Consider the following 144,179-nt stretch of genomic DNA (forward strand, 5'->3'; position numbering starts at 1 on the left):
CAATCTTGGTCTTTCGTGACAAGAAAGACCATACTGCGCTACCTTACTCAGTTGGACTGAATACTTATTGCACCCTGTCTTAGGAATTAGTACCTTTGCATCCTTGATTGTGAGATTACTAGGGACAAAATCTGACAGAACATGCAACTCCTAAGTGGGAGCTGTTGTAGCAATGTCATTAATAGTCAACATGGCTCCTTAACGCTTTAGCACAATATGCGACAGCTCAATAACGAAGACAAATTGCAGCGTTGTCTTTTTGTCTGCATTTGCTCCCCAGTTTTTTGCAGGAATGTGGTGCAGTTGATTTAGAATAGAACCAAACGACTTTCACAGGTCCGTGCAGTGCTGCATAAATGACAGTGACAGGAAGAGGGAGGCACCAAGGTAATTAAGGAAGTAGCAGCAGGAAATTTTGGTCCTATCCAGGGGCACATATGACTGCCTGTGTGCCTCTGTATCATGGAGGTAGAACTCTGTGGGCTCAGTTCCGCTTGTGTTTTGCTGGAGTCTCTATCTGTAAAAGTACTCCCTCAGTTTGGTGTCAACTCGGAGGCTCGTCGACACAATCAGTAAGTAGTCAGTTTCACACGATGAATGTGGTCAGTGGGCGACCACTACGAACAACAATAAAAAACTACCTGGGACCTTGGAGTGTGAAGAAATTGGCTAAGGGGACACGTGAAACGGAATCTGGATCAGTGGAGTGGGCTTGTGTTCACCGGCGAGCACAGGTTTCGAACGTCGACTGGGGATCGTCGTCAAGGCTGTGTAGGTGACCAGGCACCGGTGCAGGTCTCTATCCATGGGTTCTGCTGTGGGGCGGGACTGTCATATTTTGGGCTTCTATTATGGTAATATCAACAGTAGCACGAAACAGTATAATGGGAATAGGATTCTTTAGGAAGGTAGAGCAGCGAGTGTGTTACAGTGAACAGTTCAGTGATACAGTTACGCTTATCACAATCGACAGCAAACCAACACCCACAACGATAGTTCAGATACTACATGCCGACGTCGGAAGCTTAAGATGAAGAGAAAGAAAAAAGTATATGACGGTATTGAAAGGATAATACTGGACGTAAAGGGAGATGAAACTCCATTACTCATGGGACACTGGAATGCAGTTGTATGGGAAAACGTGGAAGAAATGGTTACTGGAGAATATGGGGTTGGGATAGGGAATAGAGAGAAGAAAGACTCAGTTCTGTAATAAATTTCGGCTAGTAATAGCGAATACTCTTACTCGCAAGAGGGGTATGTATAATTGGAAAAGGCTGGGTGATATGGGGAACTACAGTTAGATTACATCATGGTCCGACAGAGATTCCGAAAAGATATAGTTGATTGTAAGGCATACGCAGGAGCAGATATAGACTCATATCACAATGTAGTAATGATAAACAGTACGTTGAAGTTTAAGAGATAATTCAGAATGAATCGATACGCAAATGTGTCAGTTACAGAAGTACTAAGGAATGACGAGATACTCTTGAAGATCTGCAAGGCTATGGATACAGCAACAAGGAATATCCCAGTAGGCAATCCACTTGAAGAGGAATGGATATCTCTGAAAAGAAAAACATAGGTACAAAGAAAGTAACTGCGAAGAAACCATGGGAAATAAAAAAAATAACTGAAGTATTTCTTTTATTACCCATGATGAAAGAAGGAAGTTCAAAAATGTTCAGGGAAATTCAGGAATACAAAAATGCAAGTCCTGAGGCATGAAATAGACAGGATGTGTAGGAAAGGTTCAAATGGCTCTGAGCACTATGGGACTTAACATCTGTGGTCATCAGTCCCCTAGAACTTAGAACTACTTAAACCTAACTAACCTAAGTGAAGAAGAATTACGTGATGGGCTGAATGGAATGGACAGTCTAATGAGTACAAAATATGGGTTGAGTATAAATCGAAGAAAGATGTAAGGAAATGGAAGTAGCAGAAATGAGAACAGAGATAAACATAACATCAGGATTAAGTGTCACGAAGTATATCAAATCAAGGAATTCTACTACCTAGGCAGCAAAATAACCAATGACAGATGGAGCAAGGAGGACATCAAAAGCAGCTTAGCACCGGTGAAAAAGCATTCCTGACCAAGCGAAGTCTATTAGTATCAAAGATAGGCCTTAATTTTAGGAAGAATTTTCTGAGAATGTACGTTTGGAGCAGAATCTTGAATGCTAGTGAAACATGGACTGTGGGAAAACCGGAAAAGGAGAGAATCGAAGCATTTGAGATGATGTACTACAGACGAATGCTGAAAATTAGGTCAACTTACAAAGTAAGGAATGAGGAGGTTCTGCGCAGAATGGAAGAGGAAAGGAATATGTGGAAGGGACACGATGATAAGACGTCTGCTAAGACATCAGGGAATGACTTCCATGGTATGAAATTGGAGAATACATCCAGCAAATAATTGAGGACGTAGGTCGCAAGTGCTGCTCTGAGGTGAAGAGGTTGTCATAGGAGAGGAATTTGTAGTGGACCACATCAAACCAATGAGAAGACAGATGGCTCAAAAAAAAAAAAAAGGAAAGGTTTCTAACGTCTCGTCTCCAAATGCTGGAGACATCTTCAGAGGCTAAAAAGGCTCAGGCAGCAGTTTGAAACTTCTAAAAACTCTACAAGCTGAACTGTTTGTTCGGATCCCTGCCACAGTCGGGCTGTGATGTCATCAGACGGCTGCATAAGAGCGCAGAGTCACGAGTGCGTGTGTTGTCGAGCTTCTGCTGGGGAACACCTGGCGCTGGTTTCTGTATTCAGCACTGAGGCCAGCAGCTCGTCTAATTTCACTCATTCTTCTTTCCGTTAAAGTTGCTTTCGTGCTTTGATATTTGAATGCCCTCTCTGTTAATTCAAGCACAGTAATATTGGTTCTGTATTGCAGAGACGAATTTTTAGTTTCCCTGGTCCGAGTGGATGTTCTGCGACTGCCGATTTATTGCTATTTCGCAAATGACAACTGCTCTTCTGTTCCCTAAACAAGAAATGAGTACTTCTGTTTGTACTACACATGTGTGCTTCACTGTGTGTGCAAGACAATTTATATATTCCTCCTGTGGCAAGTGCTGGCAGTACATTCTTTACAGTGTTCGAAACATTCACGCTCCTTCGTAACTGGTATAAACACTGCATCAATACTATGTATTCCTCGTACTCTGATCATGTGAACCATGACTGCTTTTACGAATGAGAGTAAATCTTTGTTTCTTCTTCATGAGAAGCTCCATATCTTTATGGACTTATTGCCCTATTTATCTCTTTCTCAGATTAATCATTTATTCTGAAAGTAGTGTTTAAATGGTCGGAGCGTTCCTCCAACTACTCTGGTGACATATTATTTAAGCCAAGCCCACCAATGTTCTCATTACTGCTCTTTTCAGTTAGGGACAATGACTGGAATTTTTGTGAATGTATCCACATGTGTGAGTGAGGTTTTTGCAGACCTTCTGTGCCTAACATCTGTGGATTTTCTAAGTAGCCGTACATTTTAAAATATTTCAACTTCTTTCTCTTTTTCTATACTGGATTTTATATTATAACTAATATCATTCGGAAAGTTTAGAAATTCTTTTTGCCCATGAGGCTATATAACGAAGTATGAGTATCATCAATATAACAAAACCAACGATAGTGATTTTTCTTGCTGGGCTGATGAGCTCTTCCTTCCAGTTTTACATATAGAACTCCGTTGTAACTGTGCTGAGTGTGTTTCCTGTAATGTTGTAATGAATACAGTTTCAGAAACCTGGATGATTTATTCCGCAGCCTCACAAATTGAGCGAAGTCAGTAACGCCTTGGTCCGCCTCTGTTATTCGGCTTCGCATCTATTGGCAGAGCTGTTGAATGTCCTCCTGAGGGACATCGTTCGAAATCATGACCAGCTGGCTGGTTAAGTCATGAAAACCCCGAGATGGTTTGAGGGCCCTGCCCACTATGCCCCAAACGTTGTCCGTTGGGAGAGGTTTGGCGCCCTTCCTAGTCAAGGTATGTTTGACAAGCAATAGAAACACTCGTTGTGTGTGTGGGCGGGCATTACCTTGCTGATTTGTAATGTCAGTATGGTTTGCCATGAAGGGCAACAAAACTGGACGTGGAATATAGATGATGTATCGCTCTGCTGTGTGGGTGACTACTAAAGTGGTCCTGCTATGAAAGTGAACGGCACCCCAGACCATCACTCTCGGTTGTTGGGCTTCATGGCGGGCGACAGTCAGGTTGGAACCCCCCCCCCCCCCCCTCCCCAGTCTCCAAGGCGTTTCCAGACACATCTTTGCTGGACTTGGGGCTCAATTAGAAGCGAGGCTCATCATAGAAGACTGTTCCAGTCAATGAGATTCCTGGCCGAAGTCGCATCTGGAGATGCCCCAGATGGTCGTGGTATACCAATCTTACTGTCGTCCTCCATATTGTCTGACAACCTCGAGTGATGGTGTGGGGTGTCATTTTTTTTCACAGCAGGATTTGTTTGGTTTTAATCTGTGGTACCCTTACAGCACAGCAGTTCGTCTATGCTGTTCTACACCCCGTTTTGCTGCCTTTAAAGTAAGCCATTCTTGGCTAACTTTTTTTCCAAAATAATGCCCTCTCGCATATGGGGAGAGTTTCTACTATTTCTTTTTAGACTTGCCAAACCCTACCGTGGCCAGGAAGGTTGCCAGACTTTTTCCCAATTGAGAATAATTGGAGCAATATAGGCAGGGACGTCCTACCAGGTCGGGATTTTGACGAACTACCACAGCAGTTGGACAAAATATGGCATGATGTTCCTCAGGGAGACATCCAACAACTCTGTCAATCAATGATGAAAAATTGCTTACATAAGGACGCATTATTGACTTACTTAACTTGTTAAGCTTCCCTCTTGAATACAGTATTTTATTGGCCTGTCTGCCATTGTGCCCTAAAATTTAGCTGGCGGTGAGAAACACATCTGTAGCAATGCCCAACGTCTCCGCCAGGCTGAGGCGTTGTGTGTTTTAACATTGGTGTTGTGTTACTGCCATCAGTAGAAATTACAGATAACACAGGTAAATATTGTCATCTTGTGGAATAAAATGGGATGATAAATAAATGTAGATTTAACTGTGAGTAAGTATTGAATTTATTGTTCTCTTTTTGTTGTAGCTGACGGATACGTAAATTTTTTTGTTGTGCATTTACTGATAAATATTTGCCACAGTATTTTATTGGTCTGTCTGTCCATTGTTCCGTAAAATTTAACTGGTGATGACAGACAAAGCTGTAGCAAGGCCCAAGGTCTACGTCAGACTCGGCGGTTTTGTGCTTAAGTTTGACATTGTGCTATTGCCAACGGCAGAAATTATAGGTAACTCAGGTAAATATTGTCATCTTGTGGATTGAAATGGGATGATAAATGAATGTGAATTTCACTGTGAGTAAGTATTGTATTTTTTGTTCTCTTTTTGTTTTAGGTGTCAGGTACGTAAATTTTTTTGTTCTGCATTTACTGATAAATATTTGCCACAGTATTTTATTGGTCTGTCTGTCCATTGTGCCCCAAAAATTTATCTGGTGATAACAGACACATCTGTAGCAATGCTCAACGTCTCCGCCAGGCTGAGACATTGTGTGTTTCAACATTGGTGTTGTGCTACTGCCGACAGTAGAAATTTTAGATAACACAGGTAAATATTGTCATCTTGTGGATAGAAATGGTATGATAAATAAACGTGAATTTCATTGTGAGTAAGTATTGATTTTTTTGTTCTCTTTTTGTTGTAGCTGTCGGATACGTAAATTTTTTTTTCTGCATTTACTGATAAATATTTGTCACAGTATTTTATTGGTCTGTCTGTCCATTGTTCCCTAAAATTTAGCTGGTGATGACTGACAAATCTGTAGCAAGGCCCAAGGTCTCCGCCAGGCTAGGACATTTTGTGTTTTAACATTGGAGTTGTGCTACTGTCAACAGTAGAAGTTATAGATAACACATGTAAATAATGTGACCTTGTGGATTGAAATGGGATGAGTAATAAATGCGAATTTCATTGTGAGTGAATGATGAAATTTCCGTTCACTTTTTGTTGTAGCTGTGATATTCGTAAATTTTGTGTTGTGCATTTACTGAATAATAAATGTCACATTAATTTTTTGGTCTGTCTGTCCATCGTGCCCTAAAATTCAACTGGTGATGACTGACAAATCTGCAGCAATGCCCAAGGTCTCCGCCAGGCTGAGACATTGTGTGTTTTAACATTGGTGTTGTGCTACTGCCAACAATAGACATTATAGATAACACAGGTAAATATTGTCATCTTGTGGATTTAAATGGGATGATAAATAAATGTGAATTTCACTGTGAGTAAGTACTGAATTTTTTGTTCTCTTTTTGTTGTAGCTGTCGGATACGTAAATTTTTTTGTTGTATATTTACTGTTAAATATTTGTCACAGTATTTTATTGGTCTGTCTGTCCATCGTGCCTTAAAATTTAACTGGTGATGACAGACTAAGCTGTAGCAATGCCCAAGGTCTATGTCAGACACGGTGGTTGTGTGTTTAAGTTTGACGTTGGGCTAATGCCAACAGTAGAAAATATAGGTAACACAGGTAAATATTGTCATCTTGTGGATTAAATTGGGATGATAAATAAATGTGAGTTTCAGTGTGAGTAAGTATTGAATTTTTTGTTCTCTTTTTGTTTTATCTGTCAGATATGTCAATTTTTTTGTTCTGCATTTACTGATAAATATTTGTCACAGTATTTTGTTCGTCTGTCTGTCCATTGTGCCCTAAAATGTAGCTGGTGAAGACAGACAAATCTGTAGCTATGCCCAAGGTCTCCGCCAGGTTGAAACGTTGTGTGTTTTAACATTGGTGTTGTGTTCCTGCCAACAGTAGCAATTATAGATAACACATGTAAATATTGACATCTTGTGGATTGAAATGGGATGATTAATAAATGTGAATTTCATTGTGAGTAAATGATGAAACATGTGATCACTTTTTGTTGTAGCTGTGATATTTGTAAATTTTTTGTTGTGCATTTACTGAATAATTATTGTCACAGTGGTTTTTTAGTCTGCCTGTTCATCGTGCCCTAAAATTTAGCTGGTGACGACAGACAAATCTTTGGCAATGCCCAACTTCTCCGCCAGGCTGAGGCGTTTTGTGTTTTAACAGTGGTGTTGTGTTACTGCCAACAGTAGAAATGATAGATAACACAGGTAAATACTGTCATCTTGTGGATCAAGATGGGATGATAAATAAATGTGAATTTCACTGTGTGTAAATATTGAATTTTTTTGTTCTCTTTTTGTTGTAGCTGTTGGATACGTAATTTTTTTTGTTGTGTAATTACTGATAAATATTTGTCACAGTATTTTATTGGTCTGTCTGTCCATTGTTCCCTAAAATTGAACTGGTTATGACAGACCACGCTGTAGGTATGCCCAAGGTCTATGTCAGACACAGCGGTTGTGTGTTTATGTTTGACGTTGGGCTAATGCCAACAGTAGAAAATATAGGTAACACAGGTAAATATTGTCATCTTGTGGATTAAATTTGGATGATAAATAAATGTGAATTTCACTGTGAGTAAGTATTGATTTTTTTGTTCTCATTTTGTTGTAGCAGTCAGATACATAAATTTTTGTTCTGCATTAACTGATAAATATTTGTCACAGTATTTTATTGGTCTGTCTGTCCATTGTGCCTAAAATTTTGCTGGTGATGACAGATAAATCTGTAGCAATGCCCAAGGTCTCCGCCAGGCTCAGACGTTGCGGGTTTTAACATTGGTGTTGTGGTACTGCTAACAGTAGAATTTATTGATAACAGGTAAATATTGTCATCTTTTGGAATAAAACGGGATGATAAATAAATGTGAATTTCAATGTGAGTATTGAATTTTTTGTTCTCTTTTTTGTTGTAGCTGTCGGATACGTAAATTTTTTTGTTCTGCATTTACTAATAAATATTTGTCACAGTATTTTATTGGTCTGTCTGTCCATTGTTCCCCAAAATTTAACTGGTGATGACAGACAAATCTGTAGCAATGCCCAATGTCTAGGTCAGACACGGTGGTTGTGTGTTTGAGTTTGACGTTGGGGTATTGCCAACAGTAGAAATTACAGATAACACAGGTAAGTATTGTCATCTTGTGGATTAAAATGAGATGACAAATAAATGTGAATTTCACTGTGAGTAAGTATTGAATTTTTTGTTCTCTTTTTGTTTTTGCTGTCAGATATGTAAATTTTTTTGTTGTGCATTTACTGATAAATATTTGTCAGAGTATTTTATTGGTCTGTCTGTCCATTGTGCCCTAAAATTTAGCTGGTCGTGACAGACAAATCTGTAGCAATGCCCAAGGTCTCCGCCAGGCTGAGACATTATGTGTTGTAACATTGGTGTTGGCTTACTGCCAACAGTAGAAATTACGGATAACAGAGGCAAATATTGTCGTCTTGTGGATTGAAACGGTATGATTAATTAATGTGAATTTCATTGTGAGTAAATGATGAAATTTCTGATCACTTTTTGTTGTAGCTGTGATTTTTGTAAATTTTTTGTTAAGCATTTACTGAATAATAATTGTCAGAGTGATTTTTTGGTCTGTCTGTCCATCGTGCCCTAAAATTTAACTGGTGATGACAGACTAAACTGTAGGAATGCCCAAGGTCTCCGCCAGGCTGAGTCATTGTGTGTTTTAACCTTGGTGTTGTGCTACTGCCAACAGTAGAAATTTTAGATAACACAGGTAATTATTGTCATCTTGTGGATAGAAATGGGATGGTAAATAAACGTTAATTTCACTGTGAGTAAGTATTGAATTTTTTGTTCTCTTTTTTTTTAGTTCTCAGATAAGTAAATTTTTTTGTTCTGCATTTGCTAATAAATATTTGTCACAGTATTTTATTGGTCTGTCTGTCCATTGTTCCCTAAAATTTATCTGGTTATGACAGAGAAATCTGTAGCAATGCCCAAGGTATCGGCCAGGCTGAGACGTTGTGTGTTTTAACATTGGTGTTGTGCTACTGCCAACAGTAGAAATTATAGATAGCACAGGTAAATATTGTCATCTTGTGGATTGAAATGGGATGAGTAATAAATGTGAATTTCATTGTGTGTAAACGATGAAATTTCTGATGACTTTTTGTTGTAGCTGTGATATTTGTAAATTTTTTGTGGTGCATTTACTGAATAGTTATTGTCACAGTGGTTTTCTGGTCTGTCTGTCCATCGTGCCCTAAAATTTAACTGGTGATGACAGACTAAGCTGTAGCAATGCCCAAGGTCTAGGACAGACTCGGCGGTGGTGTGTTTGAGTTTGACGTTGGGGTATTGCCAACAGTAGAAATTATAGATAACGGAGGTAATTATTGTCATTTTATGGATTAAAATGGGATGATAAATAAATGTGAATTTCACTGTGAGTAGGTATTGAATTTTTTGTTCTCTTTTGTTTTAGCTGTCAGATACATCAATTTTTTTGTTCTGCATTTACTGATAAATATTTGTCACAGTATTTTAATGGTCTGTCTGCCATTGTTCCCTAAAATTTAGCTGGTGGTGACAGACAAATCTGTAGCAATGCCCAAGGACTCCGCCAGGCTGAGACATTGTGTGTTTTAACATTGGTGTTGTGCTACTGCGAACAGTAGAAATTATAGATAACACAGGTAAATACTGTCATCTTGTGGATCAAAATGGTTTGATAAATAAATGTGAATTTCAATGTGTGTAAATATTGAATTTTTTGTTCTCTTTTTGTTGCAGCTGTCGGATACGTAAATTTTTTTGTTGTGTATTTACTGATAAATATTTGTCACAGTATTTTATTGGTCTGTCTGTCCATTGTTCCCTAAAATTTAACTGGTGATGACAGACAACGCTGTAGGTATGCTCAAGGTCTATGTCACACCGGCGGTTGTGAGTTTTAGTTTGACGTTGGGTTAATGCCAACAGTAGAAATTTTAGGTAACACAGGTAAATATTGTCAATTTGTGGATTAAAATGGGATGATAAGTAAATGTGAATTTCACTGTGAGTAAGTATTGAATTTTTTGTTCTCTTTTTATTTTAGCTGTCAGATACGTCAATTTTTTTGTTCTGCATTTACTGATAAATATTTGTCACAGTATTTTGTTGTTCTGTCTGTCCATTGTGCCCTAAAATTTAGCTGGTGATGACAGACAAATCTGTAGCAATGCCCAAGGTCTCCGCCAGGTTGAAACATTGTGTGTATTAACATTGGTGTTGTGCTACGGCCAACAGTAGAAATTTTAGATAACACAGGTAATTATTGTCATCTTGTGGATTGAAATGGGATGGTAAATAAACGTGAATTTCACTGTGAGTAAGTATTGAGTTTTTTGTTCTCTTTTTGTTTTAACTGTCAGATAAGTAAATTTTTTTGTTCTGCATTTACTGATAAAAATTTGTCACAGTATTTTATTGGTCTGTCTGTCCATTGTGCCCTAAAATTTAGCTGGTGATGACAGACAAATCTGTAGCAATGACCAAGGTCTCCGCCAGGCTGAAACGTTGTGTGTTTTAACATTGGTGCTGTGCTACTGCCAACAGTAGGAATTATAGATAACACAGGTAAATATTGTCATCTTGTGGATTGAAATGGGATGATTAATAAATGTTAATTTCATTGTGAGTAAATGATGAAATTTCTGATCACTTTTTGTTGTAGCTGTGATATTCATAAATTTTTTGTTGTACAGTTACTGAATAATAATTGTCACAGTGATTTTTTGGTTTGTCTGTCCATCGTGCCCTAAAATTTAACTGGTGATGACAGACTAAGCTGTAGCAATATCCAAGGTCTAGGTCAGACTCGGCTGTTGTGTGTTTAAGTTTGACGTTGGGCTATTGCCAACAGTAGAAATTATAGATAACACAGGTAATTTCTTTCAGCTTGTGGATTAAAATGGGATGATAAATAAATGTGAATTTCACTGTGAGTTAGTATTGAATTTATTGTTCTCTTTTTGTTTTAGCTGTCAGTATGTAAATGTTTTTGTTGTGCATTTACTGATTATTATTTGTCACAGTGTTTTATTGGTCTGTCTGTCCATTGTGCCCTAAAATTTTGCTGGTGATGACAGACAAATCTGTAGCAATGCCCAAGGTCTCCACCAGGCTGAGACGTTGCGTGTTTTAACATTGGTGTTGTGGTACTGCCAACAGTAGAATTTATAGATAACACAGGTAAATATTATCATCTTGTGGATTGAATTGGGATGATAAATAAATGTGAATTTCAATGTAAGTATTGAATTTTTTGTTCTCTTTTCTGTTGTAGCTGTCGGATATGTAAATTTTTTTGTTCTGCATTTACTAATAAATATTTGTCACAGTACTTTTTTGGTCTGTCTTTCCATTGTTCGCTAAAATTTCACTGGTGATGACAGACAAATCTGTAGCAATGCCCGAGGTCTAGGTCCGACTCGGCGGTTGTGTGTTTGAGTTTGACGTTGGGGTATTGCCAACAGTAGAAATTATAGATAACACAGGTAAATATTGTCATCTTGTGAATCGAAATGGGATGTGTAATAAATGTGAATTTCATTTTGAGTAAATGATGAAATTTCTGATCACTTTTTGTTGTAGCTGTGATATTCGTAAATTTTTTGCTGTGCATTTACTGAATAATAATTATAAGAGTGATTTTTTGGTCTGTCTGTTCATCGTGCCTTAAAATTTAACTGGTGATGACAGACTAAGCTGTAGCAATGCCCAAGCTCTCCGCCAGGCTGAGACGTTGTGTGTTTTAACATTGGTGTTGTGCTACTGCCAACATTAGCAATTATAGATAACACAGGTAAATATTGTCATCTTGTGGATTGAAATGGGATGATAAATAAATGTGAATTTCACTGTGAGTAAGTATTTAATTTTTTGCTCTCTTTTTGTTTTAGCTGTCAGATACATAAATTTTTTTGTTCTGCATTTACAGATTATTATTTGTCACAGTATTTCATTGGTTTGTCTGTCCATTGTGCCCTAAAATTTATCTGGTGATGACAGAGAAAACTGTAGCAATGCCCAAGGTCTCCGCCAGGCTAGGACGTTGTGTGTTTTAATATTGGTGTTGTGCTACTGCCAACAGTAGAAAATATAGATAACACAGGTAAATATTTTCATCTTGTGGATTGAAATGGGATGATTATTAAATGTGAATTTCATTGTGAGTAAATGATGAAATTTCTGATCACTTTTTGTTGTAGCTGTGATATTCGTAAATTTTTTGCTGTGCATTTACAGAATAATAGTTGTCAGAGTGATTTTTTGGTCTGTCTGTTCATCGTGCCTTAAAATTTAACTGGTGATGACAGACTAAGCTGTAGCAATGCCCAAGCTCTCCGCCAGGCTGAGACGTTGTGTGTTTTAACATTGGTGTTGTGCTACTGCCAACATTAGCAATTATAGATAACACAGGTAAATATTGTCATCTTGTGGATTGAAATGGGATGATAAATAAATGTGAATTTCACTGTGAGTAAGTATTTAATTTTTTGCTCTCTTTTTGTTTTAGCTGTCAGATACATAAATTTTTTTGTTCTGCATTTACAGATTATTATTTGTCACAGTATTTCATTGGTTTGTCTGTCCATTGTGCCCTAAAATTTATCTGGTGATGACAGAGAAAACTGTAGCAATGCCCAAGGTCTCCGCCAGGCTAGGACGTTGTGTGTTTTAATATTGGTGTTGTGCTACTGCCAACAGTAGAAAATATAGATAACACAGGTAAATATTTTCATCTTGTGGATTGAAATGGGATGATTATTAAATGTGAATTTCATTGTGAGTAAATGATGAAATTTCTGATCACTTTTTGTTGTAGCTGTGATATTCGTAAATTTTTTGCTGTGCATTTACAGAATAATAGTTGTCAGAGTGATTTTTTGGTCTGTCTGTTCATCGTGCCTTAAAATTTAACTGGTGATGACAGACTAAGCTGTAGCAATGCCCAAGCTCTCCGCCAGGCTGAGACGTTGTGTGTTTTAACATTGGTGTTGTGCTACTGCCAACATTAGCAATTATAGATAACACAGGTAAATATTGTCATCTTGTGGATTGAAATGGGATGATAAATAAATGTGAATTTCACTGTGAGTAAGTATTTAATTTTTTGCTCTCTTTTTGTTTTAGCTGTCAGATACATAAATTTTTTTGTTCTGCATTTACAGATTATTATTTGTCACAGTATTTCATTGGTTTGTCTGTCCATTGTGCCCTAAAATTTATCTGGTGATGACAGAGAAAACTGTAGCAATGCCCAAGGTCTCCGCCAGGCTAGGACGTTGTGTGTTTTAATATTGGTGTTGTGCTACTGCCAACAGTAGAAAATATAGATAACACAGGTAAATATTTTCATCTTGTGGATTGAAATGGGATGATTATTAAATGTGAATTTCATTGTGAGTAAATGATGAAATTTCTGATCACTTTTTGTTGTAGCTGTGATATTCGTAAATTTTTTGCTGTGCATTTACAGAATAATAGTTGTCAGAGTGATTTTTTGGTCTGTCTGTTCATCGTGCCTTAAAATTTAACTGGTGATGACAGACTAAGCTGTAGCAATGCCCAAGCTCTCCGCCAGGCTGAGACGTTGTGTGTTTTAACATTGGTGTTGTGCTACTGCCAACATTAGCAATTATAGATAACACAGGTAAATATTGTCATCTTGTGGATTGAAATGGGATGATAAATAAATGTGAATTTCACTGTGAGTAAGTATTTAATTTTTTGCTCTCTTTTTGTTTTAGCTGTCAGATACATAAATTTTTTTGTTCTGCATTTACAGATTATTATTTGTCACAGTATTTCATTGGTCTGTCTGTCCATTGTGCCCTAAAATTTATCTGGTGATGACAGAGAAAACTGTAGCAATGCCCAAGGTCTCCGCCAGGCTAGGACGTTGTGTGTTTTAACATTGGTGTTGTGCTACTGCCAACAGTAGAAAATATAGATAACACAGGTAAATATTTTCATCTTGTGGATTGAAATGGGATGATTAATAAATGTGAATTTCATTGTGAGTAAATGATGAAATGTCTGATCACTTTTTGTTGTAGCTGTGATATTCGTAAATTTTTTGCTGTGCATTTACAGAATAATAATTGTCAGAGTGATTTTTTGGTCTGTCTGTCTATTGTGCCCTAAAATTTAACTGATGATGACAGACTAAGCTGTAGCAATGCCCAAGGTTCTCCGCCAGGCAGAGACGTGTGTTTTAACATTGGTGTTGTGCTACTGCTAACAGTAGAAATTATAGATAAGACAGGTAAATATTGTCATCTTGTGGATTAAAATGGGATGATAAGTAAATGTGAATTTCACTGTGAGTAAGTATTGAATTTTTTGTTGTCTTTTTGTTGTTGCTGTCGGATACGTAAGTTTTTATGTTCTGCATTTACTAATAAATATTTGTCACAGTATTTTATTGTTCTCTCTGTCCATTGTTCCCTAAAATTTAGGTGTGGATGACAGACAAATCTGTAGCAATGCCCAAGGTCTCCGCCAGGCTGAGACGTTGTGTGTTTTAACATTGGTGTTGTGCTACTGCCAACAGTAGAAATTATAGATAACACAGGTAAATATTGTCATCTTGTAGATTGAAATGGAATGATAAATAAATGTGAATTTCACTTTGAGTAATATTGAATTTTTTGTTCTCTTTTTGTTTTAGCTCGCGGGATACGTAAATTTTTTGTTCTGCATTTACTGATAAATATTTGTCACAGTATTTTATTGGTCTGTCTCTCCATTGTGCCCTAAAATTTAGCTGGTGATGACAGACAAATCTGTAGCAATGACCAAGGTCTCCGCCAGGCTGAAACGTTGTGTGTTTTAACATTGGTGCTGTGCTACTGCCAACAGTAGGAATTATAGATAACACAGGTAAATATTGTCATCTTGTGGATTGAAATGGAATGAGTAATAAATGTGAATTTCATTGTGAGTAAATGATGAAATTTATGATCACTTTTTGTTGTAGCTGTGATATTCGTAAATTTTTTGCTGTGCATTTACTGAATAATACTTGTCAGAGTGATATTTTGGTCTGTCTGTCCATCGTGCCCAAAAATTTAACTGGTGATGACGGACTAAGCTATAGCAATGCCCAAGGTCTCCGCCAGGCTGAGACATTGTGTGTTTTAACATTGGTGTTGTGCTACTACCAACAGTAGAAATTATAGATAAGACAGGTAAATAGTGTCATCTTCTGGATTAAAATGGGATGATAAATTAATGTGAATTTCACCGTGAGTAAGTATTGAATTCTTTGTTCTCTTTTTGTTTTAGCTGTCAGATGCGTAAATTTTTCTGTTGTGCACCTATTGATAAATAATTGTCACAGTGTTTAATTCGTGTGTCTTTCATCATGCCCTAAAATTTTGCTGGTGATGACAGACAAAGCTGTAGCAGTGCTCAAAGTTTATATCAGGCTCTGAGGCTATGTGTTTTAACATAGATGATCTGCAATTGCGAACAGTAGAAATTACAAATCCTCTCAGGTAAATATTGTCATCTAGAGAATGGAATGGTGATGATAAATAAATGTAAAATATAGGGTGACCAAATAATGTAAATTCGGGTATCCTTTTCTTTTAGCTGTCAAATACGTAAATATTTTTCTGTGCACCTACTAATAAATGCTTCACAGCATGCTTTATTTGTCTCTTTCTGTATCCTACTCTAAAGATTAGGATGTGATAACAGACTAACCTGTAACAAAACCCAAAGTATAGGTCAGGCTGGAGGTTGTGTGTTATAACATTGATATTGTGCTATTGGCAACAGTAGTAATTGCAGATAAGCCAGATAAATATTGTCATCTTGGGGATTAAAATGGGATGATTAATAAATGTGAATTTCACTGTGAGTTATTATTGAAATGTTTGTTGTCATTTTATTTTAGCTGTCAGATACCTAAATTATTTTGTTGTGCATTTACTGATGAATAATTATCACAGTGTTTTATTGGTCTGTCTGTCCATCGTGCGCTAAAATGTAGCTGGTGATGACAAACTAAATTGTAGCGCAGCCCAAGGTCTAGGTCACAGTGGGAGGTTGTGTGTTTAAGTTTGACGTTGGGCTATTGCCAACGGTAGAAATTAAAGATCGCCCGGGTAAATATTGTTGTTTTGTGGAATAAAATGGGATGGTTAGTAAATGTTATTTTCACTGTGAGTAAACAATGAAATATCTGTTCTCTTTTTGTTTTAGCTGTCAGATACATAAATTTGTCTCTTGTGCACCTACAGATAAATAATTGTCACAGTGTTTTATTGGTGTGTCTTTCATCATGCCCTAAAATTTAGCTGGGAATGACAGACTAAGCTGTAGAAATGCCCAAGGTTTACATCAGGCTCTGAGGCTTTGTGTTTTAACGTAGATGATGTGCAAGTGCGAACAGTAGAAATTACAAATGCTCCAGGTAAATATTGTCGTCTAGAGAATGGAATGGTGATGATAAATAAATGTAAAATACAGTGTGAGCAAATAATGAAAATTTGGGTCTCCTTTTCTTTTACCTGTCAAATACGTAAATCTTTTTGCTGTGCGCTTACTAATAAATATTTCACAGAGTGTTTTATTTGTCTGTCTCTTACTCTAAAGATTGGGATGTGATAACAGACTAACCTGTAACAAAACCCAAGGTCTAGGTCAGGCTGGAGGTTGTGTGTTATAACATTGATGTTGTGCTATTGGCAACAGTAGAAATTGCACATAACCGAAGTAAATATTGTCATCTTGTGGATTAAAATGGGATGATTAATAAATGTGAATTTCACAGTGAGTATATAATGAAATTTTTGTTCTGTTTTCGTTTTAGCTGTCAGATACGTAAATTTCTTAGTTGTGCATTTACTGATCAATAATTGTCACAGTGTTTTTTTTTTTTTGGTGCGTCTGTCAAATGTGCCCTAAAATTTAACTGGTGATGACAGTTTAAGCTGTAGCTAAGCCCAATGTCTATGTCACGCTGGGAGGTTGCGTGTTTTAACATACATGTTGTGCTATTGCCAATAGTAGAAATTAAAGATAACGCAGGACAATATTGACAACTTGTGTATAAAACTGATATGATTAATAAATGTGATTTTCACTGTGAGTAAATAATGAAATTCCTGTTCTCTTTTTGTTGTAGCTGTCAGATACATAAATTTTTTTTGTCCGTTTACTGATAAATAGTTGTAACAGTATTTTTTGGTCTTTCTGTCCATCATACCCAACAAATTAGCTGCTGATGACAGACAAATCTGTAGCAGAGCCCAAGGTCTAGGTCAGGGTGGGAGGTTGTGTTTTAACATTGCTTTTGTGTTATTGCCAACAGTAGAAATTAACGATAACCCATGACAATATTGTCGACTTGAGTATAAAAATGGGATGTTTAATAAATGTGATTTCCACTGTGAGTACATATTGAAATTTCTCTTCTCCTTTTGTTTTAGCAGTCACATATGTAACATTTTTTATTTTGCATTTACTGATAAATAATTGTCACAGTGATTTATTGGTATGTCTGTCCATCGTGCCCTAAAATTTAGCTGGTGAAGACAGACTAAGCTGTAGTGCTGCCCAAGGTCTAGATCAGGCTGGGAAGTTGTGTGTTCAACACTGATGTTGTGCTATTGCCAACAGTGGAAATTACAGATAACCCAGGTAAATATTGTCACCTAGTGAATGGAAAAGGAATGATAAAGAAATGTGAAATACACTATGAGTAAATAATGAAAAATCTGTCTCCTTTTGATTTAGCTGTCACACACATAATTTTTGTTGTTGTGCATTATCGATAAATAATTGTCAGAGTGTTTTATTGGTCTGTCTGTCCATCATGCCCAAAAGTATAGTTGGTGATAACAGATTAACCTGTAGCACAAACCAAGGTCTAGGTCAGGCTGGGATGTTGGGTGTTTTAACATTGGTGTTGTGCTGTAGCCAACAGTACAAATTACAGATCCTCCAGGTGCATTTTGTCGTCTAATGAATGGAGGATGGATGATAAATAAATGTGAAACACACTGAGAGTAAATAATGAAAAATGTATCCTCCTTTCGTCTTCCCTGTCACATACATAAATTATTTTGATGTGCATTTATTGGCAAATGATTGTCAAGTCGTTTTATTGGTCTCTCCGTCCATCATGCCCTAATATTTGGCTGGTGATGACAGACTAAGCTGTAGCAGAGCTCAAGGTCTAGGTCAGGCTGGGAGGATGTGCGTTTTAAAATTGGACATGTGCTATTGTGAACAGTAGAAATTACAAATCCTCCAGGTAAATATTGTCGTCTAGACAATGGAATGGTGATGATAAATAAATGTGAAATACAGTGTGAGTAAATTATGAAAATTCGGGTCTTCTTTTGTGTTAGCTGTCAAATACGTAAATCTTATTGCTGTGCACTTACTAATAAATACTTCTCAGCATGCTTTATTTGACTGTCTCTCTTTATCTACTCTAAAGATTAGGAGGTGATAACAGACTAACCTGTAACAAAGCCCAAGGTCTAGGTCAGGCTGCACATAGCGTGTTATAACATGATGTTGTGCTATTGGCAACAGTAGAAATTGCAGATAACGCAGGCAAATATTGTTGTCTTGTGGATCAAAATGGGATGATTTATAATTTGGAATTTCACTGTGAGTAAAGAATGAAATATCAGTTCTCCTTTTGTTTTAGCTGTCAAATACGTAAATATTGCTGTTGTGCATTTACTGATAAGTAATTGTAACAGTGTTTTTTTTGTCTGTCTGTCCATCGTGCCCTAAAATTTAACTGGTGATGACAGACTAAGCTGTATCAGAGTCCAAGGTCTAGATCAGGCAGGGAGGTTATGTGTTTTAACATTGCTTTTGAGCTATTGCCAATGGTAGAAATTTAAGATAACCTAGGACTATATTGTCGACTTGTGAATTAAAGTGCAAAGGTTAATTAATGTGAATGTCACTGTGAGTAAATAATGAATTTTCTGTTCTCTTTTTGTTTTAGCTGACACATAGGTAAATTTTTTTGTTGTGCATTGAAAGGCAAATAACTGTAAGAGTGTTTCATGGGTCTGTCTGTCGATCGTGCCTTAAAATTAAGCTGGTTGTGACAGACTAATCTGTAACAACGCCAAAGGTCGAGGTCAGGCTGGGAGGTTGCGTGTTTTAACACTGATGTGCTATTGCCAACAGTAGAAATTACAGATAACCTATGTGAATAATGTCGTCTAGTGAATGGAAAAGGGATGATAAATAAATGTGAAATACACTATGAGTAAATAATGAAAAATCTGTCTCCTTTTGATTTAGCTGTCACACACGTAAATTTTGTTGTTGTGCATTTACCGATAAATAAGTGTCAGAGTGTTTCATTGGGCTGTCTGTCCATTGTGCCCTAAAATATAGTCGGTGATAACAGATTAACCTGTAGCAAAACCCAAGGCCTAGTTCAGGCTGGGATGTGGTGTGTTTTAACATTGATGTTGTGCTATTGCCAACAGTATAAATTACAGATAATCCAGGCAACAACTGTCGTCTTTTGGATTAAAACTTGATGTTTAATAAATGTGAATTTCACTGTGAGTAAATAATGAAATTTATGTTCTCTTTTTGCTTTAGCTGACGGATACATAAATTTTGTTATTGCCATTTACTGATATTTAATTGTAACAGTGTTTTTTTTTGGTCTGTCTGTCCATTGTGGTCTAAAATTTAGCTGGTGATGACAGACTAATCTGTAGCAAAATCCAAGATTTATGTCAGGCTGGGAAGTTGTGTGTTTTAACATTGACGTTGTGCTATTACCAACAATAGAAATGATAGATAACCTATGCAAATATTGTCATCTTGTGTATAAGTATGGGGTGATTAATAAATGTGAATTTCACTGTGAGTAAATAATGAATTATCTGTTCTCTTTTTGTTGTAGCTGTCAGATACATAAATTTTTTTGTTGTGCATTTACTGATAAATAATTGCCACAATGTTTTATTGGTCTGTCTGTACATTGTGCCATAAAAATTTGCTGGTGATAACAGATTAACCTACAGCAGAACCCAAGATTTATGTCAGGCTGGAAGGTTGTGTGTTTTACCGTTGATGTTGTGCTATTACCAACAATAGAAATTATAGATAACCCAGGCAAATATTGTCGTCTTGTGGATTAAAATGGGATGATTAATAAATGTGAATTTCACTGTGAGTAAATAATGAAATAGCAGTTCTCTTTTTGTTTCAGCTGTCAGATACATAAATTTTGCTGTTGCGCATTTACTGATAAATAATTGTAACAGTGTTTTTTTTTGGTCTGTCTGTCCATCGTGCCCTAAAATTTAGCTGGTGATGACAGACAAACCTGTAGCAAATCCAAATGTCTAGTTCATGCTTGAATGTTGTGTGTTTTAATGCTAGTAAAGTGCAATTTGCAACAGTAGAAATTGATGATCTCCTATTTAAAAGTTGTTGTGTTGTGTATTTTAATGGGATGAAAATAAATGTGAAATGCACTGTGAGTAAATAATGAAAATTCTGTTCTCCTTTTGATTTAAATGTTGTGCATTTGTTGTGCATTTACTGATAAATACATGTCAGTGGGTTTTATTGGCATTTTTGTCCATTTTGCGTTGAAATGTTCGTTATGATGTGGGACTGACGAGTAGCGTAGCTATAGGCGGAGGTGAGGACGAAAGTTTGTGTATTTTAATATTGATGATGTGCAGTTGTCAAAAGTAGAAATTACAGATTCCACAATTAAACATTGTCATCTTGTGAATTAAAAAGGTATGATAAGTAAATGTGAAATTTACTGTGGGTAAATAAAGAAAATTGTGTTCTCCTTTTGGTTTTCTGTCAGATACGTAAATTTTTCGGATGTGCATTTACTGATAGATACTTGTCAGAGTGCTTAATTGGTCTGTCTGTTCATCCTGCCTGAAGTTAAGGCTCTGATGACAGAATCACCAATAGCAAACTTCGATGTCTAAGTCAGGCTCGAAGCTTGCGTGTTTTAACGCTGATGATATGCAATTGTCAGCAGTAGAAATTACAGATCCCCCAGGCAAATCTTGTTGTGTTATGAACGAAAAAGAATGATAAATAAATGTGAAATTCTCTGTGAGTAAATAATGAAATTCTGTTCTCCTTTTGTTTTAGCTGGCAGATATGCAAATTTATTTGTTGTGCACTTAGTACTAAATACTTCTCAGAATGTTTTATTGGTCTGTCTCTCCATCCTGCTCTGAAGATTAGGAGGTGATGACAGACTAACCTGAAGCAGAGCCCAATGTCTAATCCGTGCTGGAAGGTTGTGTGTTTTAATGTTGATGAAGTGCAGTTGCCAGCAGTAGAAATTACTGATCTCCCAACTAACTATTGTCATCTTGGGAATTATAAAGTGATGTTAAAAATATGTGAAATATACTGTGAGTAAATAATGATAATTCGCTTCTCCTTTTGTTTTAGCTGTGAGATACGGAAATTTTTTGTTGTATTTCCACTTACAAAAACGTGTCAGAGTGTTTTATTGGTCTGTCTGACCACCCTGCCCTGAAGTTTAGATGGTGATGACAGACCAATCTGTATCAAAGCCCAATGTCATGGTCAGGTGTGAACATTGTGTGTTTTAATGTTGATGAATTGGAGATGCCGTTAGTAGTAATTACTGATCTCCCAACTAAATATTGTCGTCTTGGGAATTAAAAAGTGCTGATAAATAAATGTGAACTGAACTGTGAGTAAACAATGAAGATTCTGTTCTCCTTTTGTTTCAGCTGTCACATACATAAATTTTTTGTTGTGTATTTACTGATAAATACTTGTCTGAGTGTTTTATTGGTCTGTCTGTCCATCGTGCCCTGAATTTTAGGCCGTGTTGACAGAATAACCTGTAGGTCTAGGTCAGAGTGGAAGTTTGTGTGTTTTAACATTGGTGATGTGCAATTGTCAATAGTAGAATTTAAAGACCCCCAGGTAAAAATTGTCATCTTGTGAATTAAAAAGTAATATTAAATAAACGTGAAATACACTGTGAGTAAAAAAAGAAAATTCTGTTCCCCTTTTGTTTTATCAGTCAGATACGCACCATTTTTCTGTACATTTACTGATAAATATTTGTCAGAGTGTTTTATTGGTCAGTCTGTCCATCCTGCTCTGAAGTTTGGGTTGTGATTACAGACTAACCTGTAGCAAAGCTCAAGGTCTAGGTCAGGCTGGAAGGTAGTTTGTTTTAATGTTGATGAAGTGTAGTTGCCAGCAGTAGAATTTACAGAATTTAGCTGTCAGATGCGCAAATTTTTTTGTTGTGTATTTACTGATAAATACTTGACAGTGTATTTTATTGGTCTGTCTGTCAGCCCTGCCCTGAAGTTGAGGTTGTGATGACAGAATAACCTGTAGCAAAGACCAAGGTCTATGTCAGGCTGGAAGATTGTGTGTTTTAACATTGATAATGTGCAATTGTCAACAGTAGAATTTGCAGATCCCCGAGAAGCCATAGGTCTAGGTCAGGTTGGTAGGTCAGGGTGGAAGGTTGTGTGTTTTAATGTTGATGAAGTTCAATTGGCAGCAGTAGAAATAACTGATATCCCAACTAAATATTGTTGTCTTGTGAATTAAAAAGGAATGACAAATAAATGTGAAATACACTATGAGTAAATAATGAAAATTCTGTTCTCCTTTTGTTTAAGCTGTCAGAATGTAAAGTGTTTTGTTGTGTGCTTACTGATAAATACTTGTCAGAGTGTTTTATTGGTCTGTCTGTTCTTCCTGGCCTGAACTTCAAGTTGTTATGACAGACTAATCTGTAGCAAGGCCCAAGGATAATGCCAGGCTGAAGCGTTATATGTTTAACACTGATAATGTGCCATTGCGAACAGTAGTTGTTACAGATCCCCAAGGTAAATATTGTCATCTTGTGAATTACAAAGGGATGATAAATAATTGTGAAATATGCAGTGAGTAAATAATGAAAATTCTGTTCTCCTTTTGTTTTAGCTGTGAGATACGGAAATTTCTTTTTTGTGTATTTACTGATAAATACTTACCAGAGTGTTTTATTGGGCTGTCTCCCCATACTGCCCTGAAGTCTAAGTCGTGATGACTGACTAACGTGTAGCAAAGCCCAAGGTCTAAGTCAGGCTGGAAGGATGTGTGTTTTAACGTTGATGATGTGCAATTGCCAACAGTAGAAATTGCTAACAGTACAAATTAGAGATCCCCCAGGTAAATATTGTCATCTTGTGAATTTAAAAGGGATGATAAATGACAATTAATCACTCTTAATGTTACAACCCTTGCTTTTAATTTTGGTTAATTAGATTTTTCTATATGCTGAATGAGTCCTTCTGACAAACATGTCTTTTCTCATTTCTTAACATTTTTCATGTAGCCATTTTGCCTTAGCTTCCTTGCACTTCCTATTTGCTACATTCCTAAGTGAACTTTATTTATTTATAAATTGTGTCCGTACAACTGCTCTTCATGTTAACTAAATTGTGATATGAGTCTATATCTGTTTTTGGGTATGCATTACAATCCAATATTTGATTTCATTGTGTAATCTACCTGGGATCTTTCCTGTATCTCCCTGCCATTTTGAAGTATAACCGTTCCTCCTGTGGTTCTTGAACACGGTTTTCTCTGTTACTAGCTGAAATTTATTGCTGGACTCAATTAGTCATTCTCCTCTCTCAATCATACTACCAAGTCCATATTCTCTTGTTAGCCTTTCTTCTGTTCCTTCTCCTACAACCACATTCCAGTCTACCATGAGTATTAAATTTTCCTCTCTCTTTATATACAGAGTTAGCAGTTCTTCTTCTTGTTGTAAATTTCCTACACCGTGCAGTGTCTCTCACATCGAAGTTTCCATCTACCCCTGTTTTGTCCTCTTCTTACATATCCCTATCCTGCAATGCCAGTCACACTCCACTGTTCCAATGTAACTGAGATACTTGAATTAGTCTGCAATGGGATAGAACTCAAGTGTATTCAAAGCAGTTCTAGTTTAGAAAGATATTTTGAGAAAATTATCATCTTGTGTAGAAAATGATTATTTCTCCAATTTTGGTAGAGCAGACATGCCAGGTATAGGAAAAGCTCGAATTTATTGGAGTGTCTGACTGGTTTCTCCTATTTGCGATTAATGGTGCATTGTACTGCTTAATAGCCACGTGTTTGTAAGCGAACTGTATTTCACTATGTTTGGGTGGTTTTCCGTTGGATGGTATGTGTGAAGTGACGTGTTTGAGAGAAGTCGTTTAGTTACTTTGTGGTTGGGGATTAAAGCATGCACTAAGGGATAGTAGCGTTGCATTGAATTATTGTGGTTGTATACGTGTAGCCTACCATAGCATGGAGGAATAGTTACTTAATGATATTTGATTAGTATTTCTTATGTGACTTCGGCGTGAGCGTTGTAGTATAGTAAATTCCGGAAATCTCGTTGGATGCATGGAGTGTGCAGGCTATATTAAAGAGAACGGGTGTCCTACATGACAGTTATTTGTTGAGAAACAATCGGAAGTTTATTGAGAATTTGATAGCTTTTCACCTTGTCCCTAAATGACAAATCAAGAACTGTTTGTTAGAGAACACCGAAATTCTCTCTAAAAGAGATCATCGAGTGTTGCTTTTTGAGTTTTAAATATTAGTGGGTCATGGAGGTCTACCTCTGAAGTGGCTCAGCTCTTTTTTTATTATTTAAAGTTCATATCGTTGAAAAGTGGCGGTGACACTCAGGTATTTTTTATTACTTATTATTTTTCCGCTTAGAGGGGTATTGGGTAGAGAACCAGCACTCGTAAAGTAAAATGCTAACTTGTACCTGTAAACCAATCAATTGCAGGAATTAAAGAAATAGCTGTTTTTAAATTGAAAATGTCAGTACCCAACTTGTGCCTTATCCCCAAACTACTTCATGAAAAATATTTAAAGGCATCTTTCAAAGCAGACTAATATCTCGAATATATCTTTTCATAATGAAGCAAATCCAAAACTCAATAAAGTAAAAGGCTGCAATATTCAACGACCTATATAAACCTCCTTGGGAATATTGGTAAAAACAAAGTTCAAAGAAAGTAAAGAGAAAGTATAGCCTAGTATTTTTCAGTTAATAACTTGCAACAAAAAGAAAGAAAATTAATGTTTATTTAGACAGGGAAAGTAATTTTATGTTTTATCTGAAAGTGATTAATAAAATGTTATTCCATTTAACTCTGAAACGTAGAGAATGACAAAACAGTTAACTACAATAAAATGTCAATAGAGTCAAGGATACTGCTGCAGACGAGCGCTCATGGAACTTGTGTCTAGGGGACGCCGAGGAATTGGCTTTGCTGATTGGTCACATCGTGCCATGATCTTGTCTCCCACATCAGCCAATCCAGATCGTTGCTACTTTCTGAAACATATTCCTCATTTCTTTCAAGCAAAACTGGTGGAGGAAAACAAATGTGCTGCATTACTTACTTAATGCCTCTGGTTAACCCTAAATTACAAATACTGTAATTACTCCGAAAGTACTAACTAGATTTTGAAGAGCGAAATGCTGTAGACTTGGTCTCTTTCAGAACTACGATACTAACAGCAGAAACTACAACAGTCCTATTGCAAAAAGCTAAATTGATACCGATATCCCTGCGATTGATGTAACTATGAAAACAGACTATACGTCGTTCACTGAAGCCTTTCTCACAGTATTTAATATGGGGCAAATCGTATTACAGTATCTTAAACAAGTCCAGAAATGTGACTTGTGGTGCTCAGCTGTATCACTGTGTATCTTGGGATGAATGATCAGTGTGCTACAGGTGGCTTCACTCGCTTTGTGGGCGACTGTCTACAGCTCCACATGTGAGCGATCCTTCGGTGATTGGAGGCAAAGTGACTCTGGCGCCGGAAGGCTGCGGCCTCTGTCATTTAATCACTAACACGTATTATGCACTTTGCTTTCAAATCCTCACGATACAAAAGACAACCAAAAAACCCAAGATCTGCGGAGTACATGACATTCCTTCAGAGTCACTAAGATGCTTGGCTACGCCAGCCAGGATAAAACATTCCCCCCTGGTGTGCAAGGTCAACATAGAGTTGTGTAGTTTCCTCTATTGGCACATCTGTTGCGAGTATAGAGGGACATCAGAGAGAAGGAACGTGCTTATGTCCACGGTCAGCAAGATAGTTGTCTTGCAGAGGGTGGGTAAAATAGAACTGTTGAACAAAATTGTTGTTTAATTTGTTGTTGGAGCTTCAACGATGTCAGATAGGAAGAGGATACGGAAAGAAATTGAACACCTTTGTTTCGAAATGGTGAGTCCTTCTTGTGATATTACTTCCTTTTGTTCGTCTTCGGCCACACACCTGTGTGGTCCTGATGAGCACAAACAATATACGAATACGTCTAAAATTAAATCCACCGGTTATTTCACCGTATAAAAGCCATTGTGCTTCTTCCGTATCTTGGCAAAATTTAACTGAAAATAACTTACAATTTGTGTGTTGCCATGAAAATAAATTTAACATGTTTTAATGGCATTTAACCAATGTCTTCTAACTGTTTTTTTTTCATTTCCTGGTTACCCCTGTCCCACCTACATACACACCTCCGTCCACACGACTGCTCTGCTATTCGCACTTAAGTGCCTGGCAGAGGACTCGCCGGACTGCCTCCGCACTCTGTCTGCACCGTGCCTTTCTCGAACACCACGTGGATAAAACGGCCACTTAAATGTGGTGTGTGGTCTCTTAGTTTAACACGGTGATCATTTCTCCCTGTGTAGGTGGGCGTCACCAAAATATTTTCGCCTATCATATCCGTGTCACTCTGGCCCTACATCGCGATAACACGAAATGAGCTGCCCTTCTCTCAAACTTTTCGGTGTCTTCCGTCAGTCCTATCTGGTAAGGGTCCTATACTGCACAGCAACACTCCAGAAGAGAACGGACGAGTTTCGTGTAGGCACTCGCTTCACAAGACCTGCTGCATCTTGTAAGTGTTCTGCCAATAAACGCCGACTTCAGTTAGCCTTCCCCGCAACATTATCGATGTGATCGTTCTAGTTTAAGTTGTTCGTAATTGTAATCTCTAGGTATTTAGGAGAATTGACGTCCTTCAGATTTGTGTGAGTTATCGTCTAACAGAAAACTACCGGATTCCTTTTAGTACTCGTGTGGATCGTGTCAACTGCCGTTTCTCGCATCAGACAGATATTTTGTACTTTGCAGCTGCGAGTGGCGAGAGTTTCAAATTGAAAACTTTTGTTTATCGTAACTTCACACAAATTGATTTTTTCCGATAGCGTGAGAGGTGTTGAATTCTTGGGCAGCATTTATACTTGCTTTGGGCTACATGCGGCTCGTGCGCTGTGCGCTGGACACCCCTGATGTAGATTAACGACAACAGTGGGCGCTGTAACACATTCTTGGGTAACGCCAGGTAGGACACCTGTTTTAGTCGATGACGTCTCGTCATTTACTGCGAACTGTGACCTTTCTGACAGGAAATCACGAATCCAGTCGCTCAACTTGGACGGTACTCCGTAGGCGTGCAGTTTGATTACAAACATAGTGTGTGTTCCAGAATCCTATAGCAAATTGACGTCAGTGATATGGGTCCGTAATTCAGTGGATTATTGCTGTTCCCCTTCTTGGTACTGGTGTGACGTGTGCCACTTTTCGGCCTTTAGGTACGGGTCTCTCGTCGAGCAAGCGATTGTATACGATTGCTAAGTACGGGACTGTTACATCTGGAAACTAACTGGTGTACAATCTGGACCTGAGGACCTGCCGTCATTAAGTGATTTAAACTGCTTAACTCCTCTGAGGATCTGGACTTAAAAGTTTCTCATTGACTCTAATTCTGGAATATTTACTTCATCATCTTCGCTGAATTTGGGAAACCGCTTTTAGTGACTGTCATAGGAAACATCAGAATTCTTATCGCAGAGTGCGGGTGGTGGCTGTGTCTTTGCACTGGTGTACTTTTACTACGACCTGATTTTCTGCCAGTTTTCGAGACACACTTTCTTTGTGGGAACTATTAGATTAATCTCGCGTAGAATTCCACGCTAAATTTCCAGCTCCAGTAAGGACATCGCCAGTCACGATTTTGGGTTTTTTCTGTGTTGCGACGTCGGTACCACACTTGGTAGTTCTCATGCACCAAAGGCGTACCTGTCAAGTGAAGATGTCCACGACCCTAGGTATTAGAAAAGGCAGTTAGTCCTGAGTACACATTACATTTTTACCGTTTCTGTTTGATCAATGTAAACCGTACCTGAATCGTCTGATAAAGAATAGTGCCATCAAAAGGAAGTGAAGAAAGGCGGGAGAAAGGTCAGAGACATTACACCAAATAGCTAAAAGGGTTGTAACTAAGACGATACCTGAAAGTAACTCGTACAAAAACTTTATAATTCAGCCCCGTTAAAATCTCAAGCACTTTGGAATTACTATAAAGGTCCCCTAAAGCTTGGGAAACCTATATGGAATCGAGTGGAAAATCCCCTACTTATCCATGTCAAAGACGATGGAATACACAACATAACCACGGGACCTGTGCGAAACACGCTCGCTGTTACAGTTTTAAATAATGTCAGTTTTTCGAATAAGTTTAGTCATTGGTGTAAGGGTAGTTGCGGGAACAAGAGGAAACATTTTTAAAAACTAACCGAACGACATGAAATAATAATCGAGGATTATGTATGATAAGTTCATGTTTCCAGAAATGTGTTTTGCATTTGGACTGTTTGTCCCGGTTTGTACGAGTGGCAGAGGTCAGGGACTGTCTGTCAGTGCATCCACGTAACCTGTAACTTCCTCTCGAGAGACATTTTCAGTTACGGTGAGCACGTTAGATCATGGTGGCTCTAGGTAAATCAGAATTGAAGGTGGCAATGGCAGATATGTCTGTCGTTTCAGAAGGTATACTCGATTAGGAAAGTCAACTTGTACAATGGCAGATATAGCGGATAACTGCAGTGGCCACAGACATTATCTGTTACTGTGCTGTATACAAACTGTCCAGTTAATAAGTGCTTTACAACAAATAAAATTATTTTTGTAGCATGGTGGTATGAAGAGGGAGACTGTTATTCCTGTTTAATAACTTCGTAGACTATAGGTATGACGCTCGCCATACCCTTTTGCGTGTCACAGTTGAAAGTCTCCTTTAAGCTAAATTTTCCGCAAGTAGCAAAATTTTAGTGCAATACTAATATGGAATGACAGAAGCCAGTTAAAAAACTTTCTAACGATACCTCATTTACCCCCGTACGATCAGTATGTGTTGAGAAAAAGAGATGTTGGCTTGTCTACTAGTATGAAAAATAGGCCTTAATTTGAGGAAGAAATTTCATAGGGTTTACGTTTGGAGCACAGTTTTATATGACCGTGAGACACGGACTGTCTGAAACCCAGAACAGAAGAGAATAGAAGCATGTAAGACGTGGTGCTACAGGAGAATATTGATAATTAGGTGGACTGATAAGGTAAGGAATGAGGAGGTTCTCAGCAGAGTTGGCGAGGAAAGGAATATATGGAGAAAACAATGACAACAAGAAGGGACAGGATGGTAGGACAGCTGTAAAGACATGACGGGTTAACTCGCACAGTACTAGAGGGAGCTGTAGAGGGTAGAAACTGTAGAGGAAAACAGAGACTGGAGTACACCCAGCAAACAGTTGAGCACCTGGGTTTCCTGCGCTACTCTGAGGTGGAGAAGTTGGCACAGGAGGGGAATTCGTGGCGGACCGCGTCAAACCAGTCAGAAGAGTGATGAGTGAAGAAGTAAATAAATAAACGGTACGGAGTGTCGAATAGTGGTGAAGAGAGCGATGATGATACCCAATGACAATGACTCAGAAACGTCAAGATGTGAAGGGGACGTCAGACAAGAAGTGATAACTGATTACAATGGTTCCGGTTCGGCAATTTCGTGATCCGCTAATTGCAGTGTAGGTAGGAGAAAATTCCGTTCGACACGAAATCTAGATGTAAGAATTTCGTTGGAGATCCTCCACAGTCACTTTTTTATGGGAGCTTGCTAACAAAGATGGCGAGCGACACGAACAAATGTGATGAACAGTTCATAAACGCACACGCAGGACACATTAAAACAGCGATCGTGTGTTCGCAAATGGGTAGAAAAAAGTATTGGGGAATTGTAATCTTTATTCGATATCTTATTCCTCTCAGGGATTATTTAAAGACTGAATTTTGAAATGTACTATTTGAGGTTCCTTCATTTTAATGACAAGAGTGTTTATTCAAAATGACTCTGGTATTCCCGCTGAATTGTGTGGATACAGATCTGTCATTTATCATCTATAGAAAACATTTGAGGAGGCCTTTTACTCCCGGACATGAGTTATGCCATCAGAAATCGCTGTTAATTGTGGAAAGGGCGGGACGTCTATCAATCTCGCTTTGATATTAAATAGTTTCGCTTGTGTAAAGCAGGTAGCGTTTCTTTGTGACACTTTGTAACTTGCAGTGGAAAAGACATTGTGTTTAAGCCACAATATAGTGAATATCCTCTAGTGTCTAAAGTCTTTGCTTCACCGATGTTTTAACAATGGATATACTTTGTCTACCGACAGGTTCTATATTATTAATGAGCGGTTCCATTTTCTCGTTTCTAAAAGCAGTGGCTGCATTGGAACTGTTAGTATTAACGGCAAGGAAGTGCTGACAGCTCTGAACGAGGCAAAACTCGAGAGAGGTAAATGTAAGACCTCTTACAGAGGGAAGGTGATGGCAGTGCGGTGGCGAGACAGCAGAGACGTGTACACGCTTCCCTGTGTTTACAGCGGCGAGCTGCGGCAGACTGAGGAGATAAAAGTGCAGTGGAAACCTGGAGTGATCCTGGAATGCAGGGGCAGAACGGCTGGCGTTGATTCAGCTGACCAATACGGGACCAGTTATTCGACCACGAGCAAACGTCTTCCAAAATATATATGCAGTGATTTGGCCATTTCATGGACGTAGCAGCTCTGAATCCGTACCTGTTGTACAACCGACTTGGTGGTAAAATGCGGAAGACTTGAGTTTCAAATGAACCTCACAGAAAGAGGCAGTATCGATGTCAGCTGATCCTCTCAGCATGGAACCTTGACAGGCGTCGGTGCCGACACGTCTGGTGGGACGACATCTTCCAGAATAACACACACAGTCTTTCGCGTAAAAGCAGGCGCCGACGCGAAAATGCCGTGGGTGTTGCCAATTGGAAAAAAGCGAGAAGAAAAGCACGTGTGTTTTGTGTAGAGTGCGAAGTTGGGGTTTGTGGAACACGATGCTTTGAACAGTATCATTCAAAATCTAATTTGTAATAAATTTGTTCGACAAAGCTGCACATACACTGATTCCACCAATATTATACTCCAGAATATCGAAACAAACACAAATTATATTAATTTTTATAAAAATATCGTTATTGTGGAAAGCTGGAAACTATTTTCTAATAACAGTCGCCCAGCTTGAAAAACTCGCGCCAAAGCGCCGACCGAGGTGATTCTGTGACGTAACCTACAATTTACTCGTGAAGCAATAATTTGTATAACTGCAGCTTGCTCCTCTTAAAGGAAGAGAACGTAAACACATATTTGAAGCATGAGAAAATATATCTCGTTTGCTCTCTGTTCCTGTCATGATGGACAGTCTCTTTGACACGTAACAATTTTGTATGCAGCGTAATGATTCACAGATTCTCACACTTCTATCGATGTTCTAATAGACGAATATTTCTTTCAATGTGATTGTTTTTGCTTCAAGCCCGAATCTGTTGTAAGATTCTTCCCGTTTTTGGCAGAGATGTAGCAACAATTGTGGAATTGGTGTGATCCGTGTTGGAAAAAGTTTCATTGTTTTTGATGTCTTATTACCACATTTGTGTGTTTTTCATTTCATCAACAGTTGTGTTGGCTTATTTGGTACCTTACGTAACGCAGATACTGCATTCCATAGAAGTTTCCCATGTCTCGCGTTCATTGATCCGACTGGAGGTGTTGTGAACAAAACTTCACGTCGTCGAATAAATATACGACGTCTTTCTGCTGAAGGTCAAGTCTTCCGCTGTTTACTAGCCTTTTTGATTCCCTTGTAAGAAAACGACATCCTTCATTAAATATATGTTACTTACAAGAGAATCGTAAGTAAAAAGTCGCGAAATGTACCACTTCATACCTCCCACGGTCCTTAGGAAATTCAACAAAAAAAATGAGGTGTAATGTTTTAGTTACTGCAGATTTTTACAGCATTACAGACGTTCCCTGTTGAAAAACTGTGTTACAAATGAATATAAATGATGCTATTCGCATTCCTCGTATATCGCATTCAGAACTATAGCTTAGTGTCCGCTTGGAGCGCTGCTGTCAGGGGTGTATAGAGAGCGGGAAGGAGTGTCGGCAGTGTGTGTGTCGGACTGCCGCGACATTCACCACGAGGGGGGAGAGGCGGAGGCCGCCCGCTGCACGCGAATGAGGCGCTTCTGTCTCCAGCTCTGCCTCTCTCCCTCCCTCCCCCCGCTTTCCCCGTCTCTGTCCATCTGCCTGTCTATCTGTCTAGGTATCTGGAGGACGCAGCATGTTATCTCGGAAGGAGACTTACCAACAGGTGTGGGAGTAGCTTGAGACACGCCTCAGGGACGTGTGTTGCATGCACTGCTGTCCACGTCGTATGCTAATGACCTTGGAGGCAATGTTAACAGTAAGGTTACAGTTTGTGCAGATGATACATTCTCTATAATGAAGGAGTGTCTGAAAGAAGCTGTACAAATATTTATTCATATGTTCACATGATTTCAAAGTAAAAGAGGCTTCGACAAATTACTGTAAGCGGGAAGAAATGTAAGGCAAATCGTGTGATGGTGGCTAGACGAACACCCTGCCATCCACTTCAGTCTGTTTGGCAGAGAAATTACGTACAAAATTGTACACTTAAAAACTCGCTGAAACGTCGTATTCAAAGGTTGTTGTATATTAGTGAGTCACTTTTGGAATGAGTCAACTTATAAAAAGACCTGGGTGTGGCACACTGAGGTGATATAAAATGGAAGTATCACATAGTCTCAGTTGTAGGTAAACTAGATGGCAGAGTGGACGAGATCACTGGATGAATGCGGTGAGTCTACAAGGGAGACAGCTTACGAAACACTCGTGTGGTCCGTCCTAGACTATCGCTCGGGTGTGTGGGACCCATTACAAAAAGAAATAACAGGGAATATTGAACGCGTACAGAGAAGGGTAGTGCGAATAGGCAAAGTAGTGTTTGCGTGAAAGCCTACTTACAGGAAATTCCAGAGCCAGCAGTGGGTGAGCAGGGCTCAGCCGGCGTGGGGACGTGTGCCCAAGTTCTGCGGGGGGTCTCCCACACCCTCCCCCCCAACCTCTCAGCCCCTCCACCAACACAGCTCACATATCTCCGTGACGTTCAAAAGAATTCTAACTTCCGTCATTAAGGTAGTACCAGTGCTTCAGTAGACTGTTACCGCAGGGGATCTACTGTCGTTGTAGGAAAATAGTTAGTTGGAGAAGAAATCTTAATAGTTATAGTTATTACAAAAATGTTAATAATAAGACTGCTACGGGAATCCTTCCAATTCAATGAAATTCAAAATCAGGTAAGGTTCACAAATTTTGCTTCAATGTTTTCATCACTCGACTGTGCTCTGTGTTCACAAGAAATTAACTGAGTTGTAGGTTATAAACACAAAGGGTATACACAAAACATCTTTTCCTCGCTATTTGAAGAGCAAATTCATGAATAGTATCTTCAGAACTCAGTTTTCGAACCGCGCCGTGTTCTATTGAGGACATGGCCGACATGCTGCTTCGGAAATAATTCTTGACGAGATCTGAACGTGGAAAGCTTGTTTCAGCGGAGGCGACAGTTCCTGGCACGGCTGGCAAAATACTGTGGGCGATGTAAATCCCGTGAAGCGGGTTTGCAGAATCATTCGAGTATTTCAGTATTAACGTAGGAGTTTTCACGTCATCGGGCGCCATTTCTCTGAGCACATTAATTTCTGTCAAGACAGCTGAAGCAACAATGTCTTTCGAACATTCACAATTTATGTTTACACTCAAGGTTTGTAGACAGCATTTTCAATTCTTCGTCCTGTATGTATTTTAAACTGTGTAGAGAAAACAAACAGTCGAGTACTCCGGAATACTTAGCATTTGACTAAATCTCTCTTTCAAACACTGTCTCAACGACAGGGTAGAAAAAATCGCTCCTATATGTCTCCTCTGACGGTTGAGCTCTGCAAACCATGTCGTCACCTTCAAAATCAAATTGCTTCGCCTTCTTGCCAGTTCTCCTTTCTCCAAATTTTGGTCAAGTCTGCGAAGTTTCAGTTATCTCTTTCGCTGTTAACTGCACATTAACGAAAACTCCTTCGCGGAAATCCCAATAAACGTAATTAGACTTTCGAGAGATTTAGTTGCTACTTTCACGTCAACGTTTGCTGCTTGAACTGCCTTAATTGCTGCGCTAATGGCAAAGGGAAGGCCGTACTATACGACAACGCCTACAATAAACTCGAAGCTTTTCAAATCGTCCACAGCAAGCGAGTGAGCTCCGCTCTTTGTTTTCGATTCAACAGCGGCGTCGCTCACCTCAGGAAGGGCGCCTCTGACTTCTCTCGTCTGGCACTTTAACAGCTTTGACACTCTACACCCTACTTTGAATCTGAAAGATTCATCGCTCTTAAAGTTGGCGCCCTGCGCAATAAGATTTCCCATCTCTGAGTGGATGCACTGAAAATAATGTATATTCTTTAAATTACACCAGAAAATGTGACTGCTTTTGCAGTAGATTTCGCCGCATCTAATAACACAAGACTGTGGCTGTCACATGGCGTATAAAATGCTCTTGGTTTGCACCTTGATATTCTGGCTTGAACACCACTTCGATAACCTTTTATAATCGATAACGTTGGCTGCTGCAATCATGGATATCGAGTCCTAGTTTATCTAGTTCCGACAAAACGGTTCCAGTCAAACTTTCTCCTGTTGTTGAAGTGACGTTCAGAAAGTCGAGGAAGTGTTCTTCTACAGTCCTTGCGTCTTCTGATAAATTTACAGACCTAAGAATCAATGTCATTTGTTCCTTGTGGCATGTATCAGGAGTACAATCAAGCATGTCAGAAAAATATTTACTTTCGATTACAGAATTAACAATGCTGTTTTTTACTTTGTTGGGAAGCAAATTTATGAGTTCATTTTGAATGTTTTTTCCAAGAAAATGGTCATGACTTACTTGAGCCTTTACCCAACTCTAATGTTCCTGCAAAACAGGGTCAAATTCTGCTGTCATTTCCATCAAACCAAGAAAACTACCATTATTTTCTTGATAGAGCTTGACACTGCCTCCCTTTAAGGCTATATTACGTTGAACTAGGTATCTGATGGTGAGTATAATTCAGTTTAGAATCTGACGCTAATGTTCCTTCTCTCTTTCCAGTAGTTCAAAGTAAGTATGATCAATACCACTTTGTTGTTTCAAATTACCTCGCATTCTGTCCACTTTCTTGTACTGTTTATGTTGTTAAATTATTGTTCATGCTCTTCAATCCGATTTTCTAAATGAACCCAGCCACGGAGTCCATCGCCTGATATCTTGTTTGAAGTAGAGATGGGCAAACAGAAACACATAACTGTTTCGAAAGAAATGAAACAGTACAATGTAATGTTTCGATACGCTGTTTCGAAACAGTGAAACAGTTTGTGTTTTGTAATCTAATAAACCTACACATTTTATCATCTTGAATGTCTACTGTATAAGTATGTACATATAAACACAAATGAGGTGCGAGAGCGCTAATCATATCGCAGGAAGTATGTAACTATCACTTGGGCGTCTTGGCAGTTTCGTGTTTCCTGTAGCAAATGCGCTGCTTTCGTGTCGTGTGACTTTCATGGTTTTCAAATGGCTGAGGACAGCCATAGCTGAAGATACAAGAACCACCACGAACGGAACTGGAGGTGGGAGCAAACTGCAGAAACAACGGATATGCTACTGGGATTCCCACATTCCTTTAGTGTGGGTAATATACCCATCCTGCTAATTTCCATGCACACAAAGGGAATCATTGTGGGTAATAGGCACAGTGACTATAAACTCACAAATAACGCCAAATAATTAGAATAAATAACAAGATATAACAGAAAAAAATTTTCTTTCAAGGTGATTCGAACCGTTACTATAAATACAATATGCTCCCCAGCCCTTCCAGTTCACCATTAAACTGTAAGTGATACGTGAAACAGATTGCTTGCAATTATACCTACATCAAATTTATGTATATGTCTAATAACTGTCACTCTACGCCTTTTTTTTTTATTCAAAATGTTGTAGTCTTACTTGCGTTTCTTAATATGATTACTGTACATGAACAGAGAAGCGTTTGTTATAAAAAAAAGTGTAATTTAACTGAATGATTTTCACATATTTATTATTTTGAATGTGAATAGTATGCGTTGTTTTATTGTTTTGTTAGTGTTTATAAAGCAGATGTTACGCCATTTCGGAATACGAGAGTCAGCTAGAAACGAAGCTTTATTTTCGGATATCTTAAGCTTCATGCTATTTGCTGTCAAAAAGATTTCGACACTCTTGGAAGTGTTTCATGAAGTGGTGTGTTGTGTTTCAGTACCTGTGCCGAACCGGAATCTCGTCCGACACAGAGCGGAATGAAACACCACTGTTTCGATACAATTAGTCCGTTCCAAGCACAGGTGGACTGAAACAGCCTTATTTTGAAACAACGATACAGTTTCTGTGTCTGGCTCGAGATCGAATCTGGTCCGGTTATCCGAGACAGTGGCGGAATGCAACACCACTGTTTCGAAACAGTGAACCACAGCCGTTCGGAAACACTGAAACAGTTCCACGTATCGATACACTGTATCGAAGCATAGAAACATTGACCAAGTCTAGTTTGAAGGAGATCGAATATGTTTACAATAAAAACAAAGAAAGTTGTCGGTAAGTTTCGAATACATAAGCCATTTACGATCATTGTTTTTCTCAATTTGGTAAACTTCTTATATTAAAAATGAGTTGAAAATTTTCTTTCATTCTCGTTTAAAGGATACTCAAAACTTACAATTATAGTAGGTCCTTTATGTAAAATTTCATTTATCATTGTGGATGTAAACCTATTAGGCCAAGTGCCTGGGTCCAAACTCGTGATTGCTTCACAACTGCTAGCAGTAGGCCTACCCGCATGTGGGACAGCGGGAGGTCCGTGTTCCAGTGCTTGTGTTCAGCTGCATCTGAAGCACCACACGATGAGAGGCTGCCGTTAGGGGCATGGCCTTTTAAGCACGCTAAACTCTCACTGTCTGACGTTGTTGGTCGGAGAAATTTTCCGGAAGCGCCTTTTTGTGAGTTCAAAAACTGTTCAGTTGTAGCTTTTTCTTGATCTTTTGAATACATGAATCGTATCTTTTAAATCTGTCCCTTTCATGAAAGGTTTCCCTTTTGGCTCTTTGAACTCCACAGGACAGGGAAAAACACTGTATCTTGACACACAGTGCACACACAACACGTGAAGTGGCGAAGTAGTGCAGGCATATGTTTAAACTGACGACAATAAAAAAATCATTCTGTGGGAAACAACCTGCTGACGGGTGGAGCGTAATGCTTGATTGTTATCCACAGCAATGACTAGAAATGGTGCGGACAGGGGCTGAGAAGCAATGAACCGAATATATGCATGGGCAACAGCCATGTGTTGACAATAAACAGTACTGTAGCGCGTCGGTATCACAATAACCCTGGTTCCCTGGACTCCGGTGCGGGCATAATTTTCTGAGAGGTACTCCAGTGGCCACAGCAGTGTCACAGTGAGCGTAGAATTGTATTACATTACGTGAAAAGTACTTTCACAAACATGTTACTTTATTTTTTTCTGCTTGTCCGCAATAACAAAATTAGGACGACAGTCTTCGTATTACACTCGCATGTTCTGCGCGGGGCCCCTGGAAGCGTTGCCCGCTGTGTGAGGCCCCCGTAGCAGACTGCAGTTGGTACCTGCCGGCCTCGCAGCCGTTGGCAGCACTGACTGCGTGCCACAGCCCTGCCGCTTCAGGCGTCTGTCGCATTTGTAGCGAGTCGTGTCCAGTGAGACGTTCTGCTTTGGAATTTCGTGCTGCTGTTTCTGCGCCGAGAATTTCTTCTGCTACACCCACACCCTTAATAAGGTAAGGACGACTGTTTTCATGCGTTCCTGTAGTGTTGAATTATTTTCTTTGTTTTCTTTTGGTTTATTTTTGCAAAGTCATGGTAGCTGTAAGGTTTCATTTAGGTTCACTATGGAGACTATCGCGTATAAAGCAAATCGCGTTCGTTTATTAGGCTCTCAAAATACTAACGAATTTCGTATTACAAATCTTGTTATTTTGAAGTCCTACCGACATTCCTATTAATTCTGCTGTTCTACGGACTTTAGGCATGAGTGAAAAGCATAGGCTCGGACGAGATTTGTACTCGTATTCGCGCCATTTTGTTGAATTTTTTCCCCCGAAATACAGGTTCGTTTTTGTACACATGTGATCCATAAAAGAATTATTGTGCGTGTTAGGAATAACAGAACAGAATGACGGAACACTGCTTCTGCAAGTAGATAAGATGCTATGGCAACTTCGACTATTGAGGAACTAAACAATTACTTTACTTCAGGATAGTGCGTAGACCTTGGGACAGTCTGATCCTATTCCTAATGGCTTGAAATCAAACAAAGCTAGACGCATTTTGACAGTTCGATAGTGGAGAATTGAATCCGGTATTTCCCGAAGCAGTCAGCTCCACGAAAACTGCCGAATTTAGTACAACTAATCTGTTAGCGTCTTTCCCCCAGTCCTGCATTAGCAATCGTCAGCACGTTAGGTCACGCAAATGTTTTTTAATACAGAACGCTGTTCCATTGAATTTCGATATCTTCACTTTTCTAGAGAAATGTTTTTGGTGACAAGGTAGTCTGTTGGGTAGTCAGTAAGACAGATAATGTTACCCTCCATTTCGTCTTTGTTCTATATGTGTAAGTGCAGAAATGAATGAATTCTTACGTTGACCTAAAATTGATCCTCTTGCTAGAAAAGTTGTCAAAATTCCCGGCGTTAGGGGCTTAGTCTTCACTTCTGTTAATAATCGTGCATCTCCAGGCAGTGACTGTGCCGTACACTTACCAAAAAAGTAGTCGGTTTTCTGATAAGGGGGTATCTGGACGAGTGAAGCAGTATCCCACGTAAAGGACCAGTACTCAAACATTTTTGCAGTAACAGCCATCCTCAAAATACTTTCTGACAAGTGTTTGTCATTGCTCAGAACGATATCAAAATACAGAGTATCAGTTACAAATCTCGCTGCAGAACTCAACTATTATGTATATTCTTGATGGAACAGTCTATAGCTGTACTTTCGGTTCATAGCGTGCACGCCGGACACTACGAACAGGCAGTTCACCTGTGGACTGTTCCATCAAAAAATAAGCTGGGAGAAACTGAAGATTCACATACATGTTCTTGTCAAACCAAACGGGTGCTCCTGAGTAATACTTTATTACGACAAATAAAGAATTATTAAACTGTTGTGGCTTTAAGAAGAACGCATTGTTACATCTGTGTTGCTGTTGCGTAGAGAAAGGAATACACAGTTTATATCACAGCAAGCGGATCTCTTGACATTAATACGTTAAGAGTAATTTCATCGTCTTTTGTGGAAGTAAATGAAATATAGCAATGCAGGTGGTTGTAGACAAACTTCCACAAAGAAGGGCTGATATGATAGCCACCTCCTCACCTCCCTGAAATATGGGTTGTGTTGACAAATTGGTCTGCATACATACATACGTGCATACATACACACATACATACATTGATTCTTGTTGCATAGAACATTAATACATTTCGTAATGATGTGGGATGTGTCACTTTAACATAAGTTTTCTTTATACAAAATAGTAAATATTTTTATAGTTAATACTTCATGTCTAAAGATTCATCTATTCAGTAGGAGCTGTCATTCAGGAATACTTTTATTTTCTTTTAAATGTTGTTTAGATATCTGCCGGATTTTTAATGCTATTTGGCAAATGACCAAATATTTTTGTGGCAGCATAATTCACACCTTTTTGTGACAAAGTGAGATTTAATCCAGAGTAGTGAACATCATCATTTCTTCTAGTGTTGTAGCTATGCACTTTGCTGTTGTTTTTGAACTGGGGTGGGTCATTGACAAATGTCATAAATGAATATATGTACATCGAAGGTACTGTGAATATCTCAAGTTCATTAAATAAATGTCCACAAGATGTTCTTCGGTGGGCTCCAGCTGTTAGCCTGATGCTATGAATACTTTTCCTCTTAGTGACGAATTGCCCCCAAATAGGATACCATGTGAAGCAGTGAATGAAAATAGGTGTAGTAGGCTAATTTAATGATGTTCATCGCCAATATTTTGCAATAACCCCAGTAGCATAAGTAGCTCAACCTAATCATTTCAACAGATAATTGATGTTTCTTCAAATTCAATTTCTCATCAGTGTACACATCCAGAAATTTTGAATACCCTGCCTTAGCAACAGACTTGCGTTCATAGCCTATATTTATCAATGGTGTTACGCCATTTACTGCACAGAATTGCATACACTGTTTTTTCTCAAAATTTAATGAGTGTCCATTTGCAGAGGACCACTTAATAATTTTGTCAAAGACATTTACAATTTCCTTGACTGTGATTACTGTACTTGTATTATTAGCAAAAAGAACTAGCTTTGCATCTTCATGAATATAGAGTGGCGAGTCATTAATATATATCGAGAACAGTAAGGGACCCAAGACTGAACTGTCTGGGACACCATTTTTGCAGACAATCTGTAGTGCTAATTTCAGCCTTCTGCATTCTTCCAGTTAAATATGAATTAAACCATTTGTGCACTGTCCCACTCATGCCACAGTACTTAAGCTTGTGCAGAAGAAATTCGTGATTCACACCATCAAAAGCCTTTGAGAGGTGACAAAATATCCTAATGGGTGATGTTTGGTTATTCAGTGCATTTAATATTTGATCAGTGAAAGCATATTTATAGCATTTTCTCTTGAAAAGCCTTTCTGAAAACCAAACTGACATTTTGTTAGTACTTCATTTTTACAGGTACGTGATGCTACTCCTGAATACATTACTTTTTCAAGACTTTTGAATAAATCTATCAGAAGTGAGACTGGCTGGTAGTTGTTAGCATCAGACCTATCCCCATTTTGGAAATACGGAAGCGTCCGATCCCGCCCATCTGCTTTGACGTCCCAAATATGGCGGGAACGACCGTAAACCACGATTCCAATATGGCGCATATAAAGTCGTTACGTACACATTATGAGGGCGAAAATACATCGAAAAACAAACACACACACTTTCCACAAAAAGCCTAATGACACTAACGGGACAAGTGCGGGAAATGGGGTGTTTTTGGGTGGGGGCAAACTAAATATAAACTAATTTGGACGCCCACCCCCATACAAAACACAAAACGACGAAAAAAACAGACATCACAAAACTCCCCAAATACCACTAAACACAATATGATCTGGAATCGGACACTTCCCTTGACCTATGTAGCTCAACAGCAGCTCCCGATCCCATAAATTAGGATCAAACCCTTTCCTTGGCCTATATAGCTCGAAAAACATCTCCCGATACCAATACCAACATACACAGCCACACATTGGGATCGAACACCTCCCTTGACCTGCGCACTGTTAATTTTATCCGTCATATCCATTCCTGAACAAAAACAACCGATTAATTTTACTAAAATTACCATACGATGTACAGCGAACACTAAATTAACCTTCACACAAAATCTTTAACTCACTGAAACGAATTCCACTACAAACACAGCTGACACACTAACAATTCTGGATAATGAGTAAAAGCAAACTGAGCCCATTACACCACACGAACGAAAACCCTGAACATGCCACCAGAGAGCACAACAAACCACAACACGACGACATCTACAAACACGCCACACTCACAAACCAAACTCCGCGCCGTCGTGACGTCACACACAACACCCTTACGTCACGGGTCAAAGCCGACGCGTGAGATCGGACGCTTCTGTCGACCCCTCATTTTTACGCAGTTTTTGAACAACAGCGTATTTCAGTCTATGAGGAAAAATACATATCTGGCTGAGACTCCTACTTATCTGTTGGGAACAAGCTTTCAGTACTCCGTAGCACAGCGAGAGGTCTAGGTTGGTGTGGAGTAAGGTGGTATGGCTGTGAGACGGGTAGGACAATGAACGTGAATGCGAAATAAAGGGTGGGGCTACGGGGTTCGTATGTAGCATGTACTTCATCATAAGAGCAAACCAGATGTAAACAAACGCAAGCGCGGTGACTGGCCAGCAGCCGTAGCTCTCTTACCACTGGTGGTGCTCCGCCCTTGGAAGTAGGTCCAACTTAAGTGTTCGATACCTTATTACTATGTCAGTGTGGAAGAACCTTTCAGACATTCTGACGTATTAACAGCCATCAACGTCTATCTTAATCGTACTTTACCTACGTAACTTTTATCTTAAATTGTGTACAGTCACAGTCTCTGTAACCAGTACGTGTGCTCTGATTGTCTCGCTGTTCATGTTGTTGTTGTTGTGGTCTTCAGTCCTGAGACTGGTTTGATGCAGCTCTCCATGCTACTCTATCCTGTGCAAGCTTTTTCATCTCCCAGTACCTACTGCAACCTACATCCTTTTGAATCTGCTTAGTGTATTCATCTCGTGGTCTCCCTCTACGATTTTTACCCTCCACGCTGCCCTCCAATACTAAATTGGTGATCCCTTGATGCCTCAGAACATGCCCTACCAACCGATCCCTTCTTCTGGTCAAGTTGTGCCACAAACTTCTCTTCTCCCCAATCCTATTCAATACTTCCTCATTAGTTACGTGATCTACCCATCTAATCTTCAGCATTCTTCTGTAGCACCACATTTCGAAAGCTTCTATTCTCTTCTTGTCTAAACTATTTATCGTCCATGTTTCACTCCCATACATGGCTACACTCCATACGAATACTTTCAGAAATGACTTCCTGACACTTAAATCAATACTGGATGTTAACAAATTTCTCTTCTTCAGAAACGCTTTCCTTGCCATTGCCAGTCTACATTTTATATCCTCTCTACTTCGACCATCATCAGTTATTTTGCTCCCCAAATAGCAAAACTCCTTTACTACTTTAAGTGCCTCATTTCCTAATCTAATTCCCTCAGCATCACCCGACTTAATTAGACTTCATTCCATTATCCTTGTTTTGCTTTTGTTGATGTTCATCTTATATCCTCCTTTCAAGACACTGTCCATTCCATTCAACTGCTCTTCCAAGTCCTTTGCTGTCTCTGACAGAATTACAATGTCATCGGCGAACCTCAAAGTTTTTATTTCTTCTCCATGAATTTTAATACCTACTCCGAATTTTTCTTTTGTTTCCTTTACTGCTTGCTCAATATACAGATTGAACAACATCGGGGACAGGCTACAACCCTGTCTTACTCCCTTCCCAACCACTGCTTCCCTTTCATGTCCCTCGACTCTTATAACTGCCATCTGGTTTCTGTACAAATTGTAAATAGCCTTTCGCTCCCTGTATTTTACCCCTGCCACCTTTAGAATTTGAAAGAGAGTATTCCAGTCAACATTGTCAAAAGCTTTCTCTAAGTCTACAAATGCTAGAAACGTAGGTTTGCCTTTCCTTAATCTTTCTTCTAAGATAAGTCGTAAGGTCAGTATTGCCTCACGTGTTCCAGTGTTTCTACGGAATCCAAACTGATCTTCCCCGAGGTTGGCTTCTACTAGTTTTTCCATTCGTCTGTAAAGAATTCGTGTTAGTATTTTGCAGCTGTGACTTATTAAGCTGATAGTTCGGTAATTTTCACATCTGTCAACACCTGCTTTCTTTGGGATTGGAATTATTATATTCTTCTTGAAGTCTGAGGGTATTTCGCCTGTTTCATACATCTTGCTCACCAGATGGTAGAGTTTTGTCAGGACTGGCTCTCCCACGGCCGTCAGTAGTTCCAATGGAATATTGTCTACTCCGGGGGCCTTGTTTCGACTCAGGTCTTTCAGTGCTCTGTCAAACTCTTCACGCAGTATCGTATCTCCCATTTCATCTTCATCTATATCCTCTTCCATTTCCATAATATTGTCCTCAAGTACATCGCCCTTGTATAGACCCTCTATATACTCCTTCCACCTTTCTGCTTTCCCTTCTTTGCTTAGCACTGGGTTTCCATCTGAGCTCTTGATATTCATACAAGTCGTTCTCTTATCTCCAAAGGTCTCTTTAATTTTCCTGTAGGCGGTATCTATCTTACCCCTAGTGAGATAGGCCTCTACATCCTTACATTTGTCCTCTAGCCATCCCTGCTTAGCCATTTTGCACTTCCTGTCGATCTCATTTTTGAGACGTTTGTATTCCTTTTTGCCTGTTTCACTTACTGCATTTTTATATTTTCTCCTTTCATCAATTAAATTCAATATTTCTTCTGTTACCCAAGGATTTCTACTAGCCCTCGTCCTTTTACCTACTTGATCCTCTGCTGCCTTCACTACTTCATCCCTCAAAGCTACCCATTCTTCTTCTACTGTATTTATTTCCCCCATTCCTGTCAATTGCTCCCTTATGCTCTCCCTGAATCTCTGTACAACCTCAGGTTCTTTTAGTTTATCCAGGTCCCATCTCCTTAAATTCCCACCTTTTTGCAGTTTCTTCAGTTTTAATCTACAGGTCATAACCAATAGATTGTGGTCAGAGTCCACATCTGCCCCTGGAAATGTCTTACAATTTAAAACCTGGTTCCTAAATCTCTGTCTTACCATTATATAATCTATCTGATACCTTTTAGTATCTCCAGGGTTCTTCCATGTATACAACCTTCTTTCATGATTCTTAAACCAAGTGTTAGTTATGATTATGTTGTGCTCTGTGCAAAATTCTACCAGGCGGCTTCCTCTTTCATTTCTGTCCCCCAATCCATATTCACCTACTATGTTTCCTTCTCTCCCTTTTCCTACACTCGAATTCCAGTCACCCATGACTATTAAATTTTCGTCTCCCTTCACAATCTGAATAATTTCTTTTATTTCATCATACATTTCTTCAATTTCTTCGTCATCTGCAGAGCTAGTTGGCATATAAACTTGTACTACTGTAGTAGGTGTGGGCTTCGTATCTATCTTGGCCACAATAATGCGTTCACTATGCTGTTTGTAGTAGCTTACCCGCATTCCTATTTTCCTATTCATTATTAAACCTACTCCTGCATTCCCCCTATTTGATTTTGTGTTTATAACCCTGTAGTCACCTGACCAGAAGTCTTGTTCCTCCTGCCACCGAACTTCACTAATTCCCACTATATCTAACTTCAACCTATCCATTTCCCTTTTTAAATTTTCTAACCTACCTGCCCGATTAAGGGATCTGACATTCCACGCTCCGATCCGTAGAACACCAGTTTTCTTTCTTCTGATAACGACATCCTCTTGAGTAGTCCCCGCCCGGAGATCCGAATGGGGGACTATTTTACCTCCGGAATATTTTACCCAAGAGGACGCCATCATCATGTAATCATACAGTAAAGCTGCATGCCCTCGGGAAAAATTACGGCTGTAGTTTCCCCTTGCTTTCAGCCGTTCGCAGTACCAGCACAGCAAGGCCGTTTTGGTTATTGCTACAAGGCCAGATCAGTCAATCATCCAGACTGTTGCCCTTGCAACTACTGAAAAGGCTGCTGCCCCTCTTCAGGAACCACACGTTTGTCTGGCCTCTCAACAGATACCCCTCCGTTGTGGTTGCACCTACGGTACGGCTATCTGTATCGCTGAGGCACGCAAGCCTCCCCACCAACGGCAAGGTCCATGGTTCATGGGGGGGGGGGAACAGTCTCTGTAACCAGTACGTGTGCTCTGATTGTCTCGCTGTTCATACGTACCGCGAAAATGGACGACACTGCTTCCTGCTTCGTAGTGAAACACGCACGTGGAACACCGTTAATGGCGAGAAACAAGGAGTTCATGTTCTTCACAAGATTACAGACAAAAATCAGCTTTTGACTTCTTTTCGAGTAGGACTATGTATCAGAAATAAGGGAGGTGTTGACTGTATGCGTGGCGTGATAGACAGGGTCGTAGACTGACCATCGTGTGTGCCGGCGGGCGGTGGTTCTACACTCCACGTGGTGCGAAATTTTCTTTGTTCGGTTTGAATACCTAAAGCATTTAAATATGAAACTCATCACATGTACATATACATCTATATGGTTACTTTGCAATTCACACTTAAGTGCCTGGCAGAGGGTTTATCGAACCATTTTCATACTAATACTATACCATTCCACTCTCGAATGGCGCGTGGGAAAAAGGAACACCTATATCTTTCCGTTCGAGCTCTGATTTCTCTTATTTTATCATCATGATCATTTCTCCCTACGTAGTTGGGTGTCGACAAAATATTTACACATTCGGGAGAGAAAGTTGGAGATTGAAGTTTCGTAAATAGATCTCTCCTCAATCAAGACTGCCTTTGATTCAGTGACTCTCAGCCCAACTCGCGTATCATATCAGTTACACTCTCACCCCTGTTTCGCGATAACACGAAATGGGCTGCCCTTCCTTGAACTTTTTCGATGTCCTCCGTCAATCCTACCTGGTAAGGATCCCATACCGCGCAGCAATATTCCAGCAGAGGATGGACAAGGGTGATGTAGGCTTTCTCTTTAGTGTTCTGCCAACAAAGCGCAGTCTTTGTTTCGCCTTCCCCACAATATTTTCTGTGTGATCTTTCCAATTTAAGTTGCTCGTAATTGTAATTCCTAGGTATTTAGTCGAATTGACAGCCCTAAGATTTGTGCGATTTATCGTATACCCAAAATTACTCGGATTTCTTTTAGTACCCATGTGGATGACCTCGCACTTTTCTTTGCTTACAAGGGAACCTCCCCATCGCACCCCCCTCAGATTTAGTTATAAGTTGGCACAGTGGATAGGCCTTGACAAACTGAACACAGATCGAGAAAACAGGAAGAAGTTGTGTGGAACTGTGAAAAAATAAGCAAAATGTACAAACTGAGTAGTCCATGGACCACATAGGAAACATCATGGAGAACATGAGCTCAGGAGCGCTGTGGTCCCGTGGTAGCGTGAGCAGCTGCTGAACGAGAGGTCCTTGGTTAAAGTCTTCTCTCGAGTGAAAATGTTACTTTCTTTATTTTTGCATAGTTATTATCTGTCCGTTCGTTCATTGACATCTCTGTTCACTGTAATAAGTTTAGTGTCTGTGTTTTGCGACCGCATCGCAAAACCGTGCGATTAGTAGACGAAAGGGCGTGCCTCTCCAATGGGAACCGAAAACATTTGATGGCAAGGTCATAGGTCAACCGATTCCTCCACAGGAAAACACATCTGATATATTCTATACGACACTGGTGACGGCATGTGCGTCACATGACAGGAATATGTTTTCGACCCACCTAACTTGTACACTTGGCGAATGGGTAAAAAGATTCTTCTACCTTGCCCGATTTAGGTTTTCTTGTGGATGTGATAACCACTCCCAAAAAAGTGATGAAAATATAAGAGTTTGTCACATAAACCGAAAATAAAAAGTTAAAATTTTTCACTCGACGGAAGATTTGAACCAGGGACGTTTCATTCCGCAGCTGCCCACGTTACCACGAGACCACGGCGCTCCTGCGTTCCTAGTGTCCTTGATGTTGTATATCTTCCCATGAACTACTCAGTTTGTATATTTTGCTTATTTTTTCACAGTTCCACACAACTTCTTCGTGTTTTCTCAATTGATCTGTGTTCAGTTTTTCAAGGCCTATCCACTGTGCCAACTTATAACTAAATCTGAGGGGGGTGCGATGGGGAGGTTCCCTTGTTAGTACCAACTGCCACTTTTCGCACCATACAGAAATTCTCTCAAGGTCATTTTGTAGTTGGAACTGATCGTCTGATGACTTTACTAGACTGTAAATTACAGCGTCATCTGCAAACAATCCAAGGGGGCTGCCCAGATATCTCCTAGATCATTTAGGTAAATCAGGAACAGCAGAGGGCCTGTGACACTACCTTGCGGAACGGCTGATATCACTTCTGTTCTAGTCGATGATTTACCGTCTATCAGTAAGAACTGTGACCCCTCTCTGAGAGGAAATGACGAATCCAATCACACAACTGAGACGATACTCCATATGCACGCAATTTGATTAATAGTCGCTTGTGAGGAACGGTATCGAAAACCTTATGGAAATCTAGGAATATCGAATCGATCTGAGATCCCTTGTGGACAGCACTCATTACTACATGGGAATAAATAGCTAGCTGTGTTGCACAAGAACGATATTTTCTGAATCCGTGTCGGTTATGTATCAATAAGTCATTTTCTTCAAAGTGATTCATAATGTTAAAGTACAGTATGTGCTCCAGAATCCTCCTGCAAATTGAGGTCATTGATTTGGGTCTGTAATTAAGTGGATTACTCCTATTTCCTTCCTTGAGTATTGGTGTGACCTGTGCTACTTTCCAGTCTTTAGCAACAGACCTTTCGTCAAGTGAGCAGTTGTACGTGATTGCCAAGAAAGGCGGTATTGTATCTGCATACTCTGAAAGGAACCCGATTGGTATACCATCTGGACCGGAAGAATTGCCTTTCTTAAGTGATTTGAGTTGTGTCGCAACACCTTAGCTACCTACTTTTATGTCACTCTTGCTAACAGCTGCTGTGGTTTTTCAGAGGCACCATCATCGGTAACTTCTCCATCGCTATCGCGCAGTGACGGTGTTGACTGTTTTTTTGCCACTGGTGTACTTTACATACGACCATATTCTCTTTGGGTTTTCTACCATATTTTGAGACAATATTTCATTGTGGAAACTATTAAAAGCATCTCGCATAGACGTCCGCACTAAATTTCGAGCTTCCGTGAAACTTAGCCAGTTTTGGGGCTTCTGCGTTCTTCTGAATTTGGCATGCTTTTTTCGTTGCTTCTGCAACAGTGTTCTGATGTGTTTTGTGTACCGTGATGGATCAGTCCCGTCTCTTATTAACTTAGACGATATGGATCTATTGCTGTCGATACTGTATCTTTGAATTTGAGCCGTATCTGGTCTACACTTACATAATTAGCTTGGGAGGAATGGAGACACTCTTAGGAAGGCATCAAGCGAATTTTTATCTGCTGTTTTAAATAGGTATATTTTGCGTTTATTTTTAGTGGTTTTGGTTGATACGGTTTTGAGTCATATATGGCAATTAACTTGTGCAGCACCAATTTTAAGAAAAATGCACATCTTGTAGTTTACAATTACATATCACACGAAAATTTCTGGTTTTCATCGCAAGTATACGTTCTTAATTACAGATATATTATAAAAGATTGCAAAAGATGGTTGAAGATAAAACATTACGTGATTAAATTTTTTGGAGAAAAATTAAAAAGTGCTGTTTGAATATGCCCATTGTTTTGTAGGACAGATGTGGTCTCACATGAGCCAGAGTGATAAATGTCGCAGAAAGATGGAAGACAATTTTGATGGCGTCGAGCACGCTGTACAAATGAATTATATTTAGAGTTGTGCTCGTAACACTGCAGTCTGAACCCTACAGAATTGATATGGAGCCAAGTTAAGGATTTTTCGCGAGAAATAACAAGACATTACGCTGTCAAACGTACTGCAATTAATGCGCGAAGCTTTGTGACACGTCGCTGCCAAACGATGGCGAACTGCAGAACAGCACGTCACGAAAGAGGAGGAGGAGGAAATGGGGACATTTTTCTGGCTTGGGGTTCTGTCTCTGATGACTCGTTATCAACGTAGTTGTACTGAAGTGTATTCAGCGGTGTCCGATGTGGTAGGAGTTCAGAGATTACCAGACAGCTGACTCCGATACCTTCAGTGGCTTACGTATTTTACTACATTGCGCTACTACAGTGCGCTTTTACGCCACACACAGCTCATGTAGAAAAATTACCCTCGTTAGTCACGAATTTTCATCACTCCTGCTTTTAATTAAAATACTATGTTCGCTAATATCGATGACATGTTACATTTTCCGTCCGGTCTCCTAAGGAGAAAACCACCCGAGTTTTACCATATATTATTTCCTTCTGTTTAAAAATTCACATCCAAAGCTGTGTTGTCCTCTGCTCGTCTCTGTTTACGTCCGAACTGCCACTGCTCACTTCAGTGCACGTTAGCTGGACCACTTGCCCGGCCAGTGCTGTCAAAGCTAAACGCGCCGGTAAAGCTGTTGCCCCGTATTACAGCACAAGTCGATATGCACAGCATAAAACGAACCCTCATCATCGTACTTGATTGCACTTGTGACCGCTTGGCATCTGCTCCACCTGAAACTAAATCCAATGAGTTTCCAGCAAACGCGGAAGAGTACATAGTGTAATGTTTACATGAAGTTTAATGTGATGAACAGAGTATATTGCGATTTCCAGATTTGCATTACATTCAACGCACTTTGCCGTATATATCACGCCTTCCAAATGAAAATCTTAAACTGCTAGGGCACAACCAAGTACCGTAAAACAAGACTCCCCACCGAGTGTCCTGCCGATGCCACACACTGGCTTTGACCTGTGCCGTAGTGTCACGTGACTCTCTCTACTCCCAGTGCAGAGGCAGAACACAGCACCGACCTTTGTTTCCCTTCCACGTTGTTGCTTGGAAGGCAGGGTGTGCTGACACTATTCTGCAGCTGAGACTGAAAGGGCAGTTTGTGATTTGGTGAAGTGTATGAATGTGCTGTGATGGAAACAAACTAAATAGTCCTTGTTACTACACGTATTTTACGCATACTGCATTTTGGTGAGTGGTTTATCCGGCGTTTTCGTCGTCGGTCAAAGAAGATGGGCAGCGGTAGCAACAGGTGCGGTATTTTCTTATTCCAAGTATGGACACATCTCGTACAGTACTGCTCCGTATTTCCTTTCACGAAATTCGTGCAGCAAGAATCGTCATGCGCTGTTAAATGTGCGTTCAGTCTGTGTCGGAAAACATCTTTCTGTTCACTCTTTAGGTGTTTCTGATCATGTGATCTTCTGATCCAAAGCTGTAAAGTGTTATATGGAACAAAGAATTCAAATGATGGTTCACTCATCAGTATGCAAATAAACAGACAGTAATAAATTTGTCATCGGCATGGAAATTTCATTTTTAGCTACGTAATGCATACGAAGTTGCACGGAGAATTTTCCCGTCATTTACAATTAACGGGAAGTCAGTGAATTCTCCCAAGACGTCAGTTGTGTCGTGTTGTGGTTGGTTGGAAACAGCAGTCGCAGTAGACGCCAGGTTACATTCAGTTTCCGCGAAGCGTAAGTGGTGCATTTCGTAGTCCTTACTTACTAAATTGCACGCCACGAAACAGTGACACGTTTTAGGGTACATAGGTATTGGAAAACGGAAACGTCCTTCGCAATTGTGCAGTCCAGGCATGCAGTACGGAGCATTGGACAGCGTTTCCAGTACTTGGAGCTGGAACAACGGTTCTGCTCGCTTGGTCGGCTGTGTTCCTGTGGAGACAAACAAAGGAAATGGCGGAAGACCAGACTTTATGTGGGCCGTGAAGAATGGTTAAAAAAAAGAAACTTGTCACACTGTTACCCCGTGAGTTGACATTTGCACGTGACCGTTATAATTATTTATGCATCAAAAAACGTAATCATTTGCCATGGCTTCTACTGGATAGGAGGTCCTAAATTCCGTATTATGAAACAGCACCGTTTCAAGGCAACTGTACATGGGAGAATTTTTAAAACACGACACTTTCTTTCGGATGTGTTATAATCAGACGTCATATAAGGACGTATCGGCTGCTAAGGCCTTCATTACATTCAGTTTACGGTGCGGGGGCTGATCTTCCAACGGTTGTAAGCGTTGAGTTAACAGAGCAGAGGGTAGCTACGGAGGTGACTCGCGTCCTACCATCTCACCTTCAAGTTTGTAAAGGTTCTGGGACTTCTTTATTACGTTAATTGCAGTTAGTTCTTAGATATTAGATATTGTGTACATACAGTAGTTCCCTTTCTCTGGAGGTGTGCGTCTCAGGTCTGGGTTGTCATTGTCAATAATTTACAAATCTACATATTAAGTGTGAAGCTTGCAAATGTGAATAAATATTCACACGTTGATCATCTGGCAAAGCAAATTACCGTTCAAAATAAAAAGCATAGAACTGAACGACACATTTGCCACAGAATAAAAAGGTAACGTAGTCTCTGCTATACATAAAATGTAGCCATATGTGAAGTGTACAAAATACAATTTACGGGCTAGTTTTTCTAGGCCACTTCTTTCCCAACAAAAATCTCCCATTAAAGTACCTCTTCAACCACTTACATTACGCTTTTCTTGATTTTATTACACAAAATGTTAGTGACGTGTTTTCGATATGCTAGCAGTGTTGAGGTTTCGAAAAGGCTTTACTTACTGGACACAAGGCAAGTGAGCTGATGGTTTACCTCAGTTGTTAGAATGGCTGCCCCGCCCCCCCTTTTTTTCTGACTACGGATCAACTCCACACATCAGTTTTCAGATGTTTTAAAAATAAGTTTATTTTCTTGAGAAGCTTGAATGAGCAGGTTATTGGAATATGTGCTGGCTGGCTTAAGATTCTTTTTGCTTGTAAATCAGCAAGTGGTCTCACTTTTGGTGTTGATGAAGGCGTATTAGTAAAAGCAGTTGGCACAACTTTTTCAGTAAGTTTAGGAGCTAATTCTTGCCAACATTTTAATCTCTCCCTTATCCACAGCCCGGTCCACATGAATGCAAAGCTTATGGCGTCAAAATAACGTCACGTTTGCAGAAACTCCTGTGAACTGTAGGTTGCCCTCAACACAGCTGCAAGATCACACCACAGCGCTACGGAAGACGAAATACACTACTGGCCATTAAAATTGCTACACCAAGAAGAAATGCAGATGATAAACGGTTATTCATTGGACACATGTATTATACTAGAACTGATATGTGCTTATATTTTCACGCAATTTGAGTGCATAGATTCTGAGAAATCAGTACCCATAACAACCACCTCTGGCCGTAATAACGGCTTTGATACGCCTGGGCATTGCGTCAAACAGAGCTGGATGGCGTGTACAGGTACAGCTGCCCATGCAGCTTCAACACGATACCACAGTTCATCAAGAGCAGTGACTGGCGTATTGTGACGAGCCAATTGCTCGACCATCACTGACCAGACGTTTTGAATTGGTGACAGATCTGGAGAATGTGTTGGCCAGTGCAGCAGTCGAACATTTTCTGTAAGCAGAAAGGCCGTAGAGGAACTGCAACATGCGGTAGTGCAGTATCATGCTGAAATGTAGGGTTTCACAGGGATCGAATGAAGGGTAGAGCCACGGGTCATAACACATCTGAAATGTAACGTCCACTGTTCAAAGTGCCGTCAATGCGAAAGAGGTGACCGAGACGTGTAACCGATGGCACCCCATACCATCACGCCGGGTGATACGACAATATGGCGATGACGAATACACGCTTCCAATGTGCGTTCACAGCGATGTCGCCAAAAACGGATGCGACCGTCATAATGCTATAGACAGAACCTGGATTCATGCGAAGAAATGTTTTGCCATTCGTGCACCCAGGTTCGTCGTTGAGTACACCATCGCAGGCGCTCCAGTCTGTGATGCAGCATCAAGGGTAACCGCAGCCATTGTCTTCGAGCTGATAGTCCATGCTGCTGCAAAAGTCGTTGAACTGTTCGTGCAGATGGTTGTTGTCTTGCAGACGTCCCCATCTGTTGACTCAGGGATCGAGACGTGGCTGCACGATCCGTTACAGCCATGCGGATAAGATGCCTGTCATCTCGACTGCTAGTGATACGAGGCCGTTGAGATCCAGTACGGCGTTCCGTATTACCCTCCTGAACCCACCGACTCCATTTTCTGCTAACAGTCATTGGATCTCGACCAACCGAGCAGCAATGTCGCGATACGATAAACCGCAATCGCGATAAGCTACAATCCGACCTTTATCAAAGTCGGAAATGTGATTGTACGCATTTCTCTTCCTAACACGAGGCATCAGAACAACGTTTCACCAGGCAACGCCGGTCAACTGCTGTTTGTGTATGAGAAATCGTTTGGAAACTTTCCTCATGTCAGCACGTTGTAGGTGTCGCCACCGGCGCCAACCTTGTGTGAATGCTCTGAAAAGCTAATCATTTGCATATCACAGCATCTTCCTGTCGGCTAAATTTCGCGTCTGTAGCACGTCATCTTCGTGGTGTAGCATTTTTAATGGCCAGTAGTGTATTAATAATAATAGTAACCTCACAGTTTTTCAGATGATCCAGTTATCTGTAATGTACTGTCTGCAAGAAGCTGCATAAATATTCAGTAAGATCTTGGTAAGAATTCAGAGCGGTGGAAAAACGGCAACTTGATTTAAATGTTCATAAATGTAAAACTGTGCCTCCAGAAAACTAAAAAATAATATTCTACGACTATATCATGGAGTCACTGTTGGAATCGGCCGACACATAAAAAGTACCTGGTATGAGATGGAATGAAGACATACGCTTAGTTGTAGGTAAAGCAGGTGACAGACTTCACTTTACTGGTGGAGAGCGGTCAGCCTACAAACGACTCTGCTTACAAACCACTGGTACCACCGGTTCTAGAATATTGCTCAAGTGTGTGGGACCCGCACCAGATACGACTAACTAGGGATACTGAACGTATACAGAGAAGGGCAGCACGAATTTGTCATTGATTTGTTCGACCCGTAGGAGTGTAACGGAAGTACGCAAGTAACTGAACTTCCAGAATCAGACAGGCCCAAACTATCCCGAGAAAGTGTATTAACAAAGTTTCAAGAACCGCCTTTAGATGGTGATGCTAGGAATATACTTACAATCGTCTACGTACCGCTCACATAGGGATCGTGAGGATAAGATTAAAATAAGTACTAACCGTACAGAGGCATTCAGTCATTCTTCCCGCGCTCCATACGTGAATGGAACAGGAAGAAACCCTGACAACTGGCATTGTGGGACGTACTCTCTGCCGCGGTCGTTCGCAGAGCATATAGATGTATATGTAGATGCGAATGTAGATGTTCAGCATCGTATTATCATAGCGTCTTCCGTAGTTTCGGGCCATTCTCGTTGTCATTTTCTTTTCTTTTTTCATCGCAGTCCATCTTAATTTTCGTTTCATCACAGGCACAGGAATTCTGCTGTAGATTTCTTCTGCACTTTCTCGAGCCGGCCTATTCATCCACAGTTGTTCCTACTTGTACTTCGGTCGATTCCCAAGTTGAGCTCCCATTTTCTCTTTCAAAATTACCTAATGCTGTTTCTAATTTCAGCTCGCAAGTACTGTGGATTCCTATAAAATTTTAATGATTCCAGTTTAAGTGGATTGCCTGTAGGTATTTGTTATGGTTTGCCTAAGGCTTCTGTGCATGTACTGTATTTGCAACATCGAGCGTTTCCTTAACTGTACTTTCCAGTTCCAAATTTACTGCTGTTTATTCGCTCCCAAGTGTCTCGATAATGTCCGTACTTGGCGTACATACAGGGTGGCGCACGAAATGTTACAATTTTGTTTTTGAATATAAACTTTGTCAATACCATCTGAAAGGAACATATACTAGAGCCGTCCATGGAGATTTCTTCCAACTGAGCACATGGTCAATAAGTCCGCCATTGGGGAGCCAATTTTGTCCGTGATTGAAGCGAGCTAGAAACCTGAGTGAAATGATCCGCATGTCGAAATGCTCGTGTAAAAACTCCAATAGTCCAGACCTCAATCCATTGACTCTTTTCTTTGGGGGTTCCTAAAGTAAAAAATTTCCCCGAAACGTCCACTTGATTTAATGGAGCTCAGAAAACTTACTTTTCAAGCTTTCAGTGAAATTACGGACGACATGTGCCGTAGGGTAATCACTAACTTCAGTATTCGTTTGAAGGAAGGTCGGAAACGAAATGGACATATTGAGTATGCGCTGAGTTAGAACAAATCTCCATGGACGACTCTTCATTATACTATATGTTCCTTTCAGATCGTATTGACAGTAAAGTTCATATTCAAAAACAAAATGGTAACACATTTCGTGCGCCACCCTGTATGTTGCCAGTGAACATGGGCATTTGTTTTAGTAGGTTAAAGAATTCCCTATGATCACCATCAGTCACATCCCCCATGCTCCTGTTCTAGCCACCTGGCAACCAGCCTTTCCCGCTCACTCTTTCCTGTTCTCCTTCTATCCCACTTAACCTGTTTCCTGCCTCTCCAAGTGCCGCGAGGTTTGAGGCGCAGTGTCACGGATAGCGCGGCCCCACCCGCCGGAGGTTCGAGTCCTCCCACGGACGTGGGTGTGTGTGTTGTTCTTTGCATAAATTAGTTTACATTAGTTTAAGTAGTGTTTTAAGTCTAGCGACCGATGACCTTAGCTTCTTCAAATTGCGCAGTGTCGTCCTTGATTTTGATTGCTAAGTTCTGAACGTTTCTTCCATATCATCCATTTCTGAGCTCAGTGATTCTACTGTAGTCGTTAAGGTGCCATATTCGGCAACTAAATCTCAGTTTAGCTCCTCCTTTGACGCCAGCAAGTCTGCAGTCTGCCTTTAACTCTTCGCTATGTGCTTATTCTTTTTATCAGCGTGGCCAAATTGGCCAGTCATGTTCTGCTCAGAGCTACATGCTCTGCTGCCCTCTGTTCACTTATCGTTGCTTCAGCCTCGCCCACACTCACACTTAGTAAATTGTGCACTCGACCCGAAACACTGCTAGCTGTGAGTGGAACAAGCTGTGCATGTCCTAAATCTAAACATCTCCGCTGCACCACTGAAGTCTGGCTCACTCATTTGCCTCGCATCGGAGGAACCTACTGTTTCATTTTGCACATTTTCGTGGCTAAAAATGGGGAAAATCCATCTCCCACACGTCTCTGTACCGTCGCAGTCTCTTTTTTGGGCATTCCGTCTACTGACTCCTAACCACCTTTTTTCTTTTCTCCTCGTACTGCTTTTGGAGCGACTACACGTAACTATTTTCAAATAACGCAAATGAAAATCTTATACAAAAAAAACACTACCTGAAACAGTCACTTAAATAATATGCTAAATTTTTACCAAGTTCATCACACTGGCTAAACAAGAATATTCACAAGCAACCTAGTAGAATGAGAATGAGCTTCACACGCAATTCCCAGCGCAAAATCATCGTCACGCGAGCATTAATTACATTTAAAAAACTCCCCAATCAAAAGGATTACAACGAAAAGCTCCCAAAGTACCATAAACACTCTTCACACAAAATTCAAAACAGACATCAAAGACGACACTGTTTCATAAAGCAAGCAACAACGCTGATCAACCCCAATGAAGAAATTGTGTGAGATCTGTAGAAAATAAAATTTACATGTTAGTACACCCTAACAATGTCACAGCATCAACATAAGATCCCTGGGGTGACCGAAATCCTGTGCAAAATGGTCTCGCCATTATGAAGGCTACCTGTTGTCCGTAAAATTCAGATTTAATGGCAAATTTGGTGTTCCGAATGAAACCTGTTCCTGACTTCAAATACCAACAGCCACCAGGCAAACAGAGGTTATTTTCGTTCTCGTTTCATTGAGCACGCACCAGACACACAAACTTAGATTGTGGCTGAAATTCGTTGAAGTACTGGAAAAATAGCCGAGAAAACCACCACCTGTCAGGCTGTTGTATGATCTAAGGAATGAAATATCCTCGTACTGGATACACAAGACAACATATTACAATTTTATTGATTGATCGCTATTAAGGGAAGATAAGAACAATGATTTTAGGGAGTTTGACTAGGAAGCAGAGTGGCTCTATGAGGTGGTATGTAAAGAGCCACTCGACATTTATGTCTGAATTAAAACACACGAAAATATTAAATGGTGCTTAAACTTCAACATATGGTACGTCTCTCTCGAATGCAGCCTCCAAATGCGGAACCCAGTCTGCCAAATATGGGGTAGGATTTACTTGATGCAGACACTGACCATCCATACATTATATAGTTTTGAAGAATGCTTGCTTATTCTGCTTTTAAGTACACTGGGACAGAGAGCAACTACTTTCGGCAGTCAACTTCTGAGGACAAAGACCCGTTGCAAGAATTCACTATAAATCCAATAATTAGACAGTACAATTACCGAATAAGAACAACTCTACTCTGTACTTGACAAACAATTTTATGTTCGTTTTTGGCCTTAAATATGAGACAAACACCTGTGGGGAATGAAGTGGTTCTAGCACTACACATTCCACCCTCCAAAGCGAATTCACAGTTGAAAATATTCTTTCCACAACAATATTTGTGTATAGTACAGCAGGAGCAAAACTCACAAGCGTGTCTATATTTTTCATGAAGTACCTGTACTTTTAAGTGTGTGGAATATATCACACAGTCTCTTAACTCTTTCCAAATTAGCTTTTTCCAATTCCTCAAGTTTCTGGGATACAATGTTGTTCACGCATCCTATCTCGTCTGAAATGTTGCACATGAGTCTACTGCCTTAAGAATTATCAGAAAATTTAAAAGTTCAGCCCAAGAAACAGTATTTTTTTTTTTTTGTGTTCTCCAATTAAATGATTTCAGAGGTTGAAGTGGAGAACTCTACTTTTGCAAAGAAGTCACAAAAGTGTCGAAGTGTCTTAGAATTGGTAAAAGGCTCGTATTTTGACCGAGTGAAAGTACCTTCCTTTTCCAAGTTAATTAAAATGGTATTGATTATTTCTTGAAGCAAGCGGAAACCGTGGTTATTTCCAACTTTTGGATTGAATTTAAAAACATTTTCAATGCGCATTGTGTGAAATGAAGCGAAAGAAGAGACTGTGGGTTCTCTTAAATTTGTTTCAGCAACGTGGGACACCTATTCTGAGATAGAAAACAAGATTTCAAAGGTTCATACGTATCAATAACTTTTGTAACTCCTGGCAACAATGACAACCATCTAGTTTTAATACTACCTAGAACTTTGCCGTAGCCAGTATCAACGAAATCACAATGATTTCAGTTGGTCCACACGTTGAGGGTAAATGTGTGTCGTGCTCAGTGTAACTTGTTTTAAGTTATAGTAGTACGTGAGCCCAGGCACCGATGACCTCAGCATTGATATCCCTGTAACCTTCTTTAACGAAAACTTGTCACACTCGTCCGTCGTTTCTGGGGTAGCAAATGATCGGTACGAATCGCGAAGCTCGCGCGTAAGTCACTGGCACTCAGCACGATGACGGAAGATGTTGTGTTCACACCTCTCCTCATCCCGTGACCAAAATGCAGCGTCTTTGTTCCAACTTTGCGTTCACCAAAAGCGGTACTGGGAAATCGGTTTACGAAATCCGGTTTTTGGGGCGCCAGGCGAAGGGGGTGTGTGTTGCCAGCTGTATAGCGTGGTTCGAGATAACTGACTGTGGCGTGGATGGGACGCAGGCGGTCCGGCAGTGCCGACACAGACGTAGACGCCCTGCTGCAGCCGTTCCCTCGCCTGCCGCGCGAGCTGGCAACGCCGCCCCGTGACGTCAGCGCTGGGTGGGGCAGCCGGCGGTGTGTGCGGTCCAGTTGTGACGCAGCAGCCTGGAGGGAAGCAGCGTGCGACATTGTCCTGCCTACCCAGACAGAGCTTGTGTATCTTGTGTCTCCACGGGAATACCACAGAAAGGTAAGGCAGGAATTTATGGGAGCGGCGGGTGTTCTGCACGCTTTTGTGTGGTTTTTGTCGCGTAACTCACTGCTCTTGTCTAATACTTCGTCTTACTTTGAAAAATTACGACCGCTACGAACAAAGGGGGTGGCTAACAGTGTGTTAAATTACCGTTTTGAGTGTTCACTACTTTATAGGTCGTTACTTGTGGTATTGCTCCAGTCTGTGAAAACTTGAGCGAGAATAACTTGGAACGAATGGAAAATGACGCCACATTCAGTCGGCTAGTGTTTCGATGTGCCAGTGTAGATTTCCACGGAATTCACGTACAACAGGCATTTAAAATGAAAACCTCGCGTTCTTGATTATGTTCGTAGGACGCAATTTTACGAAAACCATCAAACGCAGAACTTTGTAGTAAGAGAGTTTTTAGTGCGACAAGGCGTGTAGTGGCTTGCAGGCGGGGCAGAAATTTATTTTTTAATGTTTCGCGTAATGTGGCCGAATTCAGACATCTAAAATGTTGTGAAGATGTACTCATTCAGAGGTATAATCTTAAATTGCGGTTGACACACAGTAAGAGGAGTACCGCAGTTGGAAACATTGCGCGTCGCGAGGTAACGTGACTAAGGGCGCTGAAATACGCGGACGTTAGTCGGACAGTATTTCAGAATGAGGGCAATTACTGACTTCCAAGAAACTGCTCGCAAGACTACAAAAACTGAAGAGATTTTTCCGCTACCCCCCTACTCCGGCCACGTTGTCGCTGTTCATGGAGTCAACTTAGGCATCAGACGTATCGTTGTAGTCTATCAGTACCTACCTATTCGCGACGCAGTTTGCAGACAGTATCCCCACACCCCGTAGGGTATCTGCAAAAATTACATCGTCCTACGGCCCACACTTCAGTAGACATGACGTGTCAAAAATTTAGACGCGCGATAAACGGGCTTTTCTTTAAAAAGCGGCGCAAATTAAGCAGACTGTGTTTACCCAGTATTTCAGAATGAGCACTCGCTTTCGAACACACATTAAGAACAATTTCAAACCGTTTGTAAACTTTATCTCGCTTACATGCTTAACGTCAGATGTTACACACGTAAACTCGTCTGCAATGTAATGAGACGTCGGAAGCTGTTTCCTGCGCGGGCGTTGCGGATCCTGAAATCCATTCGCGAATCACAAATCGTGGCGTCACGCCGACACGCTTGTGGCGATGAGACGCAGCACTCGGGTTCATTTGCGTATTTCCACAATGTTCTGGAATTAAGGTTATGGTCAACGAGCAATCTGTAGCTTTCCCCAACACCCTCATTACAAACAGGCGATCATCTGCGTAGTAGTTGGCATATTCTTGAGAATTTATCGTAATGTTTGTACTTCACGAAATAAACATTTCGTATTTTTTATCGCTCTGTCACGTCTCCTCGTTTGTGATTTGCTGATGAAATTTTTTTTAGCACTCTACAACGCTGCACCGCTTTGTTGGGCTGTTCTCGTGTTACTATTTGTCTGATGAGAGAGCCCGGTGTGTCGACAAAGCAACGCGTCAGCGATCTGTGAGGCGCGCCGTGTTCTGTGCGGCCTGCGCTTCAGTCGTATATTATGTGAGGGAGGAATGAATGTCGGTGATTCTGACGCCGTCATTTACCAGCTTCTTCATTTGACGTTGAAATGACACGATTAAAGTGCAGTGTAGATTTCTATGGGCAGCCTGTAACGGGGGCAGAATCTAGATTTAATTTGTGCCATTTCCAGTGCAACAATTGCGAGAGTCGAGGTAGATTTGTTGTTAGTTTCCGTCAGAGGGCTGAATCACGTCAAAATTATAACATTTGTGGGGGCATTTGCTAATTATGTTTGACAGAAACCTACAGTAAACATTATTTCGTTTAGCCAGATACCGTTACAGAAGCCTTACCCGTTATCGACGGTAAGTCACAGTTTCGGAATCGTGGGTGGCCACCGACGTCGCATTTACAGACACTTCGGCGTGACAAAGTACTGAAGACGACCCGTCTTGAAGAGTTCAAAAATGCCATGTCAGTTAAACTGCACATCGCCGTAAAACGCAAATTTGAATACCAAAACCATAAAATTGACAATTTCCTTGGCAAACAGGTAGATCAACACGACGACTGTTCAGTGTGCTCCCCTCATCCACTGCCAGCAAAGAACGCGTGACGTCACAGAAGTGACTGTCGTCACACGTGAGGGACACGATGATTTGATAAAAGTTGCGCGAATTTTATGTATAATAAGTAAGCCGGAATCGGTGCTCTAAATGCCCTTCACTTTCGTGACGTGGAACTGTGTGTGGTGGTTTTCGTATTCATACTCGCCAATCACAAAATACACAACGCAATTGATGCACGCCGTATTAAAGACCAAAACGTATCGTGTGTAGCGAGGTCAGATTTGCTGAATTGTAGAAAGCTGTGGCGTTCACGGATGAACAGTAGCGGCAGCCAAAAGTTTCCTAAAAAGGCCTCCATGTAATCGCGATTGTGTGGAATCAGCTCTTTAGGTCACATATAGATATCCAATAAGGGAGTAAGGTCACTCGTGACTTGGGAATGTGTACAGTGTTTCCGGGTGCTTTCAATGCATTAGGTGTTCTGTCCACAACTGAAATGTGATGTTGCATAAACTTTCACACTGTGGTGTCTCAGATGATACTTGGGCTGGCAGTAAACGTGACGCAACGTGGAGACGGTGGCGAGGTGTCGCCCTGACACGTGGCTGAGGGTAGCCTGCGTGCAGCAGTAACCGTGCTCTACCACTGGCTGCTTGCAGTCTCAAGTTGAGCCACTCGCAGAGCTCCATCGTGGGCTGTGACTGCTGTATGGCGGCGAAACTTGGTATGCTAATGCGCCCTTGCGGAACCGATTTACACTGGAAAGAAATGTTCCCATATCTAATGGATTGGGAACGGAATGTGGACAGGAAGGGACAAACAAGTGAGAAAGGCAGAATGTCGATATTATTAACCGCCACTTGGAGAACTTGTTCAGTATGAGCACCGGAGACTTCCGCGAGGTGTTGCACAGTGACAGATTCGCACCTGCTAACCAACATTGGAATTGATTTCCTCCGGCGCCAACTGGTTTCGCGTTAACGCATTAGCATGTCTACAGTGTTTCGCTCCCTTACCATACTCACAGACCACAGTGGACTTCGGACAGTAGCTGCATTTTACTTACGAGCACCCGGTACTTGAATGTCTCAGACGGAGAAAAAAAAAATCGGTTCGCGAAAATTTCGCTGTCACCTTGGTGTTCCATTCAGTAGTTAATCAGTTAAAAAAATCTGCAGTTTTCTCAGACTTCCGTCGTGTGTTTCACTTTTCTCAAAGCATCAAGGCTCTGCAAGTACCCGTATTTCCAGTACAGGCGGCTGCCTAAACTGGAGCAGCTCGCAGCTGCTGATAGCGGCCGTCGACATTGACCCGTGGCGTAATGGTGTGCTGCGTGACGTCGCACACACTCACGGATAAAACAGAACGCGTGGCTGCTATATTATTTTCTGTAAAGTGTTGTGGTGGAAAAGTGATCCGTTGCTTGGCCAGAGTTCTGGTACAGGTTGTCAGGTTACAGTATGGTTGCCACTCAGCGGAACCAAAGAAATGAAATGTTACAGTAACAATTTTTGTGTGGCACGTATTTCACGCATGTTAGCTTTCGAAGAGTGTTCTATGTCCGTTTTGGTGATGCACAGTTGGAATCGGCAGGTTCAGTGCTGGGCACCGCTTGTCCCTAGTGTGGAGGCAGGTTTACACCTGGGCAACTTTGCGTGTGCGAGAGACGCACGCAGCCTCTGCACGAAGAGGCGTCTGTGCAGCCGGCCAGCCGCGCACGCCCCCGACACGTGAGCACGGCGCCCCGCGGCAGCCACCACTCTCCGGACGAGTGCAGACCGCGCTCTCCCGTCCACGGTTTTTTTGTCTGTTTTTTGTACTGCGTCTCACTGTTACGTTCCTGTGTTTCGCGCCCTTTCAAATTTTCGCAAGCCCATTGGCCGAGTGGTCTAAACAGAAACAAAATGGCTCTGCAGATCATCGTGCATACATACCTGTGGCGCGAGTTCCCGGTAACATCCATTATGGCCTCTACTTTGTGTAGTCAGTGATCGAGTGGCCTTCTGCTAATATTTCAAGTTCATTTGAGTCAGCCACAGTGCAATGAAACCCTATTTTAATCGCTAGATTTTCGAAAATAAATATTAAGAGAAACAGGGCTGTAGTAGAATTATAAACATTATGACTTCAATATAGGAGACAACCGCAATTACGACACACACAGTTTAATTACACAAACCCGTGACCAGTTTCAGATTTTCAAACATCCATTGTTAAGAGCTTTTGCAAGCTGATCAGTACTTGCGTTAACCGCCTACAACCAATCCAGCGATGCGAAATTTCGTCGTTTAGGTAGCAACAAACATCGATGGTCCCTGAAGGAATGAGTAGTCGAAACAACTGCAACATATCGAGATAAGATGTATCCGCCACAGTTGTCTCACAGTATTAAAACGGCCCATTCAGCTTCGCCTGTCACACTGCACAGGATACATTAACCCTCGGCGAATCGCGTTCATGCGCCGAAATTACGTGAGGTTTTTCAGTACTCCACTCGCTCACATTGCGGGGATAAACTTTTTCAGAAAAATGTTAGTTGCTTTGTCGCTGAATATCAGCGTGGGGGCGAAATGTCCATCCTAAATTGATGCCTCCAATTTGACGCAAATCTGAATGCGCCGGCCGTAACAGTCCGCTTTTAATTGTTGTAAGGGATCCAGACGGTACAGTTTGGAGTGTAACCGCCGACGCACTGTCTTCCACACACTTTGCTGCGGTGTTCAGAGTTCGTGGCTTCTGCGTGCTGTTGACTTGTGTGGACTGCGTACAAAAATCTCGTTCAGCCCCCCCCCCCCCCTCCCAGACCCCTTACACGGTTTTTTGCAGCTGCCACATTTGGTCAAATACCTCGCATGTTCCAACACATGAAAAGTCTTGCCTTGTCGGCATTTTGGCAAGGCGCTGACTTCGGAAAAATTCGAATTCTGGAAACGAGTGAATCGTTGACGGTAGCCTTCTGTCTCGCCTTTTACCCGTCGTCTTTAGTTTCTGCACCAGTACGGAGCTGAGCAGCCCAACTCATGATCTCGATCCCCTTGCTCGTTTTACACAAGGCCAAGAAGTCTTTAAATTCTTAGTCAGTCTGGTTGACAACATTGCATTTACGGATTATTTCAATAACGTACGTAATATCTGTACACGTAATGTGCCTCCAAGAACACGTGCGAAATGTTAACCATCGAAGTACTTCTGTGCCCTTACAATTAATCACTGCTGCCCCTAATTTTAATTCACAGAATCTGTTACTTTCTGAACACGCTTGGTTACACTTCACGTGCTGACTTTAATCCCAGTACATACACTGTGTAGCTTACTGTCGGGAATCTTTCCTTAAGCAATGAAAGATAATGTACGTAAATGATGAGTATATGCCTACTTCTATTGAACCCATATTACTCCTCTGTGGTACACAAGTTAATTATGTACGTATATGTAACCGATGCAGTTCCGCGTGTAACTGACGTATACAAAGACGCAGGTATCGTTAATACGTGAGTGTAAGTGTTTGAATTCTAAAATTGGATGTAGAAGTTCGTTATGTGGAGAGCCAAGTACGGAAAACCACTGCATCAATGGCTTTATTCTTCTTTCAAAATAATGCTGAGAAACTTATACACAAGTGCTTTCTAACGCGTAAATACCTAGTGTATGGTGAGCTGTCAGTGTTGCTGTTCATTAACTTGTAATTCACGCCTTACCTACCCTTAGTTCATTTATAGTATCATTGAAGCGTCGTTCCTTTCCGTACGTAAAATTGCGATTACAAGTCACGAAATGCCACAGTAGGTGAAGTAACGTCCTCTATAAAGCACTGCAGGACCTTTGCTTGTCTCTGAGTTGCACGGCTGATAGAATGAATTCTCGTTACCACTCACGAATAATTCCGTCTCTTTTTTTGTTTACGATTAAAATGCTTAATACTTGGGCAAATCTGCTCATAGCAAATATCGCTCTCCTTACTGTTTATCAAAATATGTCCCCGACCTTCCATGCCTTCTTTCTTTCGTCGTGAAAATTTTGCCAACGCCAAGGAAACAAGACGACCGGCAAGTCAGGGATTTTTGTCTCCTTATCTGTCAGTTTCAAACAGCTGTTTCTCTTTAATTTTCTCTTACAGAAATTAGTATTGCGTATTTCTTTATACTTACCGCGTGTACAAATTATTTCCTCTTTTTTACTTATTTACATAAAAATATGCAAATAATCGTTACCACCTAGATAGACGTAAAACATGAAAATTATATCTATGGACGGTTAGTCTCTAAATTGGCTAAAAGAGAATTACTACCGTCTTTGTAGCCTCTTTCATGTAGATGCTTTAAAAATATATTCATTACATGATGAACGGTGCTGTTTTTTTATAAACTCACGCAAAGATTTATTAAAGTGACTTTACTCGACCGAAATATTTCAGACAGGACTAAAGAAAACAACCATGGCGTCAACTCTTTACAGTTTTTGTGTGGTGATCCACAGTGCGGACCTTACTGTAGTTAATTTGGCTCTGAGCACTATGGGACTCAACTGCTGTGGTCATAAGTCCCCTGTAGTTAGTTTCTTACTGTGCTTAGTTTGAAGCGTCAGAAATTAAACTTGGTATTTGAACCTAAGGTAAGTGCAGCTTGCGGGAATGACGTCATACAGCGATATTCTGCGCGGTTATATTGTAAGAATTCGTACCTGTAGCTACGAGATTTCGAGGGATTTTTTCCTTGCTCTTGGTTCAGTACAAAGCCACAAAATGGGGCACCAGTGCCCCGGTAGTATAAAACCGAATACGGCGACCGGTCAGTCTCTTCTGCATCAACGAATCAGAGCGCAGACAACAGCCACTTACTGGGAACTGTTGAAAGTGACCAGCCCTAATATATAAGGGTTACTGCAAAAAACAGCCGCCATAAAATAAGTTCTGACCATCGTACTCGGCGCAACACAAGGGACAGACGGGAAATATTTAGGTTCCTCTTCCGCCCTAGAATGGCGCGTGGCTAGGGTGATCCTCGGTAAGGCGTCTTTATTGGCCGCAGTTTCTCGATTTTTCTCGTCGTCGTCGTCATTTCGCTGCAAGCCTGGAAGCTTCGAGGAGACGCGCTGGCACGGCGGAACAGCGGTTTGTGGGCAGGAAGCGGGCGGCCGCGCAGTGCAGATAACTGCGAGTCGCCAGTCCAGGGTCAGCGGGTGACGTCACGTGGCGAGGCTGATGGAAACCGGCTGCTGCGAGCACACTGGTGTGGGGGGGGGGGGGGGGGGGACGGCGGCAGCAGCAACACTGACGTCACGGCGCAGCGAAGAAAGGCTTCGGTGAACAAAGTACCCACCACCATTCCGCAAAGTCGTCTCAGGTTTGGATCTGTAGGTGGTTACTTCGTTTCACTACATGCCCCATCACGATATTAATTTTGTGGTGCTTTAGGTTTAGATTTGATTGATTCACGAGAAGTGTGTTGGAAAAGAGCACTGTAACGTATTACGATTATGCACATGACTGTATACAGGTACATTCATGACGGTGCATTTTGTGTACTTCATATCGTTTGAAAGCGATGTTTAACGCTGAGCCGGAAAACATTGGCGCGTAAAAAATGTGTACGCCACAGGAAGTTTTTAGGCAGAAGAACGTTTCCTTCAGCTTGGCCGATCTGCTCGGCGGTGGAGATGACCCGAAGTTACGGGGGCGGCGCAAACACCCAGACCCCAAGAGAAGGAAATTAGCGACTCGGCCGGGAATCGAACCTGGGACGCTAACCACGGACTGCAGACTCTGCTGCACCGACCGTGAACACGAGTGGGCCTGGGATACACTGTGTGGGGCTCACCACCTCTCTTCCCTGTTAGAAGTAGTCAGTGTTTCGAAATTCTTCCGTTCATTAACGCCTTAACAACGTCGCGATTTGTCTCTGTGGGGGGGGGGGGGGGGGGGGGGGTGCCAAGGGCGGGATGTGAAGATGTTCTACAAAACAAAAATCTACTCGCATTTTGACCTAGAACATGCGGATTTCTTCTCAGATGGGTCTCTGATAAGAGACGTGTTGTCCGTTCAACGGAAAGAACGATTGTGTTTTGCGGCATGGAATATCCGCTAGCAAACTTCGGGGTCACGTTATTCTGTTTACACTTGTTAATAAATGAAATGGCCATGCTAGTACTCGCAATTATGTAGGAAAATTATATTACAAATCGCCTACTTTCAAAAAGAAATTCATAGCTCAGATCCTCAATAACAGAATTGTGGTTGTGGAATTGCATACAAAGAAAGATTAATTAAACGAGAAAGCTTATTTGTTGTATCTTGAAATATTGATGCACTATTCGAAGTCTTCCGATTATCAAATAGATGATTTTTGGGCACAGGCCACTGATGTCATTGCCAAATAGAAAGAAGAAACACGCTACAAGGCATGCGAAAAAACTGTCAAATTTGTCCAAGGGTGTTATCAGAGGTAACCAACAAGGATGTTCCAATAATAGAGGTTTCACACCCACGTTCTGTGAACGTGTTATTAATAAAACTTCTATAATGTTTTCAACAGCTAAGACGCAGTTACTGTCCAAAGCGCTGAAATTCAATATCGCACCTGCGATTAAAGAACCACACGTGGTAGACAATTTCATAGTAGGCCTTAAATTAGGTTTGGAGTGTACCAAAACGCCAAAGAATGTTCAAACGCGGTTTGGCTAATCCTGTAAAATCTTAGAAAATGAATGATCTGTCGCTCAATCAAAGCATTACGTTATAGAACCGTGAAAAGTATTAATCGTAAACTGGAGAATTAATAGCGCCCTATTTACGAAAGCCGATAACGGGAACTCGTTAATTATAACTTCCAAAGCGGAATACATAGATAAAACAGCCATTTTTCGATCAAAATGGCATTACTTCCATCGAATCAGATCCTACTCAAGCGTTACATAAAGAGATAAGAACAGGTTTGCAGAACACTAATAAATTAATAGGAGTGTTTCTAAAGAAATGGCTCCTGAAAACGAAACCGAAGCCGCCCATACTAACGAGACAATTCAACGTGCACAAAAACTTCCATCCGATACGTCCTATCGTGGACAGTACAAACAGTACGTACCACAAGCTGGCTGTCTGTTTACATCGCAAAATTAAGGACAACTTCGCTTTCCAGAAAAATTACTTTCAGAAACTCTGTCGAATGGTAAATAAACTGAATAATGTAATCTGCCATGCCACATCCGAGCTGGCCCCCTTTGAGGTTTCCAGCCTCCGTACCAACGTACCTGTAGATCGGACTTAAGCTTCCATAAGAAATTACCAGATATTGAAATTGATGAGCTCATGAATCTCCCGCGCCTTGTTTTGAAATACAATTACTTTTCTTTTAAAGACAAAATATACTCACAACCGTACGGGTTAGCATTGGGTAGCCCTCTAGCTGGGATTCTTTCCGATATATTCGTGGATACGATAGAATCTCAATTTTTTGTTAGTAATATATAGATGGCGGAGAAAATAAAGCTGTATGCCGAGATACATGGATGATATTCTCTTGGTAATTGACTCATCCCAAGAAGACATAGATCAGATACTTGTACTGTTCAACGATCTCCACGAGAAAATTTTTACTCTTGAAAACGAGTCATCCAGTATGACGTTGTAGATCTTAAGTTATCTATAGTCGATGATCACATAGAATGTGACATCTTCATCTCCAGGAAGCATAAGTTTTCTGAGAATGTCATACCTGCCGATTCTGCACACCCGCTGGCGCATAAAATGGCACTTTCTCGTTCTAGTATACATAGAGCGATATCCATTCCCCTATCCGCAGAAGCCTTCGAACACGAACTGGCAAACCTTGAAACAACACCGCGAAATAACGGTTACGAGCTTGAAATGAAGAGACGGCTGTAAGACAGGAAAGTAAATAATAATGGAACTAAAAGTTCCACGTTAGGTATCATGCCAGAAGTTTGTCCCTTCATAGATAAAGTTTCATATTAAATAGGGCGTCTTCTAAAGAACCCGGGGTTCCAGACAATTTTGCCTACTAATAGTAGGCTGCAGAAGAACCTGATTCACACTTTAAAAAAGCCTAAATTGTCATTATCCGGGGTTTACAAGATTGCATGTGACAATTGTCCGAAATTTTACATCGGCCAAACAGGAAGAGCCTTACTAACGAGATACAAGGAGCCTATCCCTACTAAAGTTGCGGATGGCAAGCGTGGTTCGACATTCGCTGAACACTTGGTGCAAACGGCTCACGCACTCAACCCTCCGAATAATACTCAGCTCTTGCATTGCGAAGTTCACGTACTACATGACAAAAAATAACCTTCTTAACGACCAGCTGCAGCTGCGAAGCAAAAACTTTTTTGAAGGAGTTCAACCGTTATTCCATCCGCCATAATCGTAGGGAGTAATCAACATGTTTTAGCACTCCCGTTTTGCCGAATGGCTGGGATCATCCGATATTTCAAACCCGTAGTTATCCCCATGCTAGGTTGGCTTAAAATAGTAACTGCAAAAACAAAACGGAAGCTAATCCTACCGCTGATGAAGAAGAGAGCGTACTTTTAAACTGGGCCAAGCCATAGATCCAGTCTCGTATTTACGCCGTGACAACAGTATTGTGGGAAATCGTAACCCATTAGTCTCCGTCAATGCACGATTATTCCAATTGCATATTCCAGTTTACTCAACGAGATTCTAAATCGAAATGCAGTGATACGTAGTTCTGAAATGAATTCAACTCCATGTTTGCAATGTACGTGTTAATTCCACCTCCGCATCACACTTCAGTGCCCTTCAGAGATTACAGCTGTGGTAAACATTACCAAATGGCTTCGCATTCTACGAACCCGGATTGACGTGAGCTGTGGAAGTTTGTGCGGCATTCGGGTTAGAGTTTGAAACACGTATGTAACGTAGCAGCTATGGCGAGGCATTGCAGCGTCTCTGACCAGAGAGTATGCGCTTGACCGCGCGAGTGTTACGAGCAGTACTCTGTCAGTAGTCGTTGCGAGCAGTAGCTTTGTTCAGTCGTCGTGGAGTACGCTAGTAGTCGTCATGTAGAGCGGTCGGTCAGTAGTAGCAGCCCAGTGCGGTTTTGTGTGATGTAGTGTGTCGGCAACACTGGTCAAGATGCTGAATAAGGTATACTGTTAATTAAGATAATCATCGGATAATGTAAGGTTTATTTATTGTAATTAATTTTCAACAAGTGCCCCCAATAATAATTTTGATTTCAAAAGCAATATTACATAAAATTTTTATTTACTTGAAGTAACTATTTCGTTCCACTTCCCTTAAACAAAAGTTTCAGTTTTCAGTTAAATAATAAAAAAAGGGAATATTATTATTTGCAATGGAGTTCCTCCGAGCCGTGCGCAAGAATAAGAGCAGAAATTTGACTAGCTGTTACAATGAGGTAAGAATTTAATTCTGATTTTTGCACAGGGCCAAAGACCGATATTTTGGTTTAATTGAATTTCATTAGCACTGAATTGTTTTTCATTATTTTTGTGGGAGCTTATACCAGAGTCAGATTGGGAATTTCACATTTTTGTTGCCTTTGTCAGTACAGTTCATTGCAGGGAGGTTATTCTTGGCTCATATTCATTTATTATTTCTGTCTTAAAAATTTCAGTGGAGAGGTTACACTTAGCGCAATGTCCATTAGCATTTCTAAATAATATTGTCATTTCTGTTTTTAAAATTTCAGTGGAGAGGTTACACTTGGCGACACCCAGTCCAGGATCGTATTTCGTTGAGAGTCTTTTGAACAACAGTCAGATATCTGCTCTTATTTGCTTAGATATAATTAGGATTTGGCGCTACGCTTTTACTAATTTTGTGACTTTCTTTCTACAGGTCAACGGCAATTCGTTGCTCTGTTGTATTTGTGTGTTGTTTTTGCATTGTGCTTATCTGTTTTGTGAATATTTGTGACTATTGTAAAAATGCCGCGAAAGACTGTGAATAGTGTATCGTGAAGTATTGTGAATGAAATTACCGACTTAAACAACGTGACCGATAGTAATTGTGACACGCAGTGTAATGATGACAATCCTGCGTTCACTAACAATCAGTGCATTCCAACCACTAGTGATGACTTTTACCCTGATAATGAACAAACGAACTCAATTGTCTCGTCTGTTAATTTGACGACAATTGATGACGCAGAACGCTCTATTGTAATGAGCGCTGCCAAGCTTAACACACCCGATTTGGAAAACTCAAGTAACGTACAGACAAATTTGTCTAATGAAAATGAACAGGATACTCAAAGTACGACGGATTTATTTAATTCCGAAATAGTGACTGACAGTGTACGTCCGACTGATAAACCTTTCTGTAAATTACAGAATGACCAAATGGTCACGCAAAACGAGAAAATTCCAGATCCACCACTAAACAGCACAGAGAATATAAACGCTAGTTTTGACTTGGTACGAATTATGAGAAGTTTGCTACAACAGCAAAGTGAGAAAATAGACAACAGTAGTAAAGATCTCAAACAACAACTTAGTGCAGATATCAAACAACAGAGTGAGAATACAGACAACAATTTCAGACAACAGAGTGAAAATTTCAAACAACTTAGAGAACAGTATAAACAACTTAATGCAAAACTTGATGAGCAGAACAAACGACTGGAAGAAGAGAACAAACAATTTAGAGAACGGAACAAACAATTTTCTGAAAGTATTAAACAGCCGAGAGAAAAACACGATAACCTTAATGAACAGAACAAACAAGCTAGCGAACAGATTACAGCTGTTACCATACAATGTCAGGACATTAAAGAACAATTACGTGTGAATACTAAGACTTGTGCTAATAACAGTAATGAAAAAGTTGGCACTGTTGCACAAGAATTAAGTAGCACACGTGTAGGCACAACAGAATCACATAAAGACAAGATTAATGCAGTCACTGAATAATGCCTTAAAAACGCAGTACAGATTCGCGACGAGATTAATTTAGAGTCAGTGGAAGTTTCACACACTCCGAATACGGAAGTTGACGAGAAATTTGCACGACAGATCAACCAAATTGACGAAAGTGTTACAGTAACAGAGTTGAAAACTATTTCAGTCACCAATACGTCACAGAATCCGCCACGTTGCGAGCATTTGTCTGACTCACGCAGCGTGTATAATGTGAGCAATTTACAGCAACTACGCGACTTAAAATCCGAAAAGCCACGCGACTTAAAATCTGAAAAGCTACGTAACTTGAAGTACGAAATGACACAGACAAACAAATTCTCACACAAAACCGAACGTGTTCTCAAATTCAGTGACGAGAACGTTGATAATAAGCAGTTTGCATTTGTAAGAAAATGTAAGGAATTTAATAATGACAGCGTACAGGTACACGCTTTGCACTGTATACGACAATTTATCTTTGTACATTCACCGCTATTACCTGTAATGCAGAAACTAGCTTTGAACCAGAGGCGACAATTTGTTATTGTATTTTCATCAGCATTGTCTGTAATGAGGAAACCTGAATTAGCACGGATACAACAATTTGCCTTTGAAATTTTACCGCTATTGCCTGCAACGCAAAAGCTAAAATTTATTTGCAGTGCGTAATAGACCTCAGGGGATTCATTACGCTTTAATGAATATGTGCCGTAGCGAGTATAGGGCCCCGAGCTGTAGTAGTGCTGTTTCATCTTTAGTTTTCTGCACTGCTGCCTTCTCTTCTACTATCCTTTATATCTATCAAAACAGCTCTTTAACTATTGCTCTATCTAGGATTAAGAATATGTAATGAAAACCCGATAAGACAAATTTTTACCGAATGTGACAATTTTCATTAGGCACTCCAGAATCACGAGAATTTTAATAACGGATAAAATCGTAATCATCAGTATGTGTAAAATTAACAGCAAACGCATTTTTTGGTAACAATAGATGTTTTTCGCTACAATAGCATAAAAGTCAACCGCTTAGCATACCTAACCAACAATGCAGTCTACAAGGTCAACCAAACTTCAATGTTTCGCCGCGTGCACGTATAGTCCCAGCCCCAACAAATAGTAACGCATGGCAGCAAAGAAATAACTACGTACAGACAACACACTATTTCAACTCGTATCGCAATGCGCCGTATAGAAGTTACTATCATGACAGACGTAAAAATAACGAGCACAATTTTCAGCGTACATTTAATAACAGTCGATCTTATGAGCAGCAACAACACATTATCATGAATGATCCAAACAATAGGTGTCATCTATAGCGTAACACGTCAGTAAGAAATAACAGAACAGTTCATATAGTGGATATGCCACAGCATCCTCCCGTAAAATAAATAACGGCACGTACGATAGATTTTAACCAGATACAGCACAGATTGCATATTACAGTAACGCAAACATTACTTTTGACACGCAGAATTTTGCTCACGAGAATGTTATTTGAAACATGCTCTGTTGAATGCACCACTTTTATCGCACCCAGATCTTACTAGAAATTTTTCCATTGCCACCGATAGTTCTAACACCGCTTTAGGCGTACACATTTTCCAGGAAATTGAAGAAGATGGTTCAATAGTAATTAAAAACATCGCATTTGCAAGCCGCATTTTGTCACCTGCTGAGCGAAATTATTCCGTTACAGAACTGGAAACATTATGTGTTGCATGGGCTTTCACGAGATTTAGGCATTTTCTTTATGGCAGACATACCACAGTTTACACAGACCACAGAGCGATACAATATTTACTTTCGGCTAAATTCACACACGATAGATTAAGTAGATGGAAACTTTATTTACAGGAATTTAATTTTACAATAGTTCACATTCCCGGCACACAAAATGTTATAGCAGACGCACTATCGCGTTCTCTCGGCAACAATCAGCAAGACGTAGCAACCAACTTCTGCAAAACAAATTTCAGTGTCATGTACATTCAGCAAGTTGCATTTGAAAACTTTGTTTCATCGTCATTACAGGACATAGCAAAAGAGCAAAATAAAGACGACGTGTGGAAAGAAATTAAACAGCTTTGGCAAGATAAGAATAATGTTACGATTAGAAACCATTACATTGTACGCAATGACATTCTGTTTCGCCGCTCTCATCCTGACAGCAACAATTGGTTATTATGCATTCCTGCCGAACTGGTTAACAAATTAATTTGGTACACTCATTTAAGTTACGCACATTACGGAGCAAGAAAATGTTTTCTTATACTGAGACAGAACTGTTATTTTACTAACATGGAGAAATGTATACGACGAGTTTTAGCGTCTTGTAAAATTTGCCAGAAAGCTAAATCAGACACCACTTCACATATTCCTCCTTTATATCCCATTGTACCTGTTAAATTAAGACACATGGCCGCAGTAGATATTTTTGGTCCAATTCCGAGAACTAACAGAGGTTTTTGCTACATCTTTGTCGCTGTTGAGCTCACTTCAAAATTTGTTACTTTCACTCCATTACGCAAAGCTACTGCTAAAACTGTTTCGAAAGCATTTGTAAAACATTTTCTATTTCATGTAGGGCATGTGATGAAAGTAATTTCTGACAATGGATCTCAATTTCGTAGTAGCGTATGGACACGCATGTTACGAGCCAGAAACATTTCTCCGATCTATATATCCAAGTACCATGCTTCTTCGAACCCTTGTGAACGGTTAATGAAAGAAATTGGTAAGCTGTGCCGAATATACTGCCACAAAAGACATATTGATTGGGATACACACATACTCTCATTCCAAGATGTAATTAATTCCATTCCAAATGAATCCACTATGCTATCTCCGTCTGTTATACTGAAAAACGTTGAACCACCAAACAAAATTAAAGAATTAGTAAAATTCCCCAAATGTCGTCGACTAAGACACCACGAAATAATTGACATTGCGCTGAACAACATCAAACGTGCCGCAGAGCGCCGGAGAAGACAGCAAAAACAGGTTTGTAGACGCCGAGACTTTCACGTTGGACAGAAGATATTGGTACGTACACACTATTTATCCAGTAAATTAAAAGGTAAGTGCAGTAAATTTGAACTTCTATACGCAGGTCCATATCGGATTCGCAGCATCCCTCACCCCAATGTTGTACACGTCGAAACTTTGAGAACTAGAAAATCGAAAGGCAATCATCATATCTCAAACATTAAACCGTTTATTGAATGAAGACACTTTATGATTCAACACACTATGATGTCATTTACTAATGCAATTATTTCACCTGACTAATTACTGATGATTATCGTATTTTTTCTTGGCAAGTGCCCGGCAAGGTAAGGTTAGCAGGTCGCTTTTCTTGTCGATACACATCAGACCGTGCACATTTTCCATTTTTTTTCGTGTGTATGATTGTACTCCAGTTTTGTTTGTATGCACTGTGTAATAGTTAAGATATAACACACACCAGTTGACTTTGACATTTTTTTTTGCCTTATGACATCTCAACATCGTGACTGTTTTACATTTTTTGCTGCTGCATTGTATTATTCTGTGTACATTTTTGCATCTGAACACTGTCAATGTCTTTGACACATTACGTTTTCTGTCATGTTAGGCTGTATGCTTAAGTATGTTACCATAAACCAGTCATTATTTAGTGGGTATATGATTCAAATGCAAGACATTAATCTTTGTTCATCAATTTCAGAAAGAAATGGTGCGTGTAAGAAATAAATTCAACAGAAATGGGAATTTCACCCACGGAATAAACGAAAGGAGATGCGATAACTTTATGAGGAAGAGTAAATGGATCAGGATTAACAAGCATTAACAAGAATATACTATACTCATCATAGAATAGCAGTCTTAACTAATTTTTTCTTTCAGAATACAAGGTGATTGATGCAGGCTGTCAGACAGAACTACACATCTTAGTTTTAGTGATGAAATATGCTAGAGATAAGGAAAAGTTGTATAATGAGTAATGAAGTGATTTTTTGCAGATGATAATGAATACTGATGAATAAGATGAAGAATATGCTATTATGAATAATGAAGTGATTGATAATGAAGTTTTTTTTCCTTACAGATGAGGATAATGTTGAAGTTATGTATTTATGCTATGTAGTTATTTAAGTATTTGTTGCAGTTTGTTTTGACAGCAGGTGTTATATTGCATAGTAGGATGACGGAAAATTTTGGAAAGGACAGCTATGGAACACATTTTATACACATTTCACCACCTGTTAATTCGAAGTTCACTACTTTTCAGCATAGTGTGCGTTTCTTCTTTCAGGTCAATAATCCATTTTGTATATTTTTTCCAGGAGAAGCTTTTCATGATACTTACTAAACCTGTTTCTTATTATACCTGTTCTAGTACTTGCATTTTATTTTTTTACCCATTTGTGTCTATCATTTATAAATGTGATCACATATACTGCCTTGTTACATAACCTTGCTACAGCTGACTCATGACGAATGACGTTACCTATCCTCATTTGCAGCAATAGGTCAAAAGCAAGTAGTGTTATGCCTCAGCAATTAATTATCGATCCCAACGCAATGCATTGCTAACAAAAAAAAAGTATTACCAGTCCCACATAATGCCACTAGTTTATGATAATTCTGAATAATACTGATCAACTTTGAATAGTATGTCACTTCAGTAATGACTTCTTAATGATACAAAAAAAATATATGTATAAAATAATGCTTTGTAACTGGCTAATAACTGCCACTGTTTATTGTAATGAGACTACTTATAATGCCCATGATTATTAATGCTATGACTGTAATTAACTGACTTTTAATAATGACTTAGTGATGATCTGAATAATACTAAATAATGAACTATGTTTTATTCTATTCAATACTTGCTGGCCACTGAGTGCCAATAATTAATGTCACTCCATGAATATGTTATTAATTATGCCATTAATCAACTCTTGTTTTCCATGCTATACTTTGTAACTGGAAAAGAATGCGACTGGTTAATAATGCTTTGTAATTAGGAAAAGGCTAATGATTCTTACTATATATTGAAATGACAAATAATTAATTAACTATGCCATACTTCGTAACTGGAAAAGAATGCGATTGTTTCATAATGCTTTGTAATTAGGAGAAGGCTAATGATTCTTAATTATGCTTTGTAACTGGAAAAGAATGCGACTGTTTAATAATGCTTCGTAATTAGGAGAAGGCTAATGATTAATACTATATTGAAATGATAAATGATTAATTAACTATGCCATACTTTGTAACTGGAAAAGAATGCGATTGTTTCATAATGCTTTGTAATTAGGAGAAGGCTAATGATTCTTACTATATTGGAATGACAAATGATTAATTAACCATGCTATACTTTGTAACTAGTAAAAGAAGGCTACTGATTCTATGTAAAACAATTAATGAACATTTTTCTGTAATACTACATACTTGGTACAGAAATGTTCAATAACTGGGCTATGAATGCCACAAACTACTAACGAAGACTGTAATTGTGAATATTATGTGACTTAATGTCCTTCACCTCATGAGCTAACTACCCTGAATTACTGCAATGTCCATTTGTCCTGTCTATCCTAGTGATCATGGAGCACTATCTTTGGTTTTGCACTAATTCTACGTTGGTGTGCCTTGTAAGAGCGTGGTCTTGACACGACATGCTGTCCACCACCGTGAGCGGTGAAGACGTTATTATGGTCCCACTGTTTGGTGTACCTAATGTACTGCCAAAATGAAAACATGGAACATTACTATGACAGTTCAGTGTCTTGGCTACACTGATAAATTCTGATGGGAAAAGAACTTCAAGTTGTCACTTGGTGTTGTACTTCTGTGGAAAGATATGGACTTTCAGAACAGCTGTGTGCAATCTAAAGTGCTACAACCATGATGCAATCCTTCCCTTTCCTATCCTAATTCTTGTCACATAGTGAAAATCATTTTTTGCTAACATCATTTATGTTCATAGGCTATACATTGTTTTTCGATTTGCTGAACTCCAGTGCGAGTACACTTATGTCACTTGTCGAGATGATTTTTTTGCCATTATGTTTATTTATTGCGAAAATGCTAAAGACATTTTTTTTTCGATTTGTTCTGAAGTACAGTATATGTACACTCTTGTCTTTTATATTGTATATACATTTTTATTTTAATGATATGTTCTGAACTACAGTGCATGTGCACTTATGATACGTGTTAATATGTTTTCTACTGAACTTCAGTGCCTGTGCACTTTTCTCATTTTTCAATATGATTTGTACTATTCTGTATATTCAATGCTTCAATGCGTATGCACTTATGTCCTTTGTTACTAATTGTATATACACTCCTGGAAATGGAAAAAAGAACACATTGACACCGGTGTGTCAGACCCACCATACTTGCTCCGGACACTGCGAGAGGGCTGTACAAGCAATGATCACACGCACGGCACAGCGGACACACCAGGAACCGCGGTGTTGGCCGTCGAATGGCGCTAGCTGCGCAGCATTTGTGCACCGCCGCCATCAGTGTCAGCCAGTTTGCCGTGGCATACGGAGCTCCATCGCAGTCTTTAACACTGGTAGCATGCCGCGACAGCGTGGATGTGAACCGTATGTGCAGTTGACGGACTTTGAGCGAGGGCGTATAGTGGGCATGCGGGAGGCCGGGTGGATGTACCGCCGAATTGCTCAACATGTGGGGCGTGAGGTCTCCACAGTACATTGATGTTGTCGCCAGTGGTCGGCGGAAGGTGCACGTGCCCGTCGACCTGGGACCGGACTGCAGCGATGCACGGATGCACGCCAAGACCGTAGGATCCTACGCAGTGCCGTAGGGGACCGCACCGCCACTTCCCAGCAAATTAGGGACACTGTTGCTCCTGGGGTATCGGCAAGGACCATTCGCCACCGTCTCCATGAAGCTGGGCTACGGTCCCGCACACCGTTAGGCCGTCTTCCGCTCACGCCCCAACATCGTGCAGCCCACCTCCAGTGGTGTCGCGACAGGCGTGAATGGAGGGACGAATGGAGACGTGTCGTCTTCAGCGATGAGAGTCGCTTCTGCCTTGGTGCCAATGATGGTCGTATGCGTGTTTGGCGCCGTGCAGGTGAGCGCCACAATCAGGACTGCATACGACCGAGGCACACAGGGCCAACACCCGGCATCATGGTGTGGGGAGCGATCTCCTACACTGGCCGTACACCACTGGTGATCGTCGAGGGGACACTGAATAGTGCACGGTACATCCAAACCGTCATCGAACCCATCGTTCTACCATTCCTAGACCGGCAAGGGAACTTGCTGTTCCAACAGGACAATGCACGTCCGCATGTATCCCGTGCCACCCAACGTGCTCTAGAAGGTGTAAGTCAACTACCCTGGCCAGCAAGATCTCCGGATCTGTCCCCCATTGAGCATGTTTGGGACTGGATGAAGCGTCGTCTCACGCGGTCTGCACGTCCAGCACGAACGTTGGTCCAACTGAGGCGCCAGGTGGAAATGACATGGCAAGCCGTTCCACAGGACTACATCCAGCATCTCTACGATCGTCTCCATGGGAGAATAGCAGCCTGCATTGCTGCGAAAGGTGGATATACACTGTACTAGGCCGACATTGTGCATGCTCTGTTGCCTGTGTCTATGTGCCTGTGGTTCTGTCAGTGTGATCATGTGATGTATCTGACCCCAGGAATGTGTCAATAAAGTTTCCCCTTCCTGGGACAATGAATTCACGGTGTTCTTATTTCAATTTCCAGGAGTGTACATTTCATCATTTACTGATATGTTCTCAACTGTAGTGCATGTGCACTCATGTCACTTGTCAATATAATATTTTTTGCCAGTCTGTTTATTTATTCTGAATATGCTAAAGAATTTTTTCAGTGCCTGTGCACTTTGTTATGTCAAATAATTTGTATATACATTTTTCTGATTTGCTACTATGTTTTGTACTCATATCTTGTCTTTGTCTGAAATGTTTTGTACTCTGTGCATGTGCACCACATTTAATTCATGTATCTAAACATTCTGTAAATTGTACAAGTTGATTAATTAATGAAAAATTTTGCCGCACTTGGCAAGTCCAAATGACTCACCATCGCTGCCAAATTTTTGCCCCCCCCAGTGGAGGGTTATGAAACACGTATGTAACGTAGCAGCGATGGCGAGGCATTGCAGCGTCTCTGACCAGAGAGTATGCGCTTGACCGCGCGAGTGTTACGAGCAGTACTCTGTCAGTAGTCGTTGCGAGCAGTAGCTCTGTTCAGTCGTCGTGGAGTACGCTAGTAGTCGTCATGTAGAGCGGTCGGTCAGTAGTAGCAGCCCAGTGCGGTTTTGTGTGATGTAGTGTGTCGGCAACACTGGTCAAGATGCTGAATAAGGTATACTGTTAATTAAGATAATCATCGGATAATGTAAGGTTTATTTATTGTAATTAATTTTCAACAAGTGCCCCCAATAATAATTTTGATTTCAAAAGCAATATTACATAAAATTTTTATTTAATTGAAGTAACTATTTCGTTCCACTTCCCTTAAACAAAAGTTTCAGTTTTCAGTTAAATAATAAAAAAAAGGGAATATTATTATTTGCAATGGAGTTCCTCCGAGCTGTGCGCAAGAATAAGAGCAGAAATTTGACTAGCTGTTACAATGAGGTAAGAATTTAATTCTGATTTTTGCACAGGGCCAAAGACCGATATTTCGGTTTAATTGAATTTCATTAGCACTGAATTGTTTTTCATTATTTTTGTGGGAGCTTATACCAGAGTCAGATTGCGAATTTCACATTTTTGTTGCCTTTGTCAGTACAGTTCATTGCAGGGAGGTTATTCTTGGCTCATATTCATTTATTATTTCTGTCTTAAAAATTTCAGTGGAGAGGTTACACTTAGCGCAATGATCATTAGCATTTCTAAATAATATTGTCATTTCTGTTTTTAAAATTTCAGTGGAGAGGTTACAAGTTCAGATCCGGCCCAAATTTTCGTGTTTCGCAAACAGCGGCCATGTGTCTGGCTTCGCGAAATTCTAATACATTACCCAATAAATGTAAAACTGTTTCCCATCTACACGAACCTACCGTTATATATAGGGTATGTTTGTCAAGCCCTAACAACTTGTATATCGGAAAAAGAACAGAATAAATGGCGATTTCGTAAGTTTTTCATTACTGTCAGATGTTACACTTGCACATGTTCTGTATAAAGGAGATAACCTAAAGTGAATCGTTACCACTGCCTGGTTGCTTATACTGTTGTAAAACTTGCTGATACTTTACTTTTGTGAAGCACGATGGATGAAGCTTGCGTATCTAGTAGACATGTTGAAATTTGTCGTAAGGCGTGGGCGGATACCTCAGCTGGCAAGAGTGAAGCTTCCACGTTGGCAACCTCATGTGGGGCGTAAACGTCTCAACAGCCAGAATACGCGGGTGTAGTTGACGCTTTGCTGACAGGCGCGGAGGCAAATACTCCGGCTGCGAGGCTGAAACACTGAGGAGACACACAGCCACTGCGAGAGAGAGAGAGCGGTCTGCCACCGGGGAGCGGCCAGCCCGGGCTCCACAGAGGCCGGGACTTCCCCGGGCAGCTGGCGCAGTGCGGCCACACCCGCGGAAAAGAAGTACCTGTTGCTGTGGGGGAGAGGAGTGTGCGGCAGCGAGGCTGACGCGGCGACGTAAAGTGGCCGGAAGTAGCTGTTCTTTTTATTTTTGGATCGCTCTCCAGCTCAGGACTCATTTTGTACTGCTAGATGAAGAATGTCGTATCAGAATCAAAGTTCATCGACAAAGCATGTTCGTCATAAACGATAGTGAAATTTAGATATAGCTCTGTCGTTGCTTAAAAGAGCTATTTTTGTTTCAATTAAATCTTAAGGTAGCTTTAGTAGCTTGCTAACTGTTGACTTTGCTTTAAAGTGACTTCACATTTTTTCAGTAATTACAAAAATGGTTCAAATGGCTCTGAGCACTATGTGACTTAGCTTCTGAGGTCCCCTAGAACTTAGAACTACTTAAATCTAACTAACCTAAGGACATCACACACATCCATGCCTGAGGCAGGATTCGAACTTGCGACCGTAGTGGTGGCGCGGTTCCAGGCTGTAGCACCTATAACCGCACGGCAACCAGGGCCGGCCATTTCCTATTGTACTTCGACGAAACCTGAATAATTGATAGTCATACTTTAAAGTCCTCCAGGAATTACGTTGAATGACGAGCTGCTTAGCGTAATTGTGAAGGTGCTTGGCTGCTAAGCAACAGGTTCTGAGTTCAAACCTTGTGCGGTGTTTAATGTTTATTTTTATTTAAAAACAATATCGAAGTGTCCTCATGAATTTCATTCGTTGAATGTAATTATCTGAAATTTCTAGTGACAACTAAAATCGACCATATGGAAAGTATACGCTATGGACTTTTACCTCTGCAAACTCTTCAAAATTTCGTGCAATGGTTTCCTACACTTAATGCTGCACAATAACTGCGTTGAAAATGGAAACAAAATTGTGATTTACGGGGGGAATGTATCAGTGAAGATGATGTGTTAAAATCAAATTTTTGGGCCAGATAGATTATTATGTGAAATCGAATAAGTGTGTCAAAGCAGTCGGAACAACACGTCTGCACAGGTGAGCAGTGCAGTGATGATAAAATCGCGCACATCGCGGAATGCGGGGAGCACGTCTCTGTAGCAGCGAAAGGGTTAATGCGGCCGTGGTGGCTTTACTTCATAAACTGCGCGCTCCCCCCTAAACGTAAGTTTGCGAACTATACTATACTATGGCGCGGCTTCTCTTGGTGCGTGCAAGTGGCAACGCAGCAATCTCCCGTGTTTGGGCGGGCATGCGCGAGCCGCCAAGATAAAAGAATTAAACTATACCACAAGTAGACACAATGAGGTTCTTCGTAAGCTATTGAGCTCTCTGGTCGCCAATTACTTGTTTAATGAGACACACTGTTTCAGAATTCTGTCACAGTAGCTGTTCCAAAAATGAATGTTAAAATTATAGAGTGTTTTAGCAAGAAGTACAATTAAACCGGTCAACAAGAGAAATGTGGCCGTTACTCACAAATAGTGATGCTTCTTCGAATTAGAAAAGGTTAACAATTCACACAAAAATAAACCGCCAATGTTGCTGTAATTTTGATTGCATCCCATAACCCATCGTATTTTTAACACTGAGCGACTGGAATGGAAACTTAACAAAGGATTTTATTCCTTTCCTTAATCTGAGTAGTATTAAAATGACCAGCGTATCCGTCGGGCAATACGAGACGCACATGCCATATACTGGTTACTGACTTACGGCTTGCAAACTGACAAAATGTGATTCGCGAATAAAACGGTTGTTACTGAGAAAAGTAAACAGTTGATAGGCGACGCAACACATTGCTCAGTGAGCTGAGAATAATGCGCGCGACAGGAATACGGCAGCTGGCCGTGTGTGCTTTGTGAGAGGAAGAGATCACGTCGTTCGAAAGACATTTCATTGGCAATACAGTTCAACAAGTTAAATACATCAAATCACCACAGACTTTCACGATACTCGTACTTTCGAAATAATAACGACCACTACTTCATTTGTGTAGCCTGTTGCATAATTAGTTTATTAATGCCGAGTCCGCAGCTCGTGGTCGTGCGGTAGCGTTCTCGCTTCCCACGCCCGGGTTCGATTCCCGGCGGGGTCAGGGATTTTCTCTGCCTCGTGATGACTGGGTGTTGTGTGATGTCCTTAGGTTAGTTAGGTTTAAGTAGTTCTAAGTTCAGGGGACTGATGACCTCAGAAGTTAAGTCTCATAGTGCTCAGAGCCATTTTTTTATTAATGCTGTGTGTGTGTGTGTGTGTGTGTGTGTGTGTGTGTGTGTGTGAGTATTGTCGTAATGCATGCGATCTAATGCGTAGGATTTGGGTCTAAGAATGTAGTCGCTGTCATGTTCACGCCGGGTACACTCAGCTGTGTAATGTCCCTGAGCTGTCGAAGTCATTTCTAAAGCTGAAGACAGCGTCGTGTTTTATTTCGAGGCTCGTCTAAATGCGCTCGGACCTGCAGCCACAGAACATCGCGTATCCAGTAACATATGTACTGTTCTATGAAGTGAGTAAGCTTTATTTTGCAGTTGTTGCCGGTAGTAATACCTTGAATTCAGTATAAAGAGCGGCAAAGTAGAGACTGGTATTACAATTAAACAGCCGCCCAGAACAAGGTTGTAATAGATAAAACTAATTTCCTTTTTCAGGAAGAAGGAAACATTGTTGCACAAAGGTTTATGCTTCGAAACCCAAAGTTACAATGAAACAAGTGTACTGACTTCGTTATTTGACTAACAAGCACTTGTAAAGGTCATATGTACATTAAACAAATAATTCCAAAAATAATCTTGCTCTACATACCTCATCTCGTGGAGATTTTGCCACTATTGACACCCCTTCTTTGATACTTCTGTACACTACTGGCCATTAAAATTGCTACACCACGAAGATGACGTGCTACAGACGCGAAATTTAACAGACAAAAAGAAGATGCTGTAATATGCAAATGATAAGCTTTCCAGAGCATTCACACAAGGTTGGCGCCGGTGGCTGACATGGGGAAAGTTTCCAACCGATTTCTCATACACAAACAGCAGTTGACCGGCGTTGCCTGGTGAAACGTTGTTGTGATGCCTCGTGTAAGGAGGAGAAATGCGTACCATCACGGGTCCGACTTTGATAAAGGTCGGATTGTAGCCTGTCGCGATTGCGGTTTATCGTATCGCGACATTGTTGCTCGCTTTCGTCGAGATCCAATGACTGTTAGCAGAATATGGAATTGGTGGGTTCAGGAGGGTAATACGGAACGCCGTGCTGGATCTCAACGGCCTCGTATCACTAGCAGTCGAGATGACAGGCATCTTATTCGCACGGCTGTAACGGATCGTGCAGCCACGTCTCGATCCCTGAATCAGCAGATGGGGACGTCTGCAAAACAACAACCATCTGCACGAACAGGTCGACGACGTTTGCATGGACTGTAAGCTCGGGGACCATGGCTGCGGTTACCGTTGACGCTGCATCACACAGGAGAGCCTGCGATGGTGTATGCAACGACTAACCTGGGTGCACGAATGGCAAAACGTCATTTTTCGGATGAATCCAGGTTCTGTTTACAGCATCACGAAGGTCGCATTCATGTTTGGCGACATCGCCGTGAAGACACATTGGAAGCGTGTATTCGTCATCGCCGTACTGGCGTATCACCCGGCGTGATGGTATGGGGTGCCATTGGTTACACGTCTCGGTCACCTCTTGTTCGCATTGACAGCACTTTGAACAGTGGACGTTACATTTCAGATGTGTTACGACCCGTGGATATACCCTTCATTCAATCCCTGCGAAACCCTACATTTCAGCAGGATAATGCACGACCTCGTGTTTCAGGTCCTGCACGGGCATTTCTGGATACAGAAAATGTTAGACTGCTGCCCTGGCCAGCACATTCTCCAGATCTCTCACCAACTGAAAACGCCTGGTCAATGGTGGCCGAGCAACTGGCTCGTCACAATACGCCAGTCACTACTCTTGATGAACTGTGGTATCGTGTTGAAGATGCATGGGCAGCTGTACCTGTACACGCCATCCAAGCTCTGTTTGACTCAATACCCAGGCGTATCAAGGCCGTTATTACAGCCAGAGGTGGTTGTCCTGGGTACTGATTCCTCATTATCTATGCACCGAAATTACGTGAAAATGTAATCACATGTCAGTTCTAGTATAATATATTTGTCCAATGAATACCCGTTTATCATCTGCATTTCTTCTTTGTGTAGCAATTTTAATGGCCAGTAGTGTATTGTTTTCCAGCAGCCGTGAGTCGTTCACGCTTCACGTAACGCCACCCACTCACACGTTGTTTACACAGTTTGCCTCTGTTCGTGTGTTCCTGACGGTGATCTCTGTACTTCCTCCATGTTGAACTTCAGCTGTCAGGTCGTGCCAGCCGTAGGTGCTCGTATTTCGTTTCTTGCCAAACTGCAACATGACTGCTAGGAAATGCCACTAGAACACGAAAAGGAAATACTTCCGGAGTTCGTTCCCACATCAGGCTATTACATCACATGTTGACATCAAGTTCAAAACAAGAAATGGGTCTGCAATTCTTTATCACGTACGGACCGATGGAAATACGTTTGCCGAACTACAACATGGCGGACGATGCAAAGCACATAATTCCGCAGACGCGCTACAGTTCTATACTCAGACACCAGACTTCTTCAGTCATGTCGTGTAGAGGTGACCGGTTTTTGAGCACTGGCTGTAAGAATTGTACTGGTTGTGTTCGCCATCTTACGTACGGATACACCATCGTTCTGCCCAACGCAAACTTGGCAATCTGACGCCAACACAAGAATTAGTAGACAGTTCCGGTATCCCTACCTTGCGCCAATTACTGTTAACAACCTTTTTCCATGTAAAACCCAACTTCTGTAAAAATGAGGGTTGCAAACTTGTTCTGGGCGACTATTCTATGTGCTCAGTTTAATCTCAGAACGAACGAGTTTTCTCGTTGTTTTGGTGATACCGGAAGGCAGCGACATGCAGCTTTGACCTTTATACAGGTCATGATGTATGTAGGATAGATTCAGCTTGCTATTAAGGGGCAGAACAGAAACGAGAGAGAATTACGGGTTCCCTCAGAAATGCTTTTTTACGAAACAGATGTTATTGTACGTTAAGAAGTCGAACTATGACAGTGTTGACGATGAAATAGGTAATATAGCTTGGAGTACGTGCTTGCTGAGTAAAATACCCTCGTATTTCTGGTCGATCCGTGCTCTAGAATGCAGCCGATGTAATACTGCAATAATTACCAACGGAGAGGGGACCCTGTCAGTTTCGGATAGTATCACAGCGGGCATTAGTGCCAACTACAATACTAATCTCCACAAGATTTCTCTTGATATTGTCTTTTCACTCCTGTTGCGCTCGCGAATGGCGCGTGGGTAGGGTGACCCTCGGTAAGGCGTCTTTATTGGCCGCAGTTTCTCGATTTTTCTCGTCGACGTCATTTCGCTGCAAGCCTGGAAGCGTCGAGGAGACGCGTGGCACGGCGGAACAGCGGTTTGTGGGCAGGAAGCGGGCGTCCGCGCAGTGCAGACAACTGCGAGTCGCCAGTCCAGGGTCAGCGGGTGACGTCACGCGGCGAGGCTGTTGGAAACCGGCTGCTGCGAGCACACCGGTGAGGGGGGGGGGGGGAGGGAGTGGAGGTAGCAGCGAGACTGACGTCACGGCGCAGCGAAGAACGGCTTCGGTGAACAAAGTACCCACCACCACATTCCGCAAAATCGTCTCACGTTTGGATCTGTAGGTGGTTACTTAGTTTCACTACATGCCCCATCACAATATTAATTTTGTGGTGCTTTATGTTTACATTTGATTGATACACGAGAAGTGTGTTGGAAAAGAGCACCGTAACGTATTACGGTTATGCACGTGACGGTATACAGTTACATTCATGACGGTGCATTTTGTGTGCTTCATATCGTTCGAAAGCGATGTTTCACGCTGAGTCGGAAAACATTGGGGGCGTAAAAATGTGTACGCCACAGGAAGTTTTTAGGCAGAAGAACGTTTCCTTCAGCTTGTATAAATCATACAGGAGTGTACAAGTTGGCATAATTTCACAACAGTAATTGTATAAACTTTTCGTTCCGGTATAGATACAGTAAAAGTTCTCTGTGGACTGGCGCGGACACACTCACACACACACACACACACACACACACACACACTCTTATTAGAGTGGTCCTACAACGGTTTAGTTTTTACCGACTGAGCTGTGGAGCCATGGAAACGGACTGACGTGGCTGTGTTGGCCGGGAGATTTGCACGCGGGGTTGTTCGGCGGGTAGGAGAAAGCCGTCCCGTTTCACGCGACTCGGCCGATCTGCCCGGCGGTGGAGATGAGCTGAAGTTATGGGGGCGGCGCAGACACCCAGACCCCGAGAGAAGGAAACTAGCGACTCTGTCGGGAATCGAACCTGGGACGCTAACCACAGACTGCAGACACTGCAGCACCGACCGCGAACATGAGTCGCTGTAGGATGTGCTGTGTGGGACGCTCCTCGCCTCTTCCCTGCTAGACGGGGTCAGGTCAGATAAGGTGAGGAACTCGAAGTCTCCAGGGGGTGCGGACCTTACACTGTACGCGTCGTCTAGGAAGGTATTGCCCCAAATTTCAATCCGGAAGAGGGTGAAAAGGGGAATGAAGGATGTTCTGAAAACTGGAAACTGCTTTCTCAGTCAGAAAATAATTAAAAAAAATACGTATTTCTGTTTTGCTGAAAATGCAGCCCCAAAGGGAGTCAGATTGTTGTTGTTGTGGTTTTCAGTCCTGAGACTGGTTTGATGTAGCTCTCTATGCTACTCTATCCTGTGCAAGCTGCTTCATCTGCCAGTACGTACTGCAGCCTACATACTTCTGAATCTGCTTAGTGTATTCACCTCTTGGTCTCCCTCTACCATTTTTACCCTCCACTGCCCTCCAGTACTAAATTGGTGATCCCTTGATGCCTTAGAACATGTCCTACCAACCGATCTCTTCTTCTTGTCAAGTTGTGCCACAAACTCTTCTTCTCCCCAATTAAATTCAATACCTCCTCATTAGTTATGTGATACACCCATCTAATCTTCAGCATTCTTCTGTAGCACCACATTTCGAAAGCTTCTATTCTCTTCTTGTCCAAACTATTTATTGTCCATTTTTCACTTCCATACATGGCCACACTCCATACAAATACTTTCAGAAACGACTTCCTGACACTTAAATCTATACTCGATGATAACAAATTTCTCTTTTTCAGGAACGCTTTCCTTGCTATTGCCAGTCTACATTTTATATCCTCTATACTTCGACCATCATCAGTTATTTTGCTCCCCAAATAGCAAATCTCCTTTACTACTTTTAAGTGCCTCATTTCCTAATCTGATTCCCTCAGCATCACCCGACTTTATTCGACTGCATTCCATTATCCTCGTTTCGCTTTTGTTAATGTTCATCTTATATCCTCATTTTAAGACACTGTCAATTCCGTTTAACTGCTCTTGCAAGTCCTTTGCTGTCTCTGACAGAATTACAATGTCATCGGCAAACCTCAAAGTTTTTACTTCTTCTCCATGAATTTTAATACCTACTCCGAACTTTTCTTTTGTTTCCATTACTGCTTGCTCAATATACAGATTGAATAACATCGGGGAGAGGCTACAACCCTGTCTATCTCCTTTCCCAAGCACTGCTTCCCTTTCATGCCCCTCGACTCTTATAACTGCCATCTGGTTTCTGTACAAATTGTAAATAGCCTTTCGCTCCCTGTATTTTACCCCTGCCACCATCAGAATTTGAAAGAGAGTATTCCAGTTAACATTGTCAAAAGCTTTCTCTAAGTCTACAAATGCTAGAAACATAGGTTTGCCTTTTCTTAATCTTTCTTCTAAGATAAGTCGTAAGGTCAGTATTGCCTCACATGTTCCAACATTTCTACGGAATCCAAACTGATCTTCCCCGAGGTCGGCTTCTACCATTTTTTCCATTCGTCTGTAAAGAATTCGCGTTAGTATTTTGCAGCTGTGACTTATTAAACTGATAGTTCGGTAATTTTCACATCTGTCAACTCCTGCTTTCTTTGGGATTGGAATTATTATATTCTTCTTGAAGTCTGAGGGAATTTCGCCTGTTTCATACATCTCGGTCACCAGATGGTAGAGTTTTGTCAGGAATGGCTCTCCCAAGGCTGTCAGAAGTTCTAATGGAATGTTGTCTACTCCCAGGGCCTTGTTTCGGCTTATGTCTCACAGTGCTCTGTCAAACTCTTCACGCAGTATCATACCTCTCATTTCATCTACATCCTCTTCCATTTCCATAATATTGTTCTCCAGAACATCGCCCCTTTATAGGCCCTCTGTATACTCCTTCCACCTTCCACCTTCCTGCTTTCCCTTCTTTGCTTAGAACTGGTTTTCCAACCGAGCTCGGGATAGAGACTAGATATAGCTAGGTGTTTGAGATACAAGTTATATGTGTCAAAGGGGGCCACGCATTGCTACTAATGGCCGTAACTGTGAACGTCATTTGGTGGTTAAAGTGATTTTTTAAAATGAAATCCTAATATTGGAGTTAAGATTAGAAAGATTTTACGTGGAAAATGATAAATTATTGGTCATGGCAAGGTTCAGTGCAGGTCGAACAAGCAAATACGTCTTCAGATCTAGCATGGATTAACTCTGAATATAGGAGGGATACAGCAGAATACAATGTTAGATACAAACCAGAAGAGGTGTCCTGAGGGAAGAACAGGCGAGGGACTCGCTCAGTGACTTGCAAACCAGTGATCTCAGGTTTATTTATACATGTTCTGTCTTCCAAACGTCCAAATCACATTTATACTTAATGATTCATTTATTTTTTCCAATAAACATGTTAACTGAAACATAAAGGCCAAATCTCTTCTCGATTTTCCATATCCAACGTCACTAATTGGAATTTCCATGAAACAGAAGACAACTTGAGAATGACCTATAATTATCTGTAAGACCTTCATTATTGGTAATGATAAATGATCCTTTATGCGCCTTCCAGTTTGTATCTAACATTGAATTTTGCTGCATCTTCCGTATTGTGAATTAATCCATACTAGAACGAAAAACATGATTTTATCTTCATTGAACCTAGCCACGACCTTGAATTATGTGCCATTTTATTCCTGGAATTTGCTGCTCCTTTAAATTTTGAATGAAAAACTTGGTTTCCCATTCTAAACATCACTTTGACCTCCAAATGACCTTGAAAATCACGTTCGAGGTTGTGTCAATTAGTAGCAATGGTAGACCCTTTATGGCACCTACAACTTTCATCTAAAGCACCTTGCTATATCTCATCTCTATCCCGATCCATTACCCTTTATAAATTAAACATGAATCTGCACAAGGTGAGCACGGAAAGATGTTTTATCGATGCTTCAGCAGTAGTGGTGCTCCTCTTAGAGTATTGACGCATTAACGGAATACAGAGAGGTCTTCTTTCCGCACCGTTAATGACCAAAGTGGTTCAAGTAATGGCGACTAGGGAACTGCTCCTGAGAAAGGCCGACAGCCGATTGCGCCCCAGACTGTTGAAGAAGTTGCTGCTGCCGTGGCTGAGAATGCTGGCCGCGATGTGCGACTCCCACGCAGTGCGCGAGCTGTGTCGCGGCAGCTGGACATCCCACGGCCCGCCGTTCGCGAAGCGCCGTGAACAGCCGTGGAATGGTACCTCTAGGGCGGTTCCAGGCTGTCGTGGATGCAGGTGGTCTTCACACTGACCGAAGTTCGTAACGTGGAATGCAAACACTGAACGCAATTAACGACGTTTACCCTCTCATGTGGAAATTAAAATGCGATTTTTAATTGGTTTGTTCACTGTTGCTATTCCCCATGTCCTCACAAATGTTTCAACGTTGTTTCATTGCTCTACCATGGCTCACTTTTCATGGGAGCCCTCTCGTGCGGTGACTGTAACTACAACCCCCCCCCCCTCCTACCCCCCCCCCCCCCCCCACACACACACCAAAAGTTTAGCGGTTCCCAGAACTCCTCAAGATAGACGTTCACTGTTGATATCGTATCACAGACACAGTCCCTTTGACTGTTCAGAGACGTCACCAAACCAACCCAAAAATGTAAACAACGATGCATGGGCAGCGCCTATTAGACGCAGGGGGTCCGACAGCCAATCAGTTCCAGCCATTCCACCTGGAAGGAAGTACACGGCTCGTGTTCTATGTAGTTCAGCCATGCCTAGACGGTAAATACCGCGGTTCGATCGCGTCCTCATTGTCGCTTGGTGCCGGGAAGGGCTCTCAACAAGGAAAGTGTCCAGGCGTCTCGGAGTGAACCAAAGCGATGTTGTTCGGACATACACGAGATACAGAGAGACAGGAACTGTCCATGACGTGCCTCGCTCAGGCCGCAGTGCGTGACCGCTGCCTACGGATTATGCGTCGCAATAACTCTGACAGCAACGCCACCATGTTGAATAATGCTTTTCGTGCAGCCACAGGACGTCGTGTTAAGACTCACTGTGCGCAATAGACTGCATGATGCGTAACTTCACTCCCGACGTCCACCGCGACGTCCATCTTTGTAACCACGAGACCGTGCAGCGTGGAACAGATGGGCCCAACAACATGCCAAATGGAACACTCAGGATTGGCATCACGTTCTCTTCACTGATGAGTGTCGCATATGCCTTCAATCAGACAATTGCCCGAGACGTGTTTGGAGACAACCCGGTCAGTCTGAACACCTTAGGCACACTGTCCAGCGAGTGCAGCAAGGTGGAGGTTCGCTGCTGTTATGGGGTGGCATTACGTGGTGGGCCGACCGACGTATGCCGCTGGTGGTAACGGAAGGCGCCGTAACGGCTGTACGATACGTGAATGCTATTCTCCGACCGATAATGCAGCCATATCTGTAGCATATTGGCGAGGCATTCGTCTTGATGGACGACAATTCGCGCCCCCATCGTGTAGATATTGTGAATGACTTCCATCAGGATAACGACATCGCTCGACTAGTGGCGAGCACGTTCTCCAGACATGAACCCTACCAAACATGCCTGGGACTGATTGAAAAGGGCTGTTTATGGAGGACGTAACCCACCTACCACACTGACGGATCTACGCCGAATCGTCATAGAGGAGGGGGACAATCTGGACCAACAGTGCCTTGATGAACTTGTGGATGGTATGCCACGACGAATACAGGCATGCATCAATGCAAGAGGACGTGCTACTGGGTATTAGAGGTATTACAATCTGGACCACCACCTCTGAAGGTCTCGCTCTGTGGTGGTACATCATGCAATGTGTGGCTTTCATGAGCAATAAAAAGGGCGGAAATGATGTTCATGTTGCTGTCTACTCCATTTTTCTGTACAGGTTCCGGAACTCGCGGAACCCAGGTGAGGCAAGACTACTTTTGATTCTTAGTTTGCGAGATCAACGATTCTTCAGTTTGGCTTTTGTTGAAGTTAGAATTTTGCCTCGTGTAGGTTTTTCAGAGGCACTTAGTATACAGACAAACGTACGACCAAAAACTCGTGGCAAAGTCAGTAGAATGGGAAACCAGTCAGAGTAGCAAATTTTTACTTTTAATTTATTCGATGACTAATTTCGGGCCGAGACCCATTTTCAAATCATCATAAGTCAAAAATAGCATTTACGAACATGTCAAAAATGTTTGTTGCATATTGGTATTTTCGGAAATGCCATCTCCGATTATGTTATGAAGATTTCAAAATGGGTCTCGGCTCGAAACTGCTCATCGAATGAATAAAATGTAAAAATTTACAACTTGGGCTGGTTTTTTATGTACTGATGAATAGTAGTTGTTGCCCTAAGGTACTGCAGCGTGCTGGAAGTTCGCAAAAGAAAATGTGTTTGTAAGGTGCAGTAGCTGCTGTTAATTTTTTCCAGAGGAAATCTGTTTCTCACATGTATAACACTCCGGAATGATTGCAGCTTACCGTACTTCAGACATTTGGTGGGTGATTTGGTAAATGTAATCTATACGTCTTGACTTTTGACTAGCTTTTTCCACTCAACTGATTAGTCATTCGACGTCTCTTCACTGACAAGGGGTCTGACTTTGAGACACCTACAGGTTTTAAGCAGTCCTTTAAGGACGATGTCTGCATACAGGGAAAAAAACCAAATGACGAAAACTGACGTTTGATAGACACACAGCCGTCCATTTATGTAGCCTCACAGTTGCATTTGTGTGCGCTGATGAAGTGATGACGTTCAGAGGGAGCACATGGTCGTAATAAGGACTGAAAAAGCCACACTATGGGTTTCTTCCAGTATTTAACGACCTTTAAGTTCTAAATGTTCCTTTCAGCTCTGCAGGAAGTTTCAGTACAGTAATGCAATGTCTATAGTTACCGCGGATGGATGATGTATTGTATTGCTCATAATTACGGACTCGTTATGTATTAGCCGAGTTGTTTACGTGTGAGCAGCAACGCCCTTACATTTATTGGAGGAACCAATCAGTTACAGTCCCTTAAAAGATAGTGTGATTCTTCCTCCTCCCAAACTGAGTCTCATTTATCTACACCCTTGTAACGACTGAAGTGCATGGCAGTGGGTACATCGATCGTATCACTTGTTAGGAGTTTCTCATGGTCCATTCACGTTCAGGGGTGTGTGAAGAATCATTAAAGTGCCTCTGTGTGTGTGTGTGTGTGTGTGTGTGTGTGTGTGTGTGTGTGTGTGCAGTATTCAGTCTAAACTTGTCTTCGTGATCTGTGCGAGAGCAATACGAATGGAGTTGTGATGTATTCGCAGAGTCAGGATTTGACGTTGGCTCTACAGGCTTTCTAAATGTGGTTTTATGGAATATTGTCTCCTCCAAAAATCACCTGCACCCAGTGCAGTCCTTAGCTCCTCGAAAAGCATGCAGAATGACAAAATTCTGGGCTGATTTAACAATTGCGGCATTCCAATAAACCTTGAAAACAAAAGTCAGTGAAATCACTCACCCAGACTCAGTATAGAAACATTCCTATAATGCATATAATGTCTCGTAATCTGTACGAAACACGCCGCGCAGTGTTTGTGTACGAAATAAAATGTTCACGTGCGAATATCTCCTAAAATAAATCACTCACAAATCTCAAGCTCTCACAAAATATTCAGTACTGTAGCCGCTCTTTGTCAACGGCAAGAGAAGCAATAAAACGCGCAAATTTCTTTATTTTGGAATAAATTTGATCAGCGCGATTTAACACAGGCGTTTACCAGAAGACTTAATTGACTCCTAGATAGGAGGCACAAAGCCATACTCGTACGCACGGGATATGCTTAATTCCTATTGGCTAATATGTTAAACAGCCAATCAGATCATTTCGAGCACTTGTATACTTCAGCTATTTTTATGTCAGCCAATCAGATTACTGCAGGTGATTTAGACGAGAAATCATGTAATTCCGAAACTAAATAATGAAGACAAAATTAGATTCCATTCCGCAACATAAATTACTTACAAATTTAATACTCAACCCCCCTTCTGGCTGCCTTTTACAAAATCAACCTAAGTCGGGCATACGCCAAAAATTCTACTATTGTACAAGAAACTTTCTCACATATAGATTTACTTAATTTCCATAAAATTTCAATGTATGTCCTCAGACCCTGCAAAACACTTAAATAACCAAAACACTATGAAATAATTATTTTCCAAAGTACTTTTTATTTAGTCAGAAATCTGTTGCAATGAAACGAAAGAAAATTCCAGGCAATTAGATCTTGTGGACGTGTACTTCTGGTTGTAGTTTCAGTTGATGCTATAGATGAATCCATCACAGTCGTCCCTTAGGTAAAAATTTATATCTCTGAAAGTACTGAAGTTATTCACTTGAAATCAGCTGTGCCAGCGCGAGAACCAAAATTCTGCTCTCCTCCCAGCTCCGTGGTATGCTACGCTTTCGATGTAAGATGACAATTCGTAATATTTAGCTACATTGCAAACCCAGAGAGTGGTTGAAAAAGTGTTCATACAGCTGACATGGCCAGTTTCATCTGGTTGTTTCGTTCAACTGATAAAACTGACCGAGTGAATAAACAGTCGATTAGCCACTCACGTCTTGCTGCATCAGTGACCTGCCCGTCATCCGTGTACTGCTTGCCGTGGAGTGCATCCTTCGTCGGACCAAACAGACGGAAGTCGGAAGGTGCGAGGTGCGAGATGCGGGTTGTTCAGCTCTGAGTGATCCACCGGTCACCTTGAAGGAGAGCACGTTCCCACATCGCAGGAGTCACAGCCGTCTGCAGCTGACCGACACGCGGGGGTCGGCCAGATATGCACCACCTTGCTGCGACGATGGCGCTGCTAGGCTAGGCGTTGATCACCAGTGAGCTCTTCTGACGATGACAGACACCTCGCACTACGACTCGCGGTGCTTCTGTTCACTGCCAACTCTCCTCAGACATTCTTGAAGCTGATATGAAGATCTCCGATGCTGTGGTTTTCATCCGAAAGAAACTCGTGACAGCTCTTAGCTTGGGTCGCACCTCCTTTACAGACGCCATTTTGGAGGCTGCATACAGTGCTGTCAGCTGATGGAATTCCATGAATCTGTAGAGGCTGAAGCGGGAATATTCCACGATGTCTCACAAATTCCGCATTTTCCCAACAGAAATTGGCCGAGAAAAAAGTGTAGCGTTGCAGATCGAACGCCCCCGTAATTTTATAAGTAGCTCAGTTGGACGATGATTGTGCTTACGTATTTTAATCTGGGTCCTCCATCTTGGTGTGGCTAGATTCTTCACAATGCCTGTCTTCGTCTCGGCATCTGGTAGCAAGAAATGCGTGTGTTTGAGAATAACTCCTCCCTAGATTTCTCCCTGACGTCACTGGAAATTTGTTTAATATCGTTCTCGGCCGAAAACACTAACATCTTATTGCCGTCTGAGCTGCACAGTGAAGTGGCTACCACAGCCAGGACAGACACACAGCCAAACCAGTTACAGAAGTACTGGCCTGCACGTCAACTGGCTCCGAAAATGACGAAGAGATTAAGGAAATGCTTTTTGAGAGAAAAGAAATTGGTCAGATCGTTAAACGAGATGAAAACTTGTGATGGGGCACTCGAAATCGATAGGCAGAATACGAAGCGGAAGAAAAGTTGGAGGAGAAAAGAATTGAAGTAAGGGAATGTAAGGGGAAGCTGCCTGCCAGAATTTCGCACAGAGCACAATTTAACCACTAACAGTTGGTTTGAATCATGAAAGACAATTGTGTACACGCTAGGAGTCAGAATGCACCTCATTATTTCAGACGTACTACATAGTCCAAATATTTACTATTACTTAACAAGTAAAAATGTGCTCGGATGGAACCCTGCTTCTCTCATAATGACTCTGGAAATTGCTAATGTCCATTCCAATCAGCTGGAAATTTATTTCCTGAACCAGAGATTACGAGTTGCAATTTTCATGTTAATCAACGACGTGGAAAGAAGTCCCCTCTTAACGAAACGAAGAAAGACATTGTTATCTAACAATCTATTCAGAGTACGATATATTGTCTTAGAAATATTGGATCATGGTTGGCTGTCTATTTAGAAAATACTGTCTGAAAAATTAGTTTCGTCGATTATGTGACTATTTCTGGACTAGTTGGTTGATAAAGACCAGATGCCATCAGACATGTGGAATTACAGTGGAAGGCCCCATCACATCGAAAAAGCCTCTGAGGGGTGGAAGAAAGTGATCTATTAATATCGAAAGCTCAGCCAAATGTTTACTCATTAATAAAAAACATTCGAGAGGGCGTAGAGTGCTTTTGCTGATTAATTTCGAATTTCGATGGAAAAAGAATAAAGAAGATTGCAATTCATACTGATGAGGCGACTGTAAAGATTCCAAATTGATGGCACCGTGAAATCGTTTGACTTGTGTGACCCACAAAAGGAAATTACACTGTAGAAGAAAAAATCACCACCATTGGAAATTATATAAATAGTGAAAAGTAGTTTAATGCACGTCGTACTCATTGGAAAGCTTGTAAACAACTTTAATGATGGACGAAATGAGACCACTTCCTCATGGTTTTCCTGGGAAATGAGACACACAGCTAAATACCTGTTGGAATTTGTGGAACATTCGGTAATGAAGACCGGTATGGCTACCTTAAAGGTCATGCCTCTTCTAGGGCACCATCACGGCACTCCAACGAGAGAGACTCTATGAAGAAAAACCTGTGTGGGTGGACAGCAAACAGAAAACCGGTGCAGAAGACACAAATGACAAGCAGCCACATCCACTGATTGGCCCTCTGTCTGCAGACCTGCTGCAGACCACTGCATGGTGTGTGGTCGAACCATTGTCCTCCCGAATGTGAGCCCAGAGTGTCTCACCGCCGCGCCCCGCATGTCCAGTCCACTACTTGCATTTCACACACGTTTCTCTGCCGGTTACATGGCGCCGACACGCACGAAGATTGTGTCTCCAAAATATGCTGAAGGTGATCGGGACCATGGCTCTCTGTCTACTAATAATTCACACGCTATCCCGCTCAGTATCTTGGCAAATTTGTGATTACTTAGAAAACCGTTTGAGTGAAAGAATCCGTGAAATCTCAGTGTAAACTACAGTCGTGTTGCGAGTGTCACAATAAAGTAGAATACTACACCACTGATCTCAGGATACATTAAAGATGTATAAGACAATGACGTCAGATTCTTAGACGAGGAACATATCGATGCTCGAAGACTGTATGGAAATGTAAACGACTTTACAGCTTTTACCGCTTCGTTTATTTACATGCGGCACCACTTGGATGTAGGAAAATACGGTAACAATACCTGTAAACAACAGTAAAAGTCGTTCATTATGCGATTACAACGCCAGTGTCCAAAGTTTTGAGCCTATAACATTGAGTGCATACTCGGAATGGGGAGGCGAAAAAACCACATAGCGATGTAAAACGGAAGCAAATGTACAATTAACTAATGAGGGATGGGAAAGGAAGACTTGGGTTGGTCGGGTGGCTTCCAGAAGCCTGCAGTTTACGTGTTGGCCTGCGACCCTGCGCTGACCTCCGGCGCTACGCTCTGTTCAACACTGCCTCGGCGTCTCCATCCACGTCGAGCTGGCGTGACAGAAGCCTTGGGACGAATTCTTAGGCGCTCTCCTGGCACCGTAACGGTCCGGCAGACGTCTTACGCTGGTGGAATGGAGATGCTAAGTCGGCACGTTTCGAAAAAAGTGGACGCCGTGCTCGCGAAACCCACTTGTCTGAATTTCGGAAACCAGTTTACACTGTAGGGTGTGGAACTATTTCACTGACTCCGTCGTTTGCCCCTCATACGACCAGGAGAGTCAAGAGTGATATCGGAGCTGTGATAGAGCTTACTTTGGTTTAGCCATGACGTATCAGTCATCTAATAAGTATCCGAACGTTCTGTGGGGCAAAGATGCTATACAAACACGTCCACGCCAAAAGGAGATACAAATACATATTTGTGTGAAAGTTCCACAACACACGTTCTGGAAATGGAGGCAACGAGTTTCCTTCCTAAACTGCTCAACCTGGAAATACCTTGGTACACCATAGCTCGCAACAATCGGATAAAATGGCGACATGATTTATGATTGTATTATGCAGCATTCTTTACGACAGAGGTGGGCGCTGCATCTTTTTCTTAAGAAAGAAGACGCAGATATCAATCTGTTCAACAGAGATTTAAACATACCAATGAATTTAGACTGTTACAGTGGTTCAAAACGGTTCAAATGGCTCTGAGCACTATGGGACTTAACATCAGAGGTCATCAGTCCAATAGAACTACTTAAACCTAACTAACCTAAGGATATCACACACATCGATGCCAGAGGCAGGATTCTAACCTGCGACCATAGCAGGCGCGCGGTTCCGGATTGAAGCGACTAGAACCGCTTGGCCACCATGGCAGGTCAAGTGTAATCGTGCCTGCCCTGAGAAATTCACCAAGGAAACCGATTTCTGCTTTACATGTACATTGCTTCTGATGAGGTGTCACGGATCTGAGGAACCTAAGATAAGGAGGAAGAAAATTTTTCTCAGAGGTGGTACGAGCTTGGATTTAAATATGTCGTGTAACTTCAGGGCTGAAAGAAGTTTGTTGCTTTGCCAATTTTTTTGCTATGACATAAATAAACCATGTTTTGACTGAGAACGATAACATTTGTAGAAGGTGAAAGCAGTCTATCATAGTACGACGCTGGTAGTTACAAACCTTAGGTGATCACGAAGCAGTACGGACCCTTTTCATTTGAAGGAAACTGGTGACGTTGCAATTGATTTAGGCTGTACAACACTTTAATAGCCGTTGTTTCATATAGGTCTGGATGCGCCTCGTACAAGTGTTGAGGGTGCAGTGTGAGGGCTGCTCAGTGGCACTGTGTTTCAGGACCATCCACCATGTCGGCAGTTACGGAGGTTCAGAACACCACAACTGAGGCCCTGGCCGCCCTGCTAGACGGGGGTGAAGACGCCCTGGTAACACTAGTGGCGGGCGAGACGAGGGTGGCGGCTCACAGGGCGGTGTTGGCGGCCGCGAGCCCAGTGTTCAAAGCTATGTTCGCGCACAACATGCTGGAAGCCAGCTGCGGCCAGGTGAGCATCGACGACGTGGAGGGCCCGGTGCTCAGGCTCCTGGTGGCCTACACATATACCCTGCAGGCCCCCCAGCTGCCCGACACGGCCCCCCAGCTGCTGGCGGCGGCCGACAAGTACGGCTTGTCGGCCCTGAAGGCTGCCTGCGAGCGGCAGCTGATCTTGCAGTTGGCCGTCGAGACCGCAGCGGCGACGGCCGTCAGGGCTGTGAGGCACTCGTGCCCGGACGCCACCAGGGCTGCCGTCGCCTTCATAAAGGACCACCCGCAGGTGATGGCCACACGGGGCTGGGCAGACGCTGTGCTCGAGTACCCGCAAGAGGTGATTGAAGTCAGCAGAATGCTCGGTGAGCCACCAGCAGAAGCCAGGTAAGCACGATTCCCTTTTTGGCAGTGCTACTGTGAATTTGACGTCGTCCTTGCTTTGTTTCGTCGTGGGTTTCTTTGCTGCCTACATTGCATAGCACCTTAACGTCATCTACTTACTAGTCGTCGGTAAGTCTCTCATTGTTTACACTTCTTCTGCTTCTTATCAATTTCGCCTTTCTCTGATTTACTCTGATTCCATATTCTGTACTCATTAGACTGTTCATTCCATTCAGCAAACCCTGTAATTCTTCTTCACTGTCACTGAGGGAGTCAGTCATCAGCAAATCTTACATCAATTCACCCTGAATTTTAATTCCACTCTTCAATCTTTCCATTATTTCCGTCATCGCTTCTTCGATGTATAGATTGAACATCCCTGTCTGACACTCTTTTTAATCTGAGTACTTCATTCTTGGTCTTCCACTCTTATTTTACCTTCTTGCCTCTTGTACATATTGCAAATTACTCGACTTCTCCTATAGCTTACATGTATTTTTCTCAGAATTTCCAACATCTTGCACCACTTGATGTTGCTGAACGCTTTCTCCAGGACCACGAATCCTATGAACGTCACTTCAATTTTCTTTTCCATTCTTCTGTATATTGTCCTCATTGGCAACTGGGATGCTTGAGCTGTTAAGCTGATTGTGCGATAATTCTCACACTTCACTGCTCTTGCAGGTTTCCAAATCGTGCAGATGATATTTCTCTCAGTCAGATTGTATATTGCCAGACTCATACATTCTACACACCAGTGAGAATAGACCTTTTGCACCTCCCCCAATGATTTTAGAACTTCTGACTGAATGTTGTCTATACCTGATGCCTTCCCCCCCTGCGGGTTCGGGGGTAAGAATAGGCCCGCGGTACTCCTGCCTGTCGTAAGAGGCGACTAAAAGGAGTCTCAAACGTTTCGGCCTTATGTGATGGTCCCCTGTCGGGTTTGACCTCCATATCTCAAAATTTTCCGAAGAGCGAGCCGATTGGGGAAGGGCGCCTTACTTGGTGCATTGTGTCCATCTTGCGTTGAGAACTTTCGCCAGCTTCTTCGTCGTTGCGTTGCAGTGCTGCCCGCTCTACATCTCATGGGCATGGATACGCTCCGGCGTGCACTTTCTGCCAAGCGATGTGCAGGGCCACTTTCTGCACTGACGGCGACCATGGACCACATGTCACCTAACATCCAGCACGGTAGCCAGTCCGTTGTGGTGGGGCCGCCATGTACCCTGTTGGTTGTAGCCCCCTGACAACACAGGGATCGCTCTACTGATGCCTGCGCCGTTAACTCCCCTTGTATGCCAAGGAGTAGATGCCCATCTCCCTGGGGCATCGGGACTCCCGGCAATGGCCATCCTGCCAGGTGGCCTTTGCTGTGACTGGGTGGCGCCCGTGGGGAGGGCCCGTGGTCGGAGTAGGTGGCATCAGGGTGGATGACATGCAATGAAGCGTGGCACATCTTCTCTTGTTGGTGGCCAGCCACCAGCAGTCTCTAAGCGTTCGAGGGCCCATTTTAAAGGTAACGTTCATGACCCCAAATCGTTCCCCTCCCTTGCCACACCATGGGAGGAACGAAAGGCTATGAATGAGAGCGACAGGTATTCGCCCCGGTATCTCGTCTGTACCAGAGCTGACGGGGAATCGTTTGTGTCTGTGAAGCCTCAGTTCTTTGTCGATCATTTAGAGGACAAGTTCGGGGAGGTGGAGGGCTTGTCCAAGATGCGGTCACGGTCAGTCTTAATAAAAACGGCATCCTCTGCCCAGTCACGAGCCTTGCTCGCTTGTACGAAGTTGGGGGATGTTTGTTACTATCACCCCCCATAAAAGCTTAAATATGGTCCAGGGAATTATTTTTCACCGCGATCTCCTTTTACAGTCCGATGACGAGCTGTGCGCCAACTTAGAGCGACTAGGTGTACATTTCGTCCGGCGTGTTCATCGGGGTCAGAGGGACAATCAGGTAGCTATCGGTGCCTTCATCTTGGCCTTTGAAGGTGATATCTTACCAGAGAAGGTCAAGGTGATGGTCTACCGGTGTGACGTCAAACCCTATATCCCTCCCCAGATGCGGTGCTTTAAGTGCTGGAAGTACGGTCACATGTCCTCTTGCTGTACTTCTAGCCTCACATGTCGAGATTGTGGACGCCCATCTCATCCCAATACTCCATGTGCTCCGCCTCCTGTCTGTGTCAACTGTGGAGAGCCTCATTCCCCTTGCTCGCCGGACTGCAATATCACAGAAAGAACGCAAAATCATGGAATATAAGACCCTGGACCGAATGACTTACACTGGGGCTAAGCGGAAATTTGAACGGCTACATCCCGTGTGCATGATGTCATCTTATGCCTCCACTGTCACTCCTGCTGCAGCTCCTTCAGCTGCAAGATATACAGTCAGCTCTCAGAGTCAGAGGACCTCACCTGCCCCCTTGACAATGGGGGCCCCTTCCCTCGCTGTTGATCCCACACCATCTACCTTGGGAGCAGCACCCACTAAACCATCAGGGACACCAGTCCCCACTTCTAAGCCGGAGAAGCGTAAGTCTTCTTCGGCTTCTCTCGCTCGGAAGGGATCCCTTGGGTCACTCCCTTCCCAGGTTCGTACCAGCGGCACAGCAGACACCAGCCAGTGGCTGAAGAAGCTACAAGTCGCTGGTCGACGGGCTTCGCGATCCTCTTCGGCCCCAGAGACTGACTCCAATAAGCCCTCTCACCAACGGCAACCAAAGGAACAGCGAGAGAAAACGACTTTGAAGACCCGTAAGTCCAAGACACCCGCGGTGGCACCTACTCCACCGCTACCTAAAAGCTCTGCATCTGAGGATGAGGTGGAGATCCTTGCATCTGCTGAGGACCTCGATCTCGCCGATTCCTCAGACGCAATGGATAGCACTTGCACGGGTGCTCCATCGGATGCAGCAGGTGACCCAGCGGCGTAATCTGCCTTCCCAGTCCCGTCACACCTTTCTCCGCAATGGACAATACCATCCTCCAGTGGAACTGCAGCGGTTTCTTCCACCATCTAGCTGAGCTCTGCCAACTTATCAGCCTTCACCCTTTCTTCTGCATTGCTTGGGGTTATTATAAGAACCGGGCAGCATATGAAAGGGTGTCTGGTGGCGTCTGCCTCTGTCCTTCACACTCTGCACAGCGAGTCTGTCCCTCTCCAAACACCTTTAGAGGCTGTCGCTGTTCGGGTGTGGACGCCACAGGCTGTTACCGTCTGCAGTCTTTACCTTCCACCGAATGGTGATGTCCCGCAACATGTCCTGGCTGCGCTGATAGCCCAATTGCCGCCACCTTTCTTGCTATTGGGCGACTTCAACGCCCATAACCCTCTGTGGGGTGGGTCAGTGGCAACAGGTCGAGGCGCCACCGTTGAGCATTTATTGTCGCAGCTCGATCTCTCGATTTTAAATGATGGTGCCTTCACACACTTCAGTGAGGCGCATGGCACATACTCCGCCATTGACCTTTCAATCTGTAGCCCTAGCCTCTTACCGTCTGTCCAATGGAGTGTGCATGACGACCTGTGTGGTAGTTACCACTTTCCGATCTTTCTGTCACTACCACAGCGTCACTCTTCTGGGCGCCCTAGCAGATGGGCTATGAATAAGGTTGACTGGGACCTGTTCTCCTCCACTGCCGCTATTGAGCCTCTCTCTAATGACGACATTGATGCGGTGGTTCAATCAGTCACCACCGGCATCGTTACTGCCGCCGAGTCTGCCATTCCCCATTCCTCTGGGTCCCCTCTGCGGCGGACTGTGCCTTGGTGGTCGCCTGAGATCGCTGCAGCGATTAAAGATCGCCGGCGGGCGCTACAGCGTCACAAGCGACATCTCTGCATTGAACACCTCATCACATTCAAACGGCTGTGTGCGCGGGCCCGCCACCTTATCCACCAAAGCAAGCAGGAGTGCTGGGAGCGGTATGTGTCCACCATTGGCCTCCATGCCTCTCTCCATCGCAGGTCTGGGCCAAGATCCGACGTCTCTATGGCTATCGGACCCCTGTCAGCATCTCTGCGCTTTCACTGAATGGAGCAGTTTGTACAGACTCCAGCGAAATTGCCAACAGCTTGGCAGAACATTTCACTCTGAATTCCGCTTCTGCCAATTACCCCTTGGCCATCCGCTACATTAAAGAGCGGATAGAACGTCGGAGCCTTTCGTTTCGCACCCTCCGCCCAGAATCTTACAATGCTCCATTCAGTGAGTGGGAATTTCGCAGTGCCCTAGCCGCTTGCGCTGATACCGCTCCTGGGCCAGATGGCATCCACTGTCAGATGCTGAAACACCTTTCAGTGGACTGCCAGCGGCACCTCCTCGCTCTTTACAACCGTCTTTGGGTCGAGGGGGAGTTTCCGTCGCAATGGCGGGAAGGCATTGTCATCCCCGTTTTGAAACCTGGAAAGAACCCTCTGGAGGTGGACAGCTACCGTCCCATTAGCCTCACCAACGTTCTTTGCAAGTTGCTTGAACGGATGGTGAGCCGGCGCTTGAATTGGGTGCTGGAGTCTCGGGGCCTTCTGGCTCCGTCTGAAGGTGGGTTCCGTAAAGGCCGCTCCGCCACCGACAATCTGGTGAGCCTGGAGTCGGCCATCCGTACTGCCTTTGCCCGCCGTCAGCACCTGGTCGCTGTCTTTTTCGACATGCGGAAGGCGTACGATACGACATGGCGTCATCACATCTTTTCTACGCTTCCTGGATGGGGTCTTCAGGGTCCTCTGCCGATTTTTATCCGCAATTTTCTGTCGTATCGTACCTTCCGCGTGCAAGTCGCGGCCTCGTATAGTTCCTCCCACGTCCAGGAGAACGGTGTGCCACAGGGTTCTGTTTTAAGTGTCTGCCTGTTTCTAATAGCCATTAACGGGCTCGCTGCGGCCGTGGGAAATTCTGTCTCCGTTTCCCTGTATGCTGACGACTTCTGCCTTTACTACAGATCTACTGGCATTGCAGATGTTGAACGTCAGCTACAGGGCGCTATCCGCAAGGCGCAGTCTTGGGCTGTAGCGCATGGTTTTTCAGTTTTCGGCTGCCAAGACCCGCGTTATGCATTTGTGCCGGCGCCGAACAGTCCATCCTGATCCGCGGCTTTATCTTGCCGACGAACTCCTTGCTGTGGTGGAGACCCACAGGTTTTTGGGTGTAGTTTTTGATGCCCGGCTGACTTGGCTGCCTCAGATTCGGCAGCTTAAACAGGCGTGTTGGTGGCATCTAAATGCTCTGAGATGCTTGAGCCACACCCGCTGGGGCGCCGACTGATCTACCCTGATACGGCTCTACCAGGTGTTAATTCAGTCTCGTCTGGATTATGGGAGCGTGGCTTATGGCTCAGCATCCCCATCTGCGCTGCAGGTACTGGACCCAATCCTACACAGCGGCATACGGCTTGCCACTGGTGCTTTCCGCACAGCCCTGTGGACAGCATACTAGTGGAAGCAGGTGTCCCTCCCCTGCGGTTACGGCGCCAACGTTTGCTGGCCGCTTATGCTGCCCATGTTTTAAGCTTGCCCGGGCATCCAAACTATCGTCTCCTGTTCCTGCGATCGGTCGTCCATCTGCCAGAACGTCGGCCCCGGTCTGGTTCTACAATCGCGGTCCGCATCAAAGAGCTTGTCTCCGGGCTTCGGGTTTTCACTGTTCCACCTCCTTTCCGGGCCACTTTGCATGCACCCCCATGGTGTGTTCCTCGCCCTTGCCTTCGGCTCGACTTGGTACAGGGCCCGAAGGACTCAGTCCCTCCAGAGGCCTTCCGCTGCCGCTTTTATTCCATCCTGGCCATGTATCAGGGCTCTAGCATTGTTTACACTGACGGTTCGATGGTTGCTGGTCGTGTCGGGTATGCGCTCACTCTAGGGGACCATTCCGAACAACGTTCCTTGCCGGATGGCTGCAGCGTTTACACTGCTGAGCTGGTCGCCATCTTTCGTGCCCTAGACTATATCCGCTCCTGCTCAGGTGAGTGCTTTGTTATCTGTAGCGATTCCCTGAGCGGTTTACGAGCTCTCAACCAGTGTTTCCCTCGCTCTCGTCTGGTGATGGCTATCCAAGAGTCCCTGCATACTCTTGCCTGTTGCAGCCACTCTGTGGTCTTTGTGTGGACCCCTGGTCATGTCGGTATCCCGGGCAATGAATATGTTGACCACCTGGCGAAAGAGGCCACGAGTAAACCATCTCTGGATGTTGGCCTCCCAGAGACTGATTTGCGGGCAGTCCTCCACCGAAAAGTTTTTGTGCTTTGGGATGCTGAATGGCGTGATCGGATCACGCCTAATAAACTCTGTGCCATTAAGGAGACGACGACTGTGTGGCGGTCATCCATGCAAGCCAACCGCAGGGACTCCGTCGTCCTTTGTCAGCTCCGCATTGGCCACTCCCGGCTGACACACGGTTATTTCCTGCACCGGGAGGACCCTCCTGTATGTCGCTGCGGGGCGGCTTTGACAGTGGCCCACATTTTGTTGGCCTGCCCCCTTTCAGGTGTGGTCAGGCAGACATTTGCGCTGCCTGATACGCTCCCTGCCCTTTTATCTGATGACCCTGTTATGGCTGGCTTAGTTTTACGTTTTATTTGGGCAGGGGGTTTTTATCGTTTACTCTGAGTGTTTGTTCTGTTCTTTTGTGTTGATTCTGGCCATTGGCCTACGATTTTCCGCTGAGTTTTTAATGTGTTCTCGGTGGTTGGCTTTTCCTTTTTATCTCTATGGTCGGCCAACCACCGTCACACTCTGTGTGATTTTAATTTGTTTTGTCTGATCTCTGTAGGAGTATTTCTTGTCCTGTGTCGTCTGACGTCTTTCCTGCTGTTCGTTTTTATTCTCTTTGGGCGGTTTTAATTTTTTGGAAAAAGGGACCGATGACCGTCGCAGTCTGGTCCCTTTAATCCCCCAAACCAAACCAAAACTTCATGCCTTCTTTGATTTTAAATTTTCCAAACCGCTTTTAAAATCTGATTCTAATCACCAATATTTTCCATACCAACTCCTGCTTGTTCTTCTGTCACGCCATCGGACAAGTTGTTCCAATCAGAGAGGCCTTCAGTGTACTCTTTCCAACTATCCGATCTCGCCTTAGAATTCCCATTGTGCTCTTAATGTCACCACGCTTGCTTCTAATTCCGTGGAAGATTGCTCTGACTTTTCTATATGCTGCGTCAGTCGTCCCAAGGATCATTTCTTCTTCGATTTCTTCACATTTTTCGTGCAGCCTTTTCGCCTTAGCTTCTCTGCACTTCCTATTCATTTCATCCTTAAGTGACATATTTCTCTATTACTGAATTTTCCTGAATATTTTTGAACTTATATCTTCGATTGATCAACTGAAGGATTTCCTATGTTTTCCATGGTTTCTTTGCAGTTAGCTTCTTTGTACCTACGTTTTTCTTTCCAACTTCTGTTAATGTCGTTGTTAAAGATATCTATTCCTCTTCAACTTAACTACCTATTGAGCTGCTTATTATTGCAGTATCTGTAGCCTCAGAGAACATAAATCTCATCTCTTCTTTCCTTAGTACTACTGTATTCCACTTCTTTGTACATCGATTGCTCCTGACGAGTCTCGTAAAATTCAGCCTACTCTTAATCACTGCTAAATTGTTATGACTCTATATCTAATCCTGGGTATGCTTTAGAGCCCAGTATCTGATTCCAAAATGTTTGCCTGACAATAATATGGTGTGACTTTGAACCTCCCATATTTCGATACTTTCCCAAGTATACCCGCTCGTCTAGTGATTTTTGAACAGACTATACCAGCTATTACGAGGATAAATTTACTGTAGAACTTAACTAGCCTTTCTTCTCTCCTATTCCTATTATCAAGTACATATTCTCGTGCAACCCTTTCTTCTACACCCTCCCCTACGATTACGTTTCAGTCCCTCCATGACTGTTACATAGTACTGAATTACCTGTTCAGTATCCTCACTTTTTATCTCTTCACCTTCAACTTGCGACGTCATCATGTATACCTGAACTGTGCATGTTGTTGGTTTGCTTTTGATTCTCACAAGAACATATCTATACTCACTTTCTGCCCTGCCTTTCTATTGATACTAAATCCTACTGCTGTTGCTACTACCCTATTCTCATGTGACCAGAAATCCGTTTCTTATTTTCTGGCTTCCCAGCCACATTCTAACTCCTCACTTTCCAGCTCCCGAATCATAGAATGTTATCCTTTCGTTGGTTACTCAACCTTTTTCTCGTGGTCACCTCCCTCTTGGGCCACCTCGCCTGGAGGTTTGAATGGGGGACTAGGCTTTTGCTAATGGAGATACAGTTACGGTTCTTATTGAATCACATGCCACGTGTCACGTTGATGCACGTTATGTATCTTTAAGCAGTGATTTACATTGCCTTCTTTATCCTCAAGTTGTTGATCATTGCCAATTCTTCCTCATTTAGGAGCAGTTTCAGACCTCGAGGGAAAGAGAGTGCCCTGAACCTCTGTCGGCCCCTCCGCCCTCTTTGGAAAGGCTGTTGGCTGAAAGAGGGTGACACCTTATGTTGGAAGTCTTCAGGCACCAATGCTGATTGTTCTTATTCAAAATCCAAGTGATGGTGAGGTTCAAACCTGGGACTGAGGACTTTCCTGATTACTAAAAAAGACGCTACCCCTAAGTGACTGGCCCCAAAGAGCAGGGTATGACTACCTGAGATATCCAGTAAAGCAGGAGCTATGAGCACTGGGGCTAGTCGTGCACACCGGGGGCAAACAAGAAGAGAATAATCCAGCCAGCACAGTAACATTGTCACACTCAAGGCTGTGCCTTACAATCACATTTCCTTCTCATCTCTGTTCAGCTATCGCCCTGAATATTCTCCGTGCATTCCCTTTTACAAAACAGACAGGAAATCTCTGCCCCCGTGTCTTGTTTGAAGTTCCCTGTGGCGTTACCAGAGGTCGTCCAGGGAATCCTATCAGGTTTCCTGCTACTGGGATACAGCAGATTATATTCGCTGTCCACCTACAGGTGTACGACATATCTCCCACGACGTCAGTATTGATGTGACGATTTCATCCAGCTATCATTTGTTGCCTCTGTCTCTCGGATACATATGCTCCATACAAATCTCTATGTTTCCTTTTCAATTAAAAAAAAATCCATATTCAATAGACTACATGTTACCTCACAAGTTGTAAACGTTGTCCATCAGATAAAATTGCATACACTGCGTATCCCTTTTTTCTTCTTTTAATGGTGGCCTCTACTGCAAACTGCTCAACACGAAAATTGTTGTTTAAGAAACACATCACCACTGCTGTCTTTTCAATGAATCGAATTGTGGAGACATTACACGCATATATATAGTTCTATTTGCTTTACTCAAATGCAGATTTTGAATATACTCTTCATAACTTTTATATTTATCTCCCCCCTCTCTCCCCCCTCTCTCCCCCCTCTCTCCCCCCTCTCACCACCCTCTCTCCACCCTCTCTCCACCCTCCCTCCACCCTCTCTCCACCCTCTCTCCCCTCCCCCCAACTCTCCCCTCCCCCCATATCTCCCCTCCCCCCATCTCTCCCCTCCCCCCATCTCTCCCCTCCCCCCATCTCTCCCCTCCCCACATCTCTCCCCTCCCCCCATCTCTCCCCTCCCCCCATCTCTCCCCTCCCCCCATCTCTCCCCTCCCCCCATCTCTCCCCTCCCCCCATCTCTCCCCTCCCCCCATCTCTCCCCTCCCCCCATCTCTCCCCTCCCCCCATCTCTCCCCTCCCCCCATCTCACCCATCCCCCCATCTCTCCCCTCCCCCCATCTCTCCCCTCCCCCCATCTCTCCCCTCCCCCCATCTCTCCCCTCCCCCATCTCTCCCCTCCCCCCATCTCTCCCCTCCCCCCATCTCTCCCCTCCCCCCATCTCTCCCCTCCCCCCATCTCTCCCCTCCCCCCATCTCTCCCCTCCCCCCATCTCTCCCCTCACCCCATCTCTCCCCTCACCCCCTCTCTCCCCTCACACCCTCTCTCGCCTCCCCCCTCTCTCCCCTCCACCCTCACTCCCCTCCACCCTCTCTCCCCTCCACCCTCTCTCCCCTCCCCCCTCTCTCGCCTCCCCCCTCTCTCCCCTCCCCCCTCTCTCCCCTCCCCCCTCTCTCCCCTCCCACCTCTCTCCCCTCCCCTCTCTCTCCCCTCCCCCGCTCTGTCCCCTCCCCCCTCTGTCCCCCCTCTGTCCCCTCCCCCCTCTGTCCCCTCCCCCCTCTGTCCCCTCCCCCCTCTGTCCCCTCCCCCCCTCTGTCCCCTCCCCCCTCTGCCCCCTCCCCCCTCTGTCCCCTCCCCCCTCTGTCCCCTCCCCCTCTGTCCCCTCCCCCCTCTCTCCCCTCCCCCTCTCTCCCCTCCCCCTCTCTCCCCTCCCCCTCTCTCCCCTCCCCCCTCTGTCCCCTCCCCCCTCTCTCTCCCCCCTCCCCCCTCTCTCTCCCCCTCCCCCCTCTCTCCCCCCTCCCCCCTCTCTCCCCCTCTCTCCGCCCTCCCCCCTCTCTCCCCTCCACCCTCTCTCCCCTCCCCCCTCTCTACCGCCCCCCTCCAGTGATATAATTCAGCATCCATATATCAGTTTTCAGATTACCTTACAACCAAAAGTAGCAGCCAGTTGACTTTAACTGCTTCTAAATTCTGTCTGATAGTTGTTCTGTTAGGGCAGCAAAATTGTTGGTCCTTATGTTTGGGATTTGGTTTGTGCTTCATTGTGAACAATGTGTTGTTTTGCATCTTAAGCTATGCCAGTGGAGAATATAGCAGAAGTAGTGCAGAAAAAGACCAGTTAATTGGTGGCATAGTCACGTTAAGTGACAGGATGGTGTTGTGGGCACTGAGTGTTCTGTTGCCCCGGTGGACAGTCCCTCAGCTGTACCGCCTGCAGTGAGTCCCTGTGTGAATATGCCCACCCACACAGTGTTTCTCTGTGCAGCTCGGCGACCGCCACAGGGGGCGGGTCCACCCCCAACTCTGACCGTCAACCCCGAAGTGGCCACAGCCAGACTCCTGCTGTAGCTGCCCCTCCACCTGATGACGCAGCCGTCTCGCGCTTCCGGTGAGTTGTGTTGCCACATATGCCCAGTTTTTACCCTCACAGTACTGTTTATTTTGGCATTAACCAGCCGATATAGTAATTAAATGAAATAGATTCCTTCAGTTTTTGGATAGAGGTTACAGTTGCCATTAAACATTACTCCTTTCTCACTTTTTTGGCTATGATATTTTGAAGATTGAGCACATATGCAGCAGATTTATCGTTCTCTGTATTTGCCGTGAGAATTACGTTCAGTTCAGAGTCACTCAACTGTAGTTACGTAGGAAGTGTCCCATACAAATCATACCCATTCCCAAAGATTCTTTATATATTGATGTGTTTAATCTAGATTTTGTTTTTAGTGATGATTGTGTGTCTTACAAATTGATTCTGAATTAAATGGGTGTGGAAACGGGATTTTTCACACAATTCCAATCAACAAAACTTATGTGAATGGTTGTAGATATAAGTTATTGAAGACACTCGGGAAGAAATGGCGAAAATAAGGTAAACAGAAATAGAAGTAATCATGACAAAAAGTTAATATTTAGTACAGTAATGAGGATACAGCTTGTTTTGGGTATGTCTTAAAATGTAATTCGAATATTCCTTAAATGGTTCTCTGGTCAGTTACATCTGTAGTGACTGTTGAAAATCTGCGCCGCACTGGAACAGGAACCCAGATTTGCTGCTTATTGCAGGCAGTCTCCTTGACCAGTAGGCTGCCTGAGCACACCTCCACTTCTGACTCAGCGTGTCATCGACACTTGCACTAGAGTTTACCCCGGGGGACTTGTGGGAAGAGCAGCAAAAGGGAAATCGAATCGGTGGATGTTATCCTACTTCAGAGGATGTACATGGGAATGGGTAAAAAACGTCATCCACAATGGCAGTTCCAGTTACGCCAGCAAACGCATTCAGCTGGTCTAAATGCAGTGGGTGTGGCTGAGTGGACGTCCGAGGGAAAATATACTGTCACTTAAGACGGAAAAAGTGTTTTCATGCGGGAGAAAGTGTATTTTTAAGCGGTAAATCCGGGAAAAATCCGGGAATTATTTTCCTTGTCCACGTATACAGCCAGTATTAATCAAATTTGATACGTATGAAGTATCGTCTCCGTTGTGTGACTGGATTCTTGATTTCCTCGCAGAGATGTCAAAAAAGAAGTCATATACGGCGTTCCGCAAGGTAGTGTCATAGGCCCTATGCTGTTGCTGATTTACATAAATGATCTAGGTGATAATCTGAGCTGCCCCCTTAGATTGTCTGCAGATAACGCTGTAATTTACCGTCTAGTAAAATCATCAGATGATCAATTCCAATTACAAAGTGATCTAGAGAGAATTTCTTTACGATGCGGGAAGTGGCAATTGGCACCAAACAAATAAAAGTGCGAGGTCATCGACATGGGTACTAAGAGAAATCCGCTAAATTCTGGGTATACGATAAATCGCACAAAGTTAAGGGCTGTTGGCAGAAACTTAGAAGATGCGACAAACGTACCAAAGAGAGCCTACATTACACTTGTACGTCCTCTGCTGGAATATTGCTGCACGGTGTGGGATCCTTACCAGGTACGATTGGCGGAGGACAGCGAAAAAGTGCAAAGAAGGGCAGTTCGTTTCGTGTTATCGCGCAATATGGGTGAGAGTGTCACTGATATGATAAAAGAGTTGGTGTGGCAGTCACTGAAACAAAGGCGGTTTTCTTTGCGGCGGGATCTGTTAACGAAATTTCAATTGCCAGCTTTCTCTTCCGATGGAAAATATTTTGTTGACATTCACCTATGTAGGGCGAAATGATCAACATAATAAAATAAATCAGAGCTCCAATGGAAAGATTGAGGTGTTCCTTTTTCCTACACGCCATTCGAGAGTGGAATGGAAGAGAAGTAGTATGAAACTGGTTCATTGAACCCTCTGCCAAGCACTTCAGTGTGAATTGTAACCATGTAGATGTTGATTCCCTCCTGTATAGAGTTTAAAGTACTTCCTGCTTTGATTGATCATGATAATCAGCTGCAGATATCGACTTTGGAATCCACTGAACATTTAAAACACTCCTGCAACTCAGGCAGGCAACAGAAGCACACCCATTTCGGCTGGCAGTCATGGAAGACACACAGAATTAGTGTTGAAATTATATCAGGAGCAGGCAACAAACAGAAATTTTTCAATTTTCGTGCATACAAATCATGCGGGTAATAAGGCGTAATTTGGCGCAGGAAGTACATACTTACAAGTAAAGAAAATTTTAAAAACGCTCAATGTAAGATGACACACACCTACATGTGGCACATGCACACTGAAAACATCATCGATAGTGTCGAATTGTATTCTTAGTGTCCAGGATAATAGTATTAATTATGCAGCACATGCTGATATCAAAATCAGTATGCTCCATAGAGAACGTGAAACAAAGGAGAAAACAATAGAACGCTAGGATGAGATGTAAGACTTGGAAAGGTAGGAAGTGGGGAAATGTGCAAACACAACAGGTTATGTTACAACAAAAAAAGTGAGAAACTTAGTGTTAGAGAAGGAAGCAATGGACTTACAGCACACACAATAACAAACTAGGACAATGACAAACAAAGAATAAAGTTTTGGGGGATGAATCGGTAGCTTTCAGAGAAGTTAGAAAAAGATCAAATAGGTAAAAACAGGGCCAAATAGAAATCCTTGGTTAATGCAGGAGATACTGAGTTCAACTGTTAAAAGAAGACACTATAAAAATTCAGCAAATAAAGCAGGCAAAAGGAAATATGAATGTTTAACAAATTATTCACAAGAAGTGGAAAATGGCTAAGGAGGACTGTAGAAGGTGTGTGTGTGTGTGTGTGTGTGTGTGTGTGTGTGTGTGTCAGGGAGAGTCGACCTGGTGCCCTTGTTGTATTTCAAATATGTCGACCAACGTATTGTGTACGAAGCAGTGACTTTTATATTTTATGCCAGAAAATTTCCGTGTTACTGGTCTGAATCACTTAGATGTCTGGTGAGGAAATTGTATTTCAGTACTTACAGATGCGTTTAGTTTCTAGTGTTTTCTTCGTAAGTGAAAGAAGGAATTGGTACCCAGAGAAGGTAGTTTTAGGGGTGTGTTTGAATGTAGATGAAGGATTGGGTAGCAACTGCATGCCGAGGTGAAAGAAGGCGGATCTGTGGAGTGAATTATGAGGAAAACCAAATGAATTTGTTAGGAGATGGAGTGCACCTATTTTTAATGGCAGATGGCTGAAGTTTTTGATTATGGGCTAGTTCTGTGGATCTGTCTGTAATAGGCTGGTTGACCCGTATCACAGAAGCGAGATTTCTAGATTTGTGACTTGTCGCTCAGAAGAAGTGTATCCAGAATTGTTGGCAGTTTTGCGGCTGTGAGAGTTTCTTTCATTTGGTGTGTGTGTCTCGATAGTAGAGAGTAAGTGTGTCGATGTTTTGTACAGGAGCCTTTCTGAGGAGGAGCGAGGCAGGAGGCTGAGAGAGGCGGCTGAGAAGGGGGTGGTGGAGGAGGTGCGAGCGTTGCTCGCGGCTGGGGCGGACGTGAGGGCGAGGGGCGGGGTCTGGGGGACCGCCCTGCACTGGGCTGCAGGGAGAGGCCGCACGGCTGTGGTGCGGCTGCTGCTCTCTGCGGCGTCCGACCCCAACGCCAGGACTCTGCTGGGGCAGACGCCGCTGCACTTCGCGGCATGGTATGGCCACGCAGAAGCGGCGGCTGCGTTGCTGCAGGCCGGAGCCGACAGGGGGGTGAGGACTGATAAGGGGAACACCCCCCTGGACATCGCCAGGCAGTGCAACCATCACCAGCTCGTCGAGATGCTAACAGAGCGTTAATACGTGCCACTAGAGGAAATGACATCATTTACTTCATTATACATAATATTAAAATAAAAAACTGAAAAAAAGATCGCTTTCTCTATTCATTTGTACCTTTTGCAGTCCACGCAATTTCACCAGTAACACCACAAGTACTGCAACAACAGGAGATATCTGTAAACCAACGTGACAAACCTTCCTGTTCAGAATTCACTCTGTAAAACATTTCACAAGCAATTTCTGCAAAAGCTCAGCAACAACTGACAAATACTCCATCATTCATAAACTTCACATCTCTCGACCTCTCTCTCTTGTGTTTCTCGTCCCACACACAATATTCAAACAGCTTACAAGAATACAGCCGACGTCTCTCACAACCGCCTGTATTTCGAAACGTAAAAACCCAATGTCTTCCAAGAGACAAATGCGAGAATACCGGTTGTTGTGTAACACATCGGCCAGCCGCAATAACGTCACTTCTTCCCACCAGTCCGCTACATTACCTAATTACTGCAAACTATTTGCTAGCAGTGTCTATGCTCCTACATTACATCACTGCAAACTGCACCATACTCATATTACTGCCATATAAGCTGTTCAGTTAGAATGTATCTTCACTTCAGATTTCACACTGAATGCAGTTCTGTGTGTGCACCACACACGTACTTTCCGTGTTTAATTGTAATGTCACATTTGTAGCAGTGCTCACACCACATCATGCTCACACCATCTGCAGCCTTCTTGCCAGTTGACCTTCAAATAAAGACATTTGAAGAACCACCTAAAGTCATTTCTCTCCCACACACCTGCCTTGCTGCTCTTACACAACAAACTACCATCTCTCAGGGAATTATACTCAATCATGTGGGACATGCAGCCATCACTAGAAATATACGGCACTTTCCCAAAGTACACTTTTGCATCTCTGTACACGCTTTGGAAGCAGACCACATTTGCAACATTCATTCCCTCCTTTGCTGTGATACAATTAGACTTGGCATACCCGTGCGTGCATGTGTGACCCAAAGTGGCAGACTGCATTCTGAACGAGAGCCTCTGTGGCCCTCATGTGGCGGCGTTACACACGGAAGCTCCTTAACATTCTCTATGAGGAAGCAGCGACGCCAGAAGGCAGTATTGACTTGGTGAGCGACCTCCACGGCATCGATGAATACTTCAGGCTCTGACAGTTGATCCTCAACGTAAATAAATGTAATACACTCTGCATACATAGGAAAAGAAATCCACTACTGCACAACTACACTGCTGATCACAAATTGCTCGAAACAGTAAGTCACCTACCGTAAAATATCTAGCAGTAACTATCCAGAGTCATCCTGCGTGCAATGACCAAAAAATACCAATTGCTAAGAAACTGCGGCAGATCTTTTCTCAGCAATGTTTCATCATACGTTTTGGGCTCCTAAATCCAAATTTCGTGCTTCCTGCCCTGTAGTATGTCGGCTTTACAACCAAAGCCTCAAAATTTTCCGACTTTTCTCAGATTTTCATTTATTTCACAAAGACTACGTGTTTGTCAATGATGAAAGCCCTACACAAAATTAAATTGGACAAACTCTTCTACAACATGCAGCAATCAGCAGTGATTTTCTGACGACGAACATCCTGCTGAGAAACGGCGACTCCCCAAAATTCTGAATGCGTCTAACGCCATTCATCTGTTGCACTCTATTACGACACTTTGGAATGGTATGCAGTCTTCAGCACAGGGAAAACAGCCCAGAACTCCATCTGCGTTCTTCGCATCATCAAACACAGCGGCATATTTTTGAAACGTGTTCGTATTTATTTAAACTAGTGCTTGTATATGTGTGGTTGGTATCTGAGAAATTGCTAAAATTTATTTTGGTATCGAAATACGTAAATCTCAGTCTAGTGCGACAGAAATGTGTAAAAATTAAATTTTGTACGGAAGTATGCGAAGCACACGCTACACGATGCGAAATCCAGGCTAGCCGGTACATCAAACAATTCGCCTGCGAGAGAGGAGATCGTTTTCAATGTAATTTATACATACCATTTGTCTGCAAAACAGATAACTGAAATTAAAATATTGGTCCTGAATACTCTTTATCTTCAGACTTGTAAACAATAACTGCACCAGATCTGCTACCGTATCTGTAGTGCAAACGAACATAAAATGTAATGCATCCCACTTTGTGACAAAACTGCTTGAAAATTCACAAGGTAACGCCTTTCTGAAATAACTTACCGATTTGGAAAGTCTGAAATGATAATTTCACAGATACATTCTGGTGTGTGGCGGAGGATAGTTTGAGTACCACTGCTGTTCCGGCCTTTTCCTGTTGCAGTCGCGGTGTGAAACACTGCCGGTAAGTCACCGTGTGACCTCCATTCTCCTTAATTTTTACTTTCACGCTCCTTCTACCGAGACGTGCGTAGCAGGTACCAATATATCGGTTGAGTCAGGTGTAGAGAAACTGAAATAGAGCTCCAGTCTTCTTCATGTCCCTGTTGTACTCTCATAAAAATGTTTTCAATCGACTGAAAAATTTCACGTCGACAAGAATAAACAGTTTTGATCTGTCTTTGCTCAACTTATCGGTTCCCGTTAAGACTAGCAGAAGGGCCGAGTACGTCTTTCAAGCACTGACTGTTGTAACATTACGAGTCAAGATAGCTGTAACGGAAATTGAATAGCGTAAAGTTATCATTAAAAACGCACGCCGCGCGATTTAATTGAATAGCGTAAAGTTATCATTAAAAACGCACGCCGCGCGATTTGTGACGATTTGGTTGGTCATAATAGTAGTAACATGCTTTTGAATACAATTAAAATATATCGGCGATACCTGTTTAGTGTTATTGGAAACAATATGTAGTAAATTAATAAGTAAGGTAGCCGATCCTATAAGAAGAGGTGAAATTGGTCATATTAAGGTGTTTTGCTTTATGTCGACTAAGCCGATTATACGGCGTCTTTTTTTTCGTTTACTCTTAGAAAAAAAACAAATAAGTAACGAAGTGCTAATTGTGCGTTGTGAAAAATATAGGGGCGAATTTTAAATAGCTACAGTGTATAATCAGACTAACAAATGGACATTCAGTTACGCGAAATAGCGGACAGCGAAGTGTGGTCATTAAAGTGAGTACACCTACAGGGCGGTCAATTCCGGGATAAGTTTATTCGCATCTCACGAGGGACGCGGTATTGAGACCGGTTTTTTTCTTATTATATCACGGAGAGCGGGCTTCAATTTATAAAAAGGAGAAAAACTCTATCATTATCATTGACTGTTGGTGTTAAGCAACCAAAACTGTTCATCAAAGGGTTTCGGTGAATGAGTGGTGAATGCGAAATGAAACTGTGAACGAAGTTATATTAAATAAAGCAGAAGAGACAAGACAGTTTGGTCGTATCTGTTATTATTCCATCAACCGTAACATTTCTTCTCGTTGTACGAAGCCTTTATAGACGATCGTTATGACAATTTGCTTTCAAGGGATCTCGTTACGAGTTAAGTTTTGGGGACCTGGTCAACAAGGGATAGTTCGTAGATCTTAACTACTGCAGCTATTCTGGAATCAGGTGCTACCGTGACCGTTGTGTGTTGTCAATGGCTTAAGGTCATCATATCTCATGCTCTAAGATCGACGCCCCTTTCCTCTTGGTATAACGGTGTCTCACGGTAACAACGACAACGCCGACGGCGAATGAAGATACGGTAGACTGTGAAATTGCATTGCCCTGCTTTTCCTAAAAGCTGCCTTAGAACAGTGGCAGACAGGGTCCTTTCGCACACTAGGCTTACTGTAACTCAGCCACCAATCAAGAACCGATCTGAAATTTTCCCATTCGTATTGACATGCTTCCCAGATATCAGTGATTTCGGAATGGAGGATTGTAGAATATTAACTAAGAGAGCTTCTCAGGTTAGTCCTCACTGACGATGCGAGAAATATCGTCTATGAAGAGCTCTGAATAGAAAGTAAGAAACCCAGAGAACATCTGGCGTGCATTTCCTCGCCATGTTACAGTTTTAGGTGGAACCTTTAACCTGCCACCTCTGCAGTGGGCGACATCGGTGGCCGAGACTGTTGGCAGGGCCAGGGAATCGTGAGAAACTGATCCAAGTGCTTCACTCAAAAACTACCTCGGGCTATTAATCTGAGAAACGGGTCGTGAAGACAGCATCTTATGCTCGCAAGTCACAAATAGACCCGAACATTTCGAATCTGTTAGGGTAGAACGGGGAATCAGCTATGACAAGAGCGTTACAGTTTCACTGAATACGATCGTAAAGAGAAATAGAAAATTAGTTGGAAATATTATTGTGCTTAGCAAGAGCGACGAGAAACAGGCTTCAGCTTTCCTTCCCTCTGCAGCAGCAACAGCGCGGGTATCAGTGGAAGAAAGTGAACAGCATTGTGAAATACGCTTCAGACAGGTGTGTACCGACCAAATGCGTTTCAAGCCCGGTTTCACAGCGATGAGTTTACGGCACTTGTTTTCATTTCAGTGCGCGTCTCCAGATCACGAGATAACAAAGGAATTTCCGAGATCCGAATTTCATCGATAAAAACGACGCCAAAGAAACAGTTGTTTCTGGAAAGAGCAACGTATCTGTAACATGTTGCATTACTCTCTACGTAACGAAAGCCTGTGTAAACATTCGGTCTTGTCTGCAAGGCAGACTTTAATTATAATCACACAGTATATCAGATGGAACTGGGATCAGTGTGTTCTGGAAGAGTTGCACTACGTTTAGATTTCAGTTTTATGTGCGGCAGAAAATTGTTAAGACGATTAAAGACCATTTAGAAAAATGCATTTTCTGCGATCGTATTGAATTTACGACATGTGGGGAACCTTTTCTGGTACTGAAGTTAGGTCAACACATTATGTGAACGATTTTTCATCTACTGCAAACCGGAACTGTGGCAGAGTTTTCTAAGACGAGATAATTTTGTTTAAATACGAATGGTGTGCTCGCGTGTCAAGGACGCAAGCGATCGCCCGTGGGGTTCGTTACGAGAAACCGATCGCTAGGTTTGAAATCAACCAGCTGTTAATTTTTCTGATTGGCCTATATTTCAAACTTAACAAAGTGTAAAATTTACGGTGTGAGAAGACACGATGATGAATATCCGGAAACGTCAGCGGCACAGGTGTTCTGTGTATACCAAAGTCTTCTCGTACATCAGTGTGAAAACTTGGGTCTGCTAAATAGCAACAAAAATATTTTAATTTTCACTTCGTTTGAAAGGTCGCTCATCTCTTCTTTCATGATTTTTTGGAAGGAAATTCGCCATGCAAAAATGTTTTTATTGTAAGGCTCGTAGAAGTTTCTACGGTTCCTCTCTTCTGTGTTTCTTCGGGTACGTGTACCTCCTTGCCTTCCAGGCAATATAATCTCTGCCTTTACTACCAAAAAGTCTGTAAAAGCTAACGTCAACAGAACTTACTCAGTTCGATGTTATGCTACAGAGCACACTTCAAGAAACGGAGAACGTTCTCGGTTCGTGATTCGGTCCTCCAGTTTTATTCATACGAAATCGGAGGATGATGTTTGCTTTTACCGACTCACCCCACTCATTTACACAAGCTGAGAAATTTCTCGGGTGAAGCATATTCTTCGACTCGCTTTATTCGTGCGAACCTGGGAATGTTCTCCACAATTTCGAGTATAAAGTACATTCTCCGTTTTATTCATATGACCGAAGGTCGCGATTCTGTAAGTTGCACCAAACCATGATGACGCACACTTAGAGAGGTAATTCGCCTCAGAAAGCTTTCGCTCTGGTCGACGGTAAGTACTGGGTGTCCAGCAGGCTGTTTCAGAAACTGTTTCATTATTCACTCCGAAGCTGCAAATCGAAATGTATAATTCTATCCCAAATACAGCAACACTACTTGTGACGAACGTTTACCCCACAGGAGGCAATGTACTGTTTTTGTACGACGTTAATACCACATACCTGTCAATTTCTGCGCGTTTTCGGCAGAATCGGGTCGGGCCAAGAGTTATTTCGGTCCTTTTCAATTAACAGGGTCCAACACTGGGTTGCCAATCGCCAGAAACGTTGTATCAGATAGTGTTTCCGTGTTTATTTCTGTTTCCTTTCTCTTTAATCTTCACTCCTCCCACTTTGGGATTCCGAAATCAACCCCTTTTCCTCTTCCGTTTTTCTCAGCAGTGACGTCTCTGCAACAGTGCCGCTCTCACTCCAGCCTGGAGAACTGAAGTCGGCGTCTGAGCGACATCTCTGTCGCTGCTGCAGTTTAGCGTGGAATACGACTGAGTAAGTGCTGCCAAGCTTAGCCCGAATTATGCACAACTTTTCTCCTGTTTTTTTAATTTAAGACTTCCCAAGACCATTTGCTATTACTTTTCAAGGTTACTACGAACCCATGTTGTGATTAAAGTACTTTAAAGAGAAAGCGTGTAATCCATTTGGAGTTGTGGATGATAACAAATCGAACACCACATTGCATTCCAGCATTGCTGATGGGGGGCGCCACGAACTTGTAGGTCATTTTCAGCCAGGTGTCCCGATACTTTTGACCACATAGTGTATGTCAAGGCATCGTCATGATCTAAAATGGATGTTTGAGCATCAAGAAAGTGCTTAATGGTCTAAGTCAACGACAGACAGGTAGCAAATATATTTTCCAGTCATTAAACAATCGAGCCACAGAATGAACATCAGTACAGTAGTTCCATGTGTAATGAATCTGATCTGAAAAGATACTATGGAAGATACTGGTTGACATGGCCAAAGATGAATAACATGTCTATGTTAAACAATCCATGTTCACAGGAAGATCGTAGGTACATCAAATCAAACATCTATGGAAGAACTATGTTATCTGTGAATACATTTATAAATAAATACATCTTTGGAAGAAAAGTGTTATCTGTGACCACAAGGTGTACACATTATGGTTATAGCACAAAAAGATGACATCACGGCGAAGGAAATACCCACATCATACACTGGTTCAAATGAGAAGCATGTCCATGTGCCATACATAAGCACGGTACAGAAAATTGCGAAAGTTTGTAATTAAAATATTTTGCGTTGTAACCAATATGTTGCAGACCACTATAGTGTCAGGCCTATGGCCTGAATGCCAAAGTTAACAGCGAAACGGATCAACATATCAGCAGATCGAATTCGCGCAGTCTCTACTAATTAAGTCTAGGGAGATGAGAAGCCGAGGTAACGTGACACTACTATACTGGTGTTAAGGATGCGAATTACATTGGCACAAGGACGATAAGGGCGCCTCATTTTGTTGCTGTTGTGGTCTTCAGTCCTGAGACTGGTTTGATGCAGCTCTCCATGCTACTCTAACCTGTGCAAGCTGCTTCATCTCTCAGTACCTACTGCAGCCTACATCCTTCTGAATCTGCTTAGTGTATTCATCTCTTGGTCTCCCTCTACGATTTTTACCCTCCACGCTGCCCTCCAATACTAAATTGGTTATCCCTCGATGTCTCAGTACATGTCCTACCAACCGATCCCTTCTTCTAGTCAAGTTACGCCACAAACTCCTCTTCTCCCCAATCCTATTCAATACCTCCTCATTAGTTACGTGAACTACCCATCTAATCTTCAGCATTCTTCTGTAGCACCACATTTCGAAAGCTTCTATTCTCTTCTCCTCCAAACTATTTATCGTCCACGTTTCACTGCCAAACATGGCTACAATCCATACAAATACTTTCAGAAACGACTTCCTGACACTTAAATCTACACTCGATGTTAAGAAATTTTTCTTCTTCAGAAACGCTTTCCTTGTCATTGCTAGTCTACATTTTATATCCTCTCTACTTCGACAATCATCAGTTATTTTGGCCCCAAATTGCAAAACTACATTACTACTTTTAAGTGTCTCATTTCCTAATCTAATTCCCTCAGCATCATGAGACTTAATTCTACTTCATTCCATTATCCTCGTTTTGGTTTTGCTCATGTTCATCTTATATCCTCCTTTCAAGACACTACCCATTCCGTTCAACTGCTCTTCCAAGTCCTTTGCTGTTTCTGACAGAATTACAATGTCATCGGCGAACCTCAAAGTTTTTATTTCTTTTCCATGGATTTTAAAACCTACTCCGAATTTTTCTTTTGTTTCCTTTACTGCTTGCACAATATACAGATTGAATAGCATCAGGGAGAGGCTACAACCCTGTCTCACTCCCTTTCCATACACTGCTCCCCTTTCATGCCTGTCGACTCTTATAACTGCCATCTGGTTTATGTACAAATTGTAAAAAGCCTTTCGCTCCCTGTATTTTACCCCTGCCACCTTCAGAATTTTAAAGAGAGTATTCCAGTCAACATTGTCAAAAGCTTTCTCCAAGTCTACAAATGCTAGGAAGGTAGGTTTGCCTTTCCTTAATCTTTCTTCTAAGATACGTCGTAGGGTCAGTATTGCCTCACGTGTTCCAACCTTTCTACGGAATCCAAACTGATCTTCCCCGAGGTCGGCTTCTATCAGTTTTTCCATTCGTCTGTAAAGAATTCGCGTTAGTATTTTGCAGCCGTGACTTATTAAACTGATAGTTCCGTAATTTTCACATCTGTCAACACCTGCTTTCTTTGGGATTGCAATTATTATATTCTTCTTGAAGTCTGAGGGTATTTCGCCTGTCTCATACATCTTGCTCACCAGATGGTAGACTTTTGTCAGGACTGCCTCTCCCAAGGCTGTCAGTAGTTCTAATGGAATGTTGTCTACTCCAGGGGCCTTGTTTCGACTCAGGTCTTTCAGTGCTGTCAAACTCTTCACGCAGTATCATATCTCCCATTTCATCTTCATCTACATCCTCTTCCATTTCCATAATATTGTCATCAAGTACATCGCCCTTGTATAGACCCTCTATATACACCTTCCACCTTTCTGTTTTCCCTTCTTTGCTTGGAACTGGGTTTCCATCTGAGCTCTTGATATTCATACAAGTGGCTCTCTTTTCTCCAAAGGTCTCTTTAATTTTCCTGTAGGCGGTGTCTATCTTACCCCTAGTGAGATACGCCTCTGCTTAGCCTTTTGCACTTCCAGTCGATCTCATTTTTGAGACATTTGTATTCCTTTTTGCCTGCTTCACTTACTGCATTTTTATATTTTCTCCTTTCATCTGTTAAATTCAGTATCTCTTCTGTTACCCAAGAATTTCTACTAGCCCTCGTCTTTTTATCTATTTGATCCTCTGCTGCTTTCACTACTTCATCCCTCAGAGCTATCCATTCGTCTTCTACTGTATTTCTTTCCCCCATTCCTGTCAATTGTTCCCTTATGCTGTCCCTGAAACTCTGTACAACCTCTGGTTTAGTCAGTTTATCCAGGTCCCATCTCCTTAAATTCCCACCTTTTTGCAACTTCTTCAGTTTTAATCTACAGTTCATAACCAATAGATTGTGGTCAGAGTCCACATCTGCCCCTGGAAATGTCCTACAATTTTAAAACTGGTTCCTAAATCTCTGTCTTACCATTATATAATATATCTGAAACCTTTTAGTATCTCCAGGGTTCTTCCATGTATACAACCTTCTTTCATGATTCTCGAACCAAGTGTTAGCTATGATTAAGCTATGCTCTGTGCAAAATTCTACCAGGCGGCTTCCTCTTTCATTTTTTAGCCCCAGTCCATATTCACCTGCTATGTTCCTTCTCTCCCTTTTCCTACTGTCGAATTCCAGTCACCCATGACTATTACATTTTCGTCTCCCTTCACTACCTGAATAATTTCTTTTATCTCATCATACATTTCATCAATTTCTTCATCATCTTCAGAGCTAGTTGGCATATAAGCTTGTACTACTGTAGTAGGCGTGGGCTTCGTGTCTATCTTGGCCACAATAATGCGTTCACTATACTGTTTGTAGTAGCTTAACCGTACTCCCATTTTTTTTATTCATTATTAAACCTACTCCTGCATTACCCCTATTTGATTTTGTGTTTATAACCCTGTAATCACTTGACCAAAAGTCTTGTTCCTCCTGCCACCGAACTTCACTAATTGCCACTATATCTAACTTTAACCTATTTATTTCCCTTTTTAAATTTTCTAACCTACCTTGCCGATTAAGGGATCTGACATTCCACGCTCCGATCCGTAGAACGCCAGTTTTCTTTCTCCTGATAACGATGCCCTCTTGAGTAGTCCCCGCCCGGAGACCCAAATGGGGGACTATTTTACCTCTGGAATACTTTACCCAAGAGGACGCCATCATCATTTAATCATACAGTAAAGCTGCATGCCCTCGGGAAAAATTACGGCTGTAGTTTCCCCTTGCTTTCAGCCGTTCGCAGTACCAAAACAGCAAGGGCGTTTTGGTTGGTGTTACAGGGCCAGATCATCCAGTCATCCAGACTGTTGCCCCTGCAACTACTGAAAAGGCTGCTGCCCCTGTTCAGGAACCACACGTTTTTCTGGCCTCTCAACAGATACCCCTCCATTGTGGTTGCACCTACGGTACGGCCATCTGTATCGCTGAGGCACGCAAGCCTCCCCACCAACGGCAAGGTCCATGGATCATGCGGGGAATAAACAATACAACACATGAATTAACTTCATTTTTATACAAGGGGTCACGTTAGAATAGAGGAGCGAGCCATTAAAATTCGTCAGATTACACTTGAAAGTGCGTCGATTCCTGTTGAGATTTTTTAATTCTTGTGTTAGTTTATTGAAACTGAAGAATACTGCACGTCCGAGCCGAGGTGCGATCGAAATGCAGGGTGGATTTCTGCGAAGTATTAACTGAGTGAAGGCTGCTAATTCTCGGAGAAAACCACGAAGTTGGACAAAAACTTTTAGTTCGAATATCTTTTAAAGCAAGCACCAAGTGTCAGAAACTTGCACTACTTTATAACGATCGTTTCGGATTCGACGAATCCCACTTCCGAACGTAATACATCTTGAAACACTCAGAACGAAAGCTTCGAGAGGTGTTCATCACATCACCAACACAAAACAGTTCATTGAATAATTACTTGACTTTCTACTCGTTAATGATGACAACACCACACCGATATGGAAGGCGATTATAATTAAAGTTAAACTTGGAAAACGATGTAGAAATAACACCACTGGTCAGAATAACGTCGAATTGCAACGGAATATTATCGGAGAAGGCGGGAAACGTACGACAGAAGAAAAAAAAAATAGTGTGAAAATTGATCAGTAGATGGTGCTGTAAATGTCAGAATACGTAAATGGAAACACCTGCCATGCGCACGACCCAGTGAAGTTGGAATAAACACGCCGGGTACACGGCTTTTCCTCCTTTCGTGTCTGCTACAGAATCGTCGGATATGGGCAACGGAAAATCCACACGCAAATGAGCCAGTACCACTTCATCCTGAAAAGGTCTCTGTGTGGTGCGGGTTTACGTCATCGGTTTATCATAGGGCCATATCTTTTGTAAGAGACAGGTGCTTCCACCCCTGTTACCCGTACCGTCACTGGTAAGCGCTATCGGTGTCTTTAGCGCAACCACGTTATTCCAGCTCTCCAACAGCGTGGGTGTGTGGACGGGATCGTTTATATGCAAAATGACGCACCTCTGGACACTGCAAATCCAGTTAAGCAGCTGCTGAAGCGCCATTTCCGAAATGCTAGCATTACCAGCCGCCATTTCCCTACAGCCTGGCCGTCTCTATCACCTGATCTTGATCCGAGTGACTTCTGGCTGTGGGGCTGTCTGAAAGATGTTGCGTTCAGTGTTGAGACTGTGAACTTAGCTGCACTGAAGGCACGCATTGCGCAATGCACTCTGAACGTGATCCCGGAACCCACTACGATCAGTTGTGGAACGTGCTTTCTCGAATTCAACTTGTTGCAGAAAACGGTGGACAGCATATTGAATATGTTTTGCGCCAGTCACACGGAAATTAATAATCAAATTTGATTTTGATTGATGCTTTTTACGCGGTTTTTGGCCTCAGGACAATTAAAAGCCGATTTTTCCCAATCCATCTGATATGACCTTGCCCCGGTGGATGGGCTTACGTAGTTAACAGTACCGCACCGGTACACACTGAGAAGTACAGTTTCTTTGACATCAAACGTACACCTTAGGCATTGTTGTATAATTCATTTGTCATTTGTAGTCGACCACATTAAATTCTGATGGTTACAGCGCCATCTACTGCTATATTTTGTAACTATTTATTTTTCTACTGCCATGCGATTTCCCCCTTCTCCGATAATATTCCGTTGCAATTTGGCGTCATTCTGACCAGTGGTGTTATTTCTACAACAGTCTGAAAGTTTAACTTTAATTATAATCACACAGTATATCAGGTACGTTCTGACAACACGAATTACCTTTTTTATGACATCAACCCTTTCTACACAATAGTTAAACTTTTTCTACATGTTTTCCTTCATTGACATGTATGTGTACTGGACAATAACATTTTTCCCTCATACAAGCCATCACGTATGTTTTCACTGTGTAAGAGGTATGTGCTGCCTGCGATATGTAAGCTATAAGAGAATCTGAGACCAAAGAGCAGTGTTGACTGCAGTACAAACTGTGTAGCAGTAGCAGTAAGTTGTTGCTAACGAGCAGTCGCCTGTCTGTGCTTGTCAGTCCTGTCTGGTGTATCATGTTGGCTGGGCCGGTCGCGGTGCAGCGATGCCGGACCATGAGTAATATTGTATAAGGTAAAAATGCAGCGTCGCGCATATCTAGTAATATTATGTAAACTCACATGTAAATCTTTTAAAAATGTCCTAATAATAATCTTTGTCTAATTTCTAACAAGCATTCATTTCAATTTAAAGAATTTAATATTTTTTAATGCATGATCATTCCGATTGTTGCAAAAGAAAAATCATTTGCTTCCTTTCATAAATAACAAATGTGTAGTCCAGCATTGCACAGAGCTGTGCCGGAAAAGAGCTATTGTAAGAGCAGATTGTTGCCGACTTTATCGAGGTGAGAATTTTTGCTTTTTATTCAGAATTATCTTACATGGCCATGACGCAGCACTGCTGTCGTCCAAATTTTACCAAGTTACTGAATTTATTTTTTATTACAAGGTTTAGGAATTTTTCTGTTTCGAGCTTATACTAAATGAGAAAAGAATTTTGTGGGTACATTAAATGGGAACCAATTTTGTTCAGAGGTTACACAAAAAATAGAATCATATTATTATTATCATTAATTAAAATTTTTGTGAGGTTACACAAAAATTAGAATCATTAACCAAATAATATTTAAAATTATTTCGTGTGGGGAGGTTACACTTGGCGACATCTGTCCAGGATCGTATTTCTTTGTGAATCTCTGAGAAGTAGTTATATATCTGCTCTTATTTACTTAAATGTAGTTTGCATCAGGCGCAACACATTTACTAATTTGTCACTCTTTCTTTCACAGATCATCGGTAATTTATTGCTGTTTGTTGTAATTGTGTTTGTTCTATTTTTGGTTGGTCTTTGTTTCATTTTTGTGCTTAATTTTGATTTGTGAAAAATGCCACGAAAAACTGTTAACAGTACATCGCGATGTGCAATGAGTGAAATAGCTGACTCGAATAATTTGACCTATAATACTTGCGACACTCAGTGTAGTAGTGATAATCCCTTAATTACAGATAATCAGTGCGTACCGACCACTAATATTGATTTTGATCCTAATAATGGTTGGTTGGTTTGTGGGATTAAAGGGACCAGACTGCTACGGTCATCGGTCCCTTTTTCCAAGTACTAAAAACACCCACAGAGAAAAAAACGATTAACAGAATAGAGCACAGACGACACAGAACAAGAGACAAAGACCAGACAAAACGAACTAAAATCACAGAGTGTGTGATGGTAGTTGGCCGACCATAGAAATAAGAAAGGAAAAGCCAACCACTTAAAACACATTAAAAATCAGTTTAAAACCGGAGGCCAAAGGGCAGAAGCAACACAAAACAATAAGATCAGAAACGCTTAGATTAAATGATAAAAAACCCCTGCCCGAATAAAACGTAAAACCAAGTCAGCCATAGCAGAGTCATCTGATAAAAGGGCAGGGAGCGTGTCAGGCAGTGCGAACAACTGCCTGAGCACAGCTAAAAGCGGACACTCCAATAAAATATGTACCACAGATAAAACGGAGCCGCAGCGACATAGAGGCGCGTCCTCACGGTGCAATAACTGGCCGTGCGTAAGCCGGGTGTGCCCAATACGCAGCCGGCAGAGGACAACAGACTCCTTGCAGCAGACCTGCATGGACGACCGCCACACAGTCGTCGTCGCCTTGATTGGACGGAGTTTGTAGGGCATGGGCAGATTGCGCCATTCAGTGTCCCAAACCGAAAGACCTTCGCGGCGTAAGACTGCCCGCAAATCAGTCTCCGGGAGGCCAATCTCCAGAGATGATTTACTAGTGGCTCCTAATAATGAGCAAACGAATTGTCATGACAGCATGCCTTGCCAAGATCACGACCTGCCAAAGCAGCATGTTTAGTCAAGACAGCACACCTTGCCAAGGCAGCACACCTTGCGAAGACTGCACACATTGCCATGGCAGCATGCATTGCCAAGGCAGCATGCATTGTCACTACAGCACGCCTTGCTAAGACAGCACGCCATGCGAAGACAGCACGCCTTGAGAAGGCAGCACACATTGCGAAGACAGCACACCTTGTCACAACAGGATGCCTTGCATAGACGGCACGCCTTGCCAGGATGGTATGCCTTGCCAAGACAGCACACCTTGCGTACACAGCACACCTTGCCAAGACAGCACACCCTGCCAAGGCAGCATGCCTTGCCAACACAGCACGCCTTGCCAAGACAGCACGCCTTGCCAAGACAGCACGCCCTGCCAATACTGCATGCTTTCCCAAGTCAGCAAATCTTGCCAAGGCAGCAAGCATTGCCAAGACTGCAGACATTGCCAAGGCAGCAAGCATTGTCAAGAAGTCACGCCTTGCTAAGACAGCATGCCTCGTCAGCACACCTTCTGAAGACAGCATGCCTTGCCTAGACAGCATGCCTTGCAAAGACAGCACGCCTTGCCAAGACAGCACGCCTTGCCAAGACAGTATGCCCTGCCAAGACTGCATGCCTTACCAAGACAGCACACCTTGCCAACACAGCACACCTTGCCAAGGCAACATGCCTCACAAAGAATGCAACCCTTGCCAAGACAGCATGACATGAAAAGACAGCACACTTTGCCAAGACAGCACACCTTGCTAAGTTAGCGCACCTTGTCAAGATAGCATACCTTGCCAAAACAGCACACCTTGCCAAGACAGCACATCATGCCAAGACAGCAAACGCTGCCAAGAAAGCACATCTTAAATTGATGGCATGCCCTGCCAAGACAGCACGCCTTGTGGAGACAACACGCCTTATCAAGACAGCACGCCTTGCCAAGACAGCACACCTTGCCAAGACAGCATGCCATGCCCAGACAGTACGCCATGCCAAGACAGAACGCCTTGCCAAGACAGCATGCTTTCCCAAGACAGCACTCATTGCCAAGGCAGCATGCATTGCCAAGACAGCACACCTTGCCAAAGCAGCATCCCTTGCCAAGGCAGCATGCCTTGCCAAGACAGAATGGCTTGCCAAAAATGCACACATTTTCAGGACAGCAGGCCTTGTGACAACAGCACACCTTGTGATGACAGCATGCCTTGCCTTGCCAAGACAGCACACCTTGCCAAGACGTCACACCTTGCCAAGACGGCACACCTTGCCAAGACAGCACTCCTTGCCAAGACAGCACACCTTGGCAAGACAGCACACATTGCCAAGGCAGCACACATTGCCAAGACAGCATGCCTTGCTAAGACAGCATGCCTCACAAAGACAGCACGCCTTGCCAAGTCGTCACGCAGTCAGAAGACAGCACGCCTTGCCAAGACAGCATGCCTTGCCAAGATGGCACGCCTTGCCAAGAAAGCACACACCTTGCCATGATGGCATGCTTTGCCAAGACAGCACGCCTTGCCAAAACAGCGCGCCTTGCCAAAACAGCGTGCCTTGCCAAAACGGCGTGCTTTGCCAAGACAGCATGCCTTGCCAAGACAGCACGCCTTGCCAAGACAGCACGCCTTGCCAAGACAGCACGCCTTGCCAAGACAGCACGCCTTGTCTCGACAGTATGCCTTGCCAAGACAGCATGCCTTGCCAAGACAGCACGCATTGCCAAGGCAGCACACGTTGCCTAGACAGCACGCCATGCCAAGACAGCACACATTGCCAAGACAGCACACATTGCCAAGACAGCACACCTTGCATAGACAGCAAGCCCTGCCAAGACAGCATGCCTTGCCAAGACAGCATGCCTTGCCAAGAGAGCACACCTTGCCATGAAAGCACACCTTGTCAAGACCCCACTACTTGCCAGGACACCATGCCTTGCCAAGAAAGCACCCCATGCCAAGACGTCATGCCTTGCCAAGACGTCACGCCTTCCCAAGACAGCACGCCTTACAAAAACAACACACCCTACAAAGACAGCACACCTTGCAAAGACAGCACGCCTTGCAAAGACAGCACACCTTGCGAAGACAGCACGCCTTGTCTCGACAGCACGTCTTGCCAAGACAGCATGCCTTGTCAAGAGAGCACACCTTGCCAAGACCGCACGCATTCCCAAGGCAGCATGCTTTGCCAAATCAGCAGGCCTTGCCAAGACAGCATGCCTTGTGAAGGCAGCAAGCCTTGCACAGACAGCGTGGCTTTCTTAGACAGCACACGTCACAAAGAAAGAAGGCTTGCGAAGACAGCACGGTTTGCCACACCAGAATGCCTTGCCAAGACATCACGCCTTGCAAAGACAGCACACCTTGCCAAGACAGCATGTGTGCCAGAACAGGACGCAATGCCAAGACAGCACGTGTTGCCAAGACAGCATGCCTGGTGACAACAGCATGCCTTGAGAAGACAGCGCACCTTGTGAAGACAGCACGGCTTGTGAAGACAGCACAGCTTGTGAAGAAAGCACACCCTGTCAAGACAGCACACCTCTTCAAGACAGCACGCTCTGTCAAAACAGCATGCCCTGTCAAGTCAACACGCCTTGCCAGGGCAGCACGCCTCAGAAGACAGCACGAATTGCCAAGGCACAACACCTTGCCAAGACAGCACAAATGGCCAAGACAGCATGCCTTGCCTAGACAGCACATCTTGCCAAGACAGCACACTTTGTCAAGACAGCACGCCTTGACAAGACAGCACACCTTGTGAAAACAGCAAGAGTTGCAAAGACAGCACAGCTTGCTTAGACAGCACGCCTTCAAAGAAAGATGGCTAGCGAAGACAGCAAGCATTGCACAAAGAGCACGGCTTGCTTAGTTAGCACACATCGCAAAGAAAGAAGGCTTGCAAAGGCAGCATGCCTTGCCAAGGCAGCGTGCCTTGCCTAGGCAGCATGCCTTGCCTAGGCAGCAGGCCTTGCCAAAACAGCACGAATGCAAAAACAGCACGTATTGCCAAGACAGCACGTGTTCCCAAGACAGCACACGTTGCCAAGACAGCACACCTGGTGACAATGGCACACCTTGCAAAGACAGCGCACCTTGTGAAGACAGCACGACTCGTGAAGACAGCACGCCTTGCCAATACAGCATGCCCTGTGAAGACAGCGAGCCCTGTCAAGACAGCACATCTTGTCAAGTCAACACGTCTTGCCAGGGCAGCAAGTCTTCCAAGACAGCACGATTTGTCAAAGCACGACACCTTGCAAAGACTGCAAGCCTTGCCCAGACAACACACCTTGACAAGACAGCAAACCTTGACAAGATAGCACACCTTGACAAGATAGCACACCTTGACAAGACAGCACACCTTGACAAAACGGCATGCCTTGACAAGTGAGCATGCCTTGACAAGGCAGCATGCCTAGCCAGGACAGCACCCCTTGTCAGGACAGCACGCCTTGCCAAGACATCACACTTGCCAAGACAGCACACCTTGCCAAGACAGCACACCTTGCCAAGACAGCACACCTTGCCAAGAAATCACACCTTGCCAAGACAGCACACCTTGCCAAGACAGAAGGCCTTGCAAAGACAGCATGCATTGCCAAGACAGCACAACTTGCCAAGACCACACGCCTTGCCAAGACAGCACACCTTGTGAAGACAGAATACCTTGCAAAGTCAGCACGCCTTCAAAGACAGCTCGCCTTGCAAAGACAGCATTCCTCATCAAGACAGCATGCCCTGTCAAGAGAGCGTGCCCTGTCAAGAAAGCATGCCTTGTCAAGACCACCGCCTTAAAAGGCAGCACGCCCTCCAAGACAGCACACCTTGCCAAGAAAGCACCCTTTGCCAACACAGCATGCATTGCCAAAACAGCACACCATGTGAAGAAAGCACGCCTTGCCAAGACAGCACACCTTGCGATGGCAGCACACCTTGCAAAGACAGCATGCCTTGTTAAGACAGCACACCTTGCCGAGACAGCACACCTTGCCAAGACAGCATACATTGCCAAGACTGCACAACTTGCCAAGACAGCTCGCCTTGCCAAGACAGCTCGCCTTGCCAAGACAGCTCGCCCTGCCAAGACAGCTCGCCTTGGCAAGTTAGCTCGCCTTGCCAAGACAGCTCCCTTGCCAAGAACGCTCGACTTGCCAAAACAGCTTGCCTTGTCAAGACTGCACACATTGCCAAGGCAGCACGCATTGTGAAGACAGCACACCTTTCTAAGATAGTACGCCTAGCCAAGACAGTATGCCTTGCCCAGACAGCACACACCTTTGCCAAGATGTCATGCCTTGCCAAGACTGCACACATTGGAAAGGCAGCACGCATTGCCAGGATGGTCCGTCTTGCTAAGATAGCACGCCTTGCCAAGACTGCATGCCCTGCCAATACAGCATGCTTTGTCAAGACAGCAAACCTTGCCAACACAGCACACCTTGCCAAGGCAACTTGCCTTGCCAAAACTGCACGCCTTGCCAAAACAGCACGCCTTTAAAAGACAGCACACTTTGCCAAAACAGCACTCCTTGCCATGACAGCACACCTTGCCAAGATAGCACACCTTACCAAGATTGCACACCTTGCCAAGACAGCACGCCTTGTGAAGACAGCACATGTTGCCATGACAGAACACCTTGCCTAGACAGCATGCCTTGCTAAGACAGCATTCCATGCCAAGACAGTGTGCCTTGCCAAGACAGCATGCCCGGCCAAGACAGCGTGCCTCGAAAAGACAGCACACCTTAAAAATACAGCGCGCATGCCAAGGCAGCACGGCTTGGCACGACACCACACATTGCCAAGACAGCACTGCTTGCCAAAACAGCACACCTTGCCAAGATTGCACACCTTGCCAAGATTGCACACCTTGCCAAGACAGCATTCCTTGCCAAGACAGCATGCCTTGCTGAGACAGCACATGTTGCCAAGGCAGAACACCTTGCCAAGACAGCACGCCTTGGCAAGACAGCATGCCTTGTTAAGACTGTACATATTTCCAAGGCAGCACACCTTCCCAAGACAGAACACCTTGCCATGGAAGAACGACTTGCCAAGACAGCATGCTTTGCCAAGGCAGCACGTCTTTTGAAGACGGCACACATTGGCATGACAATATGCCCCATGAAGACAGCACGTCCTGTCAAGACAGCAGGCCTTGTCAAGAAAGCACACCTTGACGAGACAGCACACCATTCCAAGACAGAACGCCTTCCCAAGACAGCACACCTTCCCAAGACAGCACACATTGCCAACGCAGCACACCTTGCAAGGCAGCATGCCTTGGCAAGACAGCATGCCTTGCAAAGACAGCAAACGATGACAAGATAGCACACCTTGACAAGACAGCAAACCTTAACAAGGCAGCATGCCTTGACAAGTAAGCATGCCTTGACAAGTAAGCATGCCTTGACAAGGCACCATGCCTTGCCAGGATAGCACCACTTATTGGGACAGCGCACCTTGCCAAGACATCACACTTGCCAAGACAGAACCCATTGCCAAGACAGCTTGCCTTGCCAAGACAGCACATGTTGGCAAAACCGCACACCTTGCCAAGACAGCACACTTTATCGAGACAGTACACATTGCCAAGACAGCATGCCTTGCTGACACAGCACACATTGCCAAGACAGCACGCCTTGTGATGACAGCACGTTTTGCGAATGCAGCACACCCTGCAAAGAAAGAACAGCTTATGAAGACAGCATGCCTCGCGAAGACAGCATGCCTCTCAAGACAGCATGCACTGTGAGTAAATCATGCCCTGTCAAGACAGCATGCCTTGTCAAGACAGCACGCCTTGCAAGGCACAACACCTTTTCAACTCAGCACGCCTTGTTAACACAGCATGCATTGCAAAGACAGCACGCATTGCCAAGAGACCATGTTTTGCCGAGACAGCACGCCTTGCGCCATCGGCATGCCTTGTGAAGACAGTGCACCATGCGAAGGCAGCACAACTTGCGAAGACAGCATGGCCTGCGTAGACTGCACGCCCTGTCAAGACAGCACACCCTGTCTACACAGCGCACCTTGCGAAGACAGCATGAATTGCCAAGACAGCACGCCTTATCAAGACAGCACACCTTGCCAAGACAGCACACCTTGCCAATACAGCACGCCATGCCAAGGCATCACGCCTTGCCACGACAGCACACTTTGCCAAGACAGCAGTCATTGCCAAAACAGCACACCTTGCAACGATAGTACACCTTGCCAAGATTGCACAATTTGCCACGACAGCACGCGTTGCCAAGACCGCACATGTTGCCAAGACAGAACACCTTGCATAGACAGCATGCCTTGCTAAGACAGCATTCCTGGCCAAGCATGCCTTGTCAAGACCACCGCCTTAAAAGGCAGCATGCCCTCCAAGACAGCACACCTTGCCAAGAAAGCACCCTTTGCCAACACAGCACGCATTGGCAAAACAGCACACCATGCAAAGAAAGCACGCCTTGCCAAGACAACATGCCTTGTCAAGGCGTCACGCCTTGCCAAGACAGCACGCCTTGGGAAGACAGCACGCCTTTAAAGACACCATGCCTCGTGAAGACAGCATCACTCTTCAGGACAGCGTGTCCTGTCAAGACAGCACACCCTGTCAAGTAAGCACACCTTGTCAAGACCACTGCCTTAGAAGACAGCACGGCCTCGAAGACAGCATCCCTTGCCAATACAGCACGCCTTGCCAAAACAGCATACCTTGCCAAGACAGTACACCTTGCCAGTGCAACAAGCCTCCAAAGAATGCAAGCCTTGCCAAGACAACACACCTTGACAAGACAGCAAACCATGACAAGATAGCACACCTTGACAAGACAGCACACCTTAATAATACAGCATGCTTTGACAAGTAAGCATGCCATGACAAGGCAGCATGCCTTGCCAGGACAGCACCCTTTGTCAGGACAGCATGCCTTGCCAACAAAGCACACCTTGCCAATACAGCTCACCTTTCCAAGATAGAACACCTTGCCAAGACAGCACACCTTGCGAAGACAGCATGCCTTCAAAGACAGCTCGCCTTGTGGAGGCAGCATTCCTCCTCAAGACAGCATGCCCTGTCAAGAAAGCACGCCTTGTCAAGATCACCACCTTAGAAGGCAGCACGCCCTCCAAGACAGCACGCCTTGCCAAGAAAGCACCCTTTGCCAAGACAGCACGCATTGCCAAAACAGCAAGCCATGTGAAGACTGCATGCCTTGACAAGACAACACACCTTGCCAAGGCGTCACACCTTGCGAAGAAAGCACGCCTTGCCAAGACAGCATGCCTTTCAAAGACAGCACGAATTGCAAGGACAACATGCCTTGCAAGGACAGCATGCATTGAAAGGACAGCATGCCTTGCCAAGACTACGCGTCTTGCCAAGACAGCATGCGTTGCTAAAGCAGAATTCCTTGCCAAGACAGTGCGCCTTGCCAGGACAGCACACCTTGCCAAGACAGCACACCTTGCGAAGACAGCACGCCGTGCCAAGACAGCATGCCTTGCCAATACAGCACGCCATGCCAAGGCAGCACACCTTGCCATGACAGCACACCTTGCCAAGACTGCACTCCTTGCCAAATCAGCACACCTTGCAACGACAGCACACCTTGCCAAGATTGCACACCTTGCCAAGACAGCACGCATTGCCAAGACAGCACATGTTGCCAAGACAGAACACCTTGCATAGACAGCATGCCTTGCTAAGGCAGCATTCCTTGGCAAGATAGCTCGCCTTGCCAAGACAGCACGCCTTCCCAAGACAGCCCACCTTGCAAGGACAGCACGCCTTGCAAGGACAGCATGCATTGCAAGGACAGAATGCATTGCAAGGACAGCATGCCTTGACAAGACAACACACCTTGCCAAGGCGTCGCGCCTTACCAAGACAGCACGCCCTGCCAAGACAGCACACCTTGCCAAGACAGCACACCTTGCCAATACAGCACACCATGCCAAGGCAGCATGCCTTGCCATGACAGCACACCTTGCCAAGACAGAACTCCTTGCCAAGACAGCACTCCTTGCCCAAACAGCACACCTTGCCAATATTGCACACCTTGCCAAGACTGCACGCCTTGCCAAGACAGCACATGTTGCCAAGACAGAACACCTTGCATAGACAGCATGCCTTGCTAAGGCAGCATTCATTGCCAAGACAGCACGCCTTGCCAAGACAGCACGCTTTTCCAAGACAGCCTGTCTTGCCAAGACAGGACACCTTGCCATGACAGCACGCCTTATCAAGACAGCACACATTGCCATGATGGCGCGCCTTGCCAAGACAGCACACATCGCCAAGACAGCACACCTTGTGATGACAGCACGCCTTGCGAACACAGTTTGCGCTGCGAAGAAAGAACAGTTTGGGAAGAGAGCACACCTTCCGAAGACAGCACACTCTTTCAGGACAGCATGCCCTGTGAAGACAGCACGTTCTGTCAAGACAGCAGGCCTTGTCAAGAAACACACCTTGCCAAAGCAGCATGGCTTGTGAAGACAGCACGCCTTATCAAGACAGCACACCTTGATGAGACAGCACACTATGCCAAGACAGAACGCCTAGCCAAGACAGCACACCTTCCCAAGACCACACACTTTGCTATGGCAGCGCGCCTTGTCAAAACAGCACACCTTGCCAAGGCAGCACGCCTTCCAAGACAGCATTCCTTGTCAACACAGCACGCCTTGCCAAGACAGGGCTCCTAGCCAAGGCAGGACGCCATGTCAAGTCAGCACACCTTGCCAAAACAGCACGCCTTGACAAGACAGTACCCCTTGCCAAGACAGCACCCCTTGCCAAGACAGTACAACTTGTCAAGACAGCACACCTTGCCGAGACAGCACGCCTTGTCAAGACAAAACACCTTGCCAAGACAGCACGCATTGACAAGGCAGAACACCTTGCCAAGAGAGCACCCCTTGCCAGGACATCACCCCTTGCCAAGACAGGTCACCTAGTCAAGACAGCACAACTTGATGAGACAGCACGCCTTGCCAAGACAGCATTCCTTGCTAAAAAAGCAGGCCTAGCTAAGACACCAGGGCTTGCTAAGACAGCACAGCTTGCTAAGACAGCACGCCAAAATATAACAGAACTCCTTAAGAAAAAGAACACCTTGTGAAAACAACACACCTTGCCACAATAGCACACCGTGCCAAGATGGCACACCTAGCCAAGACAGCACACCATGCCAAGACAGCACGCCTTACCAAGACTGCACATGTTGCCAAGACAGCACACCTTGCTGAGACAGCATGCCTTGCCAAGACAGTACACCTTGTCAAGACTGCACACCATGCCAAGACAGCACGCCTTGCCAAGACTGCACATGTTGCAAGATAGCACACCTTGCTGAGAGAGCATGCCTTGCCAAGACAAAATACCTTGTTAAGACTGCAAATCTTGCCGAGACAGCATGCACGCCTTGCCAAGACAGCACGCCTTGTCAAGACAGCACACCTTGCCAAGACAGCTCGCATTGCCAAGACAGCATGCCTTGCCAAGACAGCACGCCTTGCCAAGACAGCATGCCTTCAGAAGGCAGCATGCCTTCAGAAGGCAGCATGCCTTCAGAAGGCAGCATGCCTTCAGAAGGCAGCATGCCTTCAGAAGGCAGCACGCCTTCAGAAGACAGCTCGCCTTGCTAAGACAGCACACCATGCCAAGACAGCACACCTTGCCAAGACAGCATGTATTGCCCAGACAGCACAAGCCTTGCCAAGATGGCATGCTTTGCCAAGACAGCATGCCTCACCAAGACACTACACCTTGTCTAGACAGCACGCCTTGCCAAGACAGCTCACCTTGTCAAGAGAGCACACCCTGCCAAGACAGCATGACTGGTCAAGACAGCACGTCATGCTAAGACAGCACGCCTTGAGAAAACAGCACATCTTGTGGAAAGAGCACACCTTGCCAAGACAGCACATCTTGACTAGACAGCACACATTGCCAAGACAGCACACCTTGCGAAGGCAGCACACCTTGCGAAGGCAGCATTCCTTACGAAGACAGTGCACCTTAAGAAGACAGCATGCCTCACGCACACAAAACGCCATGCAAAGACAGCACGCCTCGCTAGGACATCAAGCCTTGTTATGAAAGTATGCGTAGCTAAGACATCACTGTTTGCTAAGACTGCATGGCTTGCAAAGACAGCACACCTTGTGGAGGCAGCACACCTTGCAGAAACAGCACACCTTGCAGAGACAGCACACCTAACAGAGACAGCACCCCTTGCAAAGACAGCAAATCTGGCGAAGACAGCTCACCTTCCAAAGACAGCATGCCGTGCAAAGACAGCACGTCTTGCGAAGACAGCACACCTTGCAAAGACAGCACACCTTGCAAAGACAGCACGTCTTGCAAAGACAGCATGTACTGCAAAGACAGCATGCCTTGTGAAGACAGCACACTTTGTGAAGACAGCACCCATTGTGAATACACCTCACATTGAAATACAGCACACCTTTAAAAGATAGCGCGCCTTGCGAAGATATCCCTCATTTTGCAGACAGACCACCTTGCTAAGACAGCACACCTCGTTTAGACAGCATGCCTCGATTAGACAGCATACCTTGCTAAGGAAGCTCGTGTAGCCAAGACAGCACAACTTGCCATCACAGCTCGCCTTGCCAAGACGACATGCCTTGCCAAGACATCATGCCTTTCCAGGAGAGCACGCTTTGCCAAGACAGCACACCGTGCCAAGACAGCACACCGTGCCAAGACAGCATGCCTTGCTATGACAGCACACCTTGCTGAGACAGCATGCCTTGCTAAGTCAGCACGCCTTGCGGAGACAGCACACCTTGCGAAGATACTGATTCTTGCAAAGACAGCACACCTTTCGAAGACAGCACACCTTGAAAAAGACAGCACACCTTGCCAAGGCAGCACACCCTCCTGAGACAGCACACTTTGCCAAGACAGCACACGCTGCCAAGACACCAGACCTAGCCAAGACAGCACACCTTTCCAAAACAGCACACTTTGCATAGACAGCACACCTTGCTAAGACAGCGTACATTGCTAAGACCACACGCCTTGCTGTGAAAACACACCTTGCCAAGACAGCACACCTTCCCAAGACAGCACACCTGCCAAGACAGCACACCTTGCCAAGACAGCACGCATTGCCAAGACTGCACCTCTTGCTAAGACAGCAGCCTTGACGCCTTGACAAGACAACATGCCTTCAGAAGACAGCACGCTTTAAGGAACCATTTGCACTCGAGCACAGACAATATTTAATTTAGTTAACTTAGATTATATGTATCGATTTTTTAAGACAAGAGAATGCAAAATAAAGCAATTAACACCGCTCTCTTGTCACAGCCAGTAGGCATCAACACTCTCATGTCATTCGTTGTCCTAGAAGGACTTAATATTTTATGCGGCTCCACAGTTAGCCATATTGATATTTATTAGCAGAAAAGAGGCGCAGAATTAATAAGTCGCTCTCATTTGTGAATGATCTGCCTTTATTTATCTAGAATTTTACGTAAGTGTAATTTATATCGTAATGTATATGTTGAAATGAATATATGTTTATTTAATCGTATGCTTTTCTTGGTTTTAGTAGTTTTAGTCACTCCATTTTCATGATTGATGCTGAGGTCAGATATCAGACTCTGTCTACAAAAAAAAATACATAATGAGCCCTGGCTACGTTCCGTACATCTTCGGACGTGCGAAGCTCGATTAATTCACGGCGTCAAATTTTAATCCCTCAATTACTTATCCAAACAAATAACATTATTATTACAAATTATTATTATTATATTTTATTATTTTATTTTATTTTTTTATTTGTTACACTGGCGACTATGTGCCAGGACTCATTATTGTATCTGTACTACAACTAATTGTTCTTTTTCATGTACATCCTGACCGGTGACGAGAATATTGAAGAAAACGAATAAAATCTGGAGAGAATTTGGACTGGAAATGCCATCTTCGCATCAAGACGACATATACGGTAAGACGCAGCACTTGCGCATCCACAATTGATTCCAAGCACATTTTTCATTCAAAATTATTTTTCTCAGCATTAAATTCAATATTCAGTTTCCATTCAGTAATTTTTTCCAAATTCCGCGAAATCTCATTATTCAGACGATTACATTCCGATCCAACAATACGCAAGTTACATTGCACAATATGGCCGACATTGTACAAGATTCAAGCAACATGGTTAGTCACCATTAATACGTATGCTACTTTCGATCTTTAAAGTCATCTCTCAATCATTCTCAGTCATTTAAACACACACATAGGCAGTACATTTTCACACTACGCGTTTAAACGATTTTTTTCTTGCACACAATTTACTCACGATATGGTAAAAACTCGACACCAGTACACAATGGAACAACAATCAAGTAATGCAAACATGGATACACAGACACATTCAGACACAGAAATTAATACAGACACGCAAACACATCAAAATAATCCGCTACAGACACAAATAAACGCCGAGAGGAGCAATTCAGAACCAAACCTGAGAGACCACGTCACGTCTAATGACGCGGCGGGGGCAAGCTCATTTTGCAATCAAAATTTTGGCGCTATACTGAATTCAATTTTGGAAGGCATATCCAATATTAAGCAAGATAATGACGAAAAATTCTCACAATTAATGACAGACAATGCAGCCTTCAGAAATGACATAAAATCAGACTTCGCCATACTCACTCAAAAGGTAGATGAAATTAATACACGTCTTTCCAAACAGGTCGACGATCTTACGGAAAAATTCGAAAATTTAGAATTACGACAAAGCGACAATGCCAATCACATCCATGACTTGACAAAAACCTGTGAAACTATTAACTGCAAACTAGAATCAAACACGCAAGCATGTGACGAAATTAATTTAAAGGTGAATACAATAGAAACAAACGTAGCTGACATTCACAAACAGATTCACACAACAATACAGATAGAGGCTGAACCCCATTTGTCTCGCATTAATTCACAATTTAAAGAATGGACGGCACACAAAGACGAAATTTTTGAAGAATGTATACAAAACAAATTGCCACATATTGTGCACGATTCTGTAGTGGAATACATGAACAACAATAGGCAAGTAATCGATGACGATATGCAAACAAAGACAACTCAATGTCAGGTACAACCCAATAGTACACCCACTACACATTTTTACACACACAGAAGAAAATCTCGATTCGGGAATGAACACATGTACTCACACGAATTTCAACACTCAAATACACAATACACTGACACGCATAGCAACAGATACCCATCACCTGAAATACAATACAATTATCATTCTGATGAAGAACCATGTACACACAGGGAAGAATTCAATGATTACACGGAAAGAAACAGACGAACACGTAACAAAGAAGAAGAAAGTCTATTCAAGCACCGTAAATTCCAACCTTTTATACCAGGCAAAAACGCTGTACACCCTGTCATCTTCTTAAAAGCTTTTAGGAACGCATTCCCACGTTCGTGGAGCGACCACAAACGCATTGCGTACGTTGTGGATTACATTCAAGGGGACGCTGCTGTCTGGGCTTACCATGAAAGCGACAGATGTGTAACATACGAGCAGTTTGAACGCGCCTTCTTGAATAAGTTTTGGTCACCCACTGTGCAGGA

At 43.0% G+C, this 144,179-nt stretch overlaps 1 protein-coding gene and 1 long non-coding RNA gene across 3 annotated transcripts; both read left to right on the plus strand.

Moving 5' to 3' along the window:
* The first annotated feature begins 15,395 nt into the window (after nucleotides 1-15,395).
* Nucleotides 15,396-23,178, plus strand: LOC124554126. Its single transcript, XR_006968254.1, has 3 exons — nucleotides 15,396-15,509; nucleotides 17,547-17,661; nucleotides 22,978-23,178. It is a non-coding gene; the product is annotated as an uncharacterized LOC124554126 (long non-coding RNA).
* Nucleotides 23,179-38,122: 14,944 nt separating this feature from the next.
* Nucleotides 38,123-116,189, plus strand: LOC124554195 (ankyrin-3-like). 2 transcript variants are annotated; one of them, XM_047128263.1, is made up of 4 exons: nucleotides 38,123-38,186; nucleotides 100,713-101,286; nucleotides 112,193-112,315; nucleotides 115,737-116,189. In XM_047128263.1, the coding sequence occupies exons 2-4, from the start codon at nucleotides 100,724-100,726 to the stop codon at nucleotides 116,122-116,124; spliced, it is 1,074 nt and encodes a 357-aa protein (XP_046984219.1). In that variant the 5' UTR covers nucleotides 38,123-38,186; nucleotides 100,713-100,723; the 3' UTR covers nucleotides 116,125-116,189. The 2 variants fall into 2 exon arrangements, with proteins under 2 accessions (XP_046984219.1, XP_046984218.1); XM_047128262.1 differs by lacking the exon at nucleotides 38,123-38,186 and adding an exon at nucleotides 59,615-59,726.
* The last annotated feature ends 27,990 nt before the right edge of the window (nucleotides 116,190-144,179 follow it).

This window comes from Schistocerca americana, chromosome 11 (assembly GCF_021461395.2).
Source record: "Schistocerca americana isolate TAMUIC-IGC-003095 chromosome 11, iqSchAmer2.1, whole genome shotgun sequence".
NCBI classification, from domain to species: Eukaryota; Metazoa; Arthropoda; class Insecta; order Orthoptera; family Acrididae; genus Schistocerca; species Schistocerca americana.

Excerpts from the sequence above, each read along its gene's own strand:
- LOC124554195 (XM_047128263.1), top strand. The coding sequence starts at position 100,724 with ATGTCGGCAGTTACGGAGGTTCAGAACACCACAACTGAGGCCCTGGCC. Across the intron at positions 101,287-112,192 it reads GAGCCACCAGCAGAAGCCAG|CTCGGCGACCGCCACAGGGG; the intron begins GTAAGCACGATT and ends TTCTCTGTGCAG. Across the intron at positions 112,316-115,736 it reads GCAGCCGTCTCGCGCTTCCG|GAGCCTTTCTGAGGAGGAGC; the intron begins GTGAGTTGTGTT and ends TGTTTTGTACAG.